We start from the raw sequence: 144,179 nt of genomic DNA, 5'->3' as shown, positions 1-144,179 counted from the left end.
GCCTCTTCCCAGCAGCAGCAGGAAGCGGTTTCAGAGTTCTCCCTTTGGGTTTATGCCACCCGAATGTGGATTTTTTTTTTTTTTTGGTAAATAAAGAATGCGTGCAGCTTACTTTACCTTGGTAAATACGGCGTAAGCGTATGTAGGTTGATGGTAGTGCAGAGTTCATGACTTTGAGAGGCTGCTCTGGCAGCTGGGGAGCCTGGTTTTAGGGTTCTTTGCAAGCAAAGGTGGGTGGCAGTATTAATGCCATCAAGGCTGATGGAGCAGCATAGCAACCACAGCAGATGTTAATCAGATCAGTGCAGAGATGATAATAATGTACCAAAAGCAAGCAGCTTACATATATTGGAGATCCATTTCCAAATGAAGAAAAAAAGATGTATTTCCATGCCATCTGCACTAGCACACGAGCAAGTCTGGCACAGCAGAATCACGTTCTCCCAGCATTCACCTTGGGAGAGCATCCCGGTTAGGGATCTGCCTCTCCACCACAGGGTCTTCCCTGCTTTGGGATTTTCTAATTGCTTCCCTCCTCTGATCTTGAGTGAACCATTTTGGTCTGGCTCAATGATGCAAATGTGTCAGCAAGAGCACTGGTGCGATACAGGATCCTCCATGCACAGGCAACCTCTTGGGAGGAGGCAGAGCCCTGCCAGGCTGCTGAAGGCTGAGTCCCAATGTGCTAAATAATAAGGATAATCAATAAAAACTCCAGATGAGGAGGAGTATATTGGTGGCAAAATGGCACTGCTGGGTGATGTAATTAATCTGTGCTACTCTAGTGTTTGCACAATAACAACAAATACATACCTTTTCCCCAAATTATGGAAGAAGTTGGGTAGCTGGGCACCCAACCGAAGTAACTATTGCATTCAAGTCTGAATTGTGAATACGAAATGTATTAACTGGGTTGGTTTCACTGAAGGAATGAGAACAAGATGTCACAGATCGCGGTAGCACATGCAGCAAACTGGGGCTCTTAGTCACTGTCAGTTGTTTTTCTGGTGGCTGGCAGCTATCGCTTGAATTTTCCTAGCTAACTAGATTGAGTCCCAAATATATGCCCCCTAATCAATTTGTTATGGAGAAGAGACTGAGCTCTTTGCGCATAAAGATGGGTTTTCTTAATCACTGTAAACTCATGTTTCCTTCATGAAATCCCCATTTTGGGATGTTTGTGGTGTCTTTGAAGTGTGTGTCTTGAAGTGTGTGTCTTAAAGTGTTTCTATAAAGGTTCAAGGTTGGTACCTGCTAGCAGTAGTTTTCCTTAACACTTCATATCAGACAGTGTACCTAACATTTTACTATTTATTGGTTTGCTGTCTGGGGGAAATTTTACTAATTTTTTTCTGAAGATTAATCCGGTCATCCAAAACAGACATTAATATGAGGATGAAGTCTTCTGTAAACAGAATTATGTTTAACGTTCCCACTTCCAAGTGCTTCTCAGCACTGTTGCATTTCTTAAATCCTCACTGTGAACTTCCTAATAGCATATGATGGTGTGATGTTTTTAGTCTCTGTGTAAGAGCAGGGAGCTACTGCTCTACCATGTCTACTTTCAGCTTTTAGTCCGTGTTCACTACTTGAGTGCAGTTAATTTTTGCATAAGGCTTCTGTTTTTTCTGAAGGTAAGCTAACAGTTTGCATGCATTTTCATTCCTTTTATGGAATTTTTTGGTGCATTTTGATTAAGATAATCTGGCAAACAAGTGTGTGACTGGCAGTGACGAACTGACCCTTGTGCCATTATTGGTTCCTGTTGGGACGTCTTCAGTAGTGGTCTGGTAGTGTTAAAGGTGGAGATGAAGGAAGACAATATGGCCTCAATGAAGCTAATTGGAAAAACTCCCATAAACTTCAGCAGAATCAGGATTTAATCCTTGCTATTTTACAGTAAAGCAAAGCTACATGGGAGAGAAACCTTTAAAAAAAATTACTAACGAACAGTTGTGATCTTGCATGTCAAATGTATTTAATTATAAGGATTTTTCCAGTATCTCTAGAGAATTTAGGGATATTCAGTGGGACCTTCTTTTCTGTTTGGAAAATACTTTGCCCATTGTGGGCACTAGGAGAGGAAAAAAATTAAAATAAGCTGTCTCAAATTGCAGTTGGAAATGTAATACAATGGGAGAGGGCTGAGACCCACAGGGAAGCCAGTGGCAGCACTCCCATTGACCTTAATGGGAGCTGGACCACGTCCCACATGGCCTCGGAGACATTTGTGGGAAAAAACGTCTACTGTAAAACTGAAAGATGAGAATGAAGAAACGCATGAATTTCAAAACTTTGTGGCTCAAGTGGGCTCCGTGCCAAAACCTGCTGAAGCAAACACAAAGTCAACGGTCAGGCTGACTTTGTTTGACTCGGTTATGTCTGTCGTCTTGCTTTGTGGAAAATTTTGTCAGTTCGTTAGCTACTACTCTTAGAAAATACCTGTTCGTCATGCAGATAATATACATTAGTAGCACTTTTCCTTTGTATAACTGATATATACTGGATTTTATCCAAAATCATAGGAGAGAGGTTATTTTTGTGTTTGCCATCTTCACTAATGAAGTCCATCAGGAGCTTGTGACCTCTGCTCTCGCAGTTCCCCAACCCAGAGGTTGTCTCCTGTGGGATCAGCCAGAACGTTATGTGATGAGACCTGTGGACAAGGGCTGGGTCACCTTGCAGCCGGGGGGGAGGCTGGCAAAAGGGGGCCCTACAATGATGGGGTCTCCGCTACTGCAAGGCGAGGTAGACCATGGTGGTGTACAAATGCTGCCATCTCACCAGTTTTAAGGACAGCAGCAAAGTGAGGAGAAGTATTCATTAGAGGTAAAATATTTTCTGGGTTTGAAATGCAACTGAGGAAATGCTTAAATGCTGAAAAGGCATTTGCTTCACATAGAGGAAAAGGAACGCCTAAAGGACTGCAGAAAGGGGGTGAAAATATCTTCTACATCAATAGTTCAGGGCCAGCAAAGGCCAGAAAGCCCTCAAGCTCCTATTGTCTGCTTGTCATTTTGTGAAATGATGGAAAAAGATCTCCATCATGGTTCAGTTCGCAGCGATCTGATGTCCAACATATAAGCGTGGGCAGTAGAGAGCTAAAGACAGTATGAACACAGAGCCTCATCCTGGATACCAGGACAAGCTTTGCTCCATGTCTCTCCAAGTGCCTCAATTCTCCAAACTACATGAAAAAGTTTCCAGAACTTTCAACAAAGCAGGGCTCACTAACATGAACTTTGGAGGAAATCGGGAGGGTCTTCACCCTCAAACAGCACTCAGACAGTCAAAGACCGATTAAGGCATGGCAACAGGCAGAAAGAGCACAGCTCCTGAGAAAAGGATTGCTTGAGCTTTCTGAAGAACTTGCTAGAAGCCACAAGGCGTCTTGGAAGGAACGGGGATCATATTTCAGCCTTGGATTTTAGGCACACGTTGTGACAGCCCGCGGCAGACATGCCAGGAACTTCATTCCGTAAATCACATTTCTTGCAAAGGAGGCCTCTGTGCTCAGTAGTAGTAGCATTTGTTTCTTCTTTTTCTTGGCTGCTTTGCTTGGAAGTAGTGTAAAGACTTAACCCTGGTGAGAAGGACCTGCAGAGAAATAATGGAGTATGTGAGAGCTCCGGCTTTTGCCTTGTTAAATGAAACTCAGTCTATATAAACACCCTTGAAAAAACCTACTGGTAATGCTGCAAACACAGGATTCAGCAGCGGGCTGTTTTCATTTAGCTTTTTGGCAGCATTTTTAACAAGAATATGTTTTTTGCGACTTTCAAACCAGACACATCATCTTGGATGAACTATAATGGCAATAAAAGCATTGCAAATATCTCTATTTCTAACCCAGGTTTTGCTGGAAACATCTTACTACTTAGTATGCGAAGGCTCTATTTCTCCTCTGAGTGTAACAATTTGCTTAGAAGTGAGTGTGTACTAAAACATACTCCTGTCCTTACTCGCACCCCAGCTTTACTCTCAGTATTCCTCCTTTGGTTTGCTCAGTATCTCACCATCTTGTTATGGGTGGCTTTTACTTTCATCTAGCCATACTGCAGAAACTTCAGAAGACAGTGACCTTACGTACCTGGCCTTTTCCCTCTGAAGTATGTGATGTGTTTAGTCTAACAGTGTTTCATATACACAAAGGCTAGCATCTCCACAAATGACTTGTTTGTAGAGAAAAGTATGTTCAGTCAGGTGGTGAGGGTGAGGAAGATCTCTGCTGTCAGGAAAGAAGATGCTGCAGTCTGCAGCAAGGTCTGCTTTGAATGCTTCTGAATAAATACTTTGCAAAATAAGAAATGTATATACAGAGCTATGATGTTCAGCTTGACTACTGTGGCCATCCTTAAGAAAATAGTAGTGGAGATAGTCATCATGAAAAGGGTTTAACTGGCAAAAGCACTCACTGATTTGCAGAACAGATGTGAGAAGCTGCAATTCAAAGTTCCTGCCCCTACCGGAGATACTGCACCCCGCCACCAGCTCTCACAGGCTTGTTGGTTGCATATATATCTAACTCCAGACTAAGGTTAGGTAGGAATTTGCCCTCATCTGGAAAGATACTTCAGAATCTGTCTCAATAGCTAGCAACTTTCTAGCTTCCAGCTAACTTTCATGTCTTCTACATTTTCTTGTCATTGCCAGTTGATAAGCTTGGCACAAATTGTCCCTGTTAATCCTGAGCAGCACAATTCCATTCATCACCCTAATAAATTCAGTCTACTTTTTTTATTCTGGTCTGTTATCATCCCATTCTCCCAGAATGGGTACTCCCATCTTCCTCTGTTTGACAGTCCTTCCCAGTCGTATGCTATCAGCAAAATTCATCAACATGCTCTTATTTCCTGTGCCAAGAATATTAATGAAAATATCTAATATATTCAGCCCCAGGACCAAGCTTCTGGGAGTTCTCCTCTTTGATTCCCTCTGTGCTGACAGTCTCCCTTTCAGTTTCAGATGATACCTCCAGCTTCCCCAAGAATCTCCCTCTGCCTCTCTGGTGAAAGAGTTGCCAGAAATGTTGGGCTCTACCTGTTCTTCTGCCCAGAAGCTGGGGGAAGCCCCCCATGACCTGGTATGAGACTGCTGGCTGCTCACTAGGGCAAGAGAGGCTTTGCCGTGGCGTGCTCCTCCATCCCCAGTGCCTCATGCCCTCATACCGGGTAGTTACTGAGCAGAACTCAGAATTCAAAGGTAGTAATGGTGGGTCACCAGATTTACAGTGGCCAAGGGTTTGATTTGTGTTTCAATTACTGTAAGAATGTAAAGGAGCCCTAAAAAGTCATAATTTCCACAGTGTGCACTCTTTTAGTGTAGAAGTGAGAAAAATAACCAGCTATTGACTTCAGAGGCTATGCCTAAAAAACCCTTCACCGATGAAGGTGAAGGAGGGAGTGAATGGGGACATGACTTAGGTAAGCTAAGCTCTGCAATGCTACTGTGTTTTATAGTCTCCTGAGGTGGCTGAAATATGCTGTAAGCCTCTTCTACACTTTGACATGCAAGAAACAGTCCCTTGCTCTGCAGTGCAAGAACAAGAAGTATACGTTTTTAAAATAAAGATGATCAGAAAATGCAGAACTCTTGGAACTGGGGCGGTCTCAGAGCCAAAACACATTTGTTTGTTATCAGCCTTAAAAATGAAGAGTTAGTGTGAAAATAAATTGCCTCTTTCCCAAAAATGCTGGTTTTATAAGAATAATGGGTCATGGGATATTTATCGCCAAAAGCCAGTACCTTGTTGCCTTGATTAAAACACAGGCTTGCTTCTATCAAACAGCTGCTTGCTACCAATGCAGCGCTTTCCCACGAAAATGTGGCATCCGCACAGAGCAGCTTCCCCTGCTTTGGAGGACAGCTTCCCACTGAGGATGCCGATCGCACTGCGCTCTGCGCACCCCCTCAGCTGCAAATGCAACCGCCATGGATCACAGCAGAAACCATCGCCTCCCAACTCATCGCCTGCTCCCGTGAAGAAAACCACAGGCCTTGCCGTGCCCAAAGTGTTTACTTTTTCACCTCTGTCCTCCTTCGCCCAGCAAAGCGACCAGCTCTCATTGATCACTGACACGTGTCAATGGATCGCAGCATGTCGCAGGATGTTGGAGCGTCACAACCTGCCGAAGGAGCGAGAGTGCCGTCCTGTTGTTGTGCTGGTCATTGCCTTACCCCGTGCGGCGTGCCATAAGGCACGCAGTGAGTTAACTGTGCGCCGTGCTATCGCTTGGAGGTACAAGTCAGCCTCTTTGCGTGAGCGCTGCCCACGCAATGGGGAGAACTGTCAAGCTGCAACATGCCGGAGACACCGAGACACACCTACTGGAACGGTGCTTCGCCTTCCCCTTCCCCTTCCCTTGCTTCGGCCTTCAAAAGTTGAATGGAAAATAACAATCAGGTGCTGTATTGTTTATTTTCAAATTCTCTGTGCCAAACGCAATAAACATTCCCTGCACCGTGAAGACCGTCACAGAAACAGCCTACTTGGGTACGTTTGCCTGCTGATGTGTGACTGTGCATGGCTACGGCTTTTTGCCCTTTGGGCTTGTGGTGGCCATAGCAGCCGCAGCCCTGCGTATGCTGCGCTGTGGTGCTTCGGTTTTGTGTTAGTATGGCAGTTCAATGATGTTTGATGCAGATCGGGCTATTGTAACATGGGAGATGGGATGGGGGGGCTCCCAGAGAGGTGCCCATGCCCTTCTGTGTGAACTGTGATGGTCTGAGCATGTCAGCGGCAGCACGAACTGCTGAGACACAACTTCAGCCCCAGTGGAGCTGCTGGTGCTGTTGGTGCTACGGTGTGTCTGCTTCCATAACCCATTTGCTGAGAATGCCCTCGCCCTTCTAGCCCATTGGGGTATTTGATTCAAGAAGGAAATTGTTACGGTAGTGCTATAGGTGTGTAACCACAGGCTTTGCAGAGGGAGATGGACAGTACACAGCGTATGAGGATTACCTCTGAGGACAAGGACTGCACAAGGAGCGCTTGGTGGTGGGAACAAGCCCCCCATGAGCACCCCCTTGTGTGGCGTGTGTGCTCGGGGCCAGGGGTTGGCCAGGGCTGCGTCTGGACTTGGGGTGTTGCCCTTGGCTGGGGTGTGGGGACCAGGGAGAGGGAAATGGGGGAGTAGGAGTGATGTGTGGCTCCAAGGGCTCTTTCCTGCCTGGAGCCACCAGCAAACCTGGAATGTGTTGTCCCTGCTGTTGGTCATACACCACAGCTGGTGAGTGCTAGAAGCGTGTTCCCCTCTGCAATGACCATGCTTTATTTTCATTTAAATGTTAAATTGCTCTAAATAAAAGATTGGATAACCAACCTTAATTTAGGTTACTCAGGAAATTCCTTTAAAGTAAATTTACACTGAGTTTATTGGCTATTCCGTGCGAACCCTCTCTGACAGTATGTGTGTCACCCTACTCTTCTCTGTGTGGGCAAACCATTAGTGCAAGGGTACTGGTGTGGGGAAAGGGCTCTTTAATGAAGCAAAGTTATAATGAGGTTCTGTGGCTGAAAGCTGAAGCTGAAGAATTCAGACCAGTAATAGGTGTGCATTCTTGGCCACTGGAGAATTTAATATCTGAAACAATTTGCCTAGGGACATGATGAATTCTCCCTTTGAAAACTTTAAATTAAGATGGGGTTATTTTTTTCTAAACAATCTGGTTCAACCTGAAGTTATGGTCTTGATGCTGGAGGTACTGGGAGCAAGTATATGACCCAGGCGATGCAAGAGTTCAGACCAGACCCTGCAAGTCTCCACTTGGGAGAAATAAAATGTGTTGAATGGTATGGTAAAGTATTGCTTACCTTTGTGTTTTGAATCTTAACTCAACCTCCCCTGCATGAAGAAGTGGGGAAAAAGTGAGAACAGATGACATTTTCTGAATCGTTTGTTCTGTGATGTATTTTTACATTTTTATCTATTACTCTCAATAATTTCTCACTGACATTAAATGTACTTGACCCAAAAGGAATCAGATCACCTCTGCAGAGCTTCCTGATATCTTTTCTTATCCTGGGGAATGGGTTACTGCCTGCTTGCCTGCTAGAAAACCAGTGCTAAGGGATAATTCACCAGGAAATACCCCAGGTCAAGTAATGAACCACACAGTACAGCAGCCCTCTTTCTACTCATTTTCCTGCAAAAACAATCCATGTGCTTAAATATTTAAGGAATGCAAAATAAAGTGGTAGTGACTGAGCTCTTAAGTGTATTCTTCTACTCTTCCTTCTGCGCAGCAGTATACTAAGGGGAGTTTTACAAAAGCCCCTGTGTCTGGCAGGGTGCAGAGCTCCTTGGTTGGAGCAGGGCTGCTCCTCCTCCTCCTCCTCGTCCCTTGCAGAGGAGCTGCAGCTGCAACACAGGGACATCCAAACCACTGCTACCTGCCCAAGTGATCCGTGAATCCATGGCCACCAGCAGATGAGCTGGGATGAGCATGGGCATGGAAATATCTACTACACCACTGGAAACACCTTGGCTGGCAGGAGCTACCAAGGCTGCTACCATGGCTGTGCTGAACGGTTACAGGTTTTTGATGAGAAGGGAGAAAATGGCGAGTGAGAAGAGGATCTTTGTTTGATACAATCCCATAGAAGCATTCTCCACAACCCAAGACTATCCTACGTACTCTTTCAGCATTGTATAGATCTTCTAGATTAATCTGGTAATGATGATCTAGATGAATCCTTGTCCTTATTTCAGCTGTTTCTATACAAGAGCCCTGAAGGAAAAAAAAAAAGGCCTATATATGAGGTCTGCTTGACTTTTCTCTGTCACTAATGATAGTGGTGAATAAGTTTGTAACAGGGAGTGCCAAACTTAATTGTGTTGTATGTGGATAGTGAGTTTTCTCTTAATACTCCGGAATTAGTAGGTAAACTAGAAAGTGCTTTTTGGGGAAATCAATGTAGTGATTCCAGTATGTCCTGTGATTTTTACATTTACATTTATTCTGCCAGCTGGTTTGATTAGCCCTCTGACCGAGTCCCCACAACTACATCAGTCGGACTCCCTCTCTTGTGCTTTAGGAAATCATTTTAATAAATGTTGCTAGTTATTTTAACTTGTTATTTTACTGTGAACAGAGCAGGGCTAGAGCAGAAGTGAATTACCAATGTAATTAATGGGAAGATCTTGTGAAAAGCAGGTAATTCCTAAGGGATAAAATACTGGAAAATGATTATTTGATTTGTTACTATGCTAAGCCCAAATCCATCCTTTTGCCAATGCTAAATTATTCTTTATTGTGTACAATGCAGCTTGACAAACTTGTGTCACATTTTTGAGCTTATTGCCCAGTAGCTATTGAAACTAACAGAAAAATTCTTGTTTTCATTTCAAAATGGCACACTTCAGTGAAAAAAAAAAAGATGCTTACCAACAAGAATTTTCATTTTTAAAGGAAGAAGTATACTTTAGTAAAGAGTGTCTTGGGGAAAAGCACATGTTTATCTCCCTGTGTTTACTGAAAATAAACACAAGACTTTTCCTTACAGAAGTTCCCTTTACTGGCAATGAGGCACAGACATGAAAAGCTCTGCTGGTTGTGATCTCTGGCTGGCGCTCAGGGCTGGCAGCTGGGAAAATTCTTATGTTCTTCTGTCTTCATGGCTTTCATCAGCAGAGACGTGCAGGGTGGCCTCTTAAGGTTGTAGCTCACCAGAGACTATGTACGAAGTCAGGAAGAACACCCTCTAGACAGGCAAGGCGGTGAGATTTATATGAGGAATTTCAAAGCATGCAATTGAGAACTACGTGTAGGTAATTTTTGTTGGGCAGATGTTTCTTTATTGGCCTGAAATACACGCTGCATTTTTAAATGCTTCATGCTGTTTGGCCAGTAAATTATTTAATGGAACAAACAGTTAATCTTTAGTGTCCTCGCCTTGACTCTGGCTCTGCTCTTCAAGCTCACAGTTACTCTAGAGAAAATGTTTCTGCTGACAAATTCACAGTGATTTTTCATGTTGTTGCTGTGATCTGGCACATTTCTTCAAGGGAAAACAAATCTTTTCTTGATATCAAAAGGGGAATATTCACCTAAGGAGAAACTGAATAAAGGCTGGCTATTTGGGTGTACCTTCCACCAGAAGAAGACACTCATCCTTATGTTTGAGGGTTGGACTAGATGACCTTTAAAGTTCCCTTCCAACCCCAACTATTCTACGATTCTATTCTATGTTTAAATCTTGAAAGATTTTATTGACTTCAAACAGAAAGAAAAACCATCTTGTTAATGAGAAAGCACACTGTAAGCTCCTGACGAATATGTAAAAGCCTGTGTAGTTGTCCTCCTTCACAGAGCAGAGCTGGAACCAAACAATGAATAAAGACCACCAGTAAACTTCCAGTAGATGAGGCACACGTGCAATGGCCAGAAACCCTAATCATTGACATATTAGATGGTATTGCCAGCTAGCTGCTTATACTTTTTTTTTTTTGATGTTACTGTAAGATGTAGAGGGTCTTGCACGCTGGATACATGCAAACACTGTGTAAGAGACTGCTCCATCCCAAATGAGTTTAGAGTGTCCCCAGGACAGGCAGCAACAGAGCTAGTACTAGACCCCCAAGTCATGTCCAGATATTTTTGCCTGGTTGTAAAAAGGATTCCAGATTGATTGAAGTTGTTTTCTGTGTGCATTAACATTAACTGAAAGTGTAATTAGCATAGAAATACTTCTTCCTGCTGCTGTTCTTCTGATGAAAGGATTTTCTACTACAGGTTTTAGTCTAGCAGGTAGTAAAATATCCGTGTTTTAACTAGCGGGGAGTGCTGATGGGGGAAGGATAATCATCAACCAAGGCATCGGGTGTAACCCTCTTGGGACTGTGGTTTCCCTTGTGACTAAGAGCTCATCACACACAACCTGCCAGTGCATTGGTGCTGTCGCCGTTATCTGTGATATTCTACAAGCAAAGGGAGACGTGGCCCTGAGGCACTCCTTAGCAATAGGGTCCACTCCATAATAAATGGATAGGAGCAGACATAACCAAGTGTGTAGAACTGAGCCTTACCCTAGCACGGGGTACTCTGAATGGAAAACTGACCTCAGGGAGATTAGTTGTATGAAAGCGATAACCGGCCCTCACGCAGAAATAATTTCCATTGCTTATCTGCAAGCCCCTCTGAAGCGTGGGTGAATTGAAGTCAAACATTACACTTTAAAAGACAATTACGTGTCCTTCACTTCCTTGAGTCCCTCAAAAGCCAAATAGTACTATCTAATCTAAACCACCCCAGCTCTTCTCCATCCCCTCAGACACATGCTGTGCATTACATTTCTGCAGAAATTCATTGCAGCCTGGTTCAGCAATCCCTTTGAAGTCCTTCGGAGCTTATCTGTACTCCAGCAAGCAAGGGTGTGTCTCCGGGCCAGCTTGCAGGCGACCGTAAAGCAGAAATTTATCCCAGAAGCCACAGGTGCCTCTCTGCACATATTTTTTTTTGAGTATCAAGAAATGTCCAGAATTCACCCCAGAATAAAGGGCTACACCCTGAGGCTATTGCTTGGCCTGAGGTGCTGCTGAGTCTTAGCAGAAATGTTGTGTGGGGCACACCACAGTGTCTTGTAGGCACGGTCCATGAGAGCTTTAAAAAAAGAAAGAAGAGCTTCAGGAAAGCACTGAAAACGGCCAGAGCTGCCTTTTGGTACAGCCGGGGGCTGGCAGGAGGCATCTGGCTGGCTCCCCACCGAACCCCGGCGTTTCAGAGCACCGTAACCCCCCAGGAGCACCCACCAGCACCAGCCCCTCCCTGCCCAGCGCCGCTCCCGCTCTGCGCAGCGCGTCCGGCCCCGCTCCACCTGCCCCTGCCCCCGGGGCCCCACAGCCATCACCATTCTCACCCCCTTTCCTGGCAACCGCAAACGCCTTCCCTAAAAAAAGCTGGAAAATGGTTTCACTGCCACAGGACAGAAAGGAAAAAAAAAAAGTCTGACATTAATCCTGAGATGAAAATGGCTGAGCAAGTATTTATGTTGATTTAAGGCTGTTCTCGTTACATTCTTGAAACTACTGAGGTTATCTTGTAATCCATCTGAATTGCAGCTTGCGGCATTTTGAGCTAATTTTCAATTGTGCTGCATTTAACTATTCTTTACCTCCTTCTGCCTCCCAGTATATGTGGAAAAATGTACATCAGGCTTTGGATCCCCTCGTTTATGGCCCCTGAGGTGTCTCTGCATCAGAAAATGAAAAGAGAGCATTCCTTGAGAACAGAAATTCGGGGGGCTGATGAGACTTCTGACTCTGCTGAAAGGTGACGCTTTTGCAGGGCTGGGTTTTGGCGAGCGGCGGGCTCAGTCGAGCAGCACTTTCCGTTTATTGTCTGGACGTGTCGAGCGAATGCACGTCTCTATGGGTGTTTAGGGAGCGCAGCACTGGAGATGAGGTTTATTTATTCGCAAGATACGTATAACGCCAACAGCTGCGAACTCCTTCTCCTCACTGCTCCGTCCATGCAGTTCAGCCCCCACCCCAGAGGCCCGGAGGCTGCGGCTCTTCTCCAGCAAGCACCATGCTGCTGGGCTCACCAGCGCCTGGCGCTGGAGCTCTGGGCGGTAGGCTGGAAAGCGGACAAAAAGCTGGTCATGACGCAGCCCAGAAGGCCAACCACATCCTGGGCTGCACCCAAAGCCACGTGGCCAGCGGGGTGAGGGAGGGGGTTCTGCCCCTCTGCCCCGCTCTGGGGAGACCCCCCTGCAGTGCTGCATCCAGCTCTGGAGCCCTCGGCACAGGAGAGACATGGACCTGTTGGAGCAGAGCCAGAGGAGGCCACAGAAATGGTCGGAGGGATGGAACCCCTCTGAGGACAGGCTGAGAGAATTGGGGTTGCTCAGCCTGGAGAAGAGGATGGAACCCCTCTCCTGTGAAGAAAGGCTGAACAACCTGGAGAAGGCACCAGGGAGACCTTCTTGCAGCCTTCTAGTACTTAATGGGGCCTAAAAGAAAGATGGGGACAGACTTTTTAGCAGGGCCTGTAGCAACAGGACAAGGGGTGATGGTTTTAAACTAAAAGAGGGCAGATTTAGACTTGATAGGAGGAAGAAATTTTTCACACTGAGGATGGAGAAACCCTGGCCCAGGTTGCCCAGAGAGGTGGTGGATGCCCCATCCCTGGAAACATTCCAGGTCAGGTTGGACGGGGCTCTGAGCAACCTGCTCTAGTTGGGGATGTCCCTGCTCATGGCAGGGGGGTTGGACTAGATGGCCTGTAAAGGTCCCTTCCAACCCAAACCGTTCTATGATTCTGACATAGACACATGGGTTTTGGAAGACTTTTCTTCCTCTGGTGAAGCTAATTTCCCTCTCCCACCATTCTCGCTATTAAGAGAAGAGCTCCAAACGGGTGACAGGTTTGTCAGATTTTTGGATACAAGGCAGAAGGAGGAATTTTCTCCTGGACCCATTTGGTGGTCCTCTCGGCATCCAAGAAAAAGAAGCCTCAGTACTAAACCCTGGATGTGACATATCCAAGGATCAGAGAGGTTTTCCTGGATGACAAAGCAACTGGATATCTCTAACCAGACGGGCTCACAGCTCGATTTTCCTCCAGGATCTTTTGCAAGTCATTTCCTGAGGAAGGTTGGGTGAACCCCATTATTTTTCACATCCCTTTGGAAAATGCCTCTGGTCTGGTCCTTACACCCAAACCACCAGAAACCCAGGTATCTCAGGCAGGCCAGGGTACGTGCAGAGAAACCTTGTACTTCCACATCACGCCCTGCCTTCATGACAGTTTTAGTGGGAGCACCGGACGAGTGCCTGCTTTCCCTCCTTCAGCTTCTTTTCCCTTTCGTCCCTTCTTCTGCCTCTCCCCAAACCAGGGGACCCGCTGACCCCCCACTGCGGCATGGGAGGAGACCGATAACTTGTAGTTACCGTTGCCTGTTTGTTTGTGGAGACAGGGTTAAACATCATGTTATTTCTTATCTGTAAATGGTGTTTTTCCTGTTGAGCACCACTACAAATGCAGCTCCTTTGCTTTTAGATTAATTTTTCACCACTTGCTTTTCCCCCCACTCCTTCTTGGTTGTACGCTGGAGATCACAGTAGTTTCTGTTTAAAATGTTTCAGCTTCTCTGTTTTTCCAGAATTTAATTGGGAGCCTGTTGCTACACGCTGAGCTGGGTGGGACTGCTGATTCCTGCCCCCCCTCAGAAAGTAGACTGCTGAATATAAAGCTTCAGGGAATAAAATTTACAGGAGAGAAATTGCCTTGTATGTTTTTACCATAGAGCTACCTCGCTGGGCAACATGGTATTTCACCCTTTGCATGCCGTGAAAAGCTCTTATTTGTGCTAACGCTTTCTGTAACTGAGGGTTCAACGTTTCTCCAGTTCCTGACTCATTACTACACTTTTCTAGTCCTCTGTGGTGAAAATGAAACTCACTGCTTTTAGATTCATTGCTGAATTGCTCTTATTTGCATGTAATGAGGCTGAATATGCCACTAAAAATTGGAGCTCCATGTAAAAAGCTTCTTTTGGGAGATTTATCGTCTGTCACTGATCATCGTTATGGCCCTTTTCAAAGGACGTGGTGTTTTGGGACCCATCCAGCCCAGGGAGGTGAGGAGAGGAGATGGCTTGTTAAGAGGCCATCTCTTGCCAAGCAGCCCCCCGTGGGGATGCCCATGGGACAGGGGCCCACGGGTCCCCAGCCGGGCACCCGGGCTGCCTGTCTGTGCCAGGCGAGGAGCGCTGTGTGGGTCGGGGGGAGCGCGGCAGCCACCCCTGTCCTCCCGCACACGCCGCTTCCCTGCAGGAAGCACCGTGGGGGATCTGCTGGGATGTTTTGCTCCCCCGCCCCATGTTTATGCTCTTTGGACCTGATCTTCCCAAACAGCCGAGGGTCGGGGCCAGGAAACGCTGCTTTTTGTTGTGCACAGCCAGCTGGAAGGCAGCGCGAGCAAGGTCCCTGAGCACTTGGTGCTCATGCAACATTTCACAGCCGAGGGGAAAGCGTGTGCTGCAAGGTGGGATAAGCAGTGTGCCGCTTCACCGGTGTCGGGTCAAATTGACACTGGCTGGGCTGTGTGATCTGGGACATGGCCATCACCTTTCCGCGGCAGGGCGCGACTGAGAGCACCGTGAGGTTTTCTCAGTCTCCAAGCTTTTGTGCAGCTTGCTCTCAACGATTATTTCAGACTGAATGAGCAACAGCTCCAATACTTTATAAACCTTGTTTAGAACATTCCTCTTCCCCAAAACGCTCATGTTACCTGCTCATCAAGTGCAGTGTGGTCTGATAATCAAGTCCTGTTGGCTCTACAAGGCTCTCCTTGGCAAATTAAAGAAGGGCTACCTCTAGCTAACATCAACAACCAGCAAACGCGTTTCTGCACATCCACACAGACCTGCTGTATTCCTCCCACTAGAGGACAGTAGCTGGTGTATGCAGCCATCAGTGGCATTTTACAACAGAAGCAAGAATAAAACAGCCCTACCCTTCCTGTAGAAACATGTTCCTTTTTACTGTTTTTCACATAATGAATCCCAGTGAATATTTAACTAAGTTTCCCCTATAATCAAGTTTCTGGCCTTCAGCAGCCCTGGATGTTGCTAGCAGTATCTGTTTCTCTGCTCAGTTGACATCAGAAGAGATGCACGATTGTTACCGGGTTTTTCTCATCCAGCAATCACCGATATGACCTTTGCTATCCTTTAAGAGATGGAAAGGATGTTTAGGATCTCAACTTGGCCATCTAAATCAAAAGCAGCCCTTAAATGTTGCTGTATATTCATACATATATGTATATTCATTGCCATGTGTATGAATATTCAGTAATGCAAGTCTAGATTTCATGTAAACTGAGCTTCGCTCTAACCCTCCCTTTAAAACACAAAAGGATGAAAGAGAAAAGTGTGTTTCTGGGTCTGTGTGAGTGGGGAAAGAGTATGGTTTGGGTCTGTGTGGTGACTTGGGGAACCTTTCTATGATAAAACCTAAGATTTGTCAAGCATTGGAACAGGGTGCCCAGGGAAGTGGTTGAGTCACCATCCCTGGTGAGGTATTTAAAAGACGTGTAGATGTGGTGCTTAGGGACACGGTTTAGTGGTGGACTTGGCAGTGTTGGGTTTACTGTTGGATTTGATGATCTTAAAGGTCTTTTCCAACCTAAACAATTCTGTGACTTTTGTTTAAGGAACTCCACATGCCTGTATAAAATAGCAAATCCTTATTTGTGTTTGAGCTTTACTTGCCTGACCATTACCTTTTTATCCCATTTTTGGACTGCAGCTTGTGAACGTGCTTACAGAGTTAACAAACAAGGCCTGTTAAACCTCGATGCACCTCTGTTTACACGGAGGCTTTCTTGGGCAGGTCACTGGCTTCTCTCCAAGGCAATCCAGTTTCTCAAGTGAAATTGTGGGTACCTTAATCACCTGGCAAAGTGAAGGAGGAGATCATCTTATAGTGGGGACTGGAGCTGACAAGAGACATGGCTTTCACTGAGAGGGAGACACAGGAAGAAGCAAATTCCTGGGAAAACGGTGGTAGGAGATAGAGAAGTAAAATTATGTGCAAAGGATGGGGAGAGAACAAAGATTATGAACTGCTTGGGGAATGCTGACTTAAAGATGTTGGAGGGATGAGAAGAATGAGGCAAGGAAAGAGTCGTAGGCACTTAGTGCTTCATAACCCAGGGTTGTGGAACGTAAAAAATGACGTTTATTCCATTTTTTTGAACTGCTCGAGAGTGACTGTGCCTGTTTGTATCTGCAGCTGGGCCTCTGAAAGAGTGAAGTGGAAACGCAGAGCTTGGCACTGCAACGAAGGATGTGGGAAGCAGAAGGGGTCTGCAGGGATTCGGTAGTGTGGGACAGCTGGGTCACAGGACCCTTCCCAGACAGCACAGAATGCCTTCACTGTGTATCCCTGCCATGTAGTTTTCTGCCCCTTCCAGGATTTAAACCGTAACATGAACCCTAATGTAAGCCCGACTTCACACCTTCTGCTCTGAGGTTGTGCCTGAAAGTCAGAGCACACTTGCTGAACCCTGTGGTGTCACCAGAGAAAAATCTGATCTGATGTAACATTGCATGGGAAGCTGCCACAACCACCAGTTGGTCTAGCTAGACAACAGAGCTTCAGTAAAACAAACCAGCGTGTATTGATCAACTGGAAACAGAAACAAGAAGTGCATGGGCCAACAAGCCAAATATATCCAAGATCTGTAACAGAAAGACAAATTGTCTTTGCAGCCTTTGTCTTCTCATTTTTATAAGTCTGGCTCTGTCTTGCTGTGCCCTGCTCAGCACTGAAAAGGGGTTTATTCTCATGGTTTCTCTGAGGCCTGCTTTAGGGGAGCTCACTGTTAAAAGATATTCTCCAATGGATGCTGCTTTCCACTCTTTTAGAAGTAACACTATTCCCCAAGAGCCAGAGGTGCCCTACCAGGACAGCGTGTGACAAGTTCTTTATGAGAGAATACATAATAAATTGAGGATTTTCTTTTATTTTGATTATTTAATATTCAATATTTGCATTATGGAAGTGCCTGGAGGTTCCAGCTGAGATCAGTGTCCTATTGTTCTAAGCCATGCATAAAAGCATGGTCAGAGATGAGGAGCTTACCATCTAAATAGATGAACTGGATAAAGGGTGGGAGACAGGAAGCATCTATTATTCTCATTTCATAGCTGGAGAGCTTGGACACAGACAAATTAAGTGCCTTTCCCAGGACTGTGTAGGAAAGCTGATGTAGAAGGGCAGAAAGCATAGAATGTCCAGTATCCCAGTGTAATACCCTGCTCATAACACACCACATTTCCTGTTTAAATATATCTTGCAAGGTTGTAATAATAACAACAAATATTTTTTGAATCTTTTCCTTAAGACGTACAAAATGAGAGGAGTACCAGAAAGGTTACATGGCTACAAGGCATTAACAGTCTGGAGGGAGGGTTGATACTCAAAATGCCATTACAGAACATTGACACAACAGGAGTGAAAATGATCTCTTTTTTCCAACTGCTTGGCCTTACTGCTTGAAGAACTGTCTCTTAGAAGATTCTGCTGCGAATAATGCAGAGAGGGATCAAAAACTGATAGGCAAATGCAATTAATTCACCACACTCTGGAGCTTAACCAGAATGGGTTTTTTTTGTTGATAAACACCCAGTAAAACTCTCTCTCTATGGGCTGGGAACTGCAGCCCCCCTGCCCCCTCCCCAGTATACATTTTGCTGCAAAAGAACTTGGTAGCCCATCTGTTTCACACATTTATGAATAATTATAGGACCTACTGGCATCAAAATAAAGAAATCCTTATCTCAGTTTTTCAGTTTAGCAGCACCTTTGATGAGGACTAGTGATGGAAGATGCTCAGTAGCAGTTTTTATGTTAGAAAGAGTTCATATTTATAGGAATATGAAGTTACTTTCCCCTAAGACACTGACAAATATATGGAGCAACTTTGCCTGTCTTTGAAAAGAAAAAGTTTTTCAGAAGTGGGTTCCTATGCTTTGTTTCTTTGGAACCCTAAAAAAAAGTTCAAAGCTGCCAGGAAAGGGAGCCATAAATACTTTGGAAACCAGGTAAACATTTTAGCTGCCAGAATTTGGGTTTAGGCACTTAGCTTTAGAAGAACTTAAAAAAAAAAAAAAAACTTGGACAAGTATTTAATAGTATCCAGCATGGTCAAGCAAAAATTTTGGACAGGACAGCTTGAATAACAGGGAAGAAATGTTGCTTCCTGCTGTATTCTGTGGAGAAGATAACTCTCAGTGATGTGTGTGGCTGAATTAGGGTCTAGAGGATCTCTCCCCATGTTACTCTCAAACTTTTATGTGTAGGGTTTTTTTTTAATTTATTTAATTTTCTGTATTACATTCCTATTTTCATCAGATAGATAGAAATGTGACATGCTGGTAGGTCCATCACCTGGAGAATAGACCAGTACTGGGGAAATTGCTTCCCTCAGGTACCTGTGGCCTCCCTTGCCATCTGTCGGCAACGTGGCAGGAGCTGGGGCTTGTTCCTCGCTGGGCTCCCATGGAGGAGCCGGTGTCTGTGGAGCCCTGACTACACTGACATCTCCAGCACTTAAAAGAAATGTCAGAGACTCTGTAAGGATTAGAACTAAGGAGTGCTCAGAAGCTCTGCGTTATGTTTTTTTCTGAGGTGACTTTTCACACATTACTCGAAGGCATTGGTTGCCTGTCTCGCCTCATCTCTGCGCAGACACAAGCTCTTTGTCTTCTGCTTCACCTTCTACCTTCATCCCTAGAAGACCCTGAGTTGGGCTCTTGCGGATCCAGCCCGGGAGCAGCCTGAAGTCAGGCACATCTTCACCTTAACTTGCCAGGTAAAGGAGATGCCAGGTGGAAATGAATTAATCTCCTCACCTCTGCCTGCTCCGCGGCGGAGGTTGGGCAAGCCCAGCTGTGCCTCCCCTGCAGCTGGAGCCCCTCGCTTGTGCCGTGCCCCTGTTGAACATTAACTGTACCCCTGCCTGCGTGCGGAGGGGGGACTGGGGTCCAGCTGACAGCAGTGACAAAGAGCTGGCAGAGCTGAAAGATTCAATTTAACTTTCTTTCTCCTCCTCCGCTTCCATATGCGAGAGGGGACAGCGCTGTTCCTGCTTTTGAAACTTGCGGTGCAAAGGAGCATTGGTGTCCTCATTTTCCTTCCTCCCTATTGATGTATCATTGCCAGGATGAAAAAGGACGTCTCAAGAGCTTTTGAAAAAATGGTGACTACTCAAGACATTTTATAAAGGAGGAAGAATGGGAGAGAAAATAGGACTCGGTAGGGGGTAGAAGGAGCCTGAATGCGTGCCTTGTCTGTCCTTTCTTTCGCTTGAAACCTGGAGCTGTTGTTCCTATTTCAGTTCAAACTGTCACCTTTAGTTCATGATGGCTTTACTGCCCTTGCTCCTGAACCTCAACAGATTGGGGCTTATTTACCTATTCACACTCTGCTGTGGAACCTCATTAATAGGCTTATTAGCCACACCATTCACGTGCAGGAGGGCTCACAGAAAAGGTCCCAGCCACTTTGAGAGGAGGAGGAAAAAACTGTAAAGAGATTATGCCCTCATTCAGCAGCCTAACTGCTATGAAAGGCTCCCTGGGCCCAGTGAGATCTCTTGAAGCCTAAATATGATGACAGAATTGATCCTCCCCCCCCCCTTTTAATTCCAAACATGCTTCTGCTTTTCTCAGATTGAGGAGTTGGGTTGTTGTGGGCCATTTTAAGAGAATGTGGCTCATTTAAGAGAAAAGGCTGCTATTGATAGACTGCTATCTTTTCATCCCGGAAAAGAATAAATTCTGACAAGTGCTTCCAGACCTTGGAAATAGGTGTTCTGATTTGTCATTTTTAGTGGAATGCTTCCTTTTCTTTCAGAGTATGCAAAGATAGCGATGAATGGAGAAAGGTATTGCAGCTTCCTGTGTCAGACAATAATTTATGTGAGAATGCGTTTAACAACGTTTTCAATGGGCGATGGACATGCCCGGAGCTGGGAAAAATTGAATCTTAACTGTGACATCTCAGCTTCCCAATTAGAATGTTCTGATGTCTGTTGCTTTAGGAACAACAACAACAACAAAAAATTAAACCTGTGTTTCTAATCGATTACAAATTTGTCTGCCGTCCCTCGTAAAGCCTGCATTACTGCCAGGGATGGTGGGAAAGTACTTTCTGGGAGGTAAGTACATAGTCTACAGAAAACTTGTTTTCAAGTTTTTCGTGTCTGGAAGTATGTAAATAGAGAGTTACAACTATGCTGTGCAGCCACAGTCCTTGAAAATCCCCTTGATCAATATTGCACACATGTAAAATGTACAGTAGGACTATGCTTAAATAAAGTAACGTTAAATTGATCAACACTGATTTAATTTGAGGCAACCACCACTTATTGATTTCGTTGTCAAGCTGATTCTGCAAAGCAAGCATTACGGGGACTCTCTATTAGCAACCTTTTAGTTAACGGTATCTAAAGCAAATGTTTTATTAAGCAAGTATCAGGTTAAGTTACAGGGAATTTTGAGTATCAATATGGTGCAGTTTCAAATCTGTGCGTCCGGGCAAACGCTGTTTGCGTAGCCGCGTGACAACTTTCCCTCTCCGGGCACCCACTGAAGGTGCGCTGATGAATTCCCGAGGCGGCTGCAACCAGGCTTTGCGCTGAAAGGCTCCTCGACCACGCGCGACTTTTTGAGCGGGTGCTATCCAGCCCCCGTCTCAAGCTGGAGCAGGCCACGGGCCGGCCACGGCCTCCGAGCCGCAAAAAAAACCAAACCCAAACACCTTCTAGAGAGGTTTCCGGGGGAGGCTGTTGCGCCGGTACCGCTGTTGTGCGGGGGGTTAGCCCCCTGCGTGGCCCCGGGGAGCCGGGTCGGTGGTGCCACAGGCCAGGCCCAAACCGAGCTGCCCCCGTGGGACTCCCCGTGCTCCCCACTCCTCCCTTCCGACCCTTTGGAAAACTTTCAGCGGAGCAACCCCAGCGGAGCTGCGCAGGGTTCCTCCCCCTCCCGCCCTGGGACCGCTGCGGGATGCGCCTCCCCGCTCCCCGGGGGGCGCGGCGGCCGGAGCGGGGGGCACCCCTCTTTAGCGCTGCTTCCGAGCGGCCGCATCCCCGCTCCCGTTCCGCCGAACCGCCTCCCCGCCGGGGCAGCAGCCCCGACCCGCGGCCGAGCGCAGCCCTTCCGCAGGAGCGGCGCCGGGCGGCGGGGGAAGGGGCTCCGCGGCCGCGGCGATTGGCAGAGCCGAGCAGCGCCGTCCAGGAAACGGCTCGGGTTGCAGCGGGGGGAGTGACCGGGGGCGGGAGGAAGGGAGCCGGAGGAGTGCGCCGGGAGAGCGGGGGGAGACGGAGAGCGGGGGGGGGGGTGTGTGGAAAAAAAAAAAAGCCCCAACCACCAAACCCCCAGCACCCACCCACCCGAGGGGGCTGTCGGCGTGACAAAGCTGCGGCAGCCCGGGGAGGGCGGCTGGATGGAGCGGAGCGGGGCCCGCGGCGCTCTGCTCGGCGATGCCCGCGCGGGGGAGGAGGCTGCTGGCGCCGGGCACGGCGGGCTCGCCCCTCTGAGGCGGTAGCCGCTGCAGCCGAGCGAGGGGACGGGACGGGACGGGACGCCGGGCCGGCTCCTGCCTCGCCTCCCTCCTGCCTCCCCCAGCCGCCTCCCGCGGGGGATGTGCCCCGCTACGCCGCTGCGGGCTTGCCAGCCGGCCCCGCCGGGGCTGCCCGCGGAGTGACCGCGGCCGCGGAGGAGTTTCTCCCCGTCCCGGGGAGCCCGCTGCTCGGCGCCGCGCCTCAGCCCGCCTGTTGCGGGGGAGCGGAGCCTTCCCGCGGAGCTTCCTCGCTTGCAGGTAATGGCAGCGGGCTGGGCTGGGAGCGGGGCGGAGGGAAGGTGCAGCCTCTAAAACGCGCGGCGGTCGCAGGGTGGCGGAGGGCCGGGAGTCCCGGCGCCCTGTGCCCCGCACCTGGAGCACGCCGGGCCCGGGGCGGGCCGTGCCGTGCTGTGCCGATGCGGGGCTCGGGCGGCGGGGCGCGGCGAGGGGCTCCGTCCGCGGCGGGGCGTGGGTCGGTCTTCTCGTCACTTGCCCGCCGCGGGGGGAAAGCCCGAGCGACGCCTGCCGCCCGCGGGGTCCGTGCCGGGTGTCCGTCCCCCGCGATGGGTGCACGGGTATTTTTGGGGACGGCTGACAGGGGGACGAGAAGGGGAGGCTCAGCCCCGCGGGAGCAAGCCCCCCGGTTCGGATCCCGGCGCAGCCCAGGAGCGGGAGGTCCTCCCCCGCCGTGCCCGCCGCGGCGCTCGGGGGAGCGCGGCCGGCCGGTCGGAGCTGCCCCCGCCCGAGAGAAGGGGGAAAAGAAATCCTCAATGAAATATATATTTAAATGCAAAACGGCTCGTTCAAACAGGGACCCATTATGCCTTTGGTGTGAAACGCTATCAACATTTAAAACTTCATTGTCTCCTTTGTACCAAATCCCTGTAAATCTTCCACTAGCCTTTACTCATTTTCATCTGAAAAGCCTGTTTGGGCTGAATAGACAGCAATCAGCAGCCTCTGGACTTCTCTCTCTCTCCCTGGAATGTCAATTAAAATGCAGATTTTTTTTTTTTCCCTCCCCCCTGATCTCTTAGTAGCAAAAGACTTGAGAAAAACGGGATAGTCCTGGAAAGCTAATGAAAGAAGTTCAAACAATGAAAAAGTACTGAAGCTGCCAGCCGGTTCCCATTAGTCCTCCAGAATTAATGTTTAATAGTTGTGATGCTCAGATTTGCTTGGAGATTGAACTATGATGAAGTCTTGTTAGATGTGTGTGTGTGCGTATATATACGCATATATATTTGTGTGTGTGTATGCGTATACAAAGCTGTTAGCTTAAAAGCTTCACCTACCTGGATTTTTCTAATGAAGCTACCGGGCTTTCAGGGCGCTTGAGATTTCTTTGTGGAGGGAAGATCCATATTTCACTCGGATTTTGCTATTCCCTGTCTAATAGAGAAGGATGCTGAAGAGTTATACAACGAGTGATGTATTGATTTGGTTAACATACCCTACAAATTGTGCTCTCCCTGGGGAGTGATAAACATCTTATAAACAACAATGGAAGTAGATTAAAAAGAGCACTGAGCGTTGAATTTAATTAATGCCACTGCTGAACAAGTACTACTTGTTTGTGTGTGTGAGTGAGTTTAAACTGAAGTACAGCTTGGAGGAATTTGGTTGGGCTCCCAAACCAGTCTGCTTTCCCATGCTTGTCAGTTTGGCAAAGAAATTTGGGCAGGTATGTGACGAGGTGAAAATTGACTTGATGAGCGAGTGGCAAGGAGAGCCATCAATCATTGGAGCCTGACAACTCCTCCCCGAAGTGTAGGCTGAGAGGAGAGACAGAGTTCCCTTTCAAGGGGAAAAATAAACACTACGTGTGGCTTTCACTGAGTCTGAGACTCCAGGAGGGATTATGGTATTGTAGTCAGGAAGCCAGAATTGTGGAGGCCAAAAAGCATGCTGGGGCTGTGTTCCAAACATTGAGATAGGGGTACATAATTATCCAGCGCAGGAGGTCTTTCCAGAGACTCGTCCCCCAGCAACTGTGGCGATTAAACTATGAAAAGAATTTGGTTTCGTTTCATCTTCCTTGGACTCCGCTTCTTTTGGGAAAGGGCAATCCTCGAACCCCGGTCGCTGTCGTGGTGGTAAAAAGTGGTTTGGCTCCGCGGATGGCTCCAGAGCTCTGATGTTAGCTCTGCTACGCCTTTGCAAGCCACGGTCTTTAATTTTCTGTTGCCCTGTGGATGAAGAGTCCCTTCTTTCTGCGGCAGATGTTCAGGTGTAGAAGCTGGCAAAAGCCTTCAGGTGAGAAGACGTGTTGTCAAGTAGCCTTGTGCTGCACTTCAGGACTGGGGATGAGGATAGGAACCACAAGCGTGCTTTCAGTGGCCTTTACTGTAGCCTAAAAATCTGAAGTGGCTGAATTGTGAGTGGGATTAATGCTGTTAGAGTCTGGAATATAGGCTAGTGTTCTGGTATGTTTTCTTTCTGCAAAGCTATGGTTAAATTTTGCATTTATATACATAGCCTTTAATTGGGCTTTACAGGATCATTGATGGAAATGAAGGTAGCATTACATCCAGTCTGTGAATTAGGGTTTCTGCCCGTTCTACAGCTGGATAAACTGAGCTACAGAGCTGTGGCTGGCAGACCGCGAGTCGGGAGGTTGAGCTGGGTGGTGGCGTCAAGGAGGGCTTGCTCCGCTCCTTCACCAGACACAAACCCGTTCGGGAGACAGAGCTCTCTTCAGTTCTGCACCTGCGCTGCGCTTGTTTGGAGAAGCGCTCGGCGAGCTCTTTGCAGATGTTTATGCAGTGGGCTGGTGGTGGTTTCACTGGAGATTTAATAGTAGTTGCTAGCTTGTGGTCCAGGATGCTGGTGCTATGCTTAAATCTCTAAATGAGGGACAGAGCTTTGAAATGATATCAGCTGGGGTGAAGAAGGCTTGCCCTGAAGTATCGGGGATTCACCTGAAGTACTGTGTATTAATTATTTTCCCCAGGTGCTTTATTTATGTCATCTAAAATCTGTTCCTACTGACTCCAGAAGTTATTGTATATAGTAGCCAAGGTAGAAGATGCCTCAACAGCATTTCTGTCCTTAGCACTGTGAACTTGGCTTGCGTGTAACAGGTAGCAAAAGGCTAATAAAATCTGAATAAGCCTTTTGATGGTTGGCTTTATAAAGGGAGAATATTTGTCCGTGTTTCTGTGTACTGAGGTACCACACCACGTCCAAATGACAGGGAGTTTTGAGAAGTTTGCCTTTATCTCTACAGTTGCTGCCTTTTTTTTTTTTTAAAGGTGAGGGCAGGAGGGAAAAAGAGGTTTTATGTTATTTTTCCCTTCAAGGCATGTGCTCTCTAAGCTTCAGTTGGGTTTCATCACATCCAAGATGAATTATTGGCCAGATTAGGACAACTGCTGCAGTTACTTGTTTCATCCCTTTACTGAGGTTTACCATCTTTTATTTTTGAAGCGGAAAATCTGGTCTAATTTTCTGGTTGAGCTGTTAACTCGCCCTGTGAGGATGCTCTTCTGACCCTCACCTGGCTTCTTAGTGTGGTGGCAACAGGGTCCCCTGAAGGGAGTGCCAATTACTTTGGTACCACTTCTCTCTTTCATCAGCCCATGTCTGGATTACCAGTCAACTCCATCCATTTGAATTAGTTTTACTGTGAATAAGATAAGACTTTTATTTTTTCCCATCTGAAAGATCTATCTCAATAAGCATCGTTGAAGGAGCGATTGAGAACCGAAACGTGTGTGCACGTGGGAGCGTGCTGTGCAGTTTAGCACGTATGAGCGGAGAGCGATGCTGGGGAGGTCTGCTCTGGAACTGCAACCTGTACTACACTTTACACAGATTTTAACTGCCTGTAACGCAGCGTAGCTAACCAGCATCCCTGCAAAGACTGGAGCCTTTCACCTGTACAGGACTCTCAGGCTTTGAAAGGACGCTGAGCCGAGGTAGAAGAAAGTACTTCCATAGGGGAGCTGGAAGTCCTGAGATGAAATAAAGTCTTACGGACTATCCAAGTCTAAGGAGTATTTTTCAGCTGTTTTTCTTGTGGAAAATTACTGAATTCTTGCAAATTCAGCTGGCTGCAGAACTGCCTAGGTGAAGGAATGAAAAACAAGGCAAACTTACATAAACCTTCAAACAATAACAAGAATATAATTTGTATAATTGTGGTAATTTTGCAGCATTACAGGTTATATGCCTGCACATGTGTGTGCCTCTCGTTTTTTAAAAACTGTATATTTTTCTGTCAGTAAAATACCTCTCTCAATATGTGCTGAGAAGTGATTTTGTGAAAACAAGGAGGACTTGGTTACGCCTCAGGTGATGATGGAAACTGCTAACAGAAAATGAAAAGTCACTCACTTTTCACATATTCTTGAAGCTGGAAAACTATTTTTCCCATCCTCCTCCTTTTCTCCCCTCTCACCTTAGCTCTGTTCGGGGCTTTCTGAAGTTTTTTGGTTTGCTGTTTAAGATGGTTTCGCTGACAGTGTTAAATCTCTCTCCTCCCCGCAGCAGCAGCCGTCATTCCAAGGGAGGAGGTATTACCCTGGCCGAAGGCACTACTTTTCTCTCCATGCTTCTCTAGAGGTGTTCAGATGGGATTAAAGTCCACATGGAGATATGGAAATGGACCAGGAATTTACTCTAAAAAGATGGTCAGCTGGGATTCGGGTTGCCTTATCTGCCTGGTGGTGGTCACCATGGCTGGACTTTCCCTGGCTCGACCTTCGTTCAATTTAGTTGTTGAAGACGCGACGCTGGAACCTGAAGGTAAATCACTCTAGAATCCTTAGTTCTGCAAAATAAGTTAAGTTTAAATGCCTGAACGTCTGAAATAGAAGTCAACATCTTTATGTGCTTTGGTAAATCTAAGGCAAGTAACAGATTAGCCCTCAAGAGTTACGTTTTTTGACTTTTCTTGCTCACACGTGGGCCGTGTTCATACAAGCATGGTTTATTTAATCTTATGCAAGCAAGTGGTGTCAGTGATTTCACTTGGGACTGTCATCACGTTGTATAATGAAAGCGTACGGCTGAAAGTTTTGAGGAACGGGACTTTAAAGGAATCAGTCTATTGCACCTACGCGTGTGTTGCATGTTGCTATCTCGAGATGTGAAATGGCTGTATAGCCGCATGTCTTTGCGAGTCTCTTAACCCGAGAAGTTCAGAGGAGAAGAAATCCCAATAGTTTCTAATGGTGTGGCCTGGATGTTTAATTTTGCCAGGCACTCTGCAAAAATGGTGGTGCAGCTTTATTGGTGTTTGTACTTAGAGTATATTTCCTTATTGCTGTTAATATCCGAGGGCAATCGGTACAGTGTCTGGAAGTGTAAATGTTGAGATCCGAATAGCAAGGAGTGCAGTTTGTTACTGTGAAAGCAAAGGCTAATTGAAACCTTTACATTGGAAGAGATGTTTTGATAAAATCTCCTATTCTGAGCCTGCAGCTGTTGGTATGTTCCTGCAGGTGTATCTGTTCCTCAAGCTTTGCAAAGTGGTTTTCTTCTCTAAAGAGTGAAGGAGAGGCTCGTTATTGTCATGAGCTGGTTGTTTTTAAGAATGATTTTATGGTATTGTGTAGGATCTTTCCTGCTCTCCGAGCACCTTAGGGGGAGAGGGGAGAGTGAGGCTTCCTTCTTAAGGTTTTATCTGTCCTTTAGAGGAGCGATTACATTTCTAATAACTCAACTGTCAAACCAATATAATGGTCCATAGAGCGTTTCTGCTGCGGCAAGCTTGCTGCAGACAATTTGGCCTTTACGCATTCTACTACCCATGTCCACGGACACAGCTTTGTTTTTATTTAATACGTTTTCATGCAAAACTTACTTGTTTCTATCCACTACCTCTAAAAATAGACGTCACCAGCTAACACATTTTTAGAATCTGTTCCAAGTACATTTTTATTGATGGCAGGGGATGAACTATTTCGGGACGATGAGCCCTCCTCCCTAGCAAGCATTCCTGAAAAAAAATTAACAAAGTATAGCAATATTGTCATCTGTCAGCCATAGAGATTGTTGATAGTAAAGATTTTTGTTTTTTTTTCTTCTGAAGGTAACTCGAGAATTAAAAAAGAAAAGCCCACCTCTCATCACCACTTACTGTGTGATTTGTTAATTGCACATCTGGTGCCTTTTTGGCTTTTCAGAGGAATGATAAAATAATGAATAATTCTGGTTTCAGATTAGCTGTTTGTAGTGAGGTCCCCTAGTTTTGGGGTTAAATGAGAAAGAATGTGGTTGCATGATTGGTGGAGTATTTTACAGGGAGAAGAGTAATATTTTTTTTGAAGGATGCCTGATAATTTTTCAGTTTTTCAGGGAAAGAATAGCTTTTATTATTTTTAAAAAACACAGTTTAAAAATATGTTGCTTCCTCAGTGAATACCCAGGGGGTGGAATCTGGCTTTTATCAAAGTGTAAATTGTTAAAAAGGATTTAAAACTTCTTCCCTGGGCAGGAATGTTACTGACATGGCAACAATTTTAGACGTGAGAACCTGAATCGTTACCAGAAAGGAGAAAAAACCCACACTTCTAAGTTAATGGTATAAGAAGAGCTTTTATGCTGCAGAATACAGGGAACTGTGTAGGATTTATATCTTAGATTTGGGAAATAAAACCTCCTTTATGTATTTCCTTAAACCTATTTTTTTTAAAAAAAACCCAACTCTTTAACACAACCACCTTCTCTGGGTTCCGTCACTGCCACCTACAAGCTCTCTCAGCTGAAAACAAAACAAAAAACCCTTCCAAAAAAAATCTCTTCAAAAACAAAGCAGACTTCTTTTTTTAATTTAGTAAATGCCAAACATTTTGGCTACAGCTAATTTGGGGGGTCAGGTGCTGTAATAATGTAAATTTTTGGTAGGGCTGCTGACTCTGCAGTCATTAGAGCTCTGACATTTCATACCAGCTGAGAAGGTCGACAGGGCCATGACCTTTTGTGACACATGTTGATCTGTTCCTTAGTCTTCCTTCATGGACATGCCCTAAATTTTGTCTGTTTTTGATGTTAGGTGCTTTTTTGTTACTATTTATTGTCTTAGTGACTCAGAATATTAAAAAAGCTGTATGCACCCTTAACAGGAATTGAGATTGTGGCTTTTCGTTCCTTTGATTGTAATGGAGAATATACTCTTGTCTCGTAGCTAATCGTAACTTCAGGGACACTTCTCATCATTTTCTTCAGAATATCAGGTTAAGTACGTACTTTAGCACAAGCAACATATGTGCAGGGTATGTGCAAGACATTGTTAGGCATCAAGGTACTTTACTTCTAGCTGTCCGCAGTCAGTCTGCTCTCTTTGGTAGCACGCTTCTCCTGGGTGCTTTTAAGAAACGCTGGACTCCTTGAGCTCTGAATCTCATCTATGACCATTAGATATTACTCTGGTACGTATGAAAGCATTTACACTGAAGAATGGTGTCTTGAGCCATTGTAAATTATGAAGTCAATGTTGATGTCATGGGTGCTGGCGAAGGGCTGGATCCTGAGCATGGTCGTTATTGGTTGTGGTGCTTTCTTCCTTAACCAGTGACGGCAAAATCTGAGGCTGTTAAGCAGTGTGAGCGGGAGCAGGACCTGTGGGAGTTAGTCTGGGGACTGTCAACTATCAAATTATATCTTACATCAAGTGTTTACATATATGTTTTATGTCCTAGGGAGTATAAAGACTTTCTGCCTTTAAATATTTAGGAATAAGTCTACCGCAGTGTGTACAAAGGGGCCATTCTTTTTCTGTGTACCCAGGCTACGAAGGCCTTTGATGATAGCCAATGTTTCGAAAGGGCTCTGACCGCACACATAGGTTTGAAGGGTTACTTTGTGAACTGAATAATTAGTTTAGACATATATTTGATAAATAGCAAGTTCTCCCTTGACCTTCCCTTGCCCAAGCTGTGTGTTATCGTTCTGCTGGGTAGCTAATTTAGTCTCTTCCCCACATGCAGTGTGTTGACGCTGTCCTTGGAGCACCCACTCGGAGCCCTCGCCTGGTGCAGGCACAGTGTGTTTCAGTTCTTTTAATTTAGGTCAAATTTCAAAGGACTAATTTAAGCTTTCCACAAGGGACAGCCTACTTCTGTGTCCTGTGAAAAACATGGTAGTTCAAAATGGCCTTAAATGTGCGTTTGGGAGGTTCCCAGGGGCAGCAGTGAAGGGGAGAGACTTTCTGTAATGGGTGACATGTCCTTACGGTGGGCTCTGAAGCGAGTAATGAGTTCTTGTTTGGGTTTTAACTGGTCGCAGCTATTTGCTGGCGCTAAACAACATACAAACATAAACATGTTCACTACCCGGAGCAATACCTTCCTCTTTGTAAAAATGTTGCATAATATGAGCAATATACCTTCATTTTTGTAAAAATGATGCAAGTGCTTAAAGGTTGACATCACCTCTGGTCACAAGGTTAATGTCACCTGTGGGCACAGTGGTTAGCACAGTCCATTTGGAGATCCTTTGTTAGCCGCCACGACCCTCTTGGATCAGGCTGTGGGATCTTGAGGTGCTTCTCAGGCTCCCAGGGAGTGGCAGGGCTGCAGCATGTGGAGGAGGGATGCTGCGGTGGTGGGATGTCCCCTGTCCCACAGGGAGCCGTGTGCTCCCCATCTTGGGGTGCCCCCATGGGTCCTCTCCATGCTGGTGGGACCCCACACAGTGGCCGTTGTCCCGGGGCAGAGGCGGTGGAGAAGCACCAGGATGCTGCTTCCAATTTGGTAGGAAAAATAAAGCAAGAAGTTCACCCAGGGTTCCCTTGTTACCTTTTTTTGACAAGAGCCATGGCTTTGATATCTGCAAGTTATGATTAACAATTCAAACTGATTAGTTAAATCAGAGTTTGTGTGGGTTTTTTTGGTTTTTTTTTTAGGGTAAGGCAATTATCACAGCCCATTATGGAGGAATGTGACATCCCCACAGTTTAGGGTGAGGGCTGGATGCCCTTTCAGAGATGCGGTTCAGTAAGTTATTTGGCCCAGTACAGGAATTGCTAGCTGAGATTCTGGGGAATTTTACAAGCAGCCGGATTAAATCAGTTTTAATGTGTCCATTCTGCGTTTAAAATCCTCAGTCCTTTAGCAGGGGCATGGTCTTGAGCTGTAGATTAATTGGGTATGGGTAGGGTTGTGATTTACAGTCGGTGTTGATGAGACACCGGGAGTTGGTAATGTGTCAGCGTGGCAACTATTTTGTAAAGTAGCACAACTAATTGCACGTTTCAGGCTTATCTGCTATATTTTACAATTGCAGCTTTTTGAAGGAAAAAAAAAGTTAGCTTTTAGGAATTTGATTCCTTTCCTGATTTTTATTTTTGGAGCCAGGAGATTTTAAAAGATGCTGAGTTGTGGGGGTTTTTAATTTTATTTTATTTTTAAACCACTTGTATAGATAAAACCCCAAAGCAGGCACCGATTCCAATGGATGCATAGTTTTCTAATCTTAAAATAGTTCTTCCTTGGCAGAGAACTTGCAACGAATTTCAGGCTATAGTAACTTTTTTTACAGGCAAGTTACAAACCTTTGCAAGCAGAATTTACAATGAAAATGCTGACAACTCCAGTTATGCAAGGTTGTGTGCACATGAGATGGACTGCTGTGATGTTTTAATAATAACCGTAGCATAGCTCTTAATGAGCATATTTCTATATCCAGCTTCTTAGCTTCAGTAGAAATGATCACTTGCCTTTATAGAAATACATTCAAAGGCAAGTGTTTTCTTAGAATGAATATTTAGTTTAGGAACAGATGGGAGTGCAAGAAAAATACTTAACTATCCCTTTTTCTATCATTAATAGAGAAAAATTCCTTCCTAGAAGGATCGGATTTTTAAGTGTTAAACATTTGTGAGTCCTCAAGCTTGAAGCTTTAAAGCAGAGACTTTCTTCGAAGCAGCACTCCTTAGCAGTGTAAATCCCTGCTTTTAAAAGAACCATCACCCACTTGGGCAAGTTGCGTCTTGTCTATTTATAGTAGCACACCTGGTTTAACTAGAAGGGAAAATGTATTTCAGTGTAGTTAACCAAGTGCAAAATTAGTGCTGAAAAGACCTCGGGAACCCAAAGCATGTCTGAAGCGATGAAGAGTCTGGAGTTTTGCGCCGGTGTGACTCAGGGTTCGGCTTGTGGCCGCGGGCTGGCCGCGCTGTGCTCCTCCATCATGGCTGGGCAGCGTTGGTCAGGACGCGGCGATTCGTGGTTGTGATGGCTGCGGGAAACTGGGCAATAGGTGATCTGGCACGGAGCCTGCCGGGGTAAAATTATCCTTACAGCAATTTGGGAACTGATTTCAACAGCAGTCCGACTTTCAGTTCAGGTTCAGCACATCACGTCATGTGTCTCTACCATTTTTCTTTTTGGACATGGCACAGCATGCCCCCGAATTGGAGATGCTGGCTTGTAATACTGGGGACTAAGCTGGCTTTTAAACTGGTTGAAAGAGAAGTTGGAGCAACTTTGAATACAGGCAAATCTTAAATAAAGACCAGATTTGCAAGAGTGCAGCAGCCAACAGCTCCTGTTATAATTGCGAAACGTGCGCTGGGAGCGCCGAGCTGTTCTGGAAGTTTGGCCCTTCGGGTTGCAATCGGAGTCGAGAGCGTTAGCAAAACTGCGTCGGCATTTACTGCTTGGGTACCGCACCTCTCGACGAGGCCAGTTGCAAAATAAGATACTTGGTAAGAGGGGTAAATATGTAGGGTTTTTTTTTTAAACTCTTAAAAACAGTGTATAATTCATTTACCAGTTACGTACATCTTCAGGGTATCCTTTCCCATCTTTTAATTATCACTGCTGGGTTTTCTTTGAAAGAGAACCCAGTTTTTCAGGGTTTTGGTTTTCCTGGACCTACTTCTGAGTATCAGAATAGTCAGCACCTGGTACAGAGACGTGTCTCCTGGGCTTCGCTTTCTGCTGGTTCAGGTCCTTGTGCTGCTTGTCACCACGCAAATGACGTTTTCTGTATCAGAGAGAGGGACGGAAAGGCAAGCCGAGTTCCAGCTGGATTCTGCCGTGCCCTTTCCTTCACTTGCCTTGCTGTTATTATTTTAATTGTATTTTTAAACTGACTGTAAGTGAAAGCACTTGGTGAACCTCAGCGGAGCCGAGGAGTTGTGCGATCTGACCTACTTTCACTCCCCTCCTCGCATGCCGTTGCAAGTTGTGTGTAATTATTGCTTTTCCTCCCCCGCAAAAGAACTGGCTCGTCAGTTTGGGACGTTAACCGATGCCGAGCGGCCTCGCGACGCGCCTCACGGTAGCAAAGCCGCAAGAACCCGGAGGAGGGGAAAACTCCTTCGCACCAAGGAAGCGGCTTGCGTTTGTGAGGGATTGCTGGGAAGGGCGACGCGCTGGGGGCTGAAGGGAGAAAAAGGAGGATGAGAAGCTGGTTGGGGAGGAGAAAATCATACTTTGGCTGTATTTTAATTTTTTTTTTTCTCCTAGCTTTTCATGAATTCCTATTTCAAAAGGGGGTTTGTGAGGTGGTAGTTACCACCTCAGGCTTTGTCCCAGGGGGTTATGGCTGTTTGGGGTGGAGGCGGTGGCTGGGCGTGCTCGAACGGCCTGCGCTGGCCAGGACAAGTCCGCAGGAGGTGAAATGGTGGCCGGACGGAAGAGAATGTGATCGGAGCACCATGCTGCGGCTTCGCTCTGCACGTAATAAAAAGCTGTGGCCTAGAAAAATTACGTAAGGTGCACTACAGTCTTGTCTTTAGGGTGGCCTGCATGGTGTGCAGGGGTACGGGTGGGCTGCTGGCCGGTCCGGCGGCTGGGTGGCTGGGGGGAGCGTGCTTCCGTCGTTCGTGAAGTGCCCTGCTCAGTGTCTCTGTGTTGCAATGTTTAATTTGTTTCAAGGAAAATAATGTGACTTAGAATTCCGAATGCCACCCAACAGTTCTTAAAAGTCATTTTAAAACTACAGTTTAAATTTTGAGCGGTTTCTTGAGCTCGGTTCTATTAAATGTAGTTTAATCATGAAAAAGAATCCTGTTTAGATATTACAGTGTTGAAGTACCCCCGTTTGTCTGATATTGTTTGCTCGCTGGGGGAGCACAGGTATTTCAGATGTGCCGCCACTCAGTAAGAGCTCTCCTCCTAACAATTCAGAAGCACTTGGACCATCTTCCATTAGTGTGGCAAAGTGCCCAGGAGCCATGACTGCAGTGACAGAGGTGTCTGCAGGTTAAAAACAACCCTTGTCATGTAAAATGGTTGTGGGCCACCTGAAAGTGCAGATAGCTAGCCTCTCTTTTAACTTCTGGGCTTGTTCTGTTGCTTTTTCTTTGTCCCCAGGTACCACTGGTGACTCTTCTCTGTGTGGAGATGGAGTTGAATTAGCTCTGATGCCTTTTGACTAAACCTTGCTCTCTGTTAAAAGGGAGCCTGGTATGCCTTGAAGCTTTGAAGTATGGGGAGAATATCCTATGGTTTACATGTGTTGTGGATAGCACTTTCAAAAGTGCTCAGGGGATGTTTTGGGGATATTGTTTCCAGTGACTTTTTTCAAATCCCACTTTAGGAAGTGGGGAGAGATGAATTTCAGGGGAACGGGCAAGATCAGGCTTCCAGATGAGCTGCTGAAATTAAGAGGATTTGTATAGTCAAGTAAAAATGGGAATGTGTACAAAAGAAACAACTGCTGACTTGCTTATAGGGAATCTGAATAGATGTTCTCTGCATCCAGAACTAACACTTGAACATGAAATTGTGCAATTTTTAACCTCACAGTTGTAATTTATTTCTTTTGCCTGTTGAGTAGTAATAGTCCTGAGCATGGCCTTTGGCAAAGCTGGAAGAAAAAAGGTTGTGTTTTTATGTTTGGACTTATGCTATGTTCTGTTATGTTTTTATGTTGCTCTTGAAATGCAAATAAAGAACCTGAAAAAAGCTACAGATTGGAATAGATGCAAGAAAATATTAAAACCAAGAAAACCCCTTTGCAACTAAATATATGTGCTCATACTTTTTCCCAAGGCTGTGTATCTTATATGGAGCCTTTCCCAAGCAGACTTTAACACTGAGTTGGACAATGGGAGCTGATTAAAATGTTCTGCTGCTTGATTATGTGCAGAATACAGTCAGGAAGATTTGGTGTTCTGCTCTTGCTGAAAGTAGAAACAAGAAGAAAACGATCCTAGTCTTGGATTCTGCTTTTTAGAGAGAGAAGGTTAATTTTTTTTCAGCTTTTCATTTGAGGTTCTGTCAAAAGGTGATGCATTTCCCCTTTGTATTGTATAATAGATTACATGAGAAGACTCTTCTGTAATGAGTTTGAAGAGTAGTTAATTATTTTTGAGATTGCATTACAAGTGTATTAAGTTTGAATTGTACTCCCCAGCACACTTAGCCCAGAGAATATCGCTTTTTTACTTTAGGCAGCTAATGGAGCTTATGGCTTGAACAGAAATGGTCAAGATTTGGCACCTGGTACCAAAGGTTCAAATCCTGAAGGTGGCCTGGAGTTTCTTGTCATACTAGTGAACTTATAAAAGGCAGCACAATAATTTTAGGGGTTTTGGTGTGGCTGCTCAAGGTTGGGGATGTTTCTTCCCTCCCTCGTTACCAAGTCTTTGTGCAGAAGACATACTGATGCTTTGCTGTTTCTTGCTCTGTCCCGTATCTGGAGACATCCTACGGTGACTGTAGTATAAAGAAGTCTTCATCCTGTAAGGAGCAGACCGTGAAGAATGAGGAGAAACAGGAAGAAATTGCAGGGCAGTTCCCAGCAGCAGGAGGTGGCCTTGCTGGTGTCTCTGCTGTTTACTTTGAGCTTGGCATGCTCTGAGTCTTCCCTGGCTTGGCTTCCAAAAGCATAAAGCACACAGCCAAGCCCATGAGCATGTGATACTTGGCATTTTTGACACATGTTGCATGGTTGTGCAGCCATAACTCAATGATCACAACTGTAAAGACAGGTAGGAGCAAGCTTGCAACAAGTTGTAGGAATTTTTAATCTCTTCATGAAGCCTAGACAAGTATAACTTCTTTTTTCCTTTTGAAAAGGAGTCGTCTTCCTTTAACCGCGGGGTGAGACACATCAGCCCCACTGCTTCGCAGCCATCAAAACCATGATGAAATAGTTCATGTGTCACACCCCATGTCAGCCAACACACCAATATAGGCAGGGGACCTTGTGAGGCTTGCCCCCACTGCTCTCTTCTGTTGGGTGTGATGAGGCCCTTTGTGTCTGTAGCCTGGGCTAAACGCTGCTTGGGGTTCCTTAGCTCAAGGAGTTGCCGTTCTATAATTGCTGATCTGCCAAAGAGCATTACACAAGGTAGATAGATGTAATCACATGGGGATAGCTTTTAGGTGCATATGCAGAGCTTTTTTTCTTGCCCAGGGGGTCCTGCAAGTGGTGAAACTCATTGCTGCTCATCAGAATTACTTATTTTTCTAAGTCTTCAAAGCTTAGGAAAACAAGTTAGTGCAGTGTAATATTTTCCCTTACCCGTGATGACATTGGCAAGTATTTCAATTGGAGGAGATTCACTTTTTTAAATGATCTTAGTATATGTAATGCTCAGTAGGAGTTGACATGATGCTGGAGGTCCATGCTCTAGCAGGTCAGTGTGGCTGGAAGCTCTACTTTTGCTGGAGTACCAGGCATGTATTATGTGGCAACAGTTACTTCATTTTGCAAATGTTCACTTCCAGGGCAAAAGAATTCTTCCTGATCCTCAGATTTTTTTTGTCTGCTTTCATCTCTTGTACCCATCAGGTGACTAGATCCTTACAGAATAAGGGTAACGGGCTTAAAGAAGATGCCGGGAAAAAATGTCATCTTATTTTGGAGAGTCTGCTTTCAAATAGAGCAGCCTGGGAGCTTGTTTTAAAGGAATGAAGCGAAGACTTAGAATCTGCCACATATTTATGTTTGTAACTCATGGATATCTCTTTGATGCTTTGTGTTTGAAGTTTTTCTGTAAGGCCTAGATTTTTTTTTGTCCGATTTGAACAATTAATGTTTTTATGTATTAGAGAAGAGGGAAACGATTCCTGCTCTTTGCAGTGTTGTTCAGTGACAAGGGATTTTTTAAATTTTTTTGTGTGTTTTAAAATTATAGAAGGTATTGTAGTAACTTGGAAAGGAAAGTATTTTATCAGAACAGAGAGACTTCCTGATTATGCCTGGCGGAGGCAGAGCTGGGCATAGCTGGCAGCTAGCTGACGGAAACGCAGTACAAATAAGTCAGCAGGAATCCAGTGACTTTAGAGAAGCAGATGGATGAATTGCAAACACTGTTTTGTCCCCCTTTGTATAATGTGCTTAGCCTTTGCGGCTTTGGCTTGCTGTTAGCTAATGGGAGATAGTCACTGTGGCTAGGAATGACTCTGCATGTTTAAACTGGTGGCCATTTCTTTTGTAGGCTGAGTTTACCATCCATCATCCTATCTGAAGAGGACATGGAGCTACTCTTAATATTAGACTGCCAACTGAAGCTGAGGGAGAAGCCCATCAGGTTGTACTGGGGAGACGGGAGGGAAGGTTGCAAACCTGGCTGATGATGCCAGGGCTTCCCGATTCTGCCTCCTGGAGAGAGTGTAAAGGCTTGGGTTTGACTCGCAAAGCCATGGGGCCCGTGGCTGTTCTGCTTCGGGCATAATTCGACAGCCCCATTGCTCATCCAGTGTGGTCTTGCTGGATCTTCCTCAATGACAGGAAAAACAGGAGAAGGGGTAGGAGAAGCAGGAGGAGTGGTAGTGGTTGGCAGCCTGGCGTTCCCTATGGGGACATTCAGTTTTGCAATGAACCTCTTGGATTCTTGACAGGTCAGGTCTGTTGACCCTTCTGGGCACGCTATGGTGAGTGTTTAGTTATTTACTAAAGCCTTTTGAAGTGAAAGTGGCTTGATGGGGTCTGAGGCTTTTGTGTTATGGAGAGTTGTGTGAGAATCTTAGCTGGGGTTAGCTATTAGCTGATTGTTTAATTACTTGGCTCTGTAACTAAGTAACTAAATGCCTTGAGCCTTAAGATAAGCAGGTTTTTGTTAACGTTTTAATAAATGGAGACAAATAATAATAATAATTAAAAACCTAAGGAAGTATAAATCTCTCGTTTCAGTGACTGAATCTCGAACAAAAGCATGATTTGGAATATAATTGTTTATCTTACAATAATCTGAAATGAAGCATTCAGAATGTCCCCAGTCATCTATTGTGGTCCTGGCTTTTATACAAACAGTATTTACTCCATTTGATGGCTCAATGGCATAAACCATGCTGCGAGGAGGCAAAGAAAAAGTTCATGTCTGTTTATTTAACAGCAGCTTGGTTTTCCATGGCGGTATTGTTCGATAGCTCCACCTATAAAGTCCAAATACATTGTGTGCACCGCTATTGCAAATAAGGATGTAGCTGAGAGCAGACAATAGCAGAAGCAACGTGCCCTCCCTTGCTCCCCAGTGTTTAAGAACACCACCAGAAATTTTGCACGTGCCTTTGTTGCTTGTTTGGTTTTTTAAGGGGTGATAGATGGGTGTTATTCGTATCAGGTAATGCACCTTTGCAGTAGGAACTAATGCCACAATTATAGGATTTTCAGGGGAACTTGCTTAGAAAGGAATCCCGCGCCACCTTCCCGCGGCCATGCAGAGGTCGTCCCACGAAGGGCTGAATTACAGGCTTATGGTGATGGCTGAAGGATAGAGCTTCAAGGCAGAGCTTGAGGGAGGGATGGAGGAGCATGGATGAGATCCCAGGTCATCAAGCCTTGCTTGGTGCCACAGGCTCTGCAAGACTATCTCCTCCTCCTCCTCCTCCTCCTCCTGTCTAGCTATTTTCACTAAGGGAAAATTCAGGAGGATACTGCTGAAAACTCCGGAGGACGGATACAAGTGGGGGCTGAGCAAACTTACAGCCTTATTTCTCTGGTACACTCAAAAGACGTGGAAGAGGGGAAAGACTCCTGATGGCAGCCTCGGGGGAGCCATTGATCTGATGGTATAGCATGCACATGAGTTCAAAATTTGTCCCTGAATTTTAGGGCAGCGTAAAAATCCTTGTGCGGTGTCCTGGAGAGAGAGTTAACTTTGCAGCGTAGGTTGTTTATGTGCTGCTGGGAATTTTTTAACAGTTTAAACTGGTTGATTTTCGCAGTGAAGCTGTTGGGTGGACTCATGCCTCAGAATCCCACCTGTTCTCTGTTTGCTTTTGGGCACCATTTCAAACCCACACTGGAAAAAGTTTATAGGCAAACATTATAAAAAGTGACAGTCTTAAGTGCTGCTACATTCTAGTTTGGCAACACAAAGGCTTACCTGAAATAACTCACTATTTCCAAACATGACTTCATTATTCCATGACAACACTTTGTGCTGTATCTTCCCTGATACTCTAGAGAGAAAGAAATGGAGGAGGATAATATTTACCAAATGCGAATACTTATTTGAAACTTATTTTTCTTCAGTTTACTAGTAATTATCCTTGTAAAAGGATTTTTTTTTTTTTTGGTAGTTTTGAAATAAATTGCTCTTCTTGTGTTTGGATTTGTATTGAAAGACTCAGTGTAAATTTGGGAATAGTAGTTTAAGAAGACGTGAATTCAAGGATGGGAGGTAGAAAATTATTTTCCTTGTAGTTGTATGTGAACAACCGATCTGCCCAGGACACTGCAACCTGCATGATCAGCCTGCGAGTTTCCTGAGGCTCTTCAGCAAAAGCCGTTAATGCACCTGAAGGAGGGTTGAGTTATCTTCACCCACGGTGGCTTTTAAAAGGTTTAAACAAAGACATTTTTAAAGGCTTCTGTACGTTGTTGGCACAGAGTAAACTCTATAACGCAGGTAGAGCATTACAAAGAAGTCTTAAAAACTTCAAAGTAAATTAGCTAGCTGGCTTCAGCTACTTTTTTAATAATTTGTCAGTGGAATCTGAATTAAAAAAAAAACCCTCAAGCATACTGAAATATACTCATTACTGATATAAAATATATGTAGAAAGGAGCCCATGCCCCTTCTGGAAACTAGATTTTTCACAGCATAGTGTGGTGCTTGGTGAAACACCTGCATTGCAGATCTGTGGATTCTTGACTGTATCAGTAAGACTGAATTAGTTTATAAGTAGTAGAAAGCTGTACTGTAGCTTGTCCTAGACTTTCGGATGGAACTTTGCATGCTAGAAAGTTTAGAGACTTCTTTGTAAAATCTAAATCCAAGAATCTTTACAGTCTCCATAATTGGTCTTGTTTAGATGGTTTTATGTACTTCTCCTGGCCACCAGCTTGGTGTGATGCATGTGTCAAATCTCTTGTTTGGAAAAAAAACCACCAAACACGTTTGCCCTAGGGAGAAAACCAGGAGAAGCTTCGCTTGCTTTGCAGGGACACATCCCTGGATCTCTTCTCCCTTTTGCTTCAGGCAAACTCCCACTGAGTTGCCTGGAACGACATGATTCCAGGATGAGTGGGAAGAGAGATTGGGCACGCTGTTTTCAAGTGCATCAGTATAACCCAATATTTAAGTGCATGAGCGTCCCACTGCGGTGGCTACTTCTGGTACTCACAGAATCACAGTGTATCGCAAGCTGGAAGGGACCCGTAAGGATTGTCGAGTCCCAACTCGTAGGACTACCTAAAACTAATGTACTGACGGAGCTTCAGCATTTCCAAGCTCCTGTCCGCAGGCTAGCTCAGCTGTGGTGCTTGTTTCAGACTGCTCTGTTGAAGGTGTGATACAAGAAATGACAACGCCATGTCCCGAGGACAAGGAACATGGGTTTCAGGGTTTCGGTAGTCTTAGAAGCAAGCGTGGACACCAAGCAGTTGCCTAGTTTAATATTCCCTCAGGCTCCCAAACAAAGAGAGAGGCGTGTGTTTTGTTGAGATGTGCCCGCAGCAGTGCACAGCGGGTGCCGGCGTGGGGCAGGACGCGCTGGGGTGAGTGCTGGGGAGCAGCCGTCTGGGCAGTGCGACCCTCCTCGCGAGCAGACGGGAGATGCCTTCGTGCTGCCTCCCCTTACTTTTCCCTTACTTTTCATGCCGGCGTTGGCGGGGCCAGGAGGCTGGTGGGAGAGGGATGCCGTGGCTGTAGGGAGAAGGCAGCTACCAAAGCAGTCCCTGTACCGGGCGCAACTCGGGCCTGTCATGGCTGTGGTGTGGGGGGTCCCTCCACTCTGCCGAGCTGCCCCTGCGGGGATGGTCCTGAGTGCACGGGGTGGCGGTTCCCTTCCCCCTGCTGCCAGCCTTGATGATGACGATGAAGATGAAGCTCTAGTAACTATAGGCAGATGTAGTTTCCCAAGGATGTTTTTTTGGAAAAAGACTGTGGTTTGACATTCTTCTCGTTACTTGGTTACAAAAGGGAACTGATGGATGAGCCATTTTGTTTTGAACTTCTGTGTACATTGTGACTTTGAAAGCTTTGTTTGTGTTCCCGAGTTTCTGCTGTGTTCTGCTCCAGAGAGGCTGTGTAACAAGAAATGAAGAGAGAGACAAAAAAAAAAAAAAAAAGAAAAGAAAAAGGGAAAGTTACTATCACTGGGAGCAAAGTTTACAGTGTAAAAGGCAAATGTAGAGACTTTGGGAAGGGTGCAGGGAGAAAAATAAAGGCCGTCCTATATGCTGTGTATAGGAAGTCAAGTTTATTATCTTCGTTAGTGAGGGGTTCTTTGGCTGTCCTTTTCTTCCAACACAGCTCTTTTCAGTTTGTTTTTTTTTTCTTTAAAAGCAGCTTACAAAATTGGGTGGAGAAAGATAAATATTATTTTGAATTGTAGACCCAAATATATTTTTAATATATAAAACTGAATTTGCTTTTTGAACAACTCCTGTCCCCTCAAAATTCTTTGAAGCCCAGGGTTCATCAGCACTCATCTCCCCGGAGGTGGCTCGCTGTGACCAGTGAGAAGGGTTGTGCCTTTGCTTGGCACTTGGGACAAGGCATGTGCCGAGACGCTGATCAAAAGGGAAGGAGATCTGTGGTTAACTTCTTGAAAATAAAGCCTATTCCATACCTGCATGTGGTTCAGTTTTATGAGACAGATTGCTGGGCTAATCTGGATGAAACTATTTTATTTAACATAACTTGATTTCTGTGGATGAAAAGGGCCTTCACTGACTTTTGTTGGAAATTCTCTCCTTTCCCTTCTTTTTCTTCTTTTTCCTCCTTTCCTTCCACCTTCGCAGAGCCGCCAACCAAATACCAAATCTCTCAGCCAGATGTATATTCAGCACTTCCAGGAGAACCGCTTGAGTTGCGCTGTCAATTGAAAGACGCCGTCATGATCAGTTGGACTAAGGATGGGGTCCCTTTGGGGCCCGACAATAGGACAGTGATTATTGGGGAATACTTACAAATTAAGGATGCTACACCCAGAGATTCGGGCCTCTATGCTTGCACTGCTGTTAGGACCCTAGACAGTGATACTCTGTACTTCATTGTAAATGTTACAGGTGAGTGAGTTAAACATAGGTTTTTGCATGTAGAAGCTATAAAAAGGGATATAAAGACACATTATAATATAATGTGAAACAGTGCACTTGAGCACGGCAAGTTGGGCTGAGTTCTGTAGTTATTTCAGGTATTTTCCCCCTTGTCCTGACCCTGGAACGGACTCAGTTTATATGTACTCCTTTTATTTCATGGGAGATACATATATAATATAAGTGATTAACAGCTACTGAATAGCCCTCTGTTTTATGCCACTATGACAGGAGTAAATTATACAGAGTTGCTGTGATGATGATAAAGCCAGTAAAATGAATACATGGTTGTGTTTGTTGCGCCCCCCCGCCTCCGTTTATCAGAAGAGGAAAAGGGGGTGTCCTACGTCCTTCAAGTTTAGAGATAAATCATTCTGGAGCCACTCCGTTCTGCTTGACTGGATGCCTTTAAGAAAAATACAAATTGTAAATGGAAAGAGACTTTTGGAATTAGCAAGCTCGCTTTGGAAACTTCATAGCATTTCAGTGTTAGCTAGTTTTGTTAGAATTTTATAAGAACAACACACATTGTGTGGCTGGATTTCCTTTTTCTATAGCTTCTGCACAACTAACATAACATCTGTGCTCCTTGATAGCTAATCTAAGATGTAGCATATTGGTTTATTTGTCTGCAAAATAGGCTGGTTTAAAGACTTGATTATTTTTAATGTGCAGATGCTCTTTCCTCTGGGGATGATGAAGACGACAATGATGGGTCTGAGGACTTTGTGAATGACAGCAACCAGATGAGTAAGTAACAGCGAACTGCCAGAAGTCACTAGCAAGATCCACGTGGCAAATAATGTCCTGTCTTTTGCACTCCTGCCTTCAGAGCTTCTTGACTGTTAACTGCATGGGCTGTCAAACAGTGGTATCTTTGTTCTTTTTCCATTTTCTGTTTCACATAGTTCATAACTTGGAAAAGAAAAATAAACTAATATTCTTCTAAACATGCTTTACTGGTCTGTACTTTCTTTCTCCCTTCTTGCTAGCTCTTCTGCAGTTTCCTTTCTGCCTAAATTGAAGTTCAGTCTTTGTCTGGTTTAGGCTTTCACAGGTGAACTAACTTTCCCTGAACCTGAGCTGAAATCTAACAGAAGAAACAAAGATCCAGCTCACTTTGTTAAAAGGCGACATGGAAACTTTAAAAATAAAATTAAGGTGTAATGAGGTAAATCCTTCAATCCTTAATCTTGGCAGAAATCTCCCCGGGGAGAATGACTTTGGGAGACAATGAGTGTTTTTTGTCTGTGAAGGACCTCAAGGTTTGTCGCAAAGAAAACAGTCCATCACTAAAACCACATTTTATGTTACTTATGCATGATGAAAATAGGCTAAAAGAGTCTTAAACTTATCTGAGTGTTAAACTTCAGTCCCTTTAGAGAATTTGGAAAGCTATTAATAGACTCTAAATAGAGCAGTTGCTAAGAAAAAAAAAGTAAAATGCATATTGGTTCCTTATGCCCCTATGCGCTGTTGCAAAATCCCCTTGGTGACTGGTAGTTCGCTGTCGTTCTTGCTTTGTAAAGTCAGTAACACGCAAAACACAGAAATCCTTCATGGGAGATGTCAGCTAGTTACTGAACGCAGTAGCCAGGTAGTATATTTGCTCCTCAGCCTGATTAGTAAGTGGCAGCTACGCTGGATGCTTGAAACTCGTGTTCACATGATAAAGTACGAGCCTGATTTCAGCTCCCCTGGTTAGTTACTGTTGTGTATGACTGTCTCTGGTCTGAAGCTGTGAAACATTAGATGCTATTTAAAATGATATAAGTTTTTAGCTGCCTGTTTGGCCCCTGCCATCTGTTAGTGTGATTAACCCGGTCTGATTCGCAGGTGCAGCTTGAAGTGGCTGAGATTAAGCAGCTGGAGGCTGCTCTGACAAAGGAATGCAGTGGCAAAGATAATTGGCGAGTTTGGAAAAGGGACACTGCTTTTAAAAGAAGTTGTCTAGGCAAAACCCAATGCAATGTTAGCATTCCCCTGAAAAGGACTCGTGGGTAGAAGTTCCTTCTAGGAATTGTCCCTATGTCTGTTATCACTTTAGAGCTTTGTTGGTGTTGGTCAGAAAAGGGCTTGCAGTATTTTCAGCGTTTTAGCGAAGGCAATTGTGCTTCTAATCTGTGCTGATAGCTTTGGCGATTCATCCTGAGCACAAATGGCTTTTGGGAGTGCATATAGCGAGGAGAAAAAGGACCTGGTCTCAAGGCAGCTATGCTCTGTGACATTGTGGTAGCGATTCTGCCGTTTCACGCAACGGGGGGAGCTACCCAGTGGTGTCCTCTGTAACACTGGTGATGCTCTCGTAATGTGAGCTATCATTTTAAGCTACTGTTAATCAATCTTGATTCAGGAGCTGGTGAAAGGCCATTGACAATTTCCGTCTGCCAGGGATGGGCTGTGTGCTTCAGGGGGGTCAGTCACACTTTCCCTGCTCGAAATGAAAGACGCCTCTAGAGCGTGAACATTTAAGCATCTCGGATGGCAGGGAGAGCGCAAACTCTTGCAGTGTATAAGGGAGGAAACTGCAAGAAGACAGACTGCTCCTGAGCAAAGCATTGCACGAACAAGTCCTCATGCGATGGCCCTTTACAAGGTGTCCACAAGCTTCTGGGGCTTCTTGCAAGCTGCAGTTGGGCGCCGGGAGCCGCGCAGCCTTCCTCCCGATGTCTGAGCACTCGACGGGAAGAGCTGGAACTGGAAGAATGATCATGGCACGCATCCCTGAAAGTAGTCTGTTTTCAGCGAAAAAATTGCATCATAGTAACTCAGTTGGATTAATAAAACATTGCTGAAAGAGGGTTGTGATTTGGCAAGATCAGAGCTGTGTGAAAGTTAGGGGTGGGACTTTTAGTGCTTTTGCAAACCACTGAAGCTTGCGTATCTAGTGTCTTCTAAGCCTTTCTATCAGTGTTCCTTTTCTAGATTTTATATTGCATCCGAAAGGCCACATCTAATTTAAGATTCTCTGTTGCAAGACAGATTGAAAATTGAGTGAGGAGCTGAGGGGTATTCCAAGTCCGCCCTGAGCATGCCACGGGGCAGGCAGTGGTCTGTAATGGTCAGATGCCCTTTACCACCTCCTCCTGCCCATGTTAGGCAGAGCCTGGGGAAGTCCAGGACCTTGCAAGAGTCCCTGGTTGCTGCTCTTTAAGACAAGAAGTCTTTAAGTGTTTCCTGAATTATGGTTTGAGCTTTGCAGATCTAAAACAATTTAACTGATAATTTACATACAAATTACAGCTGCGATCATTAAGGATAAGCAATGGAAATTGGCCTGGTTATGCCTTTACTGATGGAAACAAAAGGCCATAGTCTTCAAAGGTTGTTGCTTTTTGATGAAACAATTCTGATAAAGTCCAGCTGTCCTGGCATGTTAATTATGATGTGATGAGGCAGGAAATGGCTGTAGTGCCTTCCACAGGAAGCTGAACCTTGGCATTCTCATTCCTGCATATTTAAAAGTAAAGCAAACCTTTTAGAGCTGTTTTAAAAGAATACTTACCATCATAAATAAGCTTTTTTTATTTTCTTTGCCTTTGTTACAAATACATTTTTCAGAGGCCAAGGTTTTCAAATGCAAGCAGAGAGGATGTCGAGGAGGTCTAGTGTAATTTTCAAGGCTGCCCAGAAAATACAGCCTCCACCGACTTCAAGAGCAGTTGTTAAGTGGCTTGGTAGCTGTGAGGAGCAGCTCTTTCTTGGGACAGGAGGGCACTCGTGTGTACACATGTGCATTTGACCATTTGCCCTGTGTGTATTTTTAAGTAAAAGGCATGCATAGCAGATTTCACTCTGCGTTTGGTGTCCTTTTAGCTTGACAGATATTTTAACTGTCTGAAAAAACACTGTGGTAGATTTGTTCCAGACTGCATCCTGAATAGCTTTTTATTACTTCCAGCTTTTGTTGAAGGGATTAGTGCTTGTGGGGAAGGTGCAGGATTGGTTCCACTGCTAAATAGTCCTATCTCTCCACAACATGGCTTTGTTGGCAATGCAGTTTTTCCTTTCGTTGCCCTGTAGAGGTGCCTTAGCTTGGTTCTGGAGGGCTACCTCCAAGGATGTTGACCTGGGAGTTCCTTTTACAAAGCTAAGGGCCGATCGATCATCATCAGTTCCTACTGGCCGCAGTGGAGAATACGTTGTTGGTACTTGTCGCCTCGTCCTCATCGTGATTTTGAGAGGTAGCCCTAACTTAAGGGATTTGTATAATCCTGATGCTGTCGTGATGGTTGCGCTGAGGTCCACCAACAGTAACTTACTCTGGAGACCCCTGGGTAGCCCTGAAGATGCTGCTGTTCTGCCTTGAATTCTAGTCAGGCGACTGGAAGCTTTATGGCTTTTTTCCTTATCACCCTTTAAACAATTTCTTCTGGGCCAAGCAACGGTAAATTGGCACCAAGAACAAAAAGTATCTAAATGTAATCCACATGCTGTTCTTTTCATGCCTTGAAGAATTTCAGAAAGGATGAAACAAGGTTCAAATTCATCAAATCCTGTAGAGTGGAAACCCACTCAAGGGAGCAGCAAAAATTGGATGTTGCCTAGAAGTGTTTTTTAATTAAAGGTCAAATACAATAGTACTGAAAACCTTGGGAGGGTTTGATGTGGTCGTTTCAGGCGCACTATTGCCTGCTCGAGGTGCTTGTCAGGCAGGCTTGGAGATGACTACTTCTGTGTTTCTTTGTATTAGATAAGTCCAAATAAAAATTGAGGAGCCCTGAAGTGAAGTGGTCCCCTGGGCTGCCTAATTTCAATTTCACATGCAGGAGACTTGCCTGATTAGATGTAATGTATTTGCAGTGGAGTGCAGTGTGGGTCAGCAGGATATTTTCTTCACTAATGAGAGCTCTAAAAGCCATCAGGAATTCCCACCCGTTCCCCTGCTGCTCGTTACCGCCATGAGCCAGTGTCTGCCCCGTTGTTACGGTGAACTTTTAACAGTGGCGCTACCGATTTCCACCTGTCCTGTTAGCAAAGGTGGGACGCGATGGCTGCGGCCTGCAGGAGGGCGCGGCACTTCATGGTATGTACTTGTTAACTACATTCATTACTGGTTTTGGTGAACCTGGATGTTTTTCCTCTCGAGACAAGCAGAAACAGTAAAAAGGTGCTTTTAGGTTGTGGCAATTTAATCTATAAAGAGAAATGCTGTGTGTTAATCGGATCAGTTGCTGTATGAAGGCAGAAAAGGAGGGCGAGTGTTGTAGTTCATGGATGTTGCTGCCTTTTTCTGTTTTCCCTTAAACACACCGAGGAGTTGCCAATATACGTTGCTGCTACCTAGTGAAAGATGGTAGGATGTCTTGAGGCGTTCTCAGGTGGCGTTTTCAAGGTGTGATGTCCGCGCATTTTCCTCCAAGCTCTGCAGTAACGGAGGGGCATCGCAGGTCATGCTGAGCGTCGTGCGAGGGGAAGCTTTGCCAGCCCTCTCCCAGCCTGGGGAGTTTCCTTTCCCCCTCTCCCCGTGGCGCAGAACTGAGCCGCTTCTCTTCGTTCCGGCCTGCGTCCTCCTGGCCTCTTCTCCGCTCCCACCTCTGCCGCAGAGCGCAGCTCCTCCCTGTGCGTCGGCTGTACACGAGCCTTACTGAAGCGCTCCTCTTGCAGGAGCAGAGCTTTTAAAGGGTGAGGGTTGATGGAAAGGAGGTGATCTGCAAGAGATCCAGTGGATGAGCTGCGCCGTAACGCAGTAGAAACCTGGCGGCACGAAGCAGCCTTGCATGGGGAACTGCTCTGAAGCCCCGCACCAGGGTGCACCCTGATGGGAGCTTCTCCGGAGCTTGGTCCATCCAGCCTGTGCCCCGCGGCATTGCCGCAGGCCGACTGCCGAGCCCATGCTTCAGAGGGGGTGCTTGCCAGCGGCGGCGGCCAAACTCGTTACGCTGCCCACCCGTGAGGAGGTGCCTGTGACGGACGCGATGAGAAGTGGCCGTGCTGGCTGCAAAGTTGCTGGGTCAGTGTTGCCCGTTTGGGGCCAAATCTAGGCGCTCTACTCTGTCTGAGATACCAGTATAACTGGTTCAGATGGGTGGTTGGCTTTGACCTGCCACAGTTTACTTTGACTTGGTGGGAATTGTGTGTAGGGCCCTTACAATGCCTTGTGGAAGATGTGTAGCGGTCCAGAGAAAATATCCCTTTAATGTATCAGTATCAATGTGTAATTCCGCCTTTGCCTCGTATACTTGTAATGTAATTTGGTCTTTGCGTGTAATAAGTTAATTCCTTTGGTTGGCTTTGTTTAAAGTCTTCCCTTGTTTTAATGTGATCCTGGTTTTAGCAAATAATGTTAACAGTGATTTTTCCTTGCACCCCTAATTCACTTTAGTCTGTGTAACAATTTCGTAGTGTTGCAGTCAAATGCTCAATAGTTACCTGATTTTCTATTTTGATTGCATGCACAAATTTGCTTTGCTTTTCTGCTTCATTAATTTTAACATTAATTGCCACTTCGGGCAAAAAAAGAAAATCGCTTATCGTTCTTCGCATCATTATAAGACTTGCTTTTAGAATGTTTTCTTTATACTGAGAGAGACGTTGTTAAAGGATTTATTCCTGTATTTTCTATCCAGCTGTATTTTTATTTAGAGAGGGGGGTAGCAGGATTTCTGAGTTTGCAGTGATTGTAAGAACTGCTATAAATATTTGAGGAACGGAAGAGTTTATTTATAGTGGAGTGTTAGGCTGCTAATGAAGGAAATGAAACAGGGCTGAGAGAAATAGAGTTATTTTTCTGGACCCCTCTAGTCCTAAAAATTCCACACTAATCTGATTTGTTTCAGGAAAACTCCATTGTAAAAGAAACTAATGTTTCCTAGTATTAAACAGATCTTGAATCTTTAACTTTTTTAAAACTGGTGAGACAAGTGAAGCGATGCCGTGAAGATGCTGTGCAATGGTGCGTCCATCCAGAGCGTGGGATAACCTTCTATATGGATCTGTATATCCAAATTTACTTCTTGGAGTAACAGATAGTTGCATGTCTTGTTCTGCTGTGTTTTCTGTACTGGTACGTGACAAATGATTGAAAACCCAGACAAGAAAGGGGTTTTCGATGCGTACCTCTTGCTCCTGGTATGGGAACAGGCTGGGCCAGGGCATGGCAAGGAGGGAGTGAGAGCCAGGCGAGCCTTGCCGGGAGCCGGTAGCAGTGATCCCTTCAGTAAATACAGGCTGAGAGAGTTTTGTGCCGCGGTGTTGGATATCACTGTGGGTGTTGAACATTTGGGCTCCGGTAGGCTCATCAAAGTGGGAAATGCCTTTTGTGGGTCCATATTTACTCATTTGTTTTCTTCCTCTTTGGTTAAGATTTCAGAAATATATTCCATTTGTAAATATATTTTAGTGGTTTCTATGACAGTAACAGCTCAGTTCACCTTGCTGTTGGACACTAAGTTTTAGCATGCTGCCAGGCAGGTGGATAGGTTTGTCCCCCTTTAACAGATAGGGAAAGGTTAAGACTGATGCTTCCAACAGGTCTTCTGACTTGGTCTGTCTGGCTTCACAGCCGAGGTCCAAGAATTCAAAGTTTGCTGAGCACTCACAGTAACTCGGTTAAAAGTGTCTGATCACTGAGCGTGCTGAAAACTTGGTCGCTCTGTCTTACTTAACGTACACAAAACAAAGGATATCTGTGGTTAATTATTGGAATTTTGTCATAAATTATATACTCAAAGCTGCAGAATGAGCCGTTTGCAAAACTCTGGTCAACACTTGTGACATATGATTTCCAGTCATATACTCTTTCTAAACCGTGCTTAGAACAAATACATGCAGTGCTTTAAGTCTGTGAAAGGGTCTGGAAAGGGAGCTCAGTTTCAGAGTACTGATATTTCTGGATGTATCTCTTTGAAACAGGGGCACCCTATTGGACACATACGGACAAAATGGAGAAAAGGCTACATGCGGTGCCAGCAGCAAACACCGTCAAGTTCCGTTGTCCCGCGATGGGAAACCCAACACCAACCATGCGATGGCTGAAAAATGGGAAAGAGTTTAAACAAGAGCATCGTATTGGCGGATATAAGGTACGTTCTCATGATGTGATTTTGCAATTTCTGTTCTTGACCAAGGCTGTAAAAAAAACCAAACCCCAACTTGCTGAAGTCAACAGAAAAATCTTTTAATGGCCTTGGATGAAATGTAGAAGCAAAAAAAAAGTAATTGTTTTCTTCTGGGGAAGGGTGGGTGGTTTCTTTAGCCGTTATGGAGCACTAATTCTATATTTATTTTTTTCCCTCAAATTCAAGCTTGTAGCATAGCAGTGTAGCTAAGCATTATTTATTGAGACTTATTTGGAAAACTAAAGACTGATTTTTCAACGTGGAGTAAGACTGTTTTGCTCTGTTCATTTTCAGCTGCATTGTTAAAAACACGACCATCCACTCTGGTGATTGTTGGCCGTTTAATAAAGGAAGAGTTGGAAGTCCAAAAGTTATTATTTTCTGTAGAGTTTATGGTCTGTGAAACTGAAATGGGAAGCAGAATTTGAGGGAAAGTAACAGCAATTACTTGCGAGGGTTTGTTTGAATTTTAAACAGCTTCAGATTAGATGTCTCATTCTAAATTGGTGGTTACTGATTAAGAGAGAGTTTTAGGGGGGCCAGCTAGCTCTGTGGGTTAGTGCATGGACTTTTAACCTCCTGGTATCTGCCTAGGTCAGGTCAGGAGTCAGGATTCGGTCATCTTATCCCACTCCGCACGGGGAATGAGAGGGCATGACTTTGATGGCAAATGGCTGTTCGAGCACTAGCCTTACCATCCTGCCCCGCATTTCTGAGTTACCTTAACCTCTTCTGCGGACCTTCTGTCAGTGGATTCCTCATGGACCCGACACCTCTGCAACTTCTCTCCAAAGATGAGAAGTTTCCAAGTTAGTCACCCTGTGTCACGGTTGTAAGCCCCAGCCTAGAACTTCTGCCGAGCAGCTCAGAGCAATTTGTAATGGTAATTAAGACAGAAGTTAACTGACTTTTCCAGATGACGTAGTAAGCTCGAGACCAAGTCTGGGAGCTGCCTCCCCTGGTACCGCACCGCTGCCTTACCCTAGCGATTGCAGTATTTTCAGGGTGCCACGTTTTGTGGTGCCCTGATGGAGCCAGGGTGTATGTTGCTTTGTGTGCTGTTGACTCTCTGATCTTGCTTGGTATAAAAAAAAAAATGTTTTCCAGTGCAGAGGAGGACAAGTTGTAGTCTCCTTTCCTCTCTAGCTAGATTTACTGTAAAAAGTGTCAATTTTTCCAACATTTGTGTTAGCAGAGAGCGAAGCCCAGAAAATCTCCCCGTATGAACACTAATTATCTAAGTAGACTTTTCCATCTATGTTTGCTTACACTATAAATTACTGTTGCTTATGAGTGTACACCTGGCAACACCTTCTGCCTTTCATAACGCTATGGAGTGTTAATGAATTGGCTACAGTTCAGTGATTTTCACCTTTCTCAGTGCTTTTTTTAAAAATAAAAAAAGGCCAATTAAAAAAAAGGCAACAACAAACTAATCCTGTCTTGGAAAATAGTAGTAACTGTTTCGATACTCACTGGGACATTATTTGAACGCTTTACATCTCATGAAGGAGAAATGCAGATACCACTCTTGAAAAACATGAAGGAAAATGTGTCTTGCAAGGCAGCATGGAGATACCTGATCTCTAGTTTGGGAGGGTGATCCCTGGTGGGGTAAATTAGCCCGTGTGGAGCTCTGTGCTGACACTGCTAGCCTGTGTTAGGGATCTGGGTGAGCTCATTTAGACTTGTGCGCATTAAGTGGCACAAATTAAATTTTTGCTCATGTGTATTAAACATATACAATTTCCTAGGTATGTATGTACTCTGGGAAGAAACCACAGATGCCTATTGCTAAAGCCAGCTGCATAAGTGAAGTATATACTTGTAAGAAGTTATGATTTAGAATTATATCTCTTTAGTCTAAAGGGAAAAAAAGAGGGGTCACAGCTGTGGATTTTAGACTTTCTTGTTGCTCAGAAATACAAGAAATTTTAAATGATCTGGTAGCATTTACTTATTGTCATAGATTCGGGAAGCAGAATGTGTATTCTAGATTCTGTCAGTGTTTTGAATAACCATTTTTTTAAGATGGAAGCTTGTTTTCAGTGGGTGGAGTGGATGGTTAAAGAATGAGGCCTCCAGATGTTAGAGGGGCAGGATGAGGTCACTGTGGGCTTATTTAAAATTATTCTGGAATAAAGAGAGAATTGTCTTTTCGCGACACCTCTATACTGACAAACTTGTAATGAAGGAATCCTCAGAAAGGACCGAGTCTTTCCATGTTGGTCTGTCTTCAGCAACTCAGGATGCTTTTTGTACGCTAGCTTGTCTTGAATCTGGGCGTTGCTATATGTAAAGCATTTCTGCTGGAGATCTTCATATTCATAATACTTTGAGCAACTAGAATAGTTGCAACCATACTTGGCTGTATCTGCCATCAGCAGCTGATGTTAACACCATCCGTCCCTTTCGGAAGGGGCAATCATCCCTTGAAGACTTTAAGAACAAAGTAAAGGGAAGGAAAATGTGAAGCTTTCCAGTAATTCTCCAGCCATCTCTCTCCTGCTGCCTTGAGCTAAGAAATCTCTTCTTTGTATTCTCTTTATCGCAATCAGATAGTGACCTGTAGCACTTTGTCCCTCTGACTGGGGAATGTCTTGAGTCAATTTGCACTCAGGCAGGCTACCAGAAGGGTGTATGTGCTGGCCAAGATAGCTTCCAGGGCGAAATTCCTCCACCGTGACTAATTCTGGGCGGTGAATTTCAAAATCGAACCTTTTATGATTTTTCAAGGTACGCACAAAGTTCCTACAGCAAGGAGAAGGGTTGGATATCATTGGATATCTAAATCCTTTTTTTTTTTTTTAAATCTGTCTCTAAAGTGATGATAGCTCTTTCTTGTACATTTAAAAGCATTTTATAATTTCTTTGAGTGAATAATCTAAATCCTCTGTGAGACACCACAGGAGCCTTTACTTTTCTGTACACCACCCAGAAAGCAAATTTACTTCTATCAATTGTTACTGTTTAAGTATTAACAGGAGTGTGTTTTCTCATATGCGTTTTGATAAGCTTCGTTTCTACGGTTGTCTTACCCACATTTACCAGCCAGGTAAATAGAGAGTAAAGAAAGACTTCTGACTCTATAGGAACTGTGAAAGCCTATGGCTTTTGTGTGGATGTTCTGCACTTGTTCTCCCTACCTGAGCAGTACCAGTATATGTCTGAACTGTGCTGGTTTTGTGGGGAATCATATTTTGGTTTCTAATCCTTCTTTCTATTGAAATTAATTTAAAGTTGACCCCTTTTACCATTTTTTGCTCAGTGACAACTTTTAATGATCTATCTGTTCACTGAAGACATGTATTTTAAAATTAAACAGAACTGTCCACAATTTTTTATATGATACTCCAAAAGCAAACTGTTTCTATGAAACATTGCCCTTTACTAGATTTCTGACCGATGTTTCTTGGCATTTTGATTCCAGTTTAGGTTTCCCACCTCCAAGTTGTATCTTAAGGGTACAGTTTTAGTTTAAAAACTGTTTGGAGAGACTGGAAGAATTGGTTAAAAATTTGATGGAGAAGATGCCCCAAAAAGCACCTCAGTCATTTCCTAGAAGTGTCCGTACTTGGTCAGGAAAAAAACATGTTGAGATTATTATCCCAATAAAGTACCCTTTTTGGGTATGAAGCACAGATAAAGCATGGCAATAGGTACTGCAAAGCAATAAAAAAAGGGAGGGCAAAAGCAGTTATTAAACTGTGTCGACAAAGTATCAGAAGGGTCAAGCTGTGATTTGGGGTGCTTGGAATGCAGTTGTTCCCTGAATTTCCCTATGTCAAGGAAAGACAATGACAAATTGGAAGGGGTACCCTGAAGACCGGGTGGTGGAGTGGGTGGGACCGTGTGGGTGTTCTCCAGGCTTTTAAGAGCTCAACATGACGTCGGGCTTCAGGGAGCAAAATAGTAGAAATAACGGCGTAATAGCTGGCAAGGAGCTAGTCAGGTTGGAGAGCCGGAAGAGTTTCCTACAACTGATAAATAAATCTCTGGCTGTGGACACTTGTCCTTTTCTGGACCCCATATGCCTGGTGAGGATGCTCCTGCTTTCAGCGGCTTGTTGCTGCCCTCGTGTTTTTTGCCTCGTGGATTAGTTCACATGAGCTCCCTAATTTGTTCTGTCTGCCAGACCAGCTCAAGTCATCTATGTAAACAGCTTAAACGGACCCAGCTGATACTACCCAGGGAAACTCATTAGGGAATATTTGGAGAGCTGTAGGGCTGGCGTCTTCAGTTAGAAGGGCCCAAGTGAGCAACCAGGAGGGAGCTAATGGCTTTAACCTATATTGCCAAAGAGACCATCTATTTGCAACTTCAGTCACAAGGGTGATGGTTCTTTTGTTTGTTTGTTTTGGGTTTTTTTTCCTCCAAAATGAGTATCGCTGTTGCAGTTCATACGTATGCAGAAGGAAGACCCGTGCACTGCAGAAGCACTGCTTCGAACCTCTTTTGAAACCAGCTTTTCCATAAACCGGCGTGACGTTGGTGCTGGTTGTCAGTAATGGCACTGGGTCTGCTGCCCAAGGATGGGCTTTACTGGGACTAGGTAGTGAAGGCAGGTTACTTAAAAAGACCACATTAACAAAGCCTGTCCTCTGAGGGTGTTGCAAATGGTGTGGTTGCAGGGACGTGGCAGGACCGTAGCGTGTCTGAGAATGAAAGGTTCGATTTGGGAGTCTTCAGCAGAAGATGCTGTCATCCCCAGCCAAGGAGTTTTTCTGGGCTTTGCAATGCTGCACTTGTAACCAGAAAGCACTAAGCCAACAATCTGAATCTAGTTGAATCCAGATTCATGACATAAATTCAGTTGTGTGACGATGTGTCATAAATGCTTTGGGCCTCTACAGCAGTTGTTTAGCTTAAACTGAAGAGGCTTAAGCTGTTGTTTTATTATAAAGATATTATCTCTGCTCATTGGAGTTGCAAGAAGGGAAATTGCACAAATACCTTTTAATATTGCTGTCCAGAATCTCCACCTGTGTCTGTAAGTTAGTTATGTATTCTTACTGAACGTGAAACAATTTCTTGTGATTTCCTATCAAATTAATTACTTACAGCTTGTTACCAATTTTTATTTTGTTTTAACTTTTGTGGAACCATGATCTGTTCTTCCTGTTTTGCAGTCAGATTGGTTAAAAACACTTGCTGTGATTCTGAGAAGTGTGATGTAACTTGTAATGGCAAAAAGTTCAGGTCACTTTGACCAAGTTTCCCTCAAAATAGCTCATAAAGAGTAAAATATTCAAAATATGTAGCTGTTGTATTTGTTATTTACCAGTGGTTTATGACAGTAAATCTTCCTGACCCAAACTTTGACTTTCAATGTTGCTTAGCAGAATAACAAGACAATAAAATAACACTGATAAACTCTTTCTAGCTTTATAAACTTACTTCTTTAGCTCTTCATAGTGTGAAAAAAAAATCAATATATAGTTTTGATGTATACCATCAAGAGGGGGGTGCTGAGGAGAGGACCTGTAAGTTTGGGCTGGAGATGTTGGGGTCATGTTGTCACATATTTCTGCAACATTTGGTTAACATCCATGCCCTTCGCCTGCTGCTGGAATCTTGTCCACATTTTCTTAGTTTTTCAAAGCCCACATGGCCAGTTTTTAGTTAATAATCCTAGCCCGTAACTGGACAGTAATAACAATAACTAGCTAATGAGCTAATTACTGGCTGAGGGGGACCAGGAAAGCCAGGAGCCCCTTACAGAGAGGACTCTTCTTCCAAGCTTTGAACTGATGGCATTTTTATCTCCAGCAAACGTGAGGGCTGAGCCCTTGGCACCATGGATGCAGCCCAGCCTTTTCCTGCTGGCTAAGGACCTACACAAGGCACGAAGCAGGATTTCAGACCTATAGTTGTAACGATCTTTTAAGAATGTATAGTTACTGGAAGTGTCACTGAATGGTCCATAAATTTTTCTGGTGTACTGTACTGAATTACTACTTTCCATTTGGCTGATTAAAATGATTGTACCAGATTGTATTTTATTCCATTTCCTAAAATAATGTACTTTGAAATTTAAAAGTTGTATGTTATAGCTACAATAATATTAAGATTTTTTTGAGCGCTTTGTCAAAAATGTAATGCTAAAACAAGGGATTAGTGGATAGCCAGAAAAAGGTAATTTGGGAAGCCAGCTTATGATGCAGGAAATATATGTGTACTGGATGACTCTATATCCTTCCAGTATTGGGCTGGATCCTACTTTCTGCAAGACCAATGCCAACGCTCCTTTTGAGTTCAGATGGGAACAGAATCAGCACCTTTAATACATTCTGTCCGAGAAGGGTTGTATGAAAAAATGTATGTCCTTAAGCTCTGTTTCCATGAGGATTTTCTTCAGGCATTTTTCATGAGGCAGCATCTTCATTTCTTTCTTGTGGTACCCCAGAGCAGCAAGAGGTATGGCCACTCGATGTGTCTGTGGGAGGGATTCCAAACATTGCCCTTCTGTACTTTGTTTCCCCAAAATGCAGGCTGCGTAATTGAGCTATTGGAGAATGACGGAGACTTAGATGTTAGGGGATCATACCCATTCCATATTGCTGCTGGGTAGTTAATACGATCAGATGATTGTTTGGAGACAGATGGGAAATATCCTGAGGATGTGAATTTGCTTTAGAGTGGATTGAGAGGAAAAGCCTCGTAAGACAACTGCTGCTACTTGGTGCCATCCTCTTATGCCTGGTAGGACAGAGTGTGCACCAACATCTGCGGTGCTCAGATTGGGGACGAGGTAAATTTATAGCAGAATGCGTGAAAGCTTTCACTGCCGCAGCTGTGCCGTACCTGATCAGGCATAAATAAAGTATTTCTGCGTCTGAACTGTCAAACGAGCACAGAAGAGGCTTTTAAACATGGATTACAAAAGGTTAACTATTCAGAAAACCGTTCTTTTGGAGGGGGAGAGGGTGAAACTAGGGTGAAGTTCCCAATTTCTTTGGTTGCAACCCACCAGGTCCGCAACCAGCACTGGAGTCTCATCATGGAGAGCGTGGTCCCGTCTGACAAAGGAAATTATACGTGCATAGTGGAAAACCAGTATGGATCCATCAATCACACGTACCATCTCGACGTCGTTGGTAAGTAAAACTCTGTCGCATGTAAGACAGTATTTTTAATTCATGAGTTTCTCTCTTAAAACATTTAGAACTAAGCTGATACACTTTGCATTAATTTTGAAGATGATTTCACAGTGGTCTAAAGATAAGATTTCACTACATAACCAATTGCCGCATAAATCTATATATTCATCTGTCTCACGCGTGTCTGTAGGACTAATTTACCTATGCCTTGGCAAAGGTGTAATATCAATGTGTGCAAGGGAGTTTTTGTTGCTGTGATACACCTACAAGGTTACTGTGCAGAACAAAAAATAAATACTGATGCAATTGTAGACATTAGTATTACAATTTAATTATTACTTGTACAATTGTACTAACATATTTTAATAACTGCAGTTATGAATACTGTCACGTGATCCTTTAGGTTGCTGTTATTATAGCTGAAATGAATTTTTTTTTTTTTTTTTTTTAATGAAAAGCTGACTTTGAAGCTAGTGCAGATCTGGGACTTCAGGAAAGGTACTTTGCATTCACAGCAGTATGACAGAGATCCAGCTGTAGCCCGTTGCATGAGCGATGAGTCGTCCCTGAAACATAGGCAACAAAAATTGTGAAGAAATGCTTTTACTTGAGGACAAATTCTAAAAAGCTGTCTGAATTCTTAGTAGTAGCAAAGCTGTGATTCAGCAGGGCTATTAAGAACATGCTTGGTAATATTAACTTAATACCAAAATTCTGTTGATGTTAATAAGGCTTACACATTTTTATTTAAGTGCTTAGCTAAATTAGGGCTTCAAATCTCAGGAACCAATTCCATGCACCCCTACTCTTGCTCATTAGCCTGGATGGGCGTGAGCAGTTTTATTGGCTCTGAAGGCATTGCTGTCCAAAAGTAATCAGTTTGGTGGTTATGATAGGACCTTCTGGTAGTACCTTTGGGGATCTGAGCTGCAGTTTCTGAAGTACGACTTGAATGGGCGTTGGTCTCTCCGGGCTTGTGGGATGATCTGAGCGTCGCAAGCTCTGTGAATAAACTTTTGACCCATCAGTATTGAAAGCAAAAATGAATTTGGTTACTGTAAGCTATTTTTGGCTGGTGACTGACGGTCCAGCTTATCTTCTGTGGAGAATCTTACTGTGAGTTTGGGTTTATATGAGCAAAACAGGGACAAAATCTTCTTTTTTTTCCCTATTTCTTGATTGTATTTTACATGAATAAAACCGCATCTCTCACATTGTTTTGGATGCTCTTTAAAAGTAGTGTCTTATTTTGTCTGGGACCACTTAAATCTGTGGAAACCCCCCAAATCCAAAAGAAAACAAGCAAGAGCTTCTCAGGCAGCAAGAAATGAAAACATTCCCCATGAAAGTGCCAGTGAGACCTAGTCTTTGTGGAGCAGAGGAGAAAAAAGATAATTTTGTCATGGGGATGCTGTCAGACTGAAGCCCTACCACCAGCCCCAATACGTTTAAGTCTTCAAAGCCAGTCAGTAAACCACCCAACTCACCCGTATTTGGTTTTAGGTAGTCAACACTGAAAGAAGTGAGGATTTTTATAGCCTTGGCAATGTTTTGTCATCCTCGGTAGAATTGAGCTATGGGTATTGTTGAGGTGAGCCAAGTGACTGGTAAAGCCATTTTTGTTTGAACACGTGTTTAAACAAAATTTATGGAGGGCGCAGCAGCAACGGCTGCCAGAGATGGTAGTAAATCGTGTTCTGCGTGCCTCTGTCCTCTGCTGACCACCTTGCCGGAGGGTGTGGGCTGCTTGCTTGCCTGGGCTCGCCAGGTACAAGGGTCGATTTGCAGAGCTTGGCCCAGAAAGAATGTAAGGAGATGATGAGTTGTGGGATTTTTGGAGGGTTTTTGGGTTTTGTTGGTTTTGTTTTTTCCTGAATCCTCTAGGGAGCCTAGTCAGCTTTGGTTTTGCATAAAAATGTTTTTTAGTAGGCTACATAGACAGAAGACAGTTTTGCAATATTGGGAGTTTTCCTTGCTGAAACAAAGCTGGTTAAAAATTCCTCTTCCCTTCTCTGTCCCCTGTTCCTTTTCCTCGTTACCACCCCAGTCCCGATCTGGCACATATCATGTTGACCGCAAATTTCTTCACCCATTTTTTCTAGCAAATGCGTTCAAGGATGATGCGGTCACTTGAGCAAATATTTGTCAGAAGCCCTCTCACCTCCTTTCCCCCTTTGAGCCTTTTGAGTCTCTTACGTTGAGGAATATTACGCAGAAGTTTGTTTTTCCTGGCAGTAAATTATAGTGACCTGCATGAATGAATGGAATGGTAATAAGGATTATATAATTTATTTAAATGTCTATTCCTTTCTTATAGAGAGGCAGAAGAGTAAATAATGAGGTTTTTCGAAAGTGACTAGTGATTTGGTGTGCTGGGCACCCAGCTGATAGCACCCAAAGAAGCCCTGATTTTCCCTGGGTGAATAGTCGTAATTTTCTGATGCTCAGACCCTAGGAGATGGCAAACAAGAAGTCTTGAAGTGACTTCTGCAAATCCCAGTCTGCATCTTGGAGTTCTGCATACTTAATCATTTTACTTCCTTTAATTTGATGAGTTAAAGGGTGTAATTGTTAGTTCACTTCGAAAAGGTATGTATGGAAGTGCACGCCCTAAGATAGCCGTGTTGAATTTACTGTGAGTCTGTCAAGAGATACTGCACTGGGACGTGAACCTAAAAGGGAGATGGATGCTAGAGAGCTCAGTCATTTCTGTGTTGCGGAAAGCTTGTAGTAAATGTGGAGGTTGGGCATAAAATTGCTGAAGCAGTAAATTAAGGCTGGCCAGAAGGGGAAACTCTGACAGTTTTTCTAGTTAAGACAGTTCTACAGCAGTTAATTTTGTGCCTTTTTTTTTTTTTTTTTTCTGTTTTCATATGAATTTTCAGTTCCCACAGGGCTGTGGAGAGTTATGGATGTTTGTTTAGAAGCAATTGCGTATGTAGACCGCATCTTAGAAACTTCAGGTCGTAATTTTAGGTCAAGCTGTGTGTGGAAAACTGTCAGTTGAAAGCCTCTGAAATTGCTTTTCCTATGGTTTAACTGGTTCCAGAGTTGATTAAGTGTAAGTAATAGAAAATGGTATTAAACATGGTAATGTATTACACTAACAAGAGCATCTGACTATATGGTGTAATGTAGAGAACCCTCTGATTATGTCACAGATTTGGGAGGTATCCCAGCAAAAATTGTGCCAAATAATGACACAATGCTAGTTAGGAATATCCAGCATTACTTGATGCCAATAACTTTCCAAACCTTGAACTCTTTTGACAATTAAAAGCCTGGATGGAGCCAGCAGGGCTGAGTAGTTTTCAGTCAGAATATAGGTGTGAAGTATTCTCGTTTTTACCTTGTAATTACTTGCAAGAACCCTCTTAAAATAGTCAACTCGGCTCAGATGGTCTCATTCAAATTTACAAACCTGGCAAAACCGTTGCACTGAATTTTTTACAATGGGAGTAGGAAATACTGAAGAAAAAAAGCAGCAAGTTGTTGGCAGCCTCTCTGTATTGCACAGGATACTTGTGCACATTGACAGTGTTAGTAGGGAATTGTCCAGTTGAGTTGGCCAGGATATTCTATGTTGGACAAAGGTGTTCTTTAAATGTTTGGGATACCCCAGTCGACTGCCTTTTCCGCTCTCCTCCTCCTCCTCCATTTCAAAACAGGGACTTAAGCAGGCTGTATGCAGGGCTTTGCTCAGGGATACAAATAGGTTAGATTGCAGTAGTGGCAAACGGTGGCGATACAAAACCGTGAGGATCCTGTGAAAGGGAGACGCGTCGATTTTAGCTTTTTATCGGAGTATTACCCAGAGGCTTCAATTCATATCAGGTACTGATTGTCCCAGGCAATATGCCACCGCACAGTAATTGCTTACATCCGAAATGTGGAGAGGCTGGGAAAAGGAAATGTCACCGTCCATTTTATAGATGAAAAACCAAGCTGTGGAGCGATGAAATTTCTTGCCCTGGGTCACACAGGAAGCTGGTGGCAGAGCCAAAAAGTAAAGCTGGTACTTGAATCCTAATCCAGTACCTTAATTAAAAGAATGTTCTTTCCCTTGTACAGTTTCACCCATCAGCTGTTTTTTTTACATGCAGCTGAAGTGCCTTTGTATTCTTTTGTATTTAATGGTAGGTAGAAACTCACATTTTTATAGCAAGCTTACTAACAGACTAATTCTCTTCTCATTAAACGTATATAAAGTCACGCAGTCTTAAGGGAGGACGATTGCAAACAATGTGGTTTTCACTTACGAGTTGTATTGTAGTGAATCCGGGTTTTAGGAAGCAACGTGGGAATACAGCCACTGAGACTTGTATATAATTAGATCACTCTTGGATTGCAATTATCGCTAGAGTACAATTTCAGCAGCGGCAGTTCTGTTTAAGCGTGGAAATAACTAATTGAATTTATATTTTAATGGCAAAAAAAAAGGTTAGTCTTTGAACACTCCTAGTGCAGGTAGCCATTTCTGTCCTATTTAATGTCATCATCCAGGGAAACAAAAGATGGTTTGGTTTCAGATGAAGTTTGGCACACTACCTCATTTACTGGGTTTTATAAGCAGCTGCCATAGCACGAGACATCTTCCGAGAATGCGTAAGAAGACCCTGCTGTTTGCTATAAAAAATGAACATAACTTGTCACAAATATTTTTTAAAAAAAGTCCTTTTGCAGTCAGTTCAGCTGTCCTTTGACCAGCTTCTGATTTACTCAATAGCCATGCCTTTGGCTCTGGACACTGAGGAGTGAAGTCCAGAGGTGGCAGAGTAGCACACAGTTGTCCCTTAACAGTAATCCGTATTTTCATATGAAAACAGTGTGAGAATATCTTTTCATCCAGGAAGCATTGGAAGTGACCCATAGCTTAAAGCTTATGCCCCAGAAATCTCATGTATGAGTAGTTTTACTGATGGATGTGCATAAAAACCCTTTTATTCTGAACTCTTGGAGGTTTTACAGCGCTTTAGGATGAATTTTACTCTTGCTTTTTACAGCATGCTATTAAAAAAAAAATCTGCATAAAATGGAATCAACTTTTTGCTATTGGTGCTTCAGTGTTTATATTTCCCTTAGTTTAGGCAGAGTAAAAAACTTTGCTTTTGTTTCTAGTCAGTTTTGATTTTGGATTTTCATGTGCTCTCAGAGTTTCTAGATGTGAACGTGGCACGGATACTTTTTTTTTTTAAAGATGCGTTTCCATTTTATCATTCCCGAATTCATAAAAACATATATACGCATTGTTGTTTGCTTTTTGCCACGGTTTGTTTTGTCAAAATAATGTTTGGAATTAGTTTGACTTTACTATAGTACGTTCCTTAATTTCCAAAGAATTGTTATGAATATTCACTTTGCCTCCAAAAAAAGAACTGACACCAACTAAATCCATGCCTTGGACGTTGCGTCACTGATGTCTGGCAGGAGTTAAATGTAGGTATTGCAACCAAGCCTAAACCTGCATTGCTGGCAGATGTGCTCGTGGTTGTTGACTGGCTCTTTACATGGACAAGCTTTGGCTTGACGTCTTCACCCAAGTGCTTGCGGCATGGGACGTGATGAGACAGGGGCTGGAAGCATGAAGGAATCCACACTGATGCTTGCCCTCAGGTATTTGTTAGGCCAAGAGGGAAGATGATTTTATTTAATGTACTGATGAGCCCAAGTGTGGACTTCACACCTGGCACTAGGCTTTTGGCAAGGTGTGTGCATCTGAGAAGAAATTACGCAAATTGTTTAGTGCTGGAGGCTGTGCGGTTCGCTCCTGAAAACAAAGACTGCAGTGTGATGGTTCAGCTAAGGGAAAATGAAAACTTATGTTTCCCCCCCCCGCCCCATCTTAATAAGGTAAAAATATTCCAGTCCCCTAGTTTTATAGTATTAAAGCTTCTGATTTCATTGGAGTAGTCTGGGTAAATTACATTTTATGGACAAATACTAGTGTCATTACTTCATGTGCTGGGTGAGCAGTGAATTTGTCATGTTTGGAATGCTTCCTGCGCAGTCTGCTGGGGGAGGACTGGTCTCCCTGTCCCACTTTCTGTCTTATTACAGCCCCGAGGCAGGTATTTCTCTTTCTTTTGATGAATGATGAACAGGATATAGTTTCAGCTCTGTTACTATCATTTTTAATCATGCCTTCTAATTTCTGAAGTATCCTACTCGTGGAAATGCAAGTAGGAATTTGCAGGAGTTGTCTGAAGATGCTAGCAAGACTGTTGCCTTGTTAAATGTGCAATTGGCACGTGTTGAAAGCCATTGTCTGTGCCTAATCAGGGGGGCTTTTTGACCTGGGCCAGTCTTGTCTCAACAGTTTTGTTAGTGAAAAAATTGGTGGTGTATTTGGCAGTAAATTGGTAAAGTTACATTCTCTTAAAAACAAAAACAACCCAAAAAAAAGGCAAAAAAAAAAAAGGGCAAAAAAAAAGATTAAATTACCACAAAAATGGACTGTGATACAGACTGGATGAATGGACCATATTAAAGGCAAACACAAGGTTATTAATCACAGCTGGTTTATTAATGAATATCTTCCACCTGCATTTCTTCATGTTGTCCTGAGCGTGGGAGGAAACAGAGGTGGGACAGTCCCGTGGCTGCAATGGGGTAGCTGCCTGTGATGGGCAAGGCGAATCCTAACTGAGACCACCACAGCAGTGTTTTTTGGGATTAAACTAGGATTGAAAGAGATGTATCAGAGGTTGGAAGCGGATGGAGATGGCACTCGGTGGTAGGCATCAGGGGTTGTCCATGACTGTGATGAGCTGAGGCTGGGGTTGATGGCCCTGGGAAGATAGAAGAGTGAAAGGGTGTGGGGGTCTTCCCAGAGTTTTGCAGTGCAGGAGGGAAAAACCATTGAGGAATGGGCACCAGGGTGAGATAGGTGAGGGGGTAAGAGATCTAGCAGTACCAATTGTGGACAAATCAGTAAAATGTGAAATTCTGTGACTGTTAGAGAAAAGGCTGCACTTAGAATCTTCATGTTGGTTATCCTCTCCTCTCACTGCTCTGCAAACCACTGTGTGACTGGAAATCCAGAGGTGGCTGTATTTTACAGATATTTGGGCTTTTAAGTCATTAGGTCATTTTTGGATTACTACTGTTCCTGTGGTGCAGCTTCAACAGCAGTTGCTTCATTTAAACACAAAAATAAAGTGAAATCTAATTTAATTATAATTTAAAAGCCACATTAAAAATTATAGTTTGTTAAGCACTTTTGGGTATTGAACTGCTCTGTAAGTATTAAATTATTTTTTCAGGATGCTCTTTAAAAAGTTGCATGAATATGTTGAAATTTTTGGCCGCTCATGAAAGAAAAACACTGATACTGTCAGAACTTGAGCTGAGCGAAGAACTCAATGTGACAATGTATTAGTTGTAATAAAGGTAGTTTTTACCGTTTTTACAAATAGTATAAAATAATATATTTTAATGACATTTTAGTAACCGTCACAATTAGGTGATCAAAATAGTTGCTATTGAGTTGTATTCTGGCTTTACAAGTGAATATATGTGTGTTGGTTAGTGTTTGTCCGCAGCACTGTTTCTGGTATTAGATTGGATTATATATATGGATTAGATATATTAGTGAGCAACATAATTTCATTTCGGTGGCTGGTTTCAAACGTACATTTCCTTTGATATCTGTGCTCATGCACCGTCTCAAGTGTGAAACCCACCGATGTCTATATTTGAATGAATATTCCAACAAATCACACCCCCCCCCAGTGAAATTTTCTCAGAAAGCAGCTCTGTCACCTGCTGCTCAGCTGCAGGCTGGTGGTGGTGTTCCCAGGTCTCAGCTCTGTTGGAAGCTGGCCGTTCGGCAAGAAAACGTGAGTGCACAAGAAAATAACAGAGAAAAACTTTCTTGTTTTGGAGCACAAAGTTTGTGTGGTATGGCCAGCTGAAGTGCTTGCTATGAAAGCTGTTGCATTTTGCAAAAGTCCCCTGGATTTACCTGAATTATAATGGCAAACGTGTATAATCAGGGTCTTCCCAGTAGCAGTCGTCTTCAGGATCTGGTCCAACATTTAGAACAGGTTATGGATTCTGTGCTGCAGAAATGAGTGTGATCCTGACGGAGGGATGTATCCCCTCCTGACATGGGACCACACGATGGCAAACTTTTTCACCAGGGGAGGCAAGCCCAAAGACTGTCCAAGATAGACACGTCTTGAGCCTGAGCCAGGATGGTCCAGCACAGAGCGTTGAAACTCTGGGAGCTGGAGCTTCTCTCCTGCCCGGAGTGCCTGTGCACAGGTACGGTCGCTCAGCCGTGTCTAGCAGGGGAGGCAGACCACCATGGTCCTTCTGATAATTTCACACCTGCATTCCTCAACAGGGCAGGTGTGCTGTGCAAGACAAGGGGGAGAAGTGGAGAAACATAAGAGGGCTTTAGAGGTTTACATCATCTTTTCCATTTTACTTTAAAGGCAAGAGCTGTTTTCAAGAAGGGAAATTTGGACGCTGAAAAAAATATGCAGTCAGATCACAACAACAACAGCAATAGTGACTCCCACTGTGTGCTTTATGGCATCGCTGGGTGCACTGGTGAGTTAAACCCACTGCAGCTGGGAGAGGACATCATCCCTCTGGGAGTGATGCCTTTTTCCAGGCGTACGGTACACCTCTGGCAGAGCCCACTGGAGAGCCCAGTCCAGCGGTGCTGGACCCCGGCGTTGTCTCTGGTTATTATAAAGCAGCTGAGCACTGGGAGCTGTGCACAGTACAGAGGAGGATATCTGTGTGTGAAAATTAATGTAGTCTCTGGAAGCAGCCAGAACAATAAAATTTTACCACTTGTCTGTGAGAAGTCACAAGTTGTTTTTCATAGTCTCTTGTAGCCTTTTTCTTTTAGGGTACACTGAAAAGAGTATCAATGAAAATTTCAACCCCTCATTGTTTTGTTTCCCGTATTTTTTTTCCACACCAAAATAAGGCCTCTCCCTGCCTTGTTCAGACATGTATGAAGCTTTTGCTTATGCATGCACTGTGTGAGGGATACTGCAGGTGAACTGCAAGGCTACTGTTGTACAACTCTTTCTCCTCCACAGAGCTGATGAAACCCACGCTGGGTCAGCCTGACAACAGGGCTTTGCTTTAAGGACAGAGGATATCTTTTCACTAGTTCTGATTGTGATTTTGGTTTTTTTACTGTTTTCACTGACATCAGCGGGCTTTGTGTCAAGCGAAATAAGTCAGTCTCGCTTGCTTTCTTTTCCCCAGCTTGCTGCCATATGAGAAAGAGGTGTGCAAGTGAACTTACGCTGTAAATGTGTTAATGCAAAGATGGATTTTAGCTAAAATGCAGGTAGGACAGCAAGCTGAAGCTATGCTGTGGAGCTATCCAAAGAGACAGATGGGATAACATCAGTGGGAGCTTTGCCTGCTGGAGAAACTGTGCCATTACTTCAAATCAGAGGTGAAGGTGGTGAAGCCAAGGGCAAAGAGTTTGAATACACTCATTAGTTTCTGTAGAGATTTAAAAAAGGCGCTGCCTTTTACCTGGCTGATCTTGGTAAGTTGGAGGGCGTAGGTGGCACAAGGAGGTTGGATGGGGTGGCAAAGGCTTTGCTGTGGGCAGGAGCCTGTCTGCTTCTGGTACCTGTGGCAAAATTTTAATCTTTAGAACTAAAACTCTTTAATACTGTTAAAATTTTTAATTTTATGAGAAAGTATTCGGTGACAGCAGGGAATATATGGAGTCTGCTTCCCTGCTGTCTCACTTTATGCTGATTGCTGATGCTGGTCCACAAACCAAAGCGGAGATGGACATTCAGGCCTAGTAGTTAGTAATGATGAAGTGAGTGACACACCAGCAGAAAGAAATGTCTCAAGTTTATGTAAAAAGCTTCTAAATTTGAGGACAGAGGGAGTTTAGAAAGTGGTTATGGAGGTTAGCCCCTCGCCCCTCGCTCCCATCTGCATGAGCAGACCCCTACGCTGCTCTGGGCTGCGCTGGGTTCACTTTTGAGGGCCAGAAGCTCCAACTGCAGCGATGCCCCTTTGAGCTCTTGGCCACTGAGATGACTTCTTTGAGTAGCGCTGGGCCAATAGGAAACGCTCTATGTGGAGACTCCTGCTGTACAGGAACGTTGAATAGTATAAGCATTTGTTGGCTAATACTTGCTGATAAAAGATGCCAAAATTTGCAAGGCATCAAGTTCATCAGCACTCGTGGTGCTGGTCTGATCCATAAGCTATTCTGCTAGTCTGCCTGAAAGGCTTCTGTTCTTTATCAAACGTTCTTGCCAGGGTTGGTCTTTATCTTTTAGCGTTTAATGACAGTGATCTGTTATTCCTTGTAGCCTTGAAACCTTTTCTGATTTTGCAGAGTTTGGGAAGAGAGCATTGCATCCCTGACTTGCAATGAATGCTGCCTTGGCAGGTATAAATTACCTAGGAAGCGACGATTTGCGGGGTGTGTATGTATGTACATACAAATGGAACATGACAGTTCAGCAGCACGTCTGAATTGGCTATAAACAACATGCAGTGCTTCATCTTCTGCAGAGAGGAAACCAAACTGACGTGCAGCTGGTAGAAGCTGCTCAGCTCCTGGCTCACATATAGATAGTGTATGACGTTAATTAGTAGAGGCATTTTGCCTACACCTGCTCGGTTGTTTCTGATCTTTCGAAAGAGCCACCAACACTCAACCTTACTCCTCCGCACCATGGAGCAAATAGTGGAGTTAGCAGTGTTTTCCTTCCAGCATTTCGTAGAGCACAGGTCCCCATATCAGCAATTGCTTACTGCTGGAGAAAGGAAGCGAAGGTTTGGCTTGGCCTATGTCTAGAAAGCTACCCTGAAGAAGGAAATCCCGGTGAGGACTCTGACATCTGTTCGGTTAGACCCCTCCTACACCACTCCACCAAGGGGCATGGAGAGCAAATGTGGTTTCAGATCAGGTCCTTTGTATGAACTTGGATAATGCTGGATTTACAGAGAAACCTGAGTTGCAATTCCTCATGCCCTGGCTGCTCCTGGAACTTTCCTCAAAAGAGCCCTCTTAATTCAGAGAGCAATAATTAATCCAGCCTCTGAGTGCTTGTGAATCGAGGCCAGATTTGCAGCTTGTGTAGGTGGCATCTGTCATGAAGGACGGTGATCCTTGTGTCTCTCCTCCCAAGCTGCTTCCTTCGCTATCAGCTAAAGCAGGGTAGAAACTTGAAAGGTCTTCACTAACTGAATGGTGAGGGATTGATCAACATTTAATCTTTCTTTTAATGGTTGATATTTAGCCCAAATAGGTAGCGATCAGAGACTGATATCCTGTGGTTGGCCCAGTGGATTTAGTAAATTCAGATTATTTATAAATCCATTACCTACCCAGTGGCAGGTATTCACACCACCACCACCAAACATCAGCAGAGCCAGCACTAATAGTATGTATGTGTACAGCCTCTACAAGGATGCCAAAAATTGAGCATAGGGACAGTGGCTTGCACAGTAGAGAGAGTTACTCCCTCAAACTGTGTCTGAAATGGTCATTAATGCCACCTCTGAGAAGAAACGATTATTTCAGCTTTGAGGTGGGACGGAGTGGGAAGCTAGAGCTGTACCTGAGAGGTTTCACCTTCTTGTCAACTCCAGGCAGCAGTGAAGTCACCTGAGAAGTTACCATATAACTGCAACTTTCTGGTGGAGTTTTGGTAGTCCCATGGGTACGGTTTGGAAGAGAGCATAAGGTGGGGGCTCTGGGTGTCCCAGAGATGGGTGATGCCGCTGGCTTCATGCTCCATGAGGCTTGTCCATGGTTCAGATGGTGTTGGGAGGGATGCGTTGGGCAGATGTGCATCTGTCTGTAAAGCACCTGCCAGGGAAGGCCCCTGATGTGACACGTTGTTGGATAGGGGAGGACACAGACGGTTAATTCGGGGACAGCCATGTAGCAACACATTCCTCTATCAGCAGTGCTGCTCACTGAGCTCGGTGACCTTCAGGGACCTCCTGTGTTAGGCACATGGCTCAGTGGAAGTGGTGGGAGTGTGCTGCGTACTGAGTGAAGGTGAAACACAGGGGAGGAATATTTCAGTCCAAGTGTATGATGAAAAGGCTGTGATTTCTGTTTTTTGTTTTGTTTGTTTGTTTTGTGTGGTTTTTTTTTTTTTTTTTGAGGCTGAAGAGTCAATCTTGCAAGTTTCGGCTGCTAAGCCAAAGCCAAGGAAAGAGGCTGTGATTACAGTCTGGCCTAAACCGCTGTAGGATGCTTTTGAGACCCATAATTTGTAGGATAATTAGCATTTTTGAAAGCAACAGATGTTGCACGATCAGAAGGAAGGTGGGTGGGAATGGGCAGTGTTCTCACCGAGCAGGGTCCAGATTGCTGCTGAAGACCTCCCGAGCTCATAGTTGGGCAAACTAGAGCTGAATGCGCTGTGCTGACCAGGGCAAATGAAGAAGAGGGCATGGCAGGTCTGTGTTTTCAGTTAAGTGGAGAGTCAGCTGGAACGGCTTCGTTTTTTATTCAGTGATGACTGAAGACAGAGAATCTCTACCAGGGGCTATCGATCCAGAAGGGTTACTGATGCACTGAGGGGTACCATTTGGGGGACCCCTCTGTAACTTCACAGTGGCAGCTGCCAAGGTGACTCCTTAGGAGGCAGTAACACTTCAAAACTGGTATTAAAGATGCTGATAAATGTGTCTGATTAAGAATTGTGGAAAAGAATTAGATAACTTTTTTTGTCCCTGCCCCCTCTTAATTGAGGAACTCTCCGCTGTCCCCAGAACTCACGTTTGGTCTTGCATTTGCTATTCAGCTTTTATTTTCCTAGCCTGCACTTGAATCACACATTTGCAAGGAGAGGAAACAAGCACATTGAAAAGGAGAAAATGAGAGTTGTCTTCATGTTTTTTGAAATGAATCAGATGCCTTACCCAAAGCCCATTGAATTCCCTGTGAGTTTTTCCCCTGACTTCAATGGGCTTTGGTTCTGGCTTTTAGCTCCCGTGAAAGGTCCTGAACTGTCTGTGCTGGGGTGACGAGGAGGCTTGGGTAGACAATTACCAGAGCCCTTCTCAGCCCCTGGCCCAGCCAGGTTGCTAAGGAGACTTGGCCTCGGGATGGGCCCCAGAGCTCACCCCTTCCGGGGTTATTGTCTGCTCTCCCTGCCAAGGCACTCCAGCCGCGGCAGAGCCGCTCGTGCAGCCACAATGCGCTCTACCTCGGCCTCTGGCAGCAGCGAATCCTGCCCGACGTCTTCCCCCTGCCGACGTGCAGCCTCTCTTCCTGCGGTGTTTCCATCCCTGCACCCTCTGCCCGAGGACCAGAGTGGTGGGATCAGATCTTCTGGTCTCTGTTGGCTGTGAAACCTGTTTTTTCACTCCTATCACCTGCATCCATACTCTGGCATCTTCATCTCATGCATTTGCATCGTGACTTTCTTGTCTTTCTCCTCACTGATTTCCCTCTGCCTTGGCTGCAGCTGGTCAGCAAAACAAAAACCAAAAAACCAACAAAAAAAATTGGACGATGTGGGAGAGATGCCGCTGTGGATTCTTTGCAGTTTTCTCTCTTGGGGGAAGTTTTTCTGAAGTTTTAACATTAACAGACTAAACGACAGTTTCTTGTAAGCCATTGGGCAGGTCTCTTTGCAGTCATCTTTTCAGATAGCGAGTCTGTTTGTCTATAGATAAGCAGAATTCTGAGCAGAAATGCTCAAGCCCTGAGCACTTTTATGGTGGTGTAAAATTTAGAATCTTATAGCCGTGAATATGATAATCTGCACGTGAGCAATCGGTTTTGCTCTGCCTTTTGTAGATAATTGGCTCTTCAAATGGGAATGCTCTTGGTTTTGTATCTAAGCTGCAAATTGGAGAAAGCAAGGTGGTGTCTGTTTGGCTCAATCACTTTCAGGTCAATATGCAGAAATTTTTTCATAATTTTAAACATTTTTAAACATCCGTTACACTCCATATTAAACATCCGTTACATTTTGGTTGAACCAAGAAGGTCTGTTAAGAAAGCAGGGCATATCTATGAAAAGTTTTGTAGATCTGTATGTATTTCACTGAGTAACTAATATTTATGGTAATAAAATTAGTATCTGCTATTTTTGGTCTTTATGATGTAGTATCTAGTATGCTTGAAGACAGCTGATCTATGGGGTGGTTTTCTATTTTATGGCATATGCTGTTAACTTGTTTTTGAAACATGTTGTGTTAGCAGGGAGAATGAAACACTAAAATTTCAGTGGTCAAGTAGCAAAGATTTATTTCTTAAGGTTCTGATTCAGTTCAATATTATGAGCTAGGAGAATGCGGAGATCAGCAGGGCGACAGAGCTGTAAGCTTGGTTGCCAACTTGTTTTATATGAAAATAGTTTGTGTACATTAAATAACTAGAGATATATGCAGTCACTATAGGTTAGTGATGATCCTGATTATAATTATTAGGTTATGTAAGGCAAATGATGAAATTGGTTTCACTAGCCTTTTAAGATTTTTTTTAAGGCAACTTTGACTCTTTTGTTAGTCTTTAATAACAAAGAAAACACCGTTTCCATCTAATACTACTGTAGCCAGTTGTTTGAGCGATGATCTCTGCATACAAATGTAAGGCTTGTATTTTAAATGCTGAATAGTGATTTGAGATTTAGGTATGTGGTTTTGACAGTACCTATGCTTAAGCAGTCCTTAAATGCGTGTGGTTTGCAGAGAAAAATACCAAAGGGGTAACATCCTGAAATTGCTATTTCTAAGAAATGATACTGTACAGAACTATACTTGGTCATTTGTAGTTAGTGGAAGTTTCTCCATGTTTAGTGGTTTTTTTCCCCCAGTAGAGAGTGTATTTATTGTGGTATTGGACTCCAGGATTGTCATGAAACCCCGCTGAATTTGCATCATGGTGGTTATGTTCTCCTGGGCTGTTCGCCTGTGTGGGCATAGGAATATTCTCTTCTGCGGAGGTGGGGGACTTGGGCAACACTAACCGTTGCTCTGGATGTCGGCGGGCGACTAAAGTTTGTTTGTTACACATTTACCCTTAGAGAATAAATTTCACAAATGTCTTGCCTATACATATTCACACACTTTAATTTTTTAAAAGGAATTGGGGACCAAGAATGTAAGAACTTTGCTTTTACTTCTTTGCTTTGCCGCTTCTTTTTCGGTAGAGGAAAACTTTGACAGTCATCAATAAAAGATTAAATCATTGATGGCTATCGGGATAAACTAAACACATTTTGTGTGTTGATGCTGGCATAGTAGGAACTTTTCCAAGATGTTTCAGGCCTCGTTCTCTGGTTTGTTTAAGGGCAGAGAATAAGGTCACAAAGGAAATCAAACCCTGATGTGGAGAAATGAAACATGAGGCCTACTGACTTCTAAAAAACATTTTAAATAACATTCTCTAAGGTTTCATTTTATACTGAAGGCAGCTGTAATAAGTTTTGGAAGATGGTGTAAGGTTTCTATTAAAGAGAGATTTTTGCTTGCTGTTTTTGTACCCAAATGAAGGAGCGAGGGAGATGGAATTAGAGCTTATTTAGTATAAGGTGAGAAACTGAAAGTTCTCTCCAGAACTGTAAAGTAGTAATTTATAAATTCTACTGTAATTTACAAATTAAAAAATATTGCACTGTTCCTAGATCTTTGAAAATGACACACATAGCCGTGGCATAATTCAATAACTGCAACACAGATGCGCTTTTGCCACAAGTAAAATAAGACTGCTGCTTTGTAGTATGCTGCCAGTGTAGCCTCAGTGAGTAAATTCCCAGTAGATGTTTGCCGCATGCCAAATATATTGGACTGTATAAAAGATCCCATTGTTCCATGGGCACCATTATTTGCTATTACACTCGCAATGTTTGCTTGTGAAACAGTTTATTGGAAACTAGTATGTTTAAGAAGGAACGCTTGATTTGAAATTCAGTTGATTTGGCTTGTAATGTCAAAGCTTTTACAGTGTACAGCCTCTAAAAATAAATATTTAGGTCTGCTGTTTTTTTACTTATCTTCGAAAGAATTCCTGGAGAAGAGGCTGGGGCTGGGCAATGGGCGTTTCACTTCTGATTTGTAGGTTGAAGGTGTACGTAGGTCAGGATTAACTTTACTCTCCTGTAAGAAGGAGCAGGCGGCGTTAAGCTTGCGTGAGGGAGGTGGCGAGTTCCCAGCTAGGCTGCTGAAACGGCAGCTCTCTGGAGGTTGTCTAGGGAGGGTGGCAGTGCCCGTCCCGCTCGCGGGATAGTAAAGGAATTTGGTAACCAGGGCTGTCGTTTAGAGGACTTTCTGTTACGTGATGTTTGGGTGAAAAGTTTTTATGCTTTGCCCACTTGCCTTGTCCAGCTAAACCAAGCTGCTGGTGGCCCTGGAGGCTGGGGAGCTGATCGTGTGCCCTGCTCGCCACCTAGAAGGCTTTAGCAGCTTTTAAATCAGGCTTAGTGAGGGTGGTGGAAAGCTGCCTCACTGTCACAGCGGAGGGCAAGGCTCCCACCGATGCTATGCCCCAGGACCGTGTATTGCACCCACAGCGTCGGGCTGGGAACGCTGGCTGCAGTGGCTCTCCGGGTACCGGTACATCTCGGTGCGTTCGCTGATGTAAGCTTGACCAAGAACATCTGATGAAGGCCTGAGCAAGTCCATAGGTTAAAAGCTCTGTTGGCTCACATTAAATACACTGCCCAGAGAACTCTGTATTTCCCTGTGTCCTGCTCAGAATAAGAACGAACTGGTATTTCTGCTGTTGTGTCTGGGTAAAGTAGAGAGCAGCTATCGTGGTAGTGCTGGTCAGAGCACTTTGAGAAGTCAAGCTGTGGGGTATGTGCATCCCGCATGAGGAATTTCAGTGCTGAGGCTTCTGCTGCTGGATCTGAGAAAGTCCCTTTGGTTTATTTTAATACATTAATGAGTTTTTTAAATTAATCAATAATCTTTCTTCTATTTTGTAGAGGCTTGGTCTAATTAGAATGTTTTAAAACTCATTGCAATGGCTCAATTAAAAAAAAAAAAGATATTTTACTTAATTCTTGCTGAGTTGAACTATGAAAAATGCTTAAAGTTTTTAAGCACGGTTTCTCCCCTCCCCCCAAATAGCTAGTCTTTATATTACAAGTGTAGTGCTCAAGTCATCTCCTTTGAACTGTAGTTTGTGTTATACGTTTTGGCTGCAGTGTTATTTCGGAGGAGTCAGCCAACAGGCTTACAAGGCTTTTTGGCTCAAGTTCACTTACAGTTTTCTTGGCAGCTCTGCTTATTTATGCATCTTTATTTCTCTCTCTCTTGCTCCTTCTCGCTCCCCCTCCCCACACGAACAGAGCGGTCGCCGCACAGGCCCATCCTCCAAGCTGGCCTTCCAGCAAATGCCTCCACAGTCGTCGGCGGTGACGTCGAGTTTGTCTGCAAAGTCTACAGCGATGCTCAACCTCACATTCAGTGGATAAAACATGTAGAGAAGAATGGCAGTAAATACGGACCAGATGGACTGCCGTATCTTCAGGTTTTAAAGGTGAGGCTTTACAGACGCCGGCAGTGGTGATGACTTCTTTAAAGCGTTGAATTTATTTGATGTAAATCCAAGAATTTTAAGATCTGAACTTCTTTTGAAAATGGAGGTGTTGATGTTACAAATGAAATAATGAGTCAGCCATTTGATAGTCTAAATGCTAATTGTGCAGTTTACAGACACTTTTGCTCTTTTTTTACTTCCGTGAAGTCCTTTACCTCTGAATGTTTCAGGCACGACTTATTCAGAAAAAAAAGAAAACCCTCTTAAAGAACATCACTGACATTTACGTTACGGTAGAGTTACGTCCAAAGCATACCCAGGATAATGTGCTCCATTTCTTTCCCGTTTCTTCAGCGTCTTTATTCAAAGTAAAGTGGCACCTGCTGACAAAAGCTCGTTGGCAGGGTTGGGTTTTCTGGATGCTGAGCCTGCAGATGTTCATTTTTCGCTGGCGTATCAGCGGTGTCATTACTGCTGGCAGGTGTTTTGAGCAAGCCTCACCAAGGAAAATCCAAAGTTTTCCGAGCTGGGTGGCACTGCCAAAACTCAGTGTGCTGGTGGGCAGGACAGCCAGCTCTATACCATCTTGTTCCATGCAGCTGGTGTACCAGCCCAGGTGCTTTTTTCCCCGATGACGCTGTTGTCTAATGCCTCCTGTGACGCTTCGTATTTAAAAAAACCCAAGCAACAACAACAAACCCCAAACCCGCAATGTTTTGACACTGATACCTGTAAGAAGTGGAAGGCGTATTCTTATGACGTGTTGGTGGTGGGACCGTAGACAGGTTGGTGTCCATTTTGGGCAGCAGTGACATTGTTCTCCTGTGTTATTGGTCTATTCTAGCATTCGGGGATAAATAGTTCCAATGCTGAAGTGCTGACACTGTACAATGTGACAGAGGCGGACGCTGGAGAATATATTTGTAAGGTCTCCAATTATATAGGGGAGGCCAACCAGTCTGCCTGGCTCTCTGTTCTGCCAAGTATACAAGGTAACGTTTTTTAAAGCAAGCTGGATGTAGAAGCTGGAAAAAATGGTGCTTTGGGAGACTGCAGGCAGCTTGTAGGATGACTCTTTGGCCTTGTGATATATGTGTAATCTTCCTTTGGTGATGCAACTGGTATTACACCAGCAGCCATGGAAAAATTCCCACAATATTCTGTGTGTCCCGTAAGCACTGGTTTCTGATGCTGATCTTTATTCTCTCTTGTGTTTGGCGTCTTTGTGTCTGTGTGTTTATGTCCAGTTTTGTTGTGAATTCTGCATACTTTGCAGTTCATATATATAATAACAATGTGTTTATGACCTAATTAGTGTATATTTTTATATATATATACATATGTGTGTGTATATATACGAAATGTTCACATAAGTACCCACTGAAGCATGTCAGGTGAGTTTAGTCACTTACAACTTCCCATGTCACCTGCAGCTGTGCAGAGTGGGAGGGTTTTCCAGTTGTTATTCACCTGTATATTAACTGGGTAATAACCCATTAATAGCAATAAAGAATGGCATCAATGTGACTACAACTTAAACTAAATTTCCTTCAAAATAGTCTGGTAAAAATGAGTTTATTCCCTCATCTTGTGTTTCAGAGTAACATCTTTGAATGGAACAGAGACAAAAAGCAGCAAATTTCAAAAATCTCCATCGTAGAGACCTTGACACTGATTCCCTGCTGTGCCCATCTTGGGACAGCTGGAAAGTTTCAGGTCTAAGATTTACTCTGTTTGTACGAATTTGGATAATCACTGATACACTGATCAGTTTGGTACATAATGACTTGGTAAAGCCAGAGATTTAGCAAGTCTGGAAGGAGACCAGGAAAGAACCTTCCAGCTTATTTTTTTTTTTTTTTAATCTCTCTAAGATTTAGAAAAATACATTTTATTTCCATCTCCTGGTTTTTCAACCTTTGGGTCCAGTTTTTCTCCACATCTGAGCGCCACAACTGATCTTTTTTGACCAAGACCTGAGCTACCTTCTGTGCTTCTGAGCAAGCCACCAAATGTTACCAGACTTCAGATTAAACTAAGATTTATCAACAGTGCGCAACATACAGTATTGAAGTGTAGTGCAGTGGATAATGCAAAGACCATACAATGCTTAAGACAGCTACTAAGTTGCGTCTTTTGAAGCAGCAGTTGCCTCTTTTTTTTTTTCATCCTTTCAAAGTATATTTTTATAGTAAATTCTTTCCTCTGAAACAGGTAACTACATGTGAAGGAACCCACATTCTGTCCTACTTTGTTTTCTCTTTGTTTTTCTTTCAACTTCCTTTTATTAACAAAAAAGAAGGAAAAAAAAAAAAAAGCTTTGTGGGTTAATTTTTCCATGTCATTTGATTGCATGCATGTTTAGGTGGTGAGTTTAGGTCTGGTGAAGGGTGTCGATTACTTTCTGAGGTGAGCTGGGACCTGTGGTAAACGCCTTTTGGATGAGGGATTGTGGATGGGGAAGGAGCTTTGCATCTCTACACCTCTGCCTTTACAAAGTGCAAAGCCCCGTGGCTCCGTCTCCCTATCCACAAGAATTCTCTCAATGTCTAGCTTTTTCTCTTGCTTCCCTCTTGTTTTTTTTTTAGGCTGCCGGTGTTAACACCACGGACAAAGAAATTGAGGTTCTCTATATACGGAATGTAACTTTTGAGGATGCTGGGGAGTATACGTGCTTGGCGGGTAATTCTATTGGGATATCCTTTCACACTGCATGGTTGACAGTTCTGCCAGGTATACACTGCTCTCTTTCTGTGGTTTTTCCTCTTTATTTTTCCCCTTGTTGATTGCTGCAGAATTAGCACGGCTTCTGTCTCAGAAAGGGACTTTTACAATGATTTTTTTTTGACCACAGCTGTCTCAAGCCAATTAAGTGTCTTGTGACATATTTGCCACTCCAAAAACCTAACAACAAAAAAGGGTGGGGGCTGTTGCGCTTAACTGAAGTATTTTTACATCTGTTAAATGTTCATCAGAAATGCTAAGGAGCTGCATTTCCTTAGCATTTCAGTGAGATAACTGAAAATCAGCCCGTTAATCATTGTAAACTTTTTCAAGAGGGAAATTCAAAGTTTCTTATGAAGCTTTGGGACTAATTTGGCCACAATCATGTACTGGTTTATCAAAATACCTCAGCTATTTCACGTGCTTAAATTCACTTTTACCTATCGTCCAAATCTCTTACGGAAATTGTAGTTTTAATGCTAATGGATGGTGTACAGAAGCAGTGCCTTCCATATCTTGGGGAATCGGCTCCGTGCATCTTTAAACATTGCATGCTCTAAGAAAACAAGTAGTTGTTTGCTTTTACTGCAAAGCATGTCTTGCTGTTCTCGGGTTGATGATGTTTCTGTCCTTAAAAGAAACAAACATCAATGTGCATTATTGCCTGAAAATTGTTATCAGCTGTTAGAAGATGTAACTGTAGTTGGTTTTGACACTAGTCAAATTTTGTCATTTATGACTGTTGGCAGCTGCCTTAGGAGTTCTTTTGAAAAAACGTGAACCACCTGAGGTTTGCTGGGTCATCTTGTGCTTACCACTTATTAATTGTTAATCCTGAGTAAAAGGCACAAAACCTGCATGTGTGTGTTGCTGAGGTTCATATTACAGGAGTGAAATGTTCCCACTTTTCTGCAGAAAATTTCTGACCTTTCACTAAAATACATTGAACAAGGCAACTTTATTACATCTCACTCTTACGTGAACACCGAGCCTGCGTGGTCTGTCACCAAGCAGGCAAAGCAGTACTTGGGTAAAGCTTGCTTCTGCTAGCAGTGTTTGCATTTTGCAAGTGCCTGAAGAGCATTTTTTAACTGATTTTTCCTGAATGAAATATTTTTATAAGCCTAGAATTCAGCTTGAATGTGCATCGCTTGTGGAGTGACCGCTGATTGCTGTGGAATGCTGTTTATCTGGGGGTTGAATCCCAGATAAGGGCTTAGGGACAGTGTTTGCACATATAACTGTCTTGAAGATAATTTCAGAATGGTTTCAATCAGAGTAACAGCTATGTGGAACCACTCCCACTAAAATCTAATCTCATGGACTGGTAACCACTGATGAGGTTCCTTGAAATATTCAGTCCCCACGAAAGAGGACTCATTAATTAACGTATTGCTAGCAATTCAGCTTTCGCTTGCATTACGCTTTTTAACCTGACATTGGGCTCTTCAAAGGACTTCAGAGGAGTGAGGCACCCGGCATGAACCTCAGTCAGTTAAGCAGCTGGGCAGCCGGGTCCTCGAAACGCTCTTGAAATCCCGAACCAGAATTTAGAAACATGATGAGGGACCGATTCATCCTGCCTTCCCTCTGTATTTTGAGATCCCAGTGAAAATTTGGATAAACAGGCAATGCAGACTCAAGCCCAAACATCTATTTGAGAATTTAGACACTTTAAAGCTAGCTAATTCATTATTTTATTTTTAGATGTGGCTTTATGCGGTTAATTACACTACTTTTGAAGTCTGACTTGAGCAGCAAAATGAACCTGAGCCTAGTTTGAACACTTCAGGTTTTTTTCTTTTCCCCTAAAATTATGCTTGTTCATCCAATATTTCAATATCTGTGTATCTGCCTACCTATCTAGGCACACACATATATATGTCTATGTATGTATACACACATGCACAAGCTCACACTTAATGGCAAACTGAGAAGTCAAAGCAGCGATCTAGAAAGAGGAATTACTCTCAGATTGCAAGATGGCCTAAACATCCACAGTATTCTGTATGTCGCACGGTCACTGTGAGAATTGCTGGTATTTTACCATTTCGTGTTGTTCCATGCACTGTACTGAACTGCGCTTGTGCCGTGTGCTAACTCTGTGGCGTGATTGTTCCCTCCTAAAAACTTCCGATCCAGCTCCCGAGAAAGAAAAAGAATATCCGACATCTCCAGACTACCTGGAAATAGCGATTTACTGCATAGGGGTCTTCTTAATTGCCTGCATGGTGCTGACAGTGATCCTGTGCCGCATGAAGAACACCACCAAGAAGCCCGACTTCAGCAGCCAGCCCGCTGTCCATAAGCTGACAAAGCGAATCCCTCTGCGCAGACAGGTAACAGAAAGTAGATAAAGAGTTTAAAAAACTTTTACCAAACGACCTAAGCCAGCACATTCTTTTGATGAAAGCTTTGGAAAGGGGAATAAATAAGCGTTATACCAAATTGCAGTAGGGGTGGGATGTAATCTGGCATGGGAAGAAAGTACGTTGTAACACAGCAATGTGTGTCTCAGGGTAAGGAAATAGGGGCAGGGTTGTCAGGAGAAATGTAAAAAATGGAGCATGTTCTGTATTAGCAGTCTAGAGATGGGAAAAAAAAAATGTTTTTAAAGTATTTTGGGGCCTGATCCCACAGCTCATTGAAGTCGATGGAAAAAATTTTACTGACTTAATGGACTTTGGAACAGAATCCTATTTAATTGTGTATTTATAATGTTTCTAAGGTGACTATTATTGTAGTAACTAGGTACCAGATAAAGAGAGGTATTTTTCAGGAAGAATTTTGAAGACCGAGCGGGGAGGGGGGGTGGAATTTCATAGCCAAGCATCCAGAAACCACCTCAAAATAGAAAGAAGACTGTAATAAAGTAAAAATAGGGGAGATACTATATCAGATCTCGGACAGTTTGATTAAGAGGCTAATGCTTTTGAGTGAGGAACAAACGCAAACGTCAGATTTAAAATGCACATAGGAGCATCGCATGAAATATATTTTACAATTGCTTGTGGCTGGCACTGAGCATTTCTGGAGAGGGCAATACCATGAGCAACAAACCAGTTGAACAAGTAACAGGCCTTTGGCTTTGTCACAGGCCATCACTTGCCAAAACACCCTCCGCTCCTGAAGGACTTGTTTCTTTTGAAGTTGGAGTTTAATATGTTGTGGGTTTTGTTTTGTGTTTTTTTTTTTTTCTTGCAGTAGGTCTTCAGGATAGTCCTCTAAAGCCACCAAATCCATCCCCAGGTTTCAGCTCTGAGAAGCTGGAGGGGTGTTGGCATCTGAGGCTTTTGGTTCACCTTGTTATTCAAAATAGGTACCATCTGCAGGGGCTGGATCCAGGCTCTGGTCAGGGCGTTTGGATCTGAGGGTTTAGTTTGGGTCCATCTGCACCACGAACAGGTTGTGCAGAATCTCTGCAGATTGATCGCTGTCAGAGTAATGCATGTACCTTAAAAATAGCTCTTCAGTGCGGGTAAGCATTTGAAATTTAAATGCATAATCACACAGAGTTAGGGTGGAGCTTGGTCTTAGGATTTTGAACAGTATTACTTTTTTTCCAAACCCTTTTTTTCAGGATTCCTGAATGTCCTTGGTTAGAAATAGAGCAGTAATGCTTTAGCCATCTTCCTCTGAAGTGTAGTATTTTACAAAATCTTGAGGTGGGGGACATGAGCTTTGCCTGATGTGAAAAATGTTGAGTTTGTTTTATGAGCAAAAATGTTAATTCTTAGTTTTTTTGACTTTCTTTGCCACCTTTTTTTTTGTGGGTTGTTTTGTTGTTGTTGTTTTGTGGGTGTGTTGGTTGTTTGTGGGTTTTTTTGTAATTTTATGATTTTACTTATTTGCTTGAAAATCACTGGGAAGAAGAGGGACTTTTGCCTCTTAGTACATCAGAAAATGATGAGAGGCTCTCAGCTCAATTCACACATCTCTGTGGCTAAAAAAATTTGCGTAGCTTTCTGGACTACTGAAAAGAAGCTTTTCGAATGTTCTGTACTTAACCAGAGAGAGATACATATTGTCTGCTTAGATTAAAGACATTTGCTAGATCTCTGCCTGAATATAAAAGCATCATAATGACTCAAGAGATAAGTTGACGGCATAAAAAATACCTAGGATTTGGTGTGAGCTCGGTTGTTTCGGTTGGAAATGGTTCCTCGGGGGGAGAGTGTTATTTCATTGTGTGTGACAGTAGTGCCAACCACTGCCCTCAGTTTACTTATTTATCATAAAATGATGCAATATGGACCTTCTCCAAAGCTATTGTTTTCACAGAGGGGAAAAATGTCTGTCTTGCAATATGCTTGTCAGATCAGATTTTATCGGTTTATTTTGGTTTTCTAGATTTTCTTAGCAAGAACAGCATTTTGCTTTTAAAAGTGGGAATAATTTTTTGAAAAACAGTTTTGTTTAAAGTGCGAATCCTATTTCAACCCCTAAGCAAAAATTCCACTACTCTCAATTCTTCCGGGTACTTTTTTTATTAACAGGGGTTCCTCATTGAAGTGCTCTCTGCTTTCATGAAACTTCATAGAGGAAAATACAACTACTATAAGTGTTAAAAGAAATCTATATTTCTGTTTTGATGGTTTCACTGGGCATTTCACTAACTGTTTGTATTAGCATGTAAAGGCAGGATGAGATGAGAAGTCCCTGAAAACTGGCTCATCAACAGTGAAGATGCCGTAAATTCTCAGTTAGCAGTCTCCTTCGTCTCTTAAGGCTGCAGCATTTGTTTAGTTTCTTCATCTTTTAAAGCTGGTTTTGGATTTCAGAATTGTTGTTGCAAATCGGGAATTAAAAAATAATTCAGGAGGTTTTTTATTTAATGGGTGTGAACTTCTGGATTATTCAACTGGGTTTGTTTTGTTCTACCGCCAGGCTTACTTTTTTGTTTCAGTTTATTTGTATTTCAGAGGATTGTATTTAAAGCCTGGCGGGGTTTTGTCACTAAACCTCTATTTATCTGTTGATCACAGGCAAAGGTGCAGAAGGTTCTCCCTTGGCTTTGTGCTGTGCTGTGTGTCGGGGGGAATAGAGAAAGCGGCCGTGTTGATGAGAGGATGGGGGAGAGCGAGCAGGGGACATGCTTGTGGCAGGTAGATTGTGTGCGCTGGGCAGAGATCCGGGACTGGGTGATGGGATGTGTTGGAATTCCAGAGAAGTGAGGCCATAGATAGGAGAATTCTTGATATTGTTTTTGAAGCTCTCTGCTGCTGGGCCAGGCTCCCTAAGGATCTGGATATGAAAATAATCCTGGTTCACGAAGAGGCATTTGCATGGCTGCGATGCCATCTTGTCTAAGCGGGATAAGAGTCTTGCTGAGTAACATATGGTTTGGTTTGCAGGCCTGGATTCTCCTACACTATTTAGTCTGAGCTACTACAGGATTTTATCATTCCCCACATGCAGGCATTTTTTTCCTGCCAAAATGTGGTTCTTTTCACTTTCATAGGAAGGGTCATGATGAAGTCAGGAATTATCAGTTCCCTCCCCCTACAGCTCAGCCTCACTAGGATGTGGTACTTTGTTTTTTGAAATAGAAATTGCTTGCAGGGAAGTCCAGCAAACAGTTCCTCTTCTGTATGTAAAAGCAGAGCGCTGCAGTGCTGTTGGGATTAGCCATGTTCGGCGTGGAGGTACTGGTTCGCAAGGGAGAGGGAGAATTGTTTGTGGGATTGAACATCACAAGCCGATACGCAGCATAGACTTTAGGTGACAGGTTTACTGAACCAAAAGGTAAAGAGCAGCCTTCAATAAGACATACGTCTATTTTTGTGGAACTTTTTTCCTTTTAACAAATAAATTGTAGTTAAAACAGACAAGGAGACGGTGCTGCTCTAGTGGTTATAGAAGGTCCCATCTCTTGTGACTTGCCCAAAGTCAAGTACAAGTATTTGTCATTGCTAGAGCATTTCATTACTGCTATCACAGTTAATCTGTCAATTTTGGACCCCCTCAACTTGGGTGTGTATACGTGCCTTAAACAGGGAGGAATCATTTCTTATGCTTAGTATTTTAAATACATTCCCATCAGTTTACATCTACCTTGGTTGCTGATTCTAATCCTTCATAAAGACACAACGAACACATTTGTGATGAGCAAAGACCGATTGGTTTAAAGTAAGACTTAAGCTCACCAAAAAAAAAAAGATAATTGAAAATGATGATGGCAGCTGGAACCTGGGGAAAAAAAGTACTCTGGAAGAAGTAAAGTAACATAGCATTTCATGCTGTATTGAGCTGTAAAAATATAATTTGTTTTAAGGAATAGACTCTGAAATACAAAGAATAATACACAACTGTTGGTAGGATATATTGCAAGGAATTTACCTTAATACCTATTTTAGCTTCTTGCTTTATTCTCTGTATAGAAACCATTGACTTGCCTAGTAGTACTCATTTGTCATTTTTTTTTTGTTACATAAGTGTTGCAAAACAAGTGCTTTTCATGAAGAGGTGGTGCGTGTTTTTCAAGTGTCAGTACTTAACATTAGGAATCCTCAGTTTCATGTGGATTTATACCTTATATTTTCCTAGATCCAGTCACTCAGATGGACTGTTTCTACCAACAGCCAATAGCATTACTTTCTAATTATGTTTATATACATATATGCATATGACTTCAAATTAACTTTTATAGTCTTCAAAAAGACTGACAATTACAGGAAATCACTGCATGGCTGCTAAAATCTCACAGCGTGAGTTCCAGAACTGACAGATCTAGGCTTCAGGACATGGTATAAATCGTTCAGTGGAGGAAAATACCCTTCATAATCAATTACAGACAATTACACACTGCTCTGCAGCTGATTTTGCTACATGGCATTTAAAGATTCCAGCAAAGATTTGTTTTTCTTAAGTGCTCCACTGCTTAGAAATGCTTGTAAAGCATTATCTCAGAGCTGATTAAATACAGCGTGTTGACCGAAGGAAAAATATGTTGTTAAAATGGGGATATAACAATGTATTGGTGTGTGAGGTTTGGACAAGGTGGGCTTTCCCCCTGATATGCGGATATGGAACTAAAGATCTGTCTGAGACTGACACTTTTCTTGGTTCTGGCCTCCTGGAAGCAGAGAGGAAGCGCACAAAGACTATTTTATGGTGGAGGTCTACCTGCCTGTTAACGTTTACCACAGTAGCCCTTTCAGTGTTCTGCTCAAGTCAAGCTGACTTCTGCCTTCTGTGCTTTAATTAAACACTCAAAATACCTACTTAGTGTAGCATCATCGCTTAAAACAAGTGTCACCAACACAGTGAGTAGACCTTGTAATTCACCTACATCAGGTGCCCTTCCTTGCCTTTCTGCCCTGGCTCTGCTTTGTTCCTTTATCTCTGAGAAGCACATGAGCTGGGTGATTGCCCATGAAGTTCATGCCTTTTGACTAGGTGTCCAGCTGCTGCTTCTCTGCATCTGGTGGACCTCAAAGTGGCCCTGGACTCTGTATATTGGCCATGTGCAATTGCAGTCTTGCTGCAAAAACTTAGTATGACTTCTGTTATGCCTTTGTACCTTGCATCTTTGCATAACTGAAAGCAGAAAGAGGAGCATTCAAATACTTCAAACCAACAAGAAAGCAACTTCCTCACCATGTGGGGTTCATGACAGGAGTGTTGAGGGATTGGAGAGTAGTGCTGTGGGTTGAAAAAGGGAAAGTAGCAAGCTGGAAAAAGGCTTTCCATATGCTGTTACCTAAATGTATACATGTAGATTAAAGTTGACCAAGTCTACTGACCTTGGAGTAGGTAGGATTTTCCTCATTGTGTTATAGTGCACTCTAAGGCAATAAAAAAAAAGATGCTTAAGGGATGAGTTCAAAGGTTAATTCTTTACTATTGCAGAAAAGGTGAAAGGCCATTTTGAAACAGAAGATCTCCTCCAACTGCAGGCCAGCCTGGGTTGGCTTCATCTTTTCTTGGAGCAGATCTTTATAGCCCTTGAGCTCCTGTAACTCCTTGTACTACTCCAGTTAATCAATCAGAAGAATATTCCCTGGGAGTGCAGTCCATTTTTCTTCTCCCAGATGCTGAGTAGTGCAGTGCCTCTGGATTTCTCATCATTCCTATCTACATTAATGCGCTTTGGTTACCTAAAGCACCTCTGGCCAATCTTGCAGTTATTGTGTGAAGTAAACACGTGCAATTGTGTTAAAAGGGAAATTGGCAGGGTCTTTCATCTGTTTTTTCTGTACATTATTACTATTTAACTTCTGTGTTTGAAATGCATCACCAGAGTATTTCAAGTTACGTTTATAGGTTTTAACCATGCTAAGACTGCTGAATTGTGAGTATAAGGAATTGTAAGTATAAGTATCTAGGGAAAAGAAGAAACTCTGGCAGAGATCTGAACAGTGTCTAATACAAATATTGTGTTCATGAAAGGAAGAAGACCCCAGAACACTTTGGACCATTTCTGATAGATAAAGGATATCATCTAAATTTTGCAGCTTCACTTCCGTGCCTTCCTGATATCCCATGAAAACAAAGGCTCTTATTACAAAGAAGGGCAACGCTAATGAATAAATAAGAATCAAGACTTGAAAAAAGATCTTGGTAGAATGACTAGAGAATCGCGTCTGGATTTTGGAAATGTGGAGGAAGTGGTCAGAAAGTATTAGTAAGTTTGTGGTGAGAGATGAAAAAAACTGAAAACCAGAAATAACAGAAAGATGAAATTCAGGGAAAGTCGTGGGGGACGGAGAAGTTGCCACATTGTTCATGGAGATTTGCACATTTCTTAGTGCTGAGCTGCTTCATTTCATGAAGCATCATTTTTAAACCATAATGAAATAATGAAAATGAGCAAAAAATAAGCAAAAGTCTAATTCCAGCCCTGGTTCTTGTGCTGGCTTGCCATGCAGCTTCCAGCAGGTGTGCTGTCCTCTGTAGACTGGGTATGGCAGCCTCTCTCTCTTGAAGGACTCTGTTCAGTATTCACTTACTGATTTATTTAGAGCTACATAGTCTGCCTTAATAGTGGTTTTCTGTTTGGATCCCAAGCGGGCATCATATTTATTATCCTAGAGGAATGTGCCAGGTACTTATATTTGCCAAAAGTAAATACTAACATTAATGATGGTGGGATGAATGAGGGAGAAAGCGGTCCACCTTTCTTTTTTGAATGGTAGCCTTATTTGAGCAGTTATACTCTTTTGCTCTGTAGACACCACCTCTTGCATGCAGACGCTGGACCTTCTGATACCAAGAAAGGTCTGTCAGCTGCAAAACTGGTTACCAAGGTTAATTTTTTGATAGCAGTCCTTAACGCTTTCTTCCTTATGAAAACTCTTTCTAGTCGTAATCTCTGGTCTTAGCAAATGTGTCAAGAAGCCAACACCATTTGATGAGAGGGGTTTGAGGATGTTGACCAGCAAAAAGACCTCTCAAGCAAAACAGGTGGTCACAGTCATGATGAGAAATTTGTTTGAGAGCTGTAGCCTTGTTTTGTCAAAAAAAATTGTGTAAGAGCATGACTTGCAAAAAACTTTTCAGACCGGTTCTGAGGAGCTTGAGTAATTCTGTGGGCTTGAGACACTGTAATTGTTAATTGGACTTGAAATAAGGGAGCACTCAGTTGTGCTGGTCAGGTGTCATAAAGACAAGAGGATTTTTGTGTTCCTATCACTGTGTCACTGATTTGCACTTTAATGCTATTAGGATCTGTTTGCTTATAATTGCTTTTTTTAAATCTAGTTACAAGACCTGTGGAACAAAATTGTAGCCTGGTGACATTTTACATAAGCAAACCTGGTGTCAAAGTTGACTCCAGGTGATGAGGATGAAGGTCGAGAGTGGTAATTATTCTGATGCTCTAGGCTTCCAGCTTGGGCAGGGTCCTGACGATGCTGGCCGAGAAGCACCTCCCGCTGCCTGATGTACCAGCGATGGCATTGACACACAACCTCCATCCAGCCTTGGCCACCAGATTTGGACTTGGCCAAGACTGTCATGGGCTGAAGAGAGAAGGAGGATTCACACTTAAAGGAGGGGACAGAGCGGCAATACAAGCATTTTTGTTTTGTGTTCGTATTCACTTGAAACCCTGAGGTCAGCAGACAGCAGGCTGCTGCTTGCAGGTTTGAGGGACAAGCCTTATGGAAGATACACCACTCATACCAAGAGAAGTTTTGTTAAATGGATGGAACAACTACCTCCTTTTTCAAAGCGGTTATCCTTAAGTACCTTTGATGCCCTAAGGAAAATGTATTGTTCTTGAGGCCAATGAGAAATCATACTCCAAAGTGAATTACATTTCAAAGCATTGGACATTAAATTATTTTTATGGGCTCTTCTCCACATTGCCTGCAGAATCTTTAATTAAGAATGTAGTTAACTGAAAACTTAAATATCCCCCTATTATTGTGGTAGCTTTTTTATGCTTTTGATATTGAGTGCTTAGAAAGTATGTGAGAGAATCCAGCATTTGCTACACAGTAATATGCATATGATCTTGATCATCAGTGCTGATGAAAAGTATGGGAGCCTTTGCAAAAATAGCATTTTTCAATTAAAAATTGAAAATGTCAAGGTAGTGGTAATACCTAAAAACCAGTAAATTGTGTGCTGATTTGGGAAAAGAAAAGGTGACATGGACAACTAGAAGCAGGTGGAAGACGAGAGCTTATTCGTAACCTCTGCTTGCAGTATAATCTGCCCAATTAGGTATCTGAGGGTAGTGATATACATACTCAGTTGATTAAAAAAATATTAATTTGATAAACAAAAAGAGGGAAAGTGTATTTAATTTGTCTTCTGAGTGAATATATTTAAAACTTACATGTTTTTTGTCCTATGGGACAGATTTGGCAGCAGAGTCAGTATTGTGATTATAAGGGAGGGCAAATTTCTGAAACAAGACCGTAGATTCAGCCACCTTCTAATACCTCACTATTCTGAGCTGGCTTGGTTATCAGGTATTGCTGTTGTTCAGATATTGGGTCAGGATTACATCTCTGCCTTTTTTGTCTTTTCTTTTTGCCTCTTGTATTGCAACAACAGGTGTCAGCCGACTCGAGCTCCTCCATGAACTCCAACACACCTCTGGTGAGGATAACTACTCGCCTCTCCTCTACTGCCGATGCCCCCATGCTGGCAGGAGTCTCGGAATATGAATTGCCAGAAGACCCCAAATGGGAGTTTCCAAGAGATAAGTACGTAGCCTGTTTCTCCTAACTCTACCTACACGTGTCTGGAAAACATGACACAGTATGACAGGAAACATTTTTCCCAATGTCTTCCAGGGTTTCTTTAGTTTAAAAGAAAAATCTCAATTAGCTGAACCTTCTCTGAAGATGAAGATCCAATTCACTTAAATCAGTCGTCTTTTTAAATTGAAGCAGATTTTTTCTCTGCCTGTTGTTCTGACTTACATTTCAGCAGGGTATCTGAAAATAACTCCTCTGTTACAAAAGCAGTGACTCTGAAATGTTCTTTCAAAATGTATATGATTTAGACTAGGAGAAATGTCCATATAAAAGTATTGTTGAAGGGCAGCTGAGTTTTCCCCAAGCAATACCGCTGTACATTAAACCACGTTTCTTAGTTGAAATATTGAACTTAATTTTTTAGTATTGATAAAATAGGTAATAAAATATCATGTAGGAGATAGACAAAGTCTAGAATATGGTATTAGACAACCTTTTCTTTCTGTCACAACCTTTTGGGTAGGATTTTGTGTTGATTTTGTATTAGCCTGTATTAATGGAGATGATGGTTTTCAATTTAGTGGGACATTTTGCATATTATGTACATATATGTACAACTTCCGTGGCTTAAAAGTATTAGGTTTCAAGCAGAGCATACTGAATCTTGATGTATGCAAATTCATGTGGCTACACAATATTTTCTTCAAAGTCTGTTGACTAACATGCAAAATGAGCTGCTGAATAATCTAATTAAAGCTGTAACCATATTTCTTAATATAAAAGAGACATGTAGAAGAGAGATAATATTAACACAGGTAGAACCATGCTTATATATTAAAGTTAGTAGTAACTTTAAGAAGTCTTTAGGTGGCTTTGAGAATATAACACCTTTTATCATGAACAGTTCTCTTTCAAAGTTCAGCGTTGTAACTTTTGGATAGAAGGGCTGCAATTTGGAACTTTCTGACAACTGTTCTGGAAATTATTTTAATGATGTAGCTGAAATCTAGTGCAAAATGCTGTAATTGCCACCTGCAGTATTCTAGTCAACAGTGGGGGCCTGTATATATGTGCTTCTGTCAGCCCGTACCCTGGGGGATACACTAAATGCGGAAAATTTTAGAGTGCTAAACATTTAAAACCAGCATTCAGCACAAATGTAGGTGGAGCAGATTTGCAATGAAAGGAGGCTATTTAGAGGCAGTTTATTAGGTTGGGGGGCAGGAGGCACACAATGAGGGGTTTGTTACTTTGGTCCTAGCAGGGCAATAGCACATAAATTAACCAGTTTCCAATGCAAATGTTTGTTCTCTGCCAAGATCCTAAATTCAATTTTAGTTCTGGAGAAAATGCAGGATGACCTCAGCATAGCATATGCTGCCCTTCAGTCTTTGCACCTTTTTAAACTCGCGTTTGCTTCAGAAACCAATCCAAAACAGCCTGAGGAATTCTCACCGAGGCAAAGACCACGTTTGACAAGGAGTCTGCGGGCCGCCCTCGGGAGGAACCTGCTCTCACTGCTGTCTTGTGCCTGAGCAGATAAGCGGGTTTTTCAAACCACTTAGCCCTGGTCTAACACTCTTTTGTTGATGGTGTGACAACCTCTCCCTGTATTTCACAGGGGAAGACAGAAGTCCCAGCTTTTAAAACCGAGTCCCTGCGTATATCCTACCTGTGAATCCCGCTTTTGACCATGGAAATCCAAGACTTAAGAATTTGGTTATGAAAATGCCTATCTAAATCTGGCCCCTACACAGGGTAATGTTAGCAGCCATCAAACCCACCGAGCACCCTCCCTGATCTCTGCCGTGGCACTGCTTCTGGAGTTAGCTTGTAATTTCTGCAAGCTATGGAGCCTGAGCATGGCCCTTAAGCACTTACCCTGGAACCAAAAATATTTGGCCCAGAAGCTTTGAAGTTCAAGTTTTTTTATTTTATCTCTTTATCCTCCTGAAGTTGAGATCGACATCCCCCTGTCTGTCTGTTACAGCTGAGGAGGTTTTGCGAGCAGGTATGTGCTCCACAAAACGCATCGTGCATAGCCCAGTTCACGTCGGCTCTTTTTAAAAGGCTTCATGCGTCGGTGCGGTGACTCCAGTTGAGTTAGTTTCCCCCAGTCTCTGCTTCCCGCGCTCTGCGCAGAGCCCGGGCACTGCAGAGAGGAGGCATCTTCCCTTACCCTCACAGGTGACGTTTGTGGCAGCAAAGAGCCCGCAGCCAAGACACGGCCTCTGTGCTAGACCCAGCTGCGGGTAAATACAGCGTCCCGTCTCGCCCCATAAGGGATCAAAGCACTGGAGGAGTGCGGGGGGGTGTCGGAAGAGCGATCTTGCTGCGGGTGGGAGGCCGCAGAGAAGCCGGCTCGCATGGGGCCGCTCAGATCTGCCCAGGCTTCGTCCCACGGAGGTGCCGCCTTCGCGCTGCCGCTCGCGCGGCCAGGCCAGCAGCGCCTCGCCTCCGCGTGCGCCGCGCCGGCACTGGCGGCGGGAGAGCGGGGCCGCGCAGGGCGCATGAGCATCACGGGCATCTGCCCAGGCTCTCGCAGCCGTAACCCCTCCCGAGCCTCCGCCGTATGCTTGTTGCTGCCTCTTTTCCCTTCCCCTTCTCCCTCCTTCATCCTCCCTCCTCCCTCCCACAAGAAGGCGGCTGTCTGGCCGCCTCATCAGCCACACGAAAGAGAAATGGGTGTGATAATTACCCACAGCTGCGCCCAAATGGTGTCTCCTGGCTTTCTGTCTCTGTCCTGTCTAATCCCTTCGGCGCAAGAGATCGTTAGGCAAATGTTCGTGGCCTGCATCCCCAAACAGAAAGCAAGAATACGAATTTTGAGCTAAAATTAACCTGCCCGAGAGCATGTTTGAGTTTCCTTTCTGTCTGCGCAGTGCCATTATATCACAGGAGTTAGTAATATTTAAAACATCCCCCTGCTCTTAATACCACCCTTTCCCATAGAAATCATCAGCTGCTTGACAGCGACCACGTGGCAACACACACAAAGAAACTTTTCTTTCATCTCCTTGCGGTCAGCGTGAAAAAGAAGATGACTGTCCGTGTTACAGTGACTGGAGCAGCCTGCATGTTGCTGCCTGCTCCTGAATTTCAGCCGCAGGCTGATGCTTTTTGAAAGCTCTGCTCCTCCACGCTGTGTCTTGCCGCTAGCCACCGAGTACAGCCTCTTATTACAAGGAGAGGGAGAGCTTAAAAGCTGGGTTTAGCAACTGATTTGCCCATGAGAGATGCTTGCTATACCGTCTCTAAGAAAACATGCTGCAGTGCACATGAAAACTGATGCGCACCCAGAGTCTCATTAGTTCCATATGATAAATGCTTCTTGCTACAGCAAGTTGTTGAAAGTTTTTTATATTTAGCCCTGGAATTTCACTGGCTGCATCCCTTCACCAGATGCCGTGTATTAATCTCCTGTTTACACCTCTAGGCTGACGCTGGGTAAGCCCCTGGGAGAAGGTTGCTTTGGGCAAGTCGTCATGGCTGAAGCGGTGGGGATTGACAAAGACAGGCCAAAAGAAGCAGTGACTGTGGCAGTGAAGATGTTGAAAGGTAAGAAAATGGGCCGATTAGGGATCGGGATGGGCGGTGCGGCAGTTCTCATCCACAAAGTTTCTTTTGTGGCGTCTGAACTCTGTCATCGTGGGGGGGGTCAAAGAGCACATAGCTGACCTCAGCCTTCAGCAGTTTGGGGTGTAAATCTGTGCCCTTGACAGCCTGTTTATCTTAAGCAGTGAGTATTTAGGAGCCAGGAGATGTATTAGCATCGTGTGGGTCTCTCTGCTTTTAGTTTGGTTCATGTCAGAGGCTGTCCACATGCAGATCCTAGCCTATTCAGTCCAGGTGGTTGGTGCCTATTTATTTTCAATTTAATTGTAAGGTTAGTTTGCAGCAAAGGCACAGATATTGGAGGTTTGATAACTAAGGACAACATTTTTATGTCTGATATTACTGTGTTGCCTCTTAACACATAACACTGAAGGGGTGGTCAGTCTATCAAAGAGGTTGAGACTATTTTTTGTTAGGACATAGCGTATGACTGTATAACGTATAGCGTATATTGGAAAACAAGTCCCATATTCTGCATTTTGAAGCACACGTGTTTTACACCAGCTGGTGAGCCTCAGTGGAATTCGGGCTGGCACGCTAGAAAATATGAACCGAACTTGTGTCTTGTACAGATGATGCTACAGAAAAAGATCTATCTGACCTGGTGTCAGAGATGGAGATGATGAAGATGATTGGGAAGCATAAAAATATCATCAATCTCCTTGGAGCCTGTACCCAGGATGGTGAGTAGAGAAAAGAAAGTAAGCCAGGACTTTCCAACAGGTCTGCAGAAGTCTCATTAATCATAATTTTTCAAGAGTTTTTAAGGAAACAGTCATGCCGTGATGGGATTTTTAGATATTTCCCCAGCTTAGGAGCAAGATTTTAACTTCTGTCTCCCGTTATACTTGCAGCTTTAATATGAGAAAGGGTGCTATATTGTATGAAGACTCTCTAATCCCTTACTGTAGGGGGAAAAAAACTGCTTTTTACCCATGCCCCTTGTTCTGAATTATCAGTCCTGTTTTAGTGGAACTTGTATCCCATGAATTTGAAATGAGCACTTTTACTCTGTAAAGACCACAGTGTTTTTATTAACACTAATTATGTCATGTAAGGTGATGCAGAATGGCATAAAATTCTGGAAATTAAAAAATCTTAAGAAGCACTTACCCGTTGTTTGAGATCTCATGGCGTTTTTTGATTTGAAAATGCTTGCTTTTCAGTACACGGCATGGTCTGGAAGGAATAGGCACCAGGTCAGGGATTAGGTACTTTTAGCCACTAATTGTAGCTCTGCCACTATCCTGCTATGGAGCTTTGGGCCAGTCACTTCGCCAAGTCCGGACCTCCTCTTCATTCAAGTTGTGCTTACTGATTTCGCAGTTAAACTTTTATTAATTTAGTTCATTTATTATAGAACGCTAAAAGAAGCTTCTTTACATCAAAACATTTTACCCTTTAACCTTACTCCAGTTTTCACACGGTTCTGTTTATCCAAAGGTCCCTTGTACGTGATAGTAGAATATGCTTCCAAAGGAAACCTGCGTGAGTACCTGCGAGCACGCCGCCCCCCGGGGATGGAGTATTCGTTTGATATTAACAGGGTACCAGAAGAGCAGATGACATTCAAGGACTTAGTGTCATGCACATACCAGTTGGCAAGAGGCATGGAGTACCTGGCTTCACAAAAAGTAGGTAGAACTTGGCAAATACAGCACAAAGAACATGGTGCGTATTTGTTCAGCACTTCTAGCTTTGTTCTCATCTCATTTACATTCGAGAATTTGCTGGGAGAAGGACCTTTCTCAAACAAGTTGCATAATCCATACACTTGAAGATCAGTGGGAAAATTCATATGCTTGAAGTTGTTAGTCTGTTTAATGACATTGCTAAAATGGCCCAGAATGAATCATTTAAGTATCGTGTACATATCTGCACTTTGAATTCATAAGCACAGGTAGCTCGTGATTATACAAGTCACATTATTCCACCCATGAGAAAGCAGGCACCATTCGCCTCCTGTTTCCAGTCAAATCAACCAAATCTGCTCACGTAGTGATGGCAAATAAATTAATTCGGTTAGTGAAAGGACTTGCAGAATGATAACAGGCAGAGTTGAGAAGAGCACAAGATGCCAGGGAGAAACATTAAACAGAAAAGGCAAAAATAAGTGGAATGTGTTAGTCATTCTAAATGATGTGCTTTACTTAAAACTAGTGTTTGACAGGAGAGCAAGTTTGCTGAAAGAATTTTTGTCCTGTCACGTCTCTAGACACTTACTTCTCCATTTTTTTTCTTGAAACACTTTTTTTTTTAACCAGTAATTTGGTTAAGCTATGGTTACAAAACCTTAAATAGTCCTGTATGACTAACTCTGTAAACGTTGTGGCTTGGTGGAGAGGCAATCATGAATGCCCTGGGTGGTGTTTGGACCCAGTGTCTAAATCAGAGCACCAGCTATTGATGATAAGGACTTCCTTCAAGGTGTGAAGTGGTTAGTGGAATTTATGCTGTTTTCCAGTTGTGCCCGCTCCCAAGTATGGTACTGTTTTTAACCAAAGACTGAGTGTAAACCTCCAGTCCTGTTGCATGGAGTCATGATTTTATTTTACTGCTTTTCTGCACTTGTAGAGGTTGGGGAGGTGGGGAATTGAGGTCTAATTTTGCTTTTATTCTTTTGTTTTGAAACAGTAATTCTTAGCATAGTAAGGTAGACAGCATGACATGCATGACACCGAGACAAAATCTTCTAATGGAGTAAGCGCGAGTATTGTAGTAGGTAAAGCACCTTAGGATATCTCTTTCTAAGACTAAGAAAACATTTGCCTGGCAAGGAGCCATGTCCCAAGAAAATAGAACTGTTGTGAACGGAAAAAATAAATCTTTTGATTGGCAAATCTTGAGAACAAGCGTCCGCCTGAGAAGCTCTGAAGTGCTGTTGTAGGACACTGCCAAGAAGGTGTGTGCTCGCCCAGATGCACATGGCAGAACCATTTCATCCTTGATCCAATTCCTTTGGAAAAACAGTTGATCAGCGCTGCGCCGAACTTGACAGCATGTGAGGCATTGCACAAGGCAGAGGGAAAACAAAGCGGCGCACAGTAAAACTGCGCATTCCGGTTCTTCAGATATCCCACCATTTCTGTTTGTGTTTCACTAGCTCTTTTCCCCTTAGGGATCCATTTATTGAGCTGGAATAATAAGAGAGCTGGTCTTCTCACGGTATTTCCATCATGCAGGAACTGTGAGAAGGCCAGTGTTCTTGTTATTTCAGTCCAATAAATGGCTCACTGAGACCTCAAAAAAGAAAAAAGAAATGTGTAAAAAAGGTTTTTGCCTCACAGAGAGTTTTGCCTTACAAGCAATTGTATATTGAAAATGAGATGTTGTTTCTAAGTTGGATGGATGCTTCTTAAAATTCTGTTGACATGTGCTCTCCATCGTTCCAGTACTGTGAAAGAATGATAGGGGAGCTCCAGATGCAGGGACTGGCCCAGATCACTGCGAAGAGACAGAAGATTATTAGGGCCAGAGGGTCAGCTATGAAACCTGTCAGTTGTGGAAAACAGCAATCATAGAATCATAGAACCGTTTGTGTTGGAAGGGACCTCTAAAGACCATCCAGTCCAACCCCCGTGCAATGAGCAGGAACATCTGAGTGGTCAAGCATTGGAACAGGCTAGCCAGGGAGGTGGTGGAGTCGCCATCTCTGGAAGTGTTCAAAAAACGTGTGGATGTGGCGCTTCTGGACATGGTTTAGGGGACACGGTGGTGCTGGATTAATGGTTGGACTTGATGATCTTGAAGGTCCTTTCCAACCTTAGTGGTTCTGTGATCTTCAACCAGAGCAGGTTGCTCAGAGCCCTGTCCAACCTGGCCTAGAATGTTTTCAGGGATGAGGCATCTACCACCTCTCTGGGCAACCTGGACCAGGGTTTCACCAACCTCATTGTGAAAAATTTCTTCCTCCTATCCAGTCTAAATCTGCCCTCTTTTAGTTTAAAACCATTACCCCTTGTTCTATTGCTACAGGCCCTGCTAAAAAGTCTTGTCACCATCTGTCTTCTAAGCCCCCTTTAAGTACTGGAAGGCTGCAAGAAGGTCTTCTCTTCTCCAGACTGAACAACCCCAGCGCTCTCAGCCTGTCCTCACAGCAGAAGGGTTCCATCCTGCTGACCATTTTTGTGGCCTCTCTGGTCCCTCTCCAACAGGTCCATGTCTCTGCTGTGCTGAGGGCTCCAGAGCTGGACGCGGTACTCCAGCTGGGGTCTAATGGCACCGTTTTGAAGATAGGAAAAGTCTCAGCTGTGAAACTAGGGCATGGGAAGGCAGAAGTATACCGAGAGAAGGTACCAGGGTTTGAATCGTTTGGCGTATTCACTCAGAGGTGTTAGGTGCCATTTGAGATGCTCTGTGGTACCCCCAGCCTGCTGCGCTGTAAAGGCACGTGTCTGCTGTAGATCCTGTGTCGTCCCTGGTAGTCTCGTCACAGGGCATCTCAGATGAGAAGATGAGAGAAGTGTGTACTTCTGTTTGGGCAGCTGAATTGAGTTCCTAGTGTCACAGAGGGTGTTCTTGTAGGGTTTGAGAACAGGGACAGGGAAGCAGGAAGGCTGTCTTGTATTGTTGTTTCTGCTACTCTCGCGTTGCTGATGCTGAACGGGAAGACTGATTTGATGCTGAAAACATGTACTGTTGTCTAGTCCTGTGCACATGAAGGCACTGCTGGAGCAGGTTTTTCCTGGCAGTTCCCTGTGACTAACCCAGCGAGGAGCAGAAGCTTTGTAGGCTCATTTTACCCATGCAGGATAAGAGATCTCAGAAAATTGCTGGGGCAAGTTATAATGCAGGAAAGAAACTGGCCGTTGTACGGGTTTTTTTTGTAGTGGTTCAGTCCAGCATGTCTATGCACATTCTGAAAGAAAAAGGACAACATAAAGAGTAATCCAAAATTGAGGAGGGGGAAAAAAAAAAAAAGCAAGCAATATTTAACTTGAAAAGAAGTAGAATATCCTGAGGAGACTCCAAGTGCAATGTTTCTTACCATGCCCCTGCTGCCACCTTGTATCAACCCTAATAAGGCTCCTTAAGCACAGGAATAGTATCCAGAGCAGTGACAATGTCTTTTTAGTGTCAAGAATCAGTTGCAAGATGTGAAGGAAAAAACTCTGAGGAGACAACATGTTTAGTTTCAGTATCAAAGCTGTTTTAAAAGCAAGCAGCTGAGCCCAGATTGTTTTGGTTTTTTTTTTTTTTCCCTTTTCATAATTAAATTGTTATGGTTTTGTGGTTGAAGCAAATACACACACCTTAGACAACTAGTTTAAAATTATATACCGTGGGTATATCTCATATTAAGATCTTCTGTATTAAAAACAGTTGCACTGATCGAGACCGTCAGTTTTCAGCTCTGGTGAGATGATATAATTTAAGAGAAACAACGTAATAAAATGCTCATTAACAACATTTGCAATGGAAGTGCTGCAATACTGGTACCTGGGCGTGTGTAACAGCGAGTGAATCACAAACAGCGTGGCACAGTTCGGGTCACCACCCAAGCTTTCAGCCTTAGCAAAACACAAGTCTTAAATAAACCAGGCTTTTCTAAGAGGCTGCTTAGGGCTGCAGTTCAGCCTGGAAACACCAGCTGAGGGGATGGGTTGCAGTAACTAAGACCGTCATATTTCACAGGCTTGTAGTAAACGTGTGGCTTTCCCCCCTTGTGATTTAGGTTAAAATCTGCAAAGGAGACTTAGTTATGGTGTAGAAGTAACTTCACTTTTACAACAGTTTATTTCAATGGGTCTTTTTTTTTTCCTTTCTTTTCTTTCCAGTGTATCCATCGAGACTTGGCTGCAAGAAATGTTTTGGTAACTGAAAATAATGTCATGAAAATAGCAGACTTTGGTTTAGCCAGAGACATCAACAATATAGATTATTATAAAAAGACTACTAATGTAAGTGGTTGGTTTTCTTACCTCTGGAAACAAGTGTTTCTTTCAATAATTCACTTCAAAATTATGGTTATAAACTTAATGGCCTTCTTGTACAGCAGCCTTACTTTTCATTGCAGACAGAACACGGGGATCAAGGACATAACCATTTCTGTCTCCTCTTACAGTGACAGTATAACCAAAGAGACTGTATATTGTATGATTTAGTAGAAATGCTAAAATACAAGAATTGTTTTTTGTGTGTCCCTGACTCCAATCACTTGAAATAAGTGGAAATATTCCTGTTGATTCCAGCTCATTTTGTAGCAAGCCCAGTTTCTTGAAAAACACTGTATAAACACTGCTAGCAATAACCATAATAAAAATCCTGTTTATGCGTGGTAATGCCACATTCAGCTTTATGCCTTTTGCCTGTACTTAGCTTGTTAGGTACAAGTTATGATGTTAGTATCCAAGTAGTGCTAGAGGTTGAGAAATTTTTTACTCCCCACTCTGTCACCGTTTCACTGTTTAACCTGTACCAAATCAAGAAGGCAAAACGTTTCAGATGTAGTTATTGATGCCTAGTTTGAACAGCTTACACTTCCTTCTCAGGGCATCTCTTTCTTAAGATCCTGATGAACTACACTTGGGTTTTGATGGGAACTTTGCAGAACTCATTCAGTGCTACAGACTTTATTATTTTGTATATCAATTATTAATATTCATTTTAATTATTAACAATAATGTTAAGTAGCTTATCTATTAAAATAAAGCACCAAGTGATTAAAGGCATTTTAATAGTAATATCTGCCCACTTCCAAGAGACAGATCAGCCAGGTATGGGTGTGTCGGTACTGGAGCGAGTTGAACCTTCTTGATATCAAATTTAGTGCGATTCTTGGGCTCTCAGCAGAGCAGACTGTGTGTAGAAAGCAGCAGGCAGTTGTAACTGTGTGAGCTTTGGGCCACTGCAAAAGGTGGAACAGGAAAACAAAATTCTTGGGTTTAGCAACCAACTTATTTTTGCAGGCAGGTCTATTTTTCAGAGGATTATTGATGGGGTTTTTTGTCTTTAAAGAGCCATGGTGGAATTATCTTTTTAATTTTGATCTGCTTATCCTATCGTTCTGCACGCAGTTCGGGAACTTTCTGGGAGCCCTCAATGCTTTTAAATTTATCTTCAACGTTTATAACCATTTTTCTTAATGGTCTCCCTACTTTATCGCATTTTACTTATTTTCCCTGAAAATGTTAAAGGTAAATTATGTACTGGCTTGCATTAGCAGCCTGTTCTCTGAGAATTGATTAATCTTTTAAAAAACATCAGTGTTGAAATCATCCTGTAAGTTGCTGCCATTTTAATTTTTCTTTCCTTCCCCTCCACTCTTACAGGGACGGCTTCCAGTAAAGTGGATGGCTCCAGAAGCTCTGTTTGACAGAGTTTACACACATCAAAGTGATGTGTAAGTGGCCTTATCTGAATGGGGTTTTGGGGAGTGGGAAAGGGGGTTGTTTTGGTTTGTATTTATTAAAGCTTGGGATATTTTAACTGTATTTTCCTGTTGTCCTTTACCTTTAAGCACTTTCATTCTGTTTCACATATTAATAGATGGAACAGGGCTTGCCCTTAGAAAGTGAGGATTTTATGGTAGACTGCTAACCAGTGCTCTGTTACTAATCTGCCCAGCTTCAAAGCACATGAAAGGTGGAAAATGCTAACCTCCTTCTGTCAGTGCGGAAGTTTCCCCCCTTGAACTTATTTACGGATGTGCAGCTACAAAGAGTCTATCTAATTTGCTTGGCTTTTGACATACTCTAGACTTCCTTCAGGTTTTTAAAAAAGAGAAAAAAAAAAGGAGAGAGAAAAAAAAAAGACAGAAAAGAAAGTTCCTGAAAACTTCTTATAAAAGTTTGTGCTAAGATTAGGTATAATAAAACATAGGCTGGATATACTGGAAAAGTTTTCTCTGATTTTTTAGAAGTGTGTTTGCTTCCCAGCAGTACTTCACACGTAGTAGGAAATCATTGGACTCTGACACTTCAGAACCTTTTAATGTGTGCACAGAGTCGCTGGCTGATGCAACCGCTCAGGATTTATTCTGCTTCTTATTACAGTTTCCTAGGCCCATCTACAGTACTCGTGTGCATTGTGCTTGAAGTAGACGTGTTATTTTTTTTTTATGCAATGCAGATGAAGATCTTACGGTTTTTTATTTCTAAAAGAGAAGCTGTTAACTGTAAAGGGCTGGATGCTTCCCAGCACAGGTGTAAAAGTTTATGCATGTCAGTGCAGGATTAAAAAGAGAAAGGGCAGACTGGAGAAAATAAGAGGTATCTCCTCTTTCTTTAACCTGGGTGCACTTCCTGACTGCTCTCTCCTTAAGAAATGCATTTACTGAGGCTTTTCCTGCAATCTTTGCGTTATTTACAAAGGAGACTTTATACACAGGTTAAGGGTGGATCAAACTTTTGTTTTAAAATAACATCTTGGCGAAATACTTAACTGCATATGAAGTAAGCTACTTCACTGGTTCAGGACTGAAAGTCGGTCTGAGCTCCCTCCGCAGCAGCCAGGGAGCACAAGGATTTCAGTGCTGAAACTTGGAGTCGTGGCCCCATGGTGGCTTTGAAATCGGCTAAAGATAATATTATTGTAAGTTTGTGCAAACGGTTTACTAAAATACGCTGCTGCAAAGCTAGGAGAGCTGCAGCGAAGCTCGGGCGCCAGCGCAAGCTGTGTGCTGCTGCTCACCTGGCAAGAGCCCTGGGTTGCCAGCAAGGCGTGATGAGGCAGGCTCTGGAGGAGGTGGCAAGCAGGCAGGAAAACTGGCTTAAAATTATCCTCCTTCATTTCCTAACAAAAATTAATTAAAAAAAAAAAAGAGGAGGAGAATGATGCGAAATATTTGTTTTGAACAGTCTGCTTTTTCCAAAATATCCTACCACATAATTGCAAACTAGCTCAGCTGTGAATGTTCTGTAAATGATTAAGCTGTGAAGATGCAGTTTTTTGCAGTAGCCCTGGAAACTCGGGTGCTCGGAGCACACCAGAGAAAGGGAAAGAGTGTGTTTGAGAACATGCTCGGGTCAGTCCCTGTTCTATATGCTGCCTATGCATCTGATGCGCTTCATGGATTGACATCCCACTCAGGGTGGTCAGAGTTGAGCAGATGCTGATTTGAGCATCTCCTGAGAGGGATTGGCAATCATTGCATCTTGCTGCAGATACATCTCTCTTTTCAGCAGTAAGGCAGATCCACTAATGCAATTTTCTCTTTGATTTGTAGTTGGTCATTTGGTGTGTTGATGTGGGAGATCTTCACGTTAGGAGGATCGCCCTACCCAGGAATCCCAGTGGAGGAACTTTTTAAGCTGCTTAAAGAAGGGCACCGAATGGATAAACCTGCCAACTGCACCAATGAACTGTAAGGACCCTTATTTGCCGTACCAGGATTGAAGGGCGCAAACTGTACCGAATTCATGTGGTTAATGCTACCCCGGGGCAGAATCAAATATTTTCAGAATTGCTTGACTCTAAAATGGTGAATATATTGTGTGTGTATAGATACGTAAAGAAAATGTATGAAAAGGTCTTCAGGAAGGGCTTGACAGAGGATACTTCTTTACACACTCTGCTGTGATCCCATTGAAAAAAGAAGAGGTTGTCTACGAGCCAGTCTCTGTCAGTGTTTTTACACCCATATTTGTTTTATTTTAATCTCATTAACATGAAAATTCATAAATGGCACACATACCACTAATCATATGTAAGGTACATCGGGCTGGTTTTGTACACAACAAAATACATCTGGGAACTTCTGCATTAACACAGCATTATCTCCTGGTGAGGAGGGAAGAGTGTTTTCCCTTTCTGATATTTTAGTATAGTCCTTAACTACTTCTAATTTTTTTTTCCATTTTAATTTCTTCACTTCACAAACACTGCAGTCCTTAACACGCAAATATATTTAAGCATATGTAATTTAATACCGTTGAAATTCCTGGGACAGAAGGCTACAGAATCAAGTCCAAAAAAAGCTTATTTGGACACTGGGCAAGAGAGATACAGGAGTAGAAATGCACCTTTGAGGGAAGGGGGTATTGCACAATTTTGGGAAAGTCAGTGGTCCACCTGTAGGGCTGTGGGTGCTTGCTGCTTTACTTGTGATGAAGAACATTGACTGTGTATGAAAAGGTTTAGAAGAAGGACGCGTGATTTTAATTAAGCCAAGAAAATGTGTATTTCTTACAGCTATATGATGATGAGAGATTGCTGGCATGCTGTGCCTTCACAGAGACCGACTTTTAAACAGTTGGTAGAAGACTTGGATCGGATTCTCACTCTCACAACTAATGAGGTAGGTAAATTGTTTGACTCCATGAGCTGCTGATTGGGACAAATGGTTCAGGAGACAGATGGAATTTATTCAATTATGAAATGCTACTCAAGTTCTGTTTGTCGTTGTCCTCTGAGGTTACACACAGCTAAACTGCGTATCCTATGAAGTCCTCGGTCTCTTGCCATTATGCCTTGATTTATGTAACTAAACAGAAACACATCTTTAAAGTGTTTTTGTTTTTTTCTCATTGCATCTTTTGATGTTTTTAGCATAGCAGTATCGAGGGATTACATGTAGCAGGTTGAGAGGCAGTGTTTATGTTTCAACATGAATTTCATGTGAAGGAGAGATGTAGACTTCATGGTGTTTTTCATTTATTGACTCTGATTCCCAGCCATGATATCTAGGTCAGAAGAGGAGAAATCGACAATGGTAGAATTCAGATTATATGTCTGAGAGTGAATTAGGTTCACTGAAATCACTCTCTGTGGAGGGAACGAGGACCCACAGGGAACGTGCGAACAGCCATCCAATTATCCAAAGGTCCTGCCTAACACTGCTTCAGGTTGGGATATATGAATGCAAAAAGGTTTTATTTGAAGAGCATTCTTTCAGAGGTCTGAGATATTATTAGTTTTAGCAAGGAACATACTGTTTAGGGTATTCACACAGGAATCGGTTCTTTTATCACTAAATCACATGCACCTTTGAGGAAGATCACAAGTGATGGAAATGTTGATTCTTTTGGTGGAAACTTCTTTTGAGAGAAAATGCTTGGTGTTGCAGAAATATTTTACAAATTCCTATAATTTCTGAGGAATTATATGTATAATGGGAGGGAAAAAAAAGAACAAAACCCGTACAGAGGAAAATTACAACAACTTGTTTTGACCATTTAAAAATAAATTTTTCAGATTTGCTAGTATTACAGCACTTCTTTATACGATGGGGGAAAGGTAGAAAAAAAAATTTTGCTTGCTTTATATTGGTCCTCAGTGTTAACTTTCTACTTTTTCAGAATGGTCAGAGAAATAAAAACCGGATTATTAAGTAGCATTAGGAAAGGCTGTATGCAATAAAGATGACAGGAGAACCTGAGTAAAGAGATGCCATTTTTTTATGATCGTCATTTGCCCAGTAGATCTGGCTGAAAAAGATTTTTGTCTTCAGTAGTGCTATAAATTTACCTGGATTCTGTTTTGTAAGGTTTACTCCAAAAAGTGCCACCTTCAGGGATAGCTCAGAGGTGAGGCAGGAATACGCCTTCCCTACGGAGTCAGTAACACAGCTCTATGTATCGTTACCATTTTCCCCTCATCCAGTACTGACCGCATCTTTTCCTGCCCAGTTTATACAGGATTTCACAAGACCGGTTGGAGGTGGGCTGGCTGCCACCGAGAGTGCTGGGTGGCTTGGACTGGATATGCATTTGCAAATTCAGGAGGGAGGTTCTGGGCTGCAATTCTGAGCCTGGAAAAGGAAATAGCTTTCTTTTTCGTGTGTGCTTAAGCATCTTGCCTTCCCAATTCTGTACTGCTCATGAACCTGGAATGATCTCAAAGGTAACCTGAAAAGGCCTTTTAGGGTTACGTAAATTACTTTAGACTAGAATCATAGGAAAATCGGCTGGAAAAAGCTCAGGAACACATCCAGTCCATCTGATCGGCCTACGGCAGGATCTACTATACGTTTGTCATTCCTGACAGATGTTTATGTAACTTGTCCTTAAAGATCTCCCCTGCTGTATTTCCGCATCATCCCTTGACAGTCTATTGCTTTGTTTCATTAGCCTTACTTCTTGAAAGTTTTTCATAATCTCTAATCTTTCAACATAAAATATTGCTTTTGTCCTATTTACCCTGCACGTAGAAATCAAATTATTTCGCTTGTCTTTGCAGCACATTTTAAGTTCCTGAAAACTCGTCGTGTTCTCGCCCAAGTGTCTCCTGACACAGCGTGTCCCATTTTCCTCCACAGCTTGTGCTTTTGAGACCTCTGATTTTGTGTAGTCCACACAGTTTTCTTGAAGTGCAGGTCCTTTGTGCATCAGTCTGACAATACTTCTGCTTATCCCCTCCACGGTAGCAGTTTCCTTTTCCCCCCAGAATGACACTGTTGACACAGAGTCAGCCTGGTTTACCCAACAGCTCAAAAAAATTGCTAGACTAGCCAATAATATATTCTTCTGCATTTGTGCAAGTAATTATTTCTGCTTAAATGGTAATGTCTTGCTTTTCTCCATGCTGAATCATCAGCCGTTGGTTTTCATTTGTTTGTTGGGGTTTTGTTGTTTTTTTCCCCCAAAAGACCCTATTCCCTGTGTGTCCCAGAGTAGCGTGCAGCGTTTCTCCGATCCACATGAGCAGAAGTCACTAAGAGTCGGCCTCATGGCTGTGGTGTTATAGCAACACCAAGAACTGGAAACTTCTTATCCCCCTTTATGTGACTCTGGCCCTTGACATAGGATAAGAAGGCTGGAGATGGGATTAGGATCCCACCTTCAATATTAAATTCATAACTGAATTACGTCAAGCCCTTTGATATGACGAGCCATGCCTGATATCCCGTGAGAAAACCCTGTTTCTTCAAATACTGGAATACTTTCTTCTATCTGTCTAAAATGCTTGATTATTTCTGGTCACATGGAACTGGTTTGCTAATATATAAATACGTGTCAAGATTGTCCTTGTGGATCTTCTAAAAGCCTAGGTAGCAAGATAGGCAGTAATGATAGACCCAAACTGCCTTCTCTTGCTGCATACTGTATTTGTCATCATTTTAAAAGTTACATTCCCCTCTTCTTTTAAAATGGTGTCCATTTTTTAACTATAATGTGGTAATGATTGAATGTCTGACTTAAAATATGTTAACCAAGAACTAAATTACCCCAAACCTAAGCACAGCAGCATAAAATACTGTCTGAGGTGGAATACTTGTCTCATCAGTACGATCATAACTTGTGGTTTAGCAAATGAAGAGATTGCATTTAAATGAATGCAGCTGCCTTTAGAAGTTGAAAGAGAAGGAACATTTCAAGGGGAAAAATAACTTTATTCTCCTGCCAAAACTGTTGTTTCTAGCAAAAAAGCCTTAACCCAAAACTTGGATACAGCAGATATTATTTCCTTTTTTAATGACTGCTTTGGTCATGGCTACTCTGGGACACACACACACACATACACACATATGTAGTGTAAAAAGCCCCAATCTACTGAATTTGTTTTCCTTTCAGTTCTTTTTTGCACATATGCCACTGCATGTTTAAACACAAATTTAATATCACAGAATATAAAACAGATATTCAAACTGACCAAAGGAATATAAAGTTGGAAGTATCTTTCCCTCTCCAAATCATTACCATGTGCTAAAGAAAAATGGTTCTATTTAGGATGAAATTTCATTTTTATCATTGCGAGTGAAAAGTCTTCTTTTGATGTGGTTGGCATGTTTATTTCCACTGATGCAGCTAATGCTGGTGATGTTGGACTTCAGAAAAGTGCTGTGTTTTTGGTTTGTTTTTTCTTTTTCTATTCAAGCTCCTTGTTTTATGAGATATTTAAGCAACAGGCACTTTTGAATGCAATTGCTTTACATAAACGAGTGTCATTTTTAAACTGTTCTTTTATCCGCTATATAATCAAGCTAAATCAGAGCAGTGGTAATGTGTTATTGTCAGTTTTACTTACTGTCTAAAAATGGAATTTATTTCTTTTGTCATAGGAGTATCTGGACCTCAGTGGACCGCTTGAACAGTATTCACCTAGTTACCCTGACACAAGGAGTTCGTGTTCTTCAGGTGATGACTCTGTTTTTTCTCCCGATCCAATGCCTTATGAACCCTGTCTTCCCAAGTACCAACACATGAATGGAAGTGTTAAAACATGAACAGAAATCATACAGAGGAATAAAGAAAGAAGAACACCAAGCTACCTACCATATACAAAACAAAAATCTTTTCTCCAGGACCTTAATATTTCTGCTTGTACATATGAAACATCAGGGGTGGGGGGACGGGTGGGGAGAAAAAAAAAAAAAAAAAAAAAAAGAAAACTTGGAGGAAAGCAGTCAGAACCTACACAAAGAATCTCATAATTTGCAACTTTTAAATATTCCCAACAAAGAATGTTTATGAACTGTGTCTAGATACCCATCGCTGTCAATCTTCTGGCTTCCTGTAAGCTGCAATGGACTTTGTTTGTACAATGGACCAGTTGGACTTGAGGCAAACTCTGGGTCTGCCTTTCTTGTTTATTTTGTAATATTTGGAGAAAATATATGTTGGCACACACTTACAGAGCACAAATGCAGTATATAGGTGCTGGATGTATGTAAATATATTCAAAATATGTATAAATATATATTATATATATTTACAATGAATTATTTTTTGTATTGATTTAAAAATGGATGTCCCAATCCACCTAGCAAATTAGTCTCTTTTTTAGCAGCTATTTGCTAAATGCTGTTCTTACACAGAATTTCTTAATTTTCACCATCCAAAGGTGGAAAATACTTTGCTTTCAGGGAAAATGGTATATCATTAATTTATTAACTAATTGGTAATGTACAAAACAGTTAATCGTTTATAGGGTTGTTGTGTTTTTGTAATTTAAATGGCATTTCTATGCAGGCAGCACAGAGAACTAGTAGATATATTGCTCAGACTTTACTAGTTTTCAGATCTTTAAAAAAAGAAATATTTACAGTATATAACTAATTTTGGGGAATTAAACTTTTGATTTATTTGTGTTTAAAAACTGCAGTATCAGATGATTAGATGATTATTCTTAGCAAAACCAAATCCTTTAACAAGAAAGTCTTTTATTCTCAGTACCTGTCACTTTAACGATTTAACTCTTTCGCAATGTTTTCCATGGCCAAAAAGCGGAATCATTCCACGCATACAAAAAAAAGAAGAAGAAAATTTAAAGAGAGTTCCTAAAGTAAGGAAGGACATGAATTTGTCTATAACCATAGCAGAACGTATGGCTCTGAAAAGGAGCTGAGCTTCTACCCTTGAGTTGCACATGCATCAAATTAACTACAATTCTCTTCCCCGAGTTGGATAATAGGTTCCAGATCTTCTGGCCTGGATCTTTTGCCTTTTAGACTATCTCTCTATTGTCACGTTAAAAAGAGAGAAGTTGTTTATAATGACAGTTTGCCATAGGAATATCAGCATCTTTTTAAGGGATTAATTCATGCTGACTCCAGTATTTCCTTCTGATCCGTTCCATAACAGTAGGTATAGCACTGGCCTCTGCTAAAATATCACTGTTGGTTGTATCTTTTTACGGAAGTCTTGTGTTTTTACTTTCAGAACACTCACACTGATACGGCCATGCAATATGAATGCAAATTATACTGTTTTATGTGGTGGGGTTTTTTTGTTTTGTTTTGGTTTGTGTTTTTAATTGGGTAAAAGAAGTATTAAAATCTGTTAACTTTTGTACTGACAATAAAATGTTTCTACAGATGATAATGTTAAAATTGCAAAATAAATGTCATGCAGCTTATTTTTCCTAATCTTTTGTGTCATACAAAATGGTTTCCTGAACATCAAGTGATGGAACACATCCAGAAATGCTTCCTTTTGACCGTATTGTAGATACTATATTACAAAGCAATTCTTTCAGGAATAATACTTTTGCCTCTGTCTTAGAAAATGTCTGCTCAGGAATAACATGGGTTATTTGAGTAAACATACGTACAGTCTTTGGTGATTGTGGAGTGGGACACTCTTTGCTGGAAAATTGTTTGAAGCATTCATAGTGTAGACATATATTCTCTGTTTAGGCTGTATCCCTTAATTAATGAGGTTGCTCATTCATACTGAAGAGGTTGGAGGATCATTTGTATAGGAGATACAAAACAAATCATAACAGATGGAAGGAGAGTCATTATGGAAAGAGTATAAAACTTGAAAACAGGAGGAAGACATGCCAAAATAGCTACTGCTAGAGACAGGAGTGGGAACTTCATGGTCACATTGCTGTTGCAGGTTAGCCAGAAAAGGGTTTTTGAACCTGGTCTTCACCACATGCTGTAAAAGTGCTCCAGACACCAAGTTATTCTTTGGTTTCCTTTCATCTTTCTACTTTGACCAGAAATCCCATATGAATCCCAAGAAACTTTCTAAAAAAAAGTGCCTGTTAAAAACTGGTGTTTTCTAACTAAAAATTATCTGATTGAAAAATTCCCACTGGCTCTACTGAAAAATAACAACTCCCTTTCCCCATGACTTCTATTACTATTAGCAGCCATGGTAGCTACTGTCTGACAGAAACCACAATATTCTTAATAACACACGTCTGGTTTTAAGATTCTTTTAAAGGGAATTGGAAGATCTTGAATCTTGGTCTGCTGGTATTGAAATGAATTTAAATGCATCTTTACTACTTTGATATCTTTTTAAAATAACAGTGCGCAAGCACTCAGAAACATGATGGAAAAGTGCTATTAAAGAGTGTAAACTTATTTGGTTACCCTGATTTTGATTTTTCCTTTGTTCATTTTTGGTTTAGCTCTCAAAAATTTAGATTTGCACCCTGGAGATAGACCACAATTTCACAAACTTTGGCAGAAGTATGTTATGCCAGTTTCCTAATTTCATTGTGTAAGCCCTGGATGAAGCTTTCCTGCTATCTGAAGATTTTCTTCTCCATTGCCTGCTGACTGATTTCCTTCTATGAAAACACAGGCTCTAGAGCAGGGCACAGGAGCACTCTGTTTCTGAGGGAGAAGCAGAACATCCTCTCTCTGTGGAGTTGCAAAAGGAAAATGGGCAGCAGAAAAACAAAATCTGGCATTGAAATTTGTCTGAAGGGGAAATATTCTTTATTGCCTTACCTGCCTTTGGTTCTTTCATGAGAAGAAGGGGTTAGGAATTTGGATTGCTATCATCGAAAAATAAAGTTGCCATTAATAACAAGGGCAATAGTGAAGGATAGCATTATGTCAGGAAATGAATTTATATGGATGTGGATGATGAGGATTATGTTCTTTGTATAATCAGTTTCCTGCAGCACCTAATTGTTTCTTGTCCTCCGTTTTAAGTATTGAGTCAAATCAAGTCTGCATAATATATGAGAAAATATGGATGTAAACCAGGTTTGTTGTGGCTCAAGTCCATAAACAAGTTCATATTGCCAGTTTTGGTGTTTTCCCATTTTTTTACTATAATACAGTAAAGTAGCAAGGGCTACGTATTATTTACTATAATATAGTAAATGTAGCAAGGGCTACATAGATAAGAATAGAGCTTCTGTCACTCTTTCTGTTTATTTTATATCATTCGATACCTGTTTCGTCATGCTTTTACAAAAGTAAGAGTTGAACTGTGTTCTGCATTTCAAATTTGTCAAAAGACAAGTGAGCTTACTGTTTTATTTCTGGAGGTAGCATGAGCAAACTGTGTAGAAAATCTAGTAGTTTTCATGTCTAGCCCTTGAGAAAAGAGCACCACAAAAACCTGAGGTCTGGAGACCATCTTTTTAGTCAAAGATTCATTGATCTCAATGTCATTAATTAAACCAAGAGAAGGTTAAGAGTTGTCTTGATCAGGGTATATAAACTGCAGTTAGAGTGCAATACTTTTTAATAATAAAGATCTCTTCCATAAAGGCTTTAGATCCAGTGGCTGAAAGGTGGAGCAAGACCCATCCTGGTTAGGTGGGAAGGAATGCCTTTCAGACGGTAGGAGGAATTGGTGGTAGGACCAGCGTACCGATGGGTGCCATTGACCTTCCCCCGGCTGGAGAAAACACAGTCTGCTGTGGCTCAACAGTGAGCAAAATCCAGCAGCCAAGTGAGCTGGTGGTAATGTTTTCTCCTGTCCTCCAAGCCTGTGATGGGAAAGGTCATATCATGCAGATCCTGAATGGCAAGTTTTGGAGACTTTCTGTAGTGGAGGAAATTACAAGTATGTGCAGAGTGGCTGCTTGACTCGGTGTGTGATTGTTATTGTTAAAGAAAGGTGAAGAACTGTTGGAAGACAAAATCTTATGGCAAACCTTCCAGAAAACTTCATATGCTTTAGTTTCATTTGGATTTTTGTAAGTAGCCTGACATACTCAAGGGAAAAAATGAGGCAAAAAACTTGCTATGCATAGAAAGGGAAAAAAAGCCAACCAACACTTGTTTTTGAAAGGTCATCTGTCAGTTCTGTAATCAGGAAGTTCTGTATTTGCATAATTTGATCTAATTATTATAAAAATATTTTATTGATTTTTCCACAGTAAATGCAATAAATTTGTTGTGATGAAGCATAAGTTACCTCCCAACAATTTGTGCTTGGAAAGACCGTCAATCCTTCTGTGCCTGTAAATATGTCTCTGCAGTTCTGAGCTTTTGTCACTGTGAGTCCTGAATATTAGAATATTGTGCTTGTGCAGCAAGTCTTTCTTTTTTTTAATCCCTTTATACCTATGCAAGACTCCTGTTAATCAGATTTTCTGTAAAGCTCCCAAAAGAGAGAGAAGATGGGGGCAGTTATTCTCTTCACAAGGATGCATGGAGACAGAACAAGGGCCAAGAAGCACCAGTTGCTTCAAGGTATTTCTGTCTGGATTATAAAACCAATTTCTTCACTGTGGGACTGCTTGGGCAGTGGGATAAGCCGCCTAGAGAAGCGGTGGAATCTGCCTGGCTGTAGATACTCAATATTTGGCTTGACAGGGCTGCGGATAACCTAATCTAAGGCCCTGCTTTCAACACAAGGTTGGCCAAGATGATCTCCAGGGTTCAAAGGTTACCCAGGTCTGCAGAGGAGTTGTGGGAAGCTGCACTGGCTCATGTTGAAGTTGTCAGTGGGATGTATTGTTCAGTAAATTCAATTTAGTGATGCGTTTAACGAGAGAGATCTCCCTCTATTAAGACGTTTGGATTTTAAAAGTCAGGTCCTGGCTTGCTTTTGATTATCACAGCTGGCCAGACATTTTTCTGATTGAATTCCTATGCAGTGGAAGATCATGTTTTGTCAAAAGCTTTCTAAAGCATTTGTGTCTTGCAGAAGGTAAAGTATTTTGATGTTACCAGAATGACATGACCTTATCAGAGTTATCTTTTCAGAAGGAAATTACTTAATTTTATGTTGCAACTATTTAATAGTAGACAATAATACATAAAGGCAAAGTAAGAATGGAATTTTATCAAAACAGGGTGGTTAGACTAAGTGACACCCAAGTAATGCAAATAATTGCACTTTTAAAATATTTTATTTCCAGTTCAGGCTGATGATGAGTTTTTCTCCAAGTACCGGAATTTCTTGAAGAATACACTTCTAAGCATCAATGATGTTTATATTGCTCGGAGTGCCTATCAATATTTTGACAGGCTTTTTCCTGATGCACCAGCTGTTGTCCCCTACAACCAGACTGCTGTGAGCAAGGCCAGGAGCCAGTGTATCTCAGGAGGGTTTGTGAGGAGCCTGGTACCATTTTCACTGACCAGCACTGTGCAGTGGGACCATGGCCCCTGAAATAGTGAATTACTGGGCAAGCTTTTCCAAAGCCCCAAAGGATTTCCAGGGAGGACTAGTATTTACTTGTGGCAGAGGAGCAACTTATCTCTTTTGCTATGAAGAAGCCTTTTAATTGTCTGAGGCAATAAGGAGAGAGTGAAGAAACAGGACAGCAAATGAGAGCCCTGGTGGTGTTGCTTCTGGAGAAATCTATGGCCCATTATACTGGAACCGAAGTGAATTACAATTTATGGAAAAAAACCCAATACTGCCAAGCACTGTTTTAAAGACAGCTCAGAGAAGGTAGCCAAGGTGCAGTATTTTGTCTGGACGTGCTTCCCTGGCATAACTGCATATTGTTTTTAGGGCTATTCAGAAGCATGCAGTACTTTCTTTTCCAAAAGTTTGTTGCCACAGAGATGCACAAGCTGACAGTTGGATACCGCTCTGTGGCTAAATTCAGTAAGTGAGGGATCTGCCATGGGAACGATGGCTTGGGTGTTCAGAAGAGCAGGCTACATCCAGGTCTGGAAAGAGTGGGTGTGACACCACTGGAGAAAGTGGAGTTGCATCTTTTTACATTGTGCCTGAATTTCAAGCTTTACGTGTTAAGTCCTCAGTGCCAAGACCAGTTTAGAACAGTTTGCCACCGCAAAAGGTTAGTGCCAGCGCTCCTGAGGAAACTCTGACCACGTGTACCTGCAGCTGGCCTGTGCCGAGGTTTCCTGAGGAGAGCAATTAAGCGCTGTGGCAGAAGGTTGTCTTTGCTCTTTGCCCGACCGACTGTTTTTGGAGAGGATAGGACAGAGCCCACAGTGTGCAGTTTCTGCTGGTGCAAAACTGATTTGGAGGTGAGGGACCTTTTTGGTGCAACCTTCATACTGGTGGCGCAGAAGATCCATGCAGAGGCCTTCAGCTGAAGAGAACGCTATGGTTTGCCACAAGCGAGCAATAAGCTGCGAGAAAAGAGGGGAGAGAAGAAAATTTGCAGTTGGCACTGGCTCTCTTAAGTCACAGTGTTTCCTTATGAAACTGTTCATTTTCTCCTCATGAGCTCCAGGAAGCCGCCAGCCCGAATGCCTGTGTGCTCATCCCCTGTGGAGCTGCCAACAAGTTTGAAACGAAACTGCCAGCATGTAACTTGCCTGGCACATCCAACTTTTCTGAAGCATTTTCTTTCATGAATACTCCCTCTTCTTACCAGTTTTCTTGACCATATTTCATTGACTTTGAAATAAGATTTAAAAAAAAAAAAAGTATTTGCATTTTTCAGGTCACAGATTTGGGGGAAAAAAAACCCCAAGGGTTTGTTTCTGCTAGGGAATTGTAAGTAATAAAAATTTGCCTATATATTATTCCAAATTCATATTTTCCTTCTCATTTAAAATTTCCAAGACTTGTTCCCTGACAGCTGTCATAACAAATGGTGGACTTCTTCATCTTATGTAATCCAAGACTTCATGTCAGAGATATAATATTTATTTATCAGCTTGTCAATGAAGTATGATCCATTGGTTTGTTTTTTGACGATCAGTAGCCCTTTTTGGGTATTTTAAAGTAAAAACACTATATTTATCTCTAATTATCAATATATACTAGATCTGTCCAAGACTTTTTGTAGGTCCAGCCCTACAGGTTGCTAAATCATGGAGCTAATGCCATATAAATGTTCAGTAGTCACATAACAGACATAATCACGACAGGGTTCTGGAAGAGTCAATAAAAATGTTACTAACCAGATAAAAATTCTGAAGGAGAAATGTTTTTATTGTGAGTTAAAAGTATTTGGCAGCACTTTGCTTGCTCCTCATTTGACTTTTTGCTTCATTGTTCACAAATAATCTGTGGATTTTCATCTGGCTTAATATTCATAGGAAACTCAGTAGGAAACAACAGTTATATTCAGGGTGGTTCAAACAAGTCTTAAAATCACCCCAGAATTTCATGCCTGGTCTCTCTTTCGATACCGACTGCCCTAAATATGAAGGATGTCACTTGGATCCAGACTTGGATCTTGTAATTTCTATTTTTCTGTGTATGTAAGTTGGCTTCACGGTTATGTAGTATGTGTGCTGAGCTCCCTTTATTCTTGGTGTTGCAATAAAAAAGGAGGAAAAATCTGCTGTGGTTTTCTTTAGGCTTTGTTTCACTCGTTGCAGACAGATGAGAAGGGAAGAGGCAGCAGTTCCTTGCGCCACGTTCGTTGTCTTTCTTGGTGGAACCTCCTCCACCTCCTGCCCTCGCACCCGCAACCCAGAGCACACGCCTCATCAGTAGTTAAAAAACATACAACCTCAAAGACTTTCATATTTTGTTGAGATTTCTTTGTAACTTGACTACAGGCAGCCGTTGCTCCATTAATCAACTCCCTCTGTTTGACAAGCGGTAGATTTATGGTTCTGCGTTGATGAAACCAAAATGCAATTAAACACAATCAATCAGTTCAGCTGAAGTTTCCAGATATTGCTCATGAAATCCTTTTCAAATGTCATTAGAGTTGAGGTTTTGAGGAGCATGGAGTGAAAACAAAGAGAAGATGGTGGGTTTTCCAGGGTATTTTCAGTCTCTCAAAGCACATCGCCAAAGGTCTAAATGTATTTTTTAAGAAATGAAGAGCCAAGAGGAAGACAAGAATCTAGGGGTTTACTTTCAGTCCTGGGGTAAGAGTAGGGGTAAAAGGAGCATCAGATGACAAAGTGGTAGGTCACTAAATCGGTGTGGTTTCTGCAGGTGCAATGTCTGCTTTCATTGCAGTCATGAACGCGTTCGTTTTCGGGGGGAACATTCCCACTTCATTAGTTAATAGCAAAGAAACGTGGTGAAGTTGCATGCTGGATTTGTAAACACTTAAATAGCTTTGGAGTTCTTGATTTCCACCGTGTTTCTATATACACCCATACCACAGCAACTGATTCCAGAAAACTACCATCAAGCAGGAGTAGCTTGATTGTGCTTATTTATTTGCTGTTGAATGCGATTCTTTTTCCTCAAAGCAGCTCAAAAACATTTTGAGGTTTTATTCTTCCATCCATTATATATCCTTTGAGAAGAAATGCTTAGTAGTCCTTTAGGTTACAGACATTAAGAAATGCAGTGTTGATATTTTTGTTGTATCTGTTGCAGCTAGAAGTATGTGTAAATTAGTATGTGCTCTTCATATAGTATGAAAAGGGAAAGATACTCAGATATTGGTGCCTATGCTCCTCATGCAGTCCACATATTGAGTTGATTCTTATATAGGACATCAAGAATATATTCCTATACACACTGGAGGAGTAACTTCCCAAGAGCTTTTTTACCCAACGGAAAAAAATCTGAGAGTTTTCTGACAATGAAAGAAGGTGGGACTCAACTTCTGCAGCAATAAACAAAGAAAGTTAAAAAAAAAATAAGCCTTTGGCTTTTTGCTTGATCTATGTGTTAGGTGACTTAATAAAACTTTTGGTGTTTCTGCCACCTAATTCTGTGTTTGATAGTCAAGAAAGGCCAGTAGTCATTCTCGTATATTTATTTTTCATTACAATCCCATCTTTATGTGAACCACTTCTGTTTTGAATCGGCTATGGAGCCGGTACCCAAGACTTACCATAAAAAAGTAACAAGGATCTCTCTCAGCAAAATCTGTGTACATTTAAAGTAGTCCTTTGGCCAGTAGCCACATGATTAAGTTTCTTATGGTGCTGGAGTACCAGAGTAATGCGGTGAGGAAGTTGTCTCCATCTCTAAATCCTCACTTTATGCCATTCTTCGAAAGGCAAACAATATTTGAAAGGTACAATAGTTGGCTTTTAGCACACCATTTTGAAAAAGTCACACATGTCACACACCACTAACCTTCTTCTGATGGTGCAATGGCCATGGACATCTAGATAGCTGTGAGCGTTTCAAATGCTGGGACCATGAGTCTGTAGGAAATTACCACTGTGTGTTTAACCCCCATGTACTTGGCCATTTCATGATAATAATTAGTTACAGAGAAGCTCCACATGAAAGGAATGTGTTGACTGCTTTTAAACATGCGGCCACCCCACAGAAACACGATGCCCCAGCTGTGCAGAAGATGGCTGCAGAGCTGGCAGATGTGCTGTGTCCTAGCTCGTACGGCTGCGGGTGCAGCAGTCAGGAGTTACAGAAAAGAGCTGCCTCACTGCAGTGATTTTCATTTCCCATAATTAATACAAAAATGTTGGTTTCTCTGGAATCTTGTGGTAACTGGTGTGATATGGTAAGCATTCACATATGATGTATCCTAAACTTGCTGTGATAGGAGGTTTTCCGGCTGCAATTCTGGATCAGATTCTTGGACCACCGAGTCCACTGGCTTGCTGCTACTGGTGCTCCATACCCGGAGCAGTTTGCTGCTGTTTGCTGTCTCCAGAAGGGCTGCTGGGAGGTTTGGAGAAAGGCACTACAACTCCAAAACCAAGTCCTTGAGAGGAACATTGCTCAAGGTTCATCTTCTCTCTGTGAACACCTTCTTTCCTCCCTGTTGCTGTACCAAGCACCCACAGCTTCTTGGCCTACAGCAGCAGTATTGGGGCAAGAAGCAGCTGATGGGGGTAAAAGTGTGCTCTCCCATGTTTGTTTTGTCCCCCAAAATGGACCCCGTCCTTGTTAAAGCTCCCCAAGTCATGTGTGACTCACCCACATCAACACTGCTGGCTGCAGGAGCTTTCATCCTGGCCTTAGTGGCTGCCACTTTACCTCCTAAAAAATGAATCTCAATTTTATTCTAGAACAAAAACCCACTTCCAGTGCCTCTGCGGCATGATCTTCTAAAGATAGCTACTGCATTGACCATATAGCCTGGACACTCCATGCACTCTGCTGGATTTTGGATTTTGTTTTAAATTTTCCAATTGTTAATTTTATAATGTGTCCCTCAGGTCCCTTATTAATGGACAGCTTACAGATGAGGTCTGGGTTACTGTTTACCACAGCCCTCAATACTTTGGCATCCCTTGAGTCAAATTGAGCTCTCAGGCTTCTGCTTGCCAAGTGAAATCCTTTTAGCATTTTTATAATCTCCAAACACACGTTTCTTCATCTCTCGGTCTCTGCAATTCAGAAAGCATTTGTTGTTTGAAATCAGATCATGATGAAATCTCTTAATAGTCACTCTATGAAAATATTTTGTTTCAAAAACACTCAAAACTTAATTGGAATGAAAATACCAGCAGCTGGATTGTAGTTTGAAGTTGTAAGTCTGAGAAGCAGCTGGAACAGCAGGATTCAGAGAGACACTTCTAAATCTTCCTCTTCCTACAGGAACGTTTCAAGGCTGCTCCATTTTGGCAGGCAATGAAAAGGACCCACTTGAGTTTAGCCTTCTCTGACCAATATCATATGCTGCTGTTACATCTGTCACTTAGCTTTGCAGATAGACTACAAAAAACGTTCTGTCTTTTTCTGAGTTTTACAAAGGGTTCTGATGAGCTCCATGTATTGCCAAAACATCATTGCCATTATTGCTATGTCTGAATAATGACTTGCTCTACTAGAGAAATTAATTTATTCTCAGCTCCTCTAATGAAATTTACTGAAAAATATGCTGTAAAGAAAGATTTTGGATGACTTGTTCATTGGAGGAGGACTTACTCCTTCAATTGTATTGAGTCTGGCTCTTAACTTGTCCTGAAACAGAGATCTAATTAAACTAATACAAGCATTCATGAACTTGCTAGACAATGGTTGTTGTGCTTGATTTATACTTAGTTGGAGACGTTGTTAGGATTCAAGTAGTTTGAGACCTTGGATACACACAGTACTGTCCCTACTATGAGTTCAGTTGGCAAAATGTTGTAAGTTTTGAGACCAGTTCTGTGTCCAGTTTCGACTAGATAAAATTCCTTCCATCACAAGAGCTAATTGATAAGGGTGGAATTAATTGCCTGGAGAAATTGCCTTCTCGGGGTAGAAGTAATCTTCGCACACAGCATAGCAGTTTCTTGTTTATATCTGAAAAGACTGGCTCTTCAATTTGATCACTGTAGAACATTTTGTTTTAGATAAAGAGGAAAATGAATTTATGAAAAATGGGGCTACAAGAGATACATGCAAAAAAACCCCTAAATTAATGCAAATGTATTGGACCAGCCTTTAGATAAATTCTTCTCATTGGATCTTTACTTTCAAATTACACTTATGACCAGCAGGCTATCTGGATGCCTAAAACATTTTTTACAATTACAGATATAATAATACAAACTTGGCGCATAACACAACGAAAATGTCAGCAACCTCAGAAGTCTAAAAGGAGCCAGTGCACAGCGCCTGGATGAAGCATCCTGCTCTCTGTCAGCAGCAATACAGTAATTCCAGTGAGGACTTTTGGGAGTTTAAAAAGGCATCCAAAGTGATTTAGCCACGACTGCAATCTTAACAATACTGACGGGCTTTTTGCTTTGTTTTATTTTTTTTTGATAACCCAGCATGCAAACTGAGATCAGGAGGCATTAACGGCTGAGCGTAGTTGCAAAACTAAATGGAAAAGGATATAAACCAGACTTCCAGCTTGAAGTTGTCCTTGTTTTAACTACTACTGAACAACCTAATTACCCTAAGGTAATCACAGCTGCGAGAACAAGGAGAGAGGGAGCAAGCATGTTTTAATGTAGAACAGGAAAAGTTATCTCCTGTTACTCTAAGTCACTCCACCCTGACCATCCTCTAAATCATTTATTAGAGGATAAAGAATGCTCCATATACACATTTTGCTTACTCTTTCTCAGCAGTATTATTTCAGTGGCTGTAAGCAACTTGGTTTGTGCTTCAGCTATTTAAGACAAAATTAATTTTTGCTCTTTTTTTAATTCCTCCATCAAGTGTTTGATTAAATGCACGGACATTGCATGCCTGCAGTTAAGTCTGAAACTCATTAGTGCAGTCAGAACTGCAGTCTTCACTTTTTCCTAATAGATTTTGTGGGAATAAAACCTGGGAGATGTGACTGGAGCGGTATCTGCCTTGTCCATTTGAACAGGCTCTTTCTGAAACTCCTACATGGAGAGGTTCCCTCTCCCTTACAGCACTGCTGTAAACCCCTGGCATCAGTTCAACAAATGGCTTGAATACTTGCTTCATGCATGTCCTTTATTACCACTGAAATCAAGCTGAGCATAAATCGTGGGCTCATAGGCTGGCTTCTGTGTAAATGAGGTGGATGTGGCCTGTGGGAAAGGGTTTTTAGGTGCCTTGGCTGCCCCATGTCAAGTAAGACCCAGGCACAGGGCCATGGAGCAGGTACCTCCTTGGGTACAGGAGCACGTTCAGAGGAACCAGGACATACCGCGGTTCTGGGTTACCTTTCTGGGCCCACCTCCGTGTTGATGCCAACAGTGCTCGAGCCAAAGTTGTCCTGAGAAGAAGATCTGTAGCAAATATAAACACTTCACTTTTAGCAGCTGACAACTAGTTCTGAAGGGTTTTTTTGTTTGTTTAATCACCTTCCAAATTGCAGATTATGAAGTCGCCTTTCTGGACAACACTGTAGACAGCAGGAGTGTCTCATCAGTTTGGCAATGTAAAATGGATACAGATTAAAAATGTAATGCAGACTAGACCTGGTGAATATTTGCCAAAATATTCTGTGAATATTTCTTTGGATTTTGAACTGAATTCACTTTGGCCTTGTTCCCCCTTCTTTGGAGCTCATGCATTCAGAGCACTGCAGTCTTACCATCCCTGACCATGTATAAAAACAACCTTTCAAACTATTTGCTTCAACAGAAGTTGTTTGGTATTTGCTGCATTTGCATCACAGATACTTGCCCAACTTTCCAAAAAGAAGGAAGAAAAAAGTGAGTGCAGCAATCCTGGCTGATCACAACAGTCGCTGAAGTGATAATGAGGAAGGGATTAGTGTTAATAATTTTGCCTTGTAGACATAGCAGAAGATTAATTTAATTAAATTAACAAAAAAAGTATAGGAAAATGTATGTGTTCCTGCCTTTTGCTGAAGGTTACATTTCACCCAGAGAGTAGTCACACCAAAGGAGAGGGAGAGGTCGGTGAAGGCATACAAGTGGAAAAGGGGACCTGGGACTCTACAGCAGTTTTGCTGCCACTGAAGAAAGTTTCTGTTATTGTAGATGACCTTTGTGTGCTTGTGTCCAAGAGGTGTTGAGGGTTTGTCCCCCAGGCTGTCTCACATACGTGAGTAAAGGTAGGCGTTGGTCTAACACAGTAGGGCAGAACAAACTGGTAGGGGTGGCTGGAAGATACAGCTGGGGAGGTGGGGATGGATCAGTATCTGATAAAATGGCTTTTGCACAGAGCATTTAGCAGCTCTATGAACAATCGGTGAAAGAAAGGAAATGAAGAAATATAAGAAGAGAAATCCTGGTGTGATTTTAATAACAAGAGCATCCACAAGGTTGTAATCTGTTCATGGAATCTCTGCATTCAGGGAAGTTAAATCTGTCAAATGCTTTATTGCCTTGAACATTCATTTGAGCAATCAGAGAGTTCATTCCACTCCTAAATTAGCATATAAACCAACAGAAAAACATTAGTTTCAAGAATAGCCAGCTGTCGTATGGCCGAAAGCTGAGATTCCCAATTATGATCTGTTCAATGTATTTTCCTGTATTGTACTGGAGTAGCCAGAACCCCAAATTGCTAGATTAGGTTAACCTTTCTGAGAAAAGTGATTTAAAAAAAATTATTTTACAACACATATCCCAGAGCTAAAGCACAAGCCCTCAATTGTACTCTGCTGAAATTCGTATCTGAATGCCATCATTGTATTGATCAGTTGACTATCACTGCAGATGTTTGAGGGTTATGGATTCTTTCCTGAGATCATATTAAATCTCAAATTAAGTTTCTGAATTACCAAAGTAAATGAGAGCATCAGCAAGTATAAATGAATGAAAGAATGTAAGCGAATAACCAAGGAAGTTGCATCAACACATGCAGCCTGAGTTTGTGAGCTGTAATTTATTTTGTGCCAACTGCATGCTCCTACGTCATTAAGCTATTGTCATGGTATCTGGTTGTGGCCATTTGATTTCAAAATAATGTTGCTGTTAAAAAAAAAGCTGTCTTCTAAAGCAAATCATGTATTTAGTGTTCAGGATTTTCATGTGCTCTGAAGATATCAAGTAATAAGCAAACCTTTCCTTCACAATTTGGAATATATGCTTGAGCATAATGGATTTGAAAATCCACTCTAACCTTTTGCTATTGGAACACGGCCTGGCAGGAGGCTGTACATTGTGCAATAGTTCAGAGGTGAGATTATTGTTTTTAGAGTCATTTTTAAACTAGGCTTTAAAAGTACAGAGCTTGAGAAACAGTTCAACACCTAGTGATGCTGGACTATGTGTAAAGTCTTCTTTACATCCATGATGCTGTGAGCAAAATTATGTTGATGCCTCTCCTGGAACTGGCTAAATAGGGAGGAAAAAAGAAAAGAAATCCACAACTGCCGATCTACTGATGTCTTCCAGGTGGTGTCATCAGGCTCCAGCGCCAGCCTGAGCCAATGCTCTCAGAAGCAATCTGTATTTTCAGGGATCGTAGCTTCCATGTTGTAGTGTATGATAATATTCCCCATATGAGATTTAAACCACTGTTACAAATAATTTTGTGAACTCCTTGCCACACCCCTTTATTTCACTTTGTTTTTAGATTTTTCTTCCATTTGCGCATGTCTTTCCTGTGCTAAAGCTGTTGTTACCTTAATTACTATTTGTCAAATGAGAAACACGTGACCAGCGTGCTGCTCCAAAGCAACGTAAAAAGTATGTGCTGAAAGCAGAATGATGTGGCTATGAGAATGGATGCTTGTTAATAGTATCTTCAGCGTTACCCATTGTGAAATTGGGGATATTTAGGTGTTGGGGAGTCTTTAATTTTTCTGGGTTACTTTGTTGATGCTTTACTGTTGTCCTGAAAGACAAATTTGAAATGACAGAAAGCAGGAAAGAAATCTACTCTTTTATTTCATTTATTATTCAGAAGCAGCACTTTGCTGCTTTCTTCTAAATTATAAAATAAAGACTAAAGAAAAGCTATTTAAATTTTGTTGGAATATATTACTGTAACTGTCACAGTAATTACTGTAATTCTAGGATAACTAACAGCCAGTAGATCTCATGCTTCTCATGCTCTCTAACATTATGGTAACCCCAATTATTTGATATTTCACATCCCAAAGATGACTATGAGATGCCCAAAGCAGGACTTTGAGGCTGAGGTGCTCCAACAGAATTGGAGTTGTGTGATTGCGTGCACCTCCCCGGGGGGATTTGGCTGTAACCCTGGTCAGGTGGACGGAGTTGTGTGACCTCAGCAGGTGGACGGAGTTGTGTGACCTCAGCAGGTGGATGGAGTTGTGTGACCTCAGCAGGTGGATGGAGTTGTGTGATGAGGCACTTGCACAAGTGCTGCAGCTGGTGGTGTCTTGCTTGGAAGTGGTTCCTTAGAGGGACTGCCTGGCAGAGGGTTGGGACATACAGGGGGTTTGAGCTGACTTGTCTGTGAGTTGGGGTGGGTATGTGCTTGTGCCCCCACCTTGAGGAAGACATGGCAGTGTTTGAGGGGAGTCTCTCCACCTGCCTGATGAAGCTGTGTTGCTCTGGGGAAGATGAAGTAAAGGCCAACTGAGCAAGAGGTATGACCTGCTGTGGCCTATGGTTGTTGGTGCCCTGCCAGCAGCAAGGACCTCTGTCTCCTGGGGGTCACTCCAGTGACCACTCTGCTGTGATCCCTGTGCTTGCTCCTTGGGCTGATCAGTCTTTGTTTTCTTCTCTTTAACAGTGGAACAGCTTTGGGCTGTGAGCTGGAACAGCAGGGCAGCTATTGCCCTTTCCTGAGCGGCAGGGCTGCAAGCAGAGCCCTGGGCTGGAGGGGCTGCCTGGAGGAGAGAGCTGTGGGGCTGTGGACCCCTCTCCCTGGCTCGTGTCTGCCCCGTGAAGGGCTCTGCCCCACATTGTGGCCATGTCCAGCTTTCTCCCAAGGTAAGTGCAAACTCTGGTCCCCCGACCCTCACGTCCACGTGCTGCGTTTCTCTGTGTCCTCGGAAAGGTTGTCTTGGATCTCTAGATCTCAGCCCTGTTTGCGTAGGGTGCCCTTTCCACCAGGCTGCTGGCCCAGGGCCACGATGCCTCCATCGCACGTCGCTTTGTCAGTACGAAGTAGGTGCTTGGCTGAGGGTTTGTTCTGGAACCGAGTAGCTGGGCATCGCGGTGCCTTTTTAGAAAGGACCCTTGAAGCACTGCAGGAATCTATTTGTCTGAAGTGTGGGATATTACTGTGGCTCAGGGTTAGAAAATATGTATTCTGGGACATGAATGGTAAAAATCGTGTTGTCTGATAACGTTATGTATTTGTACTGGTGAAGTGACCACTCTCCTCCAAAGTCTTTCTCCTTAACAAAAACTTAAGCAAGCTATGTAAATATGTATTTTCTTAAGAAAGTTGTGTAAATATAGGTGGTCTTTTCTTCTTATGTATCCATGCTATTATGTTTCTAAGCTCCTATCAGTTTATTCCTTTAACATCTGCTGGAGAAAAATTGAATGTAACCTTGTGATAGTCACTGATGGCCGGCCATTGTGGCTTCTGCGGCAGTGCATATGCATCTGCAGTACCTATAGTTTAGTCACCAAGTTGTTCTGTGAAACCATGATGCAGAGGCAGCAAATTATCATAAAATCATAGAATAGTTTGGGTTGGAAGGGACCTTCAAAGGCCATCTAGTCCAACCCCCCTGCAATGAGCAGGGACATCCCCAACTAGAGCAGGTGGCTCAGAGCCCCGTCCAGCCTGACCTGGAATGTTTCCAGGGATGGGACATTGACCACCTCTCTGGGCAACCTGGCCAGGATTTCACCACCCTCGTTGTCAAAAATTTCTTCCTTCTACCTAGTCTAAATCTGCCCTCTTTTACTTTAAAACCATTACCCCTTGTCCTATTGCAACAGGCCCTGATAAAAAAGTCTGTCCCCATCTTTCTTCTAAGTCCCCTTTAAGTACTGGCAGGCTGCAATAAGGTTATAATCATAGTAATTTAAGTTAATCACCACTTATCTTGGAGAACAGTTCATCTGATCCATTTCTAAGGCATAGGTTTGTAAATGTTGGTGTCACCAGGCATGTATTATTTGAACTATTCAGCATATACTGCTAATAAGGCATTGTTTGGACCTGTTTCTTTGCTAAAGTCAGGTGTTTATCACTTCTTTAAATTTATGGCTGCATTTTGTTATAAGCTTACACCTTATGCTGTGACCTGCTTTCTAGGAATACATACAAATATTTGTTTTCACAGGCTAGGGTGCCTGGAGCTCAACAAGCCATGCAAAGATGAGCTGTCACGCAATTATAAATGGTAGCTAATATTTAATTTCAGGAGTCGTGTTATGTTTTATTCCTGTCGCGTATATCCTGCCAGCCTGCTCCTGACTTTAATGGCTCATTATATTCCAATGAAATTACTATTGATTTACACTGGGAAGAGTGAGAGCAGAGTCAAACCCTTTGTATTGAATATTCCCATTTACACAGCACTCGGGGGGGTGAAATCTAGTGTTTGCCGAGCCGGCCCCGCTGCTGCATCGCCATGGCTTCCGGCAGCGCTGGCTGGAGGTCAGGCCCCTGAGGCAGGGCCCGAAGGCCGAGCTTCGGAAAAGAAGCTGTGACTTTTTACAGCCGCCGCCACGCAGCATCGTGTATCAGCAGAGCGCTTTATACTGGGCCACGCCACCCTCAGCGTAGCCCTGAAAGTAGCTGAATGTGTTTTTTTTTTTTTCTCTCATATGTTCTTTTGGGTGATCGTTGCAGCTGCTGTGCTCGCAGTGCTGGCGAGGGAAGAGGCGCTGGGATAGGAAGGGTTGGGGGTGTGCTGGGACAACACCTACCTGCAGACAAGGCTGTTGGCCGCCCTCTTACAAAGTGTTGAAGGGGCCGGCGGCTGCCGGAGGGCCGGGCGGGCGGGAGGGAGCCAGCCCTCCCTTGGCAGCCATCTCCTGCTGCCTCCCGAGCACAGCTGCTGACTCTCTGCGGGGAGAACTTCTCCAGGCCTGAGCGGAGCCTCCGCCGCTGGAGATGGCCAGCCACGGCGCGTGGCCCATGATGGAAACGCTCTGCTGCTTCCCAAATCCCCTTCCATCCATGCTGAGGGGGCAGAAGTTGTTTTTGGAGCCGTTACCTTGCGAGGAGCTCACGGGAAATCAAAACAGTGTTCAGTTCTCTGTCCCGGGATGCGGCGCTTTCCCGAAAACGAGCTCACGCAGGGCCTTAAAAGACTGTCTCTGCCTACCCGTGAAGCTCTCTGGTGATCGTAATTAAGTGAAACGAGCGTCGCTGCTGTACTGACGGAAGACTAAGGGTGAACAAGCTGCCCCCGAGCCGCAGGACTCCTGGGAGGCAGCAGCAACGCGTGTCTCTGGTCCTGTAACGCGCCCTGCGTTTTTAGTACCCCTTTCAAACGCGCTCTCAGCCCTCCCTGGCTGCAAGCTACATTCCTCATTAGAAACCTAAATTTAGTGATGTCCTGAACAAGCCTGGTTTTGATCCTGCGCTATGTTACATTTGTTTACTGATTTTTTTTTTTTCTTAATTTTTTTTTTTGTGTGTTCTGCTGCCTTGTGGACCACAGGCTAGGTTAAGGAAAACTTACTGTTAAATAGGACTGTAAACTGTAAGTGCCTGCTTTATGGTGGATCTTTCTCACTAACTGTGTATTTTTAAGTGTTAAGAAAATTAAACGACTGCTTCCAAATTTATGGTAGCTACCCCAGTACAACCCAGTCAGACCAGACGACTTTGAACTGCACTGGGAGGAGTGAGCATTCATTCTTTGCTGTGACAAATGGATAGGAAAACAGGAATGGCAAATTTATGTTCCCTGGAGGACTGGGCCTTTCTGCTGCAGGCAGCACAGCCCATGCAGTAAGTCATCCTGTTGCCTAACCCCCCTCCCAGAGGTTAGGGGTATGTGCACCCCACAAGCATGTTAAGTAAGTCTCTGAGCTTCTCATTGTATCCTTGGATTTGAGCAAACCTATTAAAGCCAACAATTCTGGTGAAATGTTCCACTGACAATTAGAAAGCCATCGTATGTGTTCCTTTCACCGTGTAATTTGCTAACGATATTTCAATATATAGCTGGGAAAGTGAGAGGGAGCATGTGTCTGACCTCCTGACCTCACAGCTGTATTCAGGGAATTGTATACTTTCAACGATTTCTTTTATACAAACCTGTGTTTGGTTAATTTTAAAAATAATTATTCTGAGTTTTCGTAGAAATGAGATTCAGAGGTGCAGCATGTTCCAGCATGCAAAAAAAGCTAGCATATTGCTACTAAAAAACCTTATTTAAAAACCTTATTTTTACCGTGACATAAGCATTATTTATGACTGCCTCTCCTTATTGTTGTGAGCATGGTTAAATACGCCACTTCTAACTACAGCTTTGCGGCTGCTCTTTGAGAGTAATATCCCATGAAATAGAGCTTCAGTGCGTTGTTATGTACTGATGTTGATTCTCAAATACTTTAAGGCTGAGTGGCTCAGATGAATTACGCTGAAATTCTAAGCTCGTGGCTTAGACAGTAGGCTTACAAATGAAAATGGAATTAGTTCAGAACATTGAATATGAAGATGTAAATATTCGTACACAAATACATACAATTGAAGCACTACTAATGGACATCTGGAAATAGATACACTTGTTTTGAAATTTGATGGCATGGCAGGACTTCTAACAAGAGTTTTAAATACAGGAAAGGTAGAGTAATTTTCTGACACGTCCATCTTGATGGTTATTCCTTTGTGCCTAGCACTGCTTTAAATAAAGCGGGCCAGAACTGTGTTTTCAGTGTCAGCCTTTTCATTCTTTTCTGACTTACAGAATGAAACTTACTCTTCTCATCTGTCATTTCTTTCTCCCTCCCAAAACCACCCACGGACCGAGGCCTTGGCCTGCGGGCAGGTCCTTGTTCCCATGTGGATGCCCCTCCGTCCCGCTCACAACAGTGAAAGTGCTCTCGAGCTCAGATTTGTCTCTTCGGCAGCATCTTGCTTGAGTCCTCTGCCTCTGATCCGACAGGTGAGGCATGGGCTTTTCCAGTTACCAGGGCATTCACAGGTTATTTCTTGGGGCAAACAAACCAAGAAAAAAAACAACAGCCTTATTCATCTTCAATATTGTCATATGCTTGGCATGTTACCTCATACAGTACCTAGTGAAATGAAACCGTACAAATTGTATGGGTACACAAATTAGCATTACATAGTCGATAAATCATTCAAGGAATTTGGTATCTGTGTACTTAATTAAATTTGTTAACACTAGCAAGATAAGGGTCATTTTGACTCCATACCGACTCTTGAAACTGGGAAGCTGTTCAGAAATTTGAGGTTTCTTCATCCAGCTGTGTACATGTGCCTTGTTATCTAATACTTTAATTGCTAACAAAACAGAGGGTAGTGGAGAATATATTGTTCTGTGTCAATATTTAAGCAGGACTTAGGCTTAAGTTTATTCACCTTGGAGGGAGAGAATTTTTGCCTCACTCAAATAATTGGGCAAAGAAAAAGCAGGGTTTCAGCTTGCTCCTGTGGTCTGTACTTAGTATAGGCAAATAGAAAAATATGTGAGTTATTTTGGAAACCCATGTCTTTCAGTTTTGGTGGTGGTGGTGGTGGTTGGGTTTTTTTGTTTGTTTGTTTGGTGGTTTTTTTTTTTTTTTTGAAAGTTCAGGAACTGTTGAAATTTCACAAGGGTCTGAGACCTTTCCCCTTCCCAATGGATTAGGCAAATTAAACTCTCTGGGTTGTTTCTGGTGAATATTTGCCTAAATTCTTAAAATTCTTCTGCAAAGGGGATATGCAATTGTAATGGTGTCTCCTTTTCTTTTCACGAGTCCTTGAAGAGCTGAGCATGGGGATGGGAGCTTCCGCAGGCATACATGCAAGGGAAGCTGAGAAGAGAAAGGAGAAGCTGCTCAGGTTTATGTACAGAAATCACCACCACTGTGTCTCCACCCCATTCTCAGTGGCTTTTCATAAACTATGTTACTGCTCGAAGTCTAAAACTTGCTGTTTTCCATGGTCCAAAAGCCTGACCCTTAGTGTAGAAAACTTAAAATAAGAGATGCCATCCTAATCCCATACAGCCTTAAAACATTTGGAATGACAATTAAGGAGAAGGTTGTAAAGATGGAGATTTATTCATTTATTTTTCCAAACTGGAGTTGATCCCCAGGAAGAAGCAGTGATGTGGAGCTGTGAACCCTCCATGTGCAGAGGCTCAATTTTGGATCATTTTGCCTTGGCATCTGTGCACATGCCTAAAGGATCTGTTTGTTTTTAATACCTTGTGTTCACCAACCTGTAATAACATTAACAAACTAAGTCTTGAGGAAGTTACATACTTTGATCATTTCTTTATGCTTTCTGAACATCTCTCCTGAGTTGATCCTGCTTCAAACTTCCTTCTCCATACTGTGAGTTTAATCCTTGCATCTACTTTTCACTGCCTCTGTGCTACGCTGGGACATGAAAGAAGTATGTAGCAAAATGAAACCCCCATATCAAGACACAGAAGGTATATTCAGTCTTTGTCCTGTGAAATAAGACAATATTGCAAACCAAATGTAGCGTAGCTTATGGCTATGCTATGCATCACAGGACCCTGGTACCTAGGTTCCTAGTTTCTAGTCTGCTGCCTTTAACACAAGTCTCACTATTAGTTTAAGATCTGGCTTATGGCCGTAAAAGTGGTGGGTTTGCTGGGGGGGGGGGCATGTGTTTGGTATTTTTTTTTAAGCGGAAGAAATGTGCAAAGAGCACATACACCTTAAGTTAAAGCTCTATGAAGATAATTAGGAGAGGAAGAAGAGGCAGCCAGCTTTGAACAAAGAACCTTTTCTCCACAGAAGATGCGCACGTATGCCATGTCTTGAAAAATCTGTGCCAGATCTGACCAGGCTTGTAAGGGGAACCGACCGGAATTTGTCCATGGATCTCCTGGAGTAGATGGGGCTCTAACTATCCCTCTGGGGGGCAATTGAGAAGGCCAGTTACTCAGAATGGTGCATCTAGGGTCTAGACTAATGCATGTGCGGTGTGAAAATATAAAGGGAAGCAGAATGAGAGTTGGATGAGCTGCATTTAGTAAGCTACCCAACAGTTTTCAGCCTTTTTCTATGACAGACAGATCTCAATTTTCTTTCAAGGTGAGTTTTGGACATTTTTCTTAGCTATTTATAAGCTGTGGCAAATCCTGGTGGGGTTTTTGTTTGCAAACCAGAATTTTCTTCCACATCTTATCTCTAACCCAGATTTTTTCAGTAGCTCAGAACAATTCTTACCGATACAAGTCCAATGCCAAAACAACCCTGGGACACTAGACTTAAATATTTTAATTGCTTTATAATAACTTCAATTCTTATCCATATATATGTTTCCAGTAGGAGTACTTATTGAAAAGGCACTATTTATTTTGCAAGGGCACTACATTATGGCACGATGAGGATCTAAAGTGTGTGCTGTAGCAGTTAAAACTAAAATGTTATTTGTTTGAAAATAAAAATTAAGTCTGCAGTTCAATATTGCTAAACCTGAATATATAAAACAACTTGCCTATCCTCCCTATTACTAATATTTAGCCAGGAGCTAGATCAGCTAAGATCTAAGATAATTTTTATTACACATCTGGGTTTTGGACCTTTAGAGTTTGTTTTCAAGGGATTTTGTAATGATGAGCAGTGGAAGACTTTCTTCTAATGAAACCTGAGGTTCTCATATGACCAATCTAAGCATTGATGCTTTAAGAAAAAAAAAAAAAAACAACAAAACACCAAGCACTCTTTTTAAAATTAGCAGTATCAGAGATCATCTAAGGGATGAAATTAGAAAGATTTTCAGATGTGAAAGAATCAAGTTAGTCATGTCATAAGAAGCTCAAAACCCAAATCTAAGCACTGAGTTTCACATAGGTGTATTTTCTTCAGGATTTCCTGCAACAAAGGATAGATCCAACATCCTGCATCATGTCAGTGATCTTGACTTTGTAGGAGAATTGATGTCTGGTGGCAGGAAAGTGTCTTCCTAGATTGCCTGTGATAAATGTTTGGACACAAACCAGCTTTCGTAGAGTTAGGAAAAACTGGTTTGCTTCCAGTTCTAGTACTTTCCTTCCAGTGTTGTCTCTGATACCTTGCTTCTCAAAGTCAGGTTTTGTCTCAGTCTAGCAGACCTTTGAAACACAGGTTATAAGAAATGTTGTTCCTTCTAATGCAGTTAAATCCATGCCATTATATATTTCCTATGCCGTTAATTTTATATGTGCAGTTTTGGGTCTTTTCCCCACTTTTGGGTATTGGCAGGCTGCAAAGAACCGCGTATTACACTGTGCCAATTGTTCGCAATCATTCTTGTGACAATATTATCCCTGTAATATGGCCAAAGCAGAGTGTATGTGGATTATCTGACACTTAATTACCTGAATTACAAGATGTAAAATGTACTTGGAGTACTCGTAAGGTATGTAACCATATTATTTGACTGCTTTTCTATTCTTCCCCACTTTCTCCTTCATGGCTTACATTTGTAAACTGTTATTTAAAAAAAAAAAAAAAATCCAAAACAAAAAACAAACCCAAACAAACAAAAAACAACAAAAACACACACAACAAAAAAACCCCTCAGGAGATCTACATTTCTATGCTGGTTTGGATTAAGATAGCACATAACATAAATGTAAGAGCCTATGGGCTATCTTTGCTTTTCATACTATCCCGCTTTGTATCTGAATCCAGGGCAGTACAGTTTCTCTGGAGCATAGAACTGTGGGTTTTTTGTATCTTGTGCCTGCTAATGTATGTGAATTTTTTTTAAACCAGTGGCCAATGAATTACTTCAATGACTTTTCTTTGATTTCTTATAACTGTCTTATGCAAAGAAGTGTTCATGGCCATGGATGTTCATGGAGCAATAGCTCCTGATCTATGGAGGTGTGTGGATCTAAATTTACAAATGAGTTCTGAGCTCCTAGAAGAGACTTAACTCAAGTGTGGATCCAGAGATCCTAAAACTCTGGAGGTGTTACTAGCTAGATGAGTGCTTCAGGGGCAGTATTTCTGTAGTAATTCTAGAAATCCCTACATCTATCCTTGCTTGATTTGTCACTGTCACTAGACAAATTCTACATCATTTGCAGTCCTAACATGGACTTGGGGATAGCTTTGACAGTAGGTAGTTCAGAGTGGCAATCCTAGCATTGTCCAAATTTTCATGGGGGGGGGAGGGAAATAATGGGGTATAACCCTACCCTTTCTGTTAGGGGTAGTAAATCTACTCCTTGCCAAATAGCCCCATAGAACCTTAATTTCTGTGCTGTCTCAACAAGCAATTATTAACTGATGGTGGGTTATTCTACATGTCCTCATAGTAAAGTAAGGTTCTGAGATCTTTATGACACTTTCTTCTTCCTTTTTCAAAAAAGCAGATCCGAATGTATTCTTCATAGGTGCATAGTTCTCTCATCTAAACCATTGCTCTTAATCTACCCCGTTTGTTACAAGCTGTTCTTAGGTAGCATGTTCCAGATAATGGAATTTAAAACAAATGGTTTAACTTGCAGAGACTATCACTTAAAGCTAAAATCATGCCAAACTTTGTGTTGCTGTGAGACTTTAATCAGCCACCTTTTGCATTTAATTGCTATTTTGGCAGGCTAGAGAAAAGAAATGGAGATTTTTAACAACTTCATATCAACGTGAACTGAAAAGAATTTGATGAGGTCTTTTTCTAACTCAAAGATGCTCTGCTTGCCAAATGTCAGAAGCTTTTTCCAAACATCAGATGTGGGAGAGGTTTTTTTGCAAAAAGCTTGTTAGAATCCTTTATAATGGAAGATTGTGCAACATAGGTAATTGCATGATATACTCCCATTTAGATGATGTCCTGCCTAACACATCTCACCTACCTAATGTTCCACTCCAATGTACCAGCTTCTTGGAAGGCTTTGTGAAGCTCTGATATGCATTGAAAAGTAACAAACGGATACACAGGTAAATTTACCTCGGTATCCTAGGTTGTATTTCCTACGGTAGACGTGCACTACAGCGTTACTGACTTTCACCTCACTGCCTAACATGAGAAGCATAGCCATGGCCAAGCGCATAGTCGTAAGGTCTATCCTCTCCCGATTCATCCAGAAAAAAGCAATGGTACAGTTGTTAATCAGGAAAGTGGCTGTTTGTCATTAATATCTACTTTACTTTAAACTTATTTAAGTGTTGGAAACCTCAGAAGCTGCTATTCCAGTTGCTTATAATGTGCTCTTTGTTTTCTGTTTGACTTGTCTTTAAGCACAATACAGTCTTAAGGAAGCACGCCCACTCCCTCCTTGGGAGCCAGAAATGTGTGCTGCAGCATATTCAGGCAGTTGTAAGTAAAAGTGAAGTGTATATTATGCAAGGTGTGGGGGATGCTAGTGGTGGGATGCAGGAAATTATACTCAACTTTAAAGGTTGCAGATCCAGGCTAAAACCAGAGTTGTGACACTTTCCAATTCGAAACTGTGCAGCCAAAGTCAAAAGGCTCAACTAGCAAATGCGAAAACATTGAGTTTGCCTTGCTTGATGGATGGCTTTTTAAGGCTGGTACACCTTGTGTTATGAGTACAACCAGTCTTTTAAAAGTTCAGCAGCTAAACTGAAACTAACTGTTGTTCAAATACTTTTGTAATGAGAGAATCTTGTTTACTTTGACGGTTTCCTTTCCTAACAGGCATGCTGTTGTTTTCCCAGCCTGCAATGTTTCTTCTTTCTTTACAGCATTTCCAAAAGTTACATTATCCCTGGCTCCTTGGATAATTAATTCTGATTCCTTTGCAGATTTTTTTTTTTTAATAGTAAGCCTTTCTTAAGAATCCTAGATTTTATTTTAGCTAATGCTAAACCTACTAATACAGAAGGCTTAACTTTATACATGGCTGGCTTGGGAGGCTACCTAGATAGTCCAGAGCTTTTGTGTGCGTATGTGTATGTATATGTAAGTATATATATGGGAGTGGGGGGGCGTAGATAAGAGCAAAACACTATGTTTAAGGATTCTGATCTTGCAGGTGTGAGACACAGCACCATTGTGCTATTGTTAGCCACTCCTGCATATGGGCACTGGTACCACAGCCAAAAGAGCCTGATCTGGATGTGGGTCCAAACTCCTGCATATACATGTGTGCCCCCTCTAATGGCTCGTCTGTGAGAAGATAGCAGCCTACTGTTATATCGCTTGCTAGAGTTGCTCTTTTTTTCAAGATGCTGAATCTCTGTTCTGAACATCTCGCAGCTCTTCAAAGCCCTGTGAGATTCTCCATACCTGCACTCTCAGCCTTTACTTGTTTTTGGCATATGACTTGTCATTTTCTGGTGCCTTATGAATATAGTTCCAAGGTATCAAAGAAAACATGATAAATGATTGAATTGAAAATAAAATCATGCATATGTTTTGTGTCCCCTTGCTGCTACTTTTGTTTAAAAAAACCCCTAAGACCACATTGTATACAGGCACCAGATATGAGACCTCATTTTAGAATTCCTGGAACTTTTACAAGGATTCAATGCTGAATGCTGGAATTGAGAAGTCATTTGTGATTTTGGTTCAGAGTCACAGGTAAATACCACTGGAGTCCTGTTCAGAGGCTGCTGAAAACTTAATTTAGAAGCTGATCTTGGAAGAGCTCTGATTTTACAGAAGTGTCTTACAAACAATTTAAGGAGTTTTTTTCTTCCTCTGAATAAAACTCAAGACTCGGTTTAGATTTAAATTTTTAACTCTGAATTTTCAATTTAAATGCAATTTGTGAACCATTGCTGACATCTTGCTCTATTGTGAGCAAAGCAAGTTTGAGGCAAGGCTGTTTTTCTATTAAATAAGCATTACTATTTCATTTATACTTCCTAACTGAAAAGGTGAGCCCCGTTGTTTCCAAAACAGTATGAATCTGAACATATGAATCCAAACATATGAATTGGAAACATGAATCATCAGTATCAGTGAAAACTGTTATGTAGTCAAGCATTTGTCACAATGAATGGAAAAATAAACAAGTTCTTCCCCCAAGACCTCTGTGCTATTTAGAGCTGAATGAAAACTTCATTGAATAAAATAATTAGTTTGAATACTTTTCCCGATTGTTCTGTGAATGCTATTTGAGAGATTATATCTTCCTTTAAGGTATCTACACATAAAGAACTTTACTTTTAAAAATGTTCTAAGTTAGATATTAAGCATTAAAAGCAGGTCTCTTCAATGTCATGTTTACACCATCTTAATATTTGTAATTTTTTCTAATTAAAAAATTCTCACAGAAATAAAAAAGATGGACTTCCTTGTGTTTCTAGTACCTCGTACTACTTCATCCTTTCTGGAGAGGGAGAGTAATAACAGAGAGGAGAAAACTCTGAAACTGGAAAACAGAAAATAGACATTTTTCAGTTTTCAGAAGCCAAGGTGAAGTATTTTGAACTGAAATTGAAGCATTTTATTCTGTGAAAAATGAAGGGGGGAGGAGACAACACAAAGAAGGTCTGTAGGTATTGGCCAATTTCTTTCCTTTGAAGCCTTGCCTGCTATGGGTACAGCAGTACTTTTTTCTTTTCTTTCTCTCCTAGTAGAGAAAAATGTTTTGCAAGACATGGAACTTTCATTTGACCAAATCTCCCTCTGACATTCCTGCTGCACCTCTTTGGAAAAAATGAAGAAAGAAAATATTCTACTGTTAGAAATATGTGGTGTGACAAGTCTTTGTATCATAGTTTTTTGATCTATATCCTTTGGTCATACAACTTCAGAAGAATAATTTGCTTTAAAATGGCATTCATAATTCTCACAAATCAGCATTTAACAAAAATGGCAATGTTGCAGGGAGGAAGACGAAGGCTGCAGGGCACACCTGTGTGTGCAGTATCACATACAGCCTCAGTTAGGGCAAACTCTGTTCCAGTGCAAGGGCTTCTGGACTAGTGTCCAGAAAATCTTCAAAAACAAAGTTTGAAAGTGGTATTTTTGTTTTTCTGGGTTTGAAAAATTTCCTTGGTTGATTTTTAAGTGATATAGTTGGTAGACGTTGCCTCCCACCTTTTGTCCTTCTGTCATTCCAACTACAGCACTTACAAAAGAGACTCTGAAAAGTTAATGTATACCTTAATGTAGGAAGGGATTTATCTTTTTTCAAGTCTTTCCTTGCTATGTCTTACTTTGGCTACTAGAAAAAAAACCATATTGGTCTAGGAAAGCAAAATGGAAAAAATGGGCATACTGGATTTTGTTTAAATATCGGTCCCATTCCCTTAGGTCACTTACTGGCTTTTGTTGGTGTCTGTGAAAATGTGCTCACTACAAAAGTTTGCCTCTATGACAGAAGGGTCTGTACCTGCTGGTGTTTGCTTGGACACTTGCATTTGAACACTAGCTCAATACCTCCTGTAACATTTTGATTCTCACTATATCTCATCAACTAGGGAGGCAGAATATAATGAAAAATGTGACATTTCAAAACAATCCAACAGACAGCAAACACGTATCTTAAGCATATATTCTTAAGATACCTTGAGATGTCAATGACAGTCAAACTAGCCCTGTATTTGCAGGCAACTGCAAAATGCAGATTTAATGAACAGCCTCAAAGCTTGCAGCTGGTGCAGTCCCAACAGCTGGAGAAGGGAAAGGAGTCTGGTCTGTGCTGAGCAGTGGGCACTCGGAGCACCCTTCTGGGGCAAAATCTTCAGGACCTGCCGCAGGAGACCCCAAGCTGTGTGGGAGAGCGAGTCAAGGTTCTCCCAACCTGCTTGGCAAATCCAATGCTGAGGAAGGACAAGTGGGATGTCCTAAATGCATCCCCCTCCCGTGGTGACTGTGACCTTGGAGAGACCATTGCACGGGTGCAGTCACTGCTGGTGCCCTGCTCAGGGAATCCGGTGTTTGTATTGGCAAAGAGCCTGAGGAGTAGACCATGAGAGATGGAGGTTGTGCGATGACTTGTTCAGATGAAGGACTGTGTAGAGATTGACTTCAGGAACATCCCAGTGGTTGTAAGCCTATTGTTAGATTTAAAAGATTTTGGGTTGTGAGACCAGATTAGATCCATTTACTCACATATATTTTATTTATCTTTACACCTGTTCCTCTAAAAGTGATGGCTGAATTTCCTTTGATGTTGTCTTCTACTTAAGTCAGTACAGAAACAATTATTTTTCCTGTACCATTTTTGAAGAGTAAGAGAATTATTAAATAAGAGAGTCTTGTAATAGCTCCATAATTAAATTTCTGACCAATGAAGGCAATACACTTGAAATTACATATCTTCTGAAGTACCTTAGTGCGTCAGGGCCTGGTTTTGGCTTCATTTTCCAGGCTGTTTCACAAGCAGAAACTAGCTGGCCTAAAGCTTATAAGCAGCTTTGAATACCAGCTATGTGCTTGGTTAGAACAGCATCCATCACGGCAATGTCGGGGATGCAGCAGGGTGTTTTGTCTTATCTTCTCTCTCGGCAGTCGTGTGTTCTCATACCTAGACAGTTGGCTCATTAAAACAAGTGTGTTATTGCCGAGCACAAAAAAAAAGAAGAGACAGATGCTGTTTTTTTTAAGACTTGGATTTATAGCTCCATGTTGTAATCAGACATCACAAATTCTTTCACAAGAACTATAAAACAAGTTTTCTCATGAGAAGGAAAAAAAAAAAAAGGGAAAGGCCAGTATGCTGTCCTCCATTAAACAATTGTGATTTTCTAGGTTAGTGCAAGCTTGAGGGGGAGAAAAAGGGGACCTCGCAGTAAATCATCTGTGCAGCTCTTAGCCATAAAGTTTCTTGAGCAGTCAAAACTGCCAGGGCTTGTTTGGATGACTTATTCCTAGGCAGGGGGGATGGAAGAAAGTTTATAATACAGCTGCAAACTTTTGCTGTCTCTAGTGTCACTGTTTACATTACGTGATAATGCACTACAGAGCCCTCCTTCCATTTCGGAGGTGACATTTCCCTCTCTGAGATGATTTCACCCAGCCAACGGAGCAGAGATCTGGAGTTGTCTCAGCGCTGATGCCCGTTGGTCAGGTCTTTGCAGAGAACGGGGGTTCGGTAAGGGCTGCTGGCCAAGCCTGGTCAGGCGGGGTTGGAGTTGGGGAGGGACCTGAGGGGCTGGCGGGGGTTTGGATCAGGCCCTTGAATGCTTCGCCAGGAGAGGTGGTGTGGGCCGATATCCAAATCGGATGACTGATTTGAGTGATTGCTTTGTGTTGAGATTGGAAGGGAGAAGGGTGCCAGCTGGCTTGGGTGACTGGTAGCTCTTGGATAACTTACCTGTTGCTCCGAAAAGGCTGCCAACGTTTTACGCTAAATCATTAGATCCTCTCCATTAGGCTAAGGCTAACATGTTTATTGCTTGTCTCGATCGACAAAATTTCATTGAAAAGCTTCATCCCTGTACAATATTTCAAACCGTTATTACTGCAAGCTGCGTATTGTAGTTGGAGAGACTATTTTCAGTAGGAGGCAAGGCTTCTATTCGACCATGCGATGGTTTATCCAATATCGGAGCAGGCCTTGGGGAGTGGATCACAGTAACGTCTGCGTGCGGGGGCAGGTCCCCGTGCAGACTGTCGCTGCCTGGATGAGCTATGCCAATGCTGAAGCAGTGTGAGAAAAACACTCCTGCAGACCAACAGACCTTGCCCAGAAGGTTGTTAAATAGCGCACCTTGATACAAGTCAACTGAAAAATTAGGGGAGGATAAATATATCTTAAATATGTGTTTTAAATGAGCAACTTGCAAATTTATGGGAATAATACTAGAATTGACTCTGTGTTTTGGGGGAGAAATAGAGGAAACTAGGCCCAAATCAGGACACTATTCCTCTTTCTTCTCCTGAAATTCTTTTTCCTCACTCTTTCCTGTGTGCGCTGTTATGAGACGTCCAGTATCTTGAGACCTCTGACTAACGCTTGAGATGAGTATCTTTTAAATTAAACAGAACTCACCCTGACCTATCTCTGTCTTAAATTTCTTAATAGTATGAAATATACCCTTTAAACAATGTTAGACCTGTGGTTCCCCCTTCTCCCCTTAATCTAAGGTATGATTAGTGCTTAATGGACCTTGAAAAGCACCTTTATTTATAATGGCCACAGGTTGCTCTTGTCTAGATATGATCTCCAGTTTTCTGTTTTCTCTTGAAATGAAACCCAAAATAGTGGGACACGTACTTGGTTATTACGTTCATATAAGCTACACATTTTTTTTCTCATAACCACCTTCTTTGGTGAATGATTTAATATATATAAATTCTTTTACGCCAAAAACAATGGACGACTTTATGCTGAGCAGTACTGATAACACAGTATCTATTACACAGATATACCAGGGTATCGGGTCCCAAGAAGCACTTTTCATGAAGGAGGACATCTGAATCCAGGACACTTATTCTGCATCCAAGGAGGTGCAGTGAGAGCAAGAGATAGGACTTTCCTACTCACTGCATTTTCCTGCACAAAGAGCTCGGAAGCCCTCAAAATGCCAGCCTGTGCGAGTCAAAACTGATATCTGCCATGTGCTATTTGCTGAAATCCAGGGATAAAAGATTCTAGGACCCAGTGCTTTAAGGAAATCAACCCAAGCAGGCAAAGACTCAAACTGTGGTTGCAGCAACACTTCTTCTATTGAATAAAACCTTGTAGGTCAGGCTTTAGAGGAAAACGGTATCAGTTATGTCTGTCCATCTGCTTATTAAGCAGAGTTACAAAATTTTTCTAAGGAGCAATCTTCCAAATCGCACCACCTCTCTCATACCTGCCTAACTAAATTCGGAGTAGAAAATGAGAGAGGTGAAGCTCTTGGAGCTAGTAGATGATCTTATGGGACAAGATAAATAGTCGTTACCTTTGCTAATGGTGTTGAATCTCTGTGATATGCTAATCATAAGTAAAAGCACCCACATTGAACTACCTAATTCAATTTCTTAGGAATAGTTTACAGTGGGACCACTGGTTTTCTCCACATGGGCATCAGATCCTAATACAAACTAGCCACAGTTCAGGTACGTTTACGTTGCTAGTATAGGTGGGACTGATTTCTGTTCTATTAACAGTAATGTTATAGTAATGGCTGGAGGTTCCGGCTGAGTTTGGGGCTGTACCGCTCTTGGTAGCGTACAGGGAAGTTAAGCAAGCCCAGGGATACAAGGCATCAAATCTGGAAAGAGCAGTAATGACCTCCGGAGTCTCTGTCTAGTTACTTAATCAGAAGACAATGTGTTTCAATATATTGTTTACTATTTTGAATAATGCTCAAGCTTTAACGTACAATACCTGCTCACCTGGATTATGTCATTTTCAGCTATGCTGATTTTCTAGCCCCGAGGCTGGATACCATCTGTTTTCCACAGTTCCTATCACCTTAATATCTAAGGGCAGATTAAAAAAGAAAAGCTCTAATGGGATTTAAGTGCCTATAAAGCATGGATTTTCATGCTCATCTTACTATTAATACCTTTGTTGCTTTGATTTCCACCCCTCGCCCAAACCTATTTCAAAATATAGCTAGTGTGTTATCATTTTCTCCCTGGTCTGGGCTAAATCTGGAAAGGTGACTTAATCTGTTGAGAGTCTCTCTCAATCGTTATGCTTTAAGCTTCAATACATGACTCAACAGATAGATATTCAAAAACAGCAATTTCTCAGTGTTTCTACACTAAGTTAAGTGAGGTGACAAGGCCAGTGAAGTTTTCATTTCAGAAGATCAAAATGGAATGTGGTTAGTCTGTGCAAAATGAAGGTGGTGAAAAATTACTAAGACTGACTGTACAATGTATCTATAATTTACTTAAACATATTTCCAAATTAGAATAATTTTGAGTCTCCATAACTGAAAGCGCTTTCAAAAGTGTTCTCTATTTTTAGTTTTACAGATCATTAGTGCTATTTTAGAAAGTTCTAATATTACATGATTTAAGTCCGTGAAGCAATTACATTGGTAGGCAAAAATTGTGTGGAAGAATGAGGCAATTTAAAATGTGTCACTTGATAAGAATGAATGGAGAAATAGAAAATATTTATCCACATGTCATATCGTTTTTCTCAAAGGACATCTAGAGAAGCAGCCTTGGGAGATTAAAGGAACCTAAAAGTCAAATAATTAATGGCTACAATAGATGGCAAGGTGAAATAATGATTGAGAAATGAGAACCACAAACAGTGAGACAGGGAGAGAAGTATGATGCAAAGCCATGGAGGATAGAGTCATAGAATAGTTTGGGTTGGAAGGGACCTTTACAGGCCATCTAGTCCAACCTCCCTGCAGTGAGCAGGGACACCTTCAACCACAGCAGGTTGCTCAGAGCCCCGTCCAACCTGGCCTGGGATGGTTCCAGGGATGGGGCATCTACCACCGCTCTGGGCAACCTGGGCCAGGGTTTCACCACCCTCATTGGGAAAAAATGTCTTCCTTCTATCTAGTCTAAATCTGCCCTCTTTTAGTTTAAAACCATCACCCCTTGTCCTATCGCTACAGGCCCTGCTAAAATGTTTGTCCCCATTTTTGTTATAAGCCCCCTTTAAGTACTGGCAGGCTGCAAGAAGGTCTCCCTGGAGCCTTCTCTTCTCCAGGCTATTTCACTCTTCGGATTAATTCTTCTGCTTCTAGAGCCCCTTATACTGGATGGGATGCTCTCCAATTCTAAATTCTCTTCTAAACACTCTTCTCAAAACAATAGGGGTTTTTTTTCATTTTTAAAAAACTTTTAGGCTAAAATACTGAGAGAATATTCATACAGATCTCTCTGATGCTTGGTGATACTTGAAATAATAGGAGCTCAGTACTATATTGTATAGACACACATATGTTCATTCCTCAGAAGATGGGACGTTTATGCAGGCATGACTTTGTTATTGATTGCACCACATTAGATATTTCAGAAGCAGCAGAAGATGCTAATAATTTCTTTTACCTAATCCTACTTAAAGAGCTAAAAGCTCAGTGCAAGGATATGGATATGTTACCCAAGCATGAAACTTTTCAGAGGAGACTGGGGGGATGGAGCCTGAAAAGATGCACACATTGGTCTCTGAAAGTCTTCATCACTGAAAACAATGCTGTGAGATATGTCTGTGAAGACTGTTGGGTTTATATCTTAAAATTTAGTGATATCCTTTAACAACCCATTGGCTGGGTGTTTACGTGAGTATCTTCATGTATAAATATTTATATTCTAGCTTATATGGTAAAGAAAAATGCTTCTTTTTATTGTTGGTTGCTGATATTTGGGGTGTATTTTTTGCACTACTGTTTTTAAAATAATCCTCAAATTCTTTATGCATAAATTATTGATAAGGCCAAGGATTTTATTTTCACTGCTCAATGAAAAATGTAAAAAAAAGTGAATCTAACTATTAGGACTACCCACATCATCTGGTAAGAGATTAAAGAAAAAAAAAAATGTTCTTCCATCTCCCCCAGTCACATATGAGACACAGGCCAAAGATGCTGTGATCTGCATTGCCAGTCTGTGGACAGAGAATTGGATGGGTGCTGTACCTGTATTGTACACCCTTGACCCTGAGTGCTAGTTGTGGCTTTAATAATTTTCATTTTTATTATTCATAAAACAAATTAACACAATGAAATCAATTTAAACACAGGTTTAACTTTGATATTTACTGAACTATGTAAAAAGCCCCTATACAAGTGTCTTAATTCTCCAAGTGGGATATAGTTGAAACAGAACAAATCCTGCAAGACTTGAAAAAGAATAGGGCAGGGGTATTTAAAGAGGATCTGCCCCTGAACACCCAATGCTATTTCTCTAGAGATGAGCACCGAGCTGCAGCAGGTGTGTTTGAAATGCTCAACCTGAATTGTTTTGCCCCTTTAAGAAGAACATCTAGTTCTGAAGGAATCACCGCCTGTGTGTATAGTAGAAAGGTTGGAAAAGCTTCATTGTCGTCATTTTTGTTCCTATGCCCAAAGACTGTACCAAATAAATCGGAAATTTTTGTCTGTTGCACTCTTAACTTTCTGGATCAAGACGGCAGTCAGCTCAGGTTGCAGAGAGAGATGCTTGCGATGGCGTTGCTGAGGCTCGTAAGCATGACTCGTGTTTGGGATGGAAGGATTTCGGCCTTAACCCACTTAGACGTAGCGCATTTCCCACTGCTTGCTAATTACTGTTTGCAGATGTTAGCTGGTTGATTTTATATTTTGCTTTCTTTATACCTTTGTTACCCTGAGATACCTCAATGACTTCAGCAGGTTTACTCAGAAGGCAAAGTCCTAATTTTTAAGGGTAAAGGTTTCATGGACTGAAACGGAGTTGCAACTACTTGTTTTAGTAACTTGGGTTTTATGACTCACAACTGTCAGTTTGATATTTATCATGGCAGTGACTTCAATTAACACAGAAATAACTTCTTTGTCATGAGTCTGTCGGTGATGAATAAACGTGGCACGACACAAATTAGGAGCACTACACCTCACGTGGTGCTGCTTCATTTTGCAAAATAGCTATGGGGATAGAGCAGTTCTTGTTACAGTGGAGTGGAGCCTTTTTGTGCTTTTGCGCTTTATCTGGTGCTAGTTCCTTTCCCAAGTTATATATATATATACACACATTTTTTATTTTTTTTTTTATATATATACATAAAAAAAAAAGACCAAGGCTAATGTCTAAGAGATGGTTAATACCTGATGTGCCGTGGCCCGTGGTTTTCTGCTGCATGCCCTTCTGTTGGTCTGACCAACTGCCTCCAGATATTTATTCGTGGATTTGTAAATAATCCAGGGACACCGCGCAAGGCTGCGGAGTCCCTCGCACTTTATAGGGATGGCATTGCAGCATCGGTGTGAGCGCAACGCCCCGCCGACGGATTGCTGCTCTGATGATGGCAAGAGGTCAAGCGTATTTCTAACTCCTAATTTGCCCGATGAGAGACTACTGAGGTTGAAAGAGGCAATGGCTTCATTTCTGCTTTTCTCAGATTGTTCTCTCTTTGAGGACGATTTCCTAAACAATCTTGCTGCTCTTAATGAGAAAAGCCCAGAGTGTTTATTGTAACCTGCTTTGAACTGTTAGCAGCTCCAGAGGAGAGAGGTCTTCAAACAGAGCCCGCCTTGTGCCAAAAAGAGAGCGCTCGGCAGATTGGGGCTGAGGTACAGAAGCAGAGCAGCGTTAATAAAAACACTGCAAATGAAACGTTAGCGCGAGGTGGTGAAAGAGCTCAATTTTATTTTGTTTTCACACATTAGGTTTTGCTTAAAGCAGACAAGTACCAGGGAGAGCGTTCTGAAAAGAGGCTTTGTATAGGAGCTGGGGCTCTATCCATCAGATTTGTCGTTTCAGGAATGCAGCCAGATGTATTGACTTACTAGCAATTGCATTGGTGCCATCTGGCCTGCTGGAGGCCGCACTAAAGATGGAAAAAACTGAACAGAAAGAAATGAAATTTGTTCATCATGCCATTACCCTAGCTGCTTGTTTAAAGAAGGGAGGGGAAAAAAAAGTAATTTCTTGGCAGGGGGTATGCTGTTTGAAAATAAAATATATAAGGTTTTAAGGACCGCAAGTTTCAAAACCAAGCACTGATGTTTATATGTAGACTTGAAAGCTGGGCCTCACTGTTGTCATTTTGTGTGTGTGTGTGTGTGTATATATATATTTTAATAGAAAAATGCTTTCAAGTCCTACTGTTCTGAGTCAGAGAGCAAAAACCACCCTGAGACCCCTGCCTGGTCCACTGCAGCATTTATATTTATTCATTCTCAATTCTCCCCAGTACTAGTTTAGCTGTCTGAACTGCCGCCTCCTCTCAGGAATCGAGGGCTGTAGGTGCTGTACTTTCTGCTGCTGACCTATGAATGTCCTCATAACTTGTTGGATCGTTTTTTTTCAAGCTTATCGGCGTTGCTC

The 144,179-nt window shown here is 42.6% G+C and overlaps 1 protein-coding gene across 6 annotated transcripts; it reads left to right on the top strand.

Annotated features, from left to right (window-relative positions):
* The first annotated feature begins 26,611 nt into the window (after positions 1–26,611).
* FGFR2 (fibroblast growth factor receptor 2) lies at positions 26,612–107,091 on the top strand. 6 transcript variants are annotated; one of them, XM_082001990.1, is made up of 17 exons: positions 26,612–26,822; positions 42,174–42,440; positions 43,146–43,220; positions 50,325–50,494; positions 57,504–57,627; positions 74,901–75,091; positions 75,936–76,083; positions 79,958–80,154; positions 88,823–88,974; positions 92,405–92,526; positions 93,156–93,266; positions 94,027–94,217; positions 98,361–98,483; positions 99,855–99,925; positions 101,750–101,887; positions 102,715–102,820; positions 106,523–107,091. In XM_082001990.1, exons 1-17 carry the CDS (start codon positions 26,648–26,650, stop codon positions 106,685–106,687), a joined length of 2,526 nt encoding a protein of 841 aa, XP_081858116.1. In that variant the 5' UTR covers positions 26,612–26,647; the 3' UTR covers positions 106,688–107,091. The 6 variants fall into 6 exon arrangements, with proteins under 6 accessions (XP_081858116.1, XP_081858117.1, XP_081858119.1 ...); XM_082001995.1 differs by lacking the exon at positions 75,936–76,083 and adding an exon at positions 77,680–77,824 and having other exon boundaries at positions 26,633–26,822; XM_082001991.1 differs by lacking the exons at positions 42,174–42,440; positions 75,936–76,083 and adding an exon at positions 77,680–77,824.
* Positions 107,092–144,179: the final 37,088 nt, after the last annotated feature.

This window comes from Phaethon aethereus, assembly GCF_964289735.1.
Source record: "Phaethon aethereus genome assembly, chromosome: 7".
NCBI classification, from domain to species: Eukaryota; Metazoa; Chordata; class Aves; order Phaethontiformes; family Phaethontidae; genus Phaethon; species Phaethon aethereus.
This window is presented reverse-complemented; position numbering and strand designations above follow the sequence as displayed.

Bases quoted from the DNA above. Each gene is read 5' to 3' on its own strand.
- FGFR2 (XM_082001990.1), top strand. From the start codon at position 26,648: ATGGGATTAAAGTCCACATGGAGATATGGAAATGGACCAGGAATTTAC. The intron at 94,218-98,360 runs GTAGGTAGAACT...TTTTCTTTCCAG, and splicing joins AGTACCTGGCTTCACAAAAA to TGTATCCATCGAGACTTGGC. The intron at 98,484-99,854 runs GTAAGTGGTTGG...CCACTCTTACAG, and splicing joins ATTATAAAAAGACTACTAAT to GGACGGCTTCCAGTAAAGTG.